Genomic DNA, 139,157 nt, shown 5'->3' on the forward strand with positions numbered 1-139,157 from the left:
ATTATAAGAGAAAACCATGAAAAGCTATACACCAACAAATTGGATGATCTAGAATAAATGGATAAATATGCAGAATCTTAGAATTTTCCAAAACTGAATCAAGAAGAAATAGAAAACTTGAATAGACCAATCGCCAGTAAGGAGATCGAAATAGTAATCAAAAACCTCCCAAAAAACAAAAGTTCAGGACCAGACGTCTTTCCTGGTGAATTCTACCAAACATTCAAAGAAGACTTAATACCTATCCTTCTCAAACTCTTCCCAAAAAATTGAAGAGGAAGAGAAACTTCATAGCTCATTCTACGAAGCCAACATTACCCTGATACCAAAACCATACAAGGACAACACAAAAAAAGAAAATTACTGGCCAATATCAACTGATGAATATTGATGCAAAAATCCTTCAAATACTAGCAAATCGAATACAGTACATTAAAAAGATCATACACCATGATCAAGTGGGATTTATTCCAGGTGTGCAAGGATGGTTCGACATCCACAAATCAATCAACATGATACACCACATTAACAAAATGAAGAATAAAAATCACATGATAATCTCAATAGATGCAGAGGAAGCATTTGACAAGATACAGCATCCATTTCTGATAAAACCTCTGAATAAAATGGATATACAATGAAAGTACCTCAACATGATAAAGGCCATATATGATAAACTCACAGCTAGTATCATTCTCAATGGAGAAAAACTAAAGGCTATCCCTCTAAGAACAGGAACCAGACAAGGATGCCCACTTTCACACTCTTATTTAATATAGTATTAGAAGTCTTAGCCAGAGCAATCAGACAAGAAAAAGAAATAAAAGGGATCCAAATTGGAAAGGAAGAAATGAAACTGTCACTATTTGTAGATGACATGATTTTATATATAGAAAACCCTATAGAATCCACCAAAAAACTTTTAGAAATAATAAATGCTTATGATAAAGTTGCAGGATACAAAATCAACATATGAAAATCAATTGGGTTTCTATACACTAAGATTGAAGTAGCAGAAAGAGAAATTAATACAATCCCATTTACAATTGCAACAAAAAGAATAAAATGCTTAGCAAGAAACTTAACCAAAGAGGTGAAAGATCTATACACTGAAAACTATAAAACATTTTTGAAAGAAATTGAAGAAGATACAAAGAAATGGAAAGATAGTCTGTGCTCTTGGATTGGAAGAATCACCATAGTTAAAATGTCCATACTTCCTAAAGCAATCTACAGATTCAATACAATCCCTATCAAAGTTCCAACATTTTTCACAGAAATAGAACAAAGAATCCTGATGAATATAGATGCAAAAATTCTCTATAAAATAGTAGCAAGCTAAATTCAGCAGCACATTAAAAAGATCATTCTCCATGTTCAAGTGGAATTTATCCCTAAGACGCAACGATGGTTGACATATGCAAATCAATGAACGTGATCTATCACATTAATAGAATGAAAGAACAGAATTATATGATTATCTTAATAGATGCAGAAAGATCATTTAACAAAATTCAATATCCATTCATGATAAAAATTCTTAACAAAATAGGCATAGAAAGAGCATATCTTAACATAATAAAGGCCATATATGACAAGCCCACAGCCAACATCATACTTAATGGTGAAAGTTTGAAAGCTTTTCCTCTAATATCAGGAACAAGACAAAGGTGCCCGCTTTCACCACTCTATTCAACATAGTATTAGAAGTCCTAGTGAGAGCATTCAGGCAAGAAAAAGATTTAAAAGCTACCAGAATTGGGAAGGAAGAAGTAAAATTGTCTCTAACTGCAGATGACATGATTTTTTACATATAGAAAATCTTAAAGACTCAACCGAAAAACTGTTAGATCTAATCAATTAGTTCAGCAAAGTTGCAGGATACAAAATTAACATAAAAAAATCAGCAGCATTTCTGTATACTAACAATGAATGTTCTGAAAAATAAATAATGAAATTGATCCCATTTACAATAGCATCAAAAACAATAAAATACTTAGAAATAAATTTAACCAAGGAAGTGAAAGATCTTTACTCTGAAAATTGCAAGGCACTGATAAAAGAAATCAAAGAAGACACAAATAGTCCCCCATTTTCATGGATTGGAAGAATTGTTAAAATGTCCATACTCCCCAAAGCCATCTGTAGACTCAATGTAATCACTATCAAGATTCCAATGGCATTTTTTACAGAAGTATAAAAACTACTCCTAAAATGTATAGAGAACCACGAAAAAACCCCCAAAAGCCAAAGAAATCCTGAGACAGAAGAACAAAGCAGGAGACATCACACTCCCTGATTTCAAGCTGTACTATGATGTTATATTAGTCAAAACAGTATGATACTGGCATCGAAACAGACATATAGATCCATGGAACAGAATTGAGAGCCCAGAAATAAACCCACGCATATATGGTCAACTAAGATTTGACAAGAGAGGCAAGAATATTCAATGGAGAAAAGGAAATCTCTTCAATAAATGGTGCTGGGATAACTGGATATTCACATGTAAAAGAATGAAATTGGACCCCTATCTTACAGCACTCAGAAAGATTAACTCAAAATGAATTAAAGACTTAAATGTAAGACCTGAAACCGTGAAACTCCTGTAATAAAACATAGGAACAAAGCTCCTTGATATAGGTCTTGGTAATAACTTTTTGGATCTAACACCTAAAGCAAAAGCAACAAAATAAACTAGTGGGACTGCATCAAACTAACAAGATTCTGCAGAGGAAAATAAACCATCAACAAAGAGAAAAGACAACCTATGGAATGGGAAAAAATATTTGCAAACCATATGTCTGATAAGGGGTTAATATCCAAAACATATGAAGAACTCATACAACTCAATGGCAAAAAAAAACCCAATCCAATTTAAAAATGGGGAAAGCACCTGAATAGACATTTTTCTAAAGAAGATATAAGGCCAAGGGGTACATTAAAAGATGCTTAACATCACTAGTCATTAGGGAAATGCAAATTAAAACCACACTGAGATATCACCTCACACCTGTTAGGATGACCATCATCAAAAAGACAAGAGATAACAAATGCTGGTGTGGATGTGGATAAAAGGAAACCCTTGTACACTTTTGGTGGGATTATAAATTGGTAAAGTCCCTATGGAAAACAGTATAGAGGATCCTCAAAAAATGAAAATTAGAGCTGCCACATGATCCAGCAATTCCACTTCTGGGAATATATCTAAAGGTGACAAAAATACTAACTCGAAAAGATATCTGCATCCCCATGTTAATGGCAGAATTATTTACAATAACCAAGACATGGAAACAACTTAAATGTCCATTGATGGATGAATGGATAAAGGAGTTGTGATATGTATATACAATGGAATATTATTCAATCATAAAAAGGAAGGAAATCCTGCCATTTGTGACAACATGGATGGACCTTGAGGGCATTATGTTATTGAAATAAGTCAGATAGATACAGACAAGTACTGTATGATCTCACTTATATGTGGAATCCAAAAAAAAAAAACCCAAACTCATAGAAAAAGTGATCAGACATGGTTACTAGAGGTGTGGGGTGGCAGGAGGGGAATTGGAGGAACGTGATCAAAAGGTATAAACTTCCAGTTATAAGATAAATTAGCACTAGGGATGTAATGTACAATACGATGACTATAATTAAGACTGTTGTGTGATATATAGGAAAGTTGTTAATCCTAATCCTGAGTTCTCATCACAAGCAGAAAATTTTTTCTTCTTTTCTTTATATTGTATCTATATGAGATGATGGATGTTAGCTGAACCTATTGTGATTATCATTTCATAATATATGTAAATCAAACCATCATGCTGTATTCCTTAAACTTATAGAGTGATGTATGTCAATTATTTGTCAATAAAACTGGAAAAAAATGAATAACATTCCATTGTTTAGATATACCACAGTTTGTTTATCCACTTAAATAAGGACATCTTGGTTGCTTCCGAGTTTTACCAATTATTAATAAAACTGGTATAAACATCCCTGTGTGGGTGCTTATGTGGACATTAGTTTCAATTCATTTTGGTAAGTACCAAGAAGTGCAATTGCTGGATCGTATGGTAAGAGTATGTTTAATTTTGTAAAAAAACCCCATTAAACTGCCTTCCAATGTGGCTGTACAGTTTTGCATTCCCAGCAGCAATGAAGGAGAGTTCCTGTTTCTCCACATTCTTGCCAGCATTTGATATTGTTAGTGTTTTGGATTTTGGCCATTTTAATAGGTGTATAGTGGTATCTCATTGATCTTTTAATTTGCAGTTTCCTAATGACAAATGATGTTGAACATCTTTCTATATGCTTACTTGCCATCTAGATATCTTCTTTGGTGAGGTGTCTGTTCAAGTTTTTTGGCCACTTTTAAATTGGATTCTTCGTTTTCTCATTGTTGCATTTTAAAAGTTCTATGTATATTTTGGATAAAAGTCCTTTATCAGATGTGAATTTTGCAAATATTTTCTCCCTGTTTGTAGCTTGTATTCTCATTCCTTGACATTATCTTTCACAGACTAGAAGTTTTTCATCTTAATGAAGTTCAGCTTATCAATTCTTTCTGTGATGAATCATGTCTTTGGTGTTGTAACTAAAAAGTCATCGCCATACCCAAGGTCATCTAGGTTTTCTCACATGTTATCTTCTAGGAGTTTTATAGTTTTGTGTTTTACATTTAGGCCTCTGATCCATTTTGAGTTAATTTTCATGAAGGATGTAAGGTCTGTGTTGATTCTTTTGGCATGTGAATGTCTAATTATTCCAGCACATTTGTTGAAAAGACTATCTTTGCTTCATTGTATTGCCTTTGATCCTTTATCAAAAACTCAGTGATGATATTTATGTGGGTCTATATCTGGGCTCTCTATTCTGGCCCATTGATCTATTTTCTCTATTCTTTCACTATTAACACACTTTCTTGATTACTGTATCTTTAGTAAGTCTTAACATCAGGTAGTGTTAGTCCTCCAACTTTGTTCTCCTCCTTCAATATAGAGTTGGCTATTCTGGGTCTTTTGCTTCTCTATATAAACTTTAGAATCAGTTTGTCAAAATCCACAAAATAACTTGCTGGGATTTTGATTGGGATTGTGGTCAATTTATAGGTCGAGTTGGGAAAAACTGACATCTTGACAATATTGAGTCTTCCTATCCATGAACATAGAATCTCTCCATTTATTTAGTTCTTTTTTGATATATTTCATTAGAGTTTTGCAGTCTTCCTCATATAGGTTTTTTACTTACGTTATTAGATTTGTATGTAAGTATTTCATGTTTTGGGACACTAATATAAATGGTAATGTGTTTTTAACTTTAAATTCTACTTGTTCATTGCTAGTATATAGGAAAACAATTGACTTTTGTATGCCAACCTTGTATCCTGCCATCTTGCTATAAATATTATTAGTTCCAGGAGTTTTTTTCATCAGTTTTTTCAGATTTTTTACATTGACAATCATGTCATCCCTGAACAAAGACAGTTTTATTTTTTCCTTCCCAGTCTGTATACCTTTTCTTTTCTTTTCTTTTCTTGTCTTGTCTTGTCTTGTCTTTCCTTGTCTTATTCCATTAGCTAGGACTTCCAGTACAACACTGGCAAGGAGTGGTGAGAGGCAATATCCTTGTATCATTCCTAATCTTAGCAGGAAGATTCTAGTTTCTCACCATTAAATACAATGTTAGCTTTAGGTTTTCTGTAGCTGTTCTTTGTTCAGGAAGTTCCCCTTTATTCCTAGTTTGCTGAGAGTTTTTTTTTTTTATCATGAATGGGTATTGGATTTTGTCAAATGCTTTATCTGCATCTATTGAGATGATCATGTGATTTTTGTCTTTTATTCTATGGATATGATGTATTACATAGATCGACTTTCATGTGTTGTGTGACCCTTGTATGCCTGAGATAAATCCCACTTGGTCATGATGTATAATCTCCTTAATGTGCTGCTGTATTTTATTTACTAGTATTTTGTTGATGATTTTTGCCTATTTTTGTAAGGGATATTAATCTATAGTTTTCTTTTCTAGTGATGTCTTTATCTGCCTTGTTGTAATGCTGGCTTCATAGAATAAGTTAAGAAATGTTCCCTCCTCTTCTAGTTTTTGGCAGAATTTGAGAAGGATTGGTGCTAATTCTTCTATAAACTCTTGGCTACCATGATCAATACCTTTGCCTCAAAACGCTTTTAGCAAACACCTCCCAGTAAGCTGCCTCACTCCTTGGAACACTTGAAGTCAGGTGAAACAAGCAAGCCCTTGTGATCTTACCTCAGGGAACCACCAGACAGGTCAAAATACACATTCATAGTTCTTTGAGAATAAGGTCTATATTGTTTCCTCTGGCACTAGCAACCTGCACCAGGAGAGTGGGCTGCCATCTTCACAGTTGCTGCCAATTTGTTGAGTGAGGGATAGCAAACAGGCAATTTAAAATGCCACAGTCCTCTCTTACTGCAGTCCAGCATCTTCTTTCTTCATTAAGCTTTCCCATGGTTGGTATACTAGATTTTTTACTAGATTCCAGAGGTCCTGGAAAGTTGATTTAGACAGTTTGCTACCTTATTAGTTGCTTTTGTAAAGGGACAGAGCTCTGGAATTACCTACTCCACCATTTTTGGTGACCTCAGTTTCTTATTTTTTGTAAGAATGACAATGCTACTTCCAAGCTCTTAATATGCCTAAGCTAAAACCAGATGTCCATTCATTACTTTTTTATGCACAAATTATTTCATCACTGGCCTGTGGAATCCCCTTCAAAATGGCTTGTTGTCCCTTTGACAGAATCCCAGTAAATCTTTGATAGCTTCCTTTCTACTACAAGATATCTCAAGCTCATCTTGTACATTTACTGACTCAGACTTGGATAGCCATTTCTCCAAAGGACTCTGGTTCTTTTAGGTGGGAAATGGTATTTAAAGACCAAGGTCTGGGTACTAAGGGTATTTGTTGCTGTTGAGTTGTCATTGCTTCTAGGCTTTTCAGTAGATAGAGCTAGGAAAAACATTTTTAAAAATGAAAAATATCATGAGTACATAATGATATTTCCAATTTAAATGTAATAGTACAGGGTTTAACCTAATTTATTTATTTTGCACTTATATCTTTTTTCTCTTACCCTGAAAATCTTGGTTTCTGTCTACCTTAACCTTATACTTATTTGCTTTATGCTAAATAATAATTTCAAAATAACAATGCCAGTATTACTATTAACAATAAGACTACTGTAAGCAGTTTAAGATTTCTTTGTGGTTCATTTTGTCCTTAGACCATATATCACTAGGGATTTACAGCCAAAATACTGTGTTTTAAAATCACTTATTCTCTTCTTTGTGTGATTATGCCACCGGCTTGATATACAGTGAGGTTCATCTGTTTGTTTGTTTTCAGTTTTTAAGGATTGCTTTTTATTTTCCTTTTGATTTAATTTTACTTTTAATTATGCTTCCCAAGTCAAAACTAGGGGTCTGGCCCAGTGGTGCAGTGGTTAAGTTTGCATGTTCCGCTTCTGTGGCCTGGGGTTCGCTGATTTGGATCCCAGGTGCAGACCTACACACCACTTATCAAGCCATGCTGTGGCAGGTGTCCCACATATAAAGTAGAGGAAGATGGACACAGATGTCAGCTCAGGGCCAATCTTCCTCAGCAAAAAGAGGAGGGTTGGCTGCAGATGTTAGCTCAGGGCTAATCTTCCTCAAAAAAAAAAAAAGTCAAAACTAGATAACAAGGTACATTCCGAGAAGTTTAGCTTCCATCCCTATCGCTGCATTATGCTCTCTCCTTCCCCCAGTTTTTTTAGACTTTTGTTCATACTACTGATGTTTCTTGTTGAAAAATATAAGCAAATATGTATGTGTGTATGTAGGCGTATATATTTCTCCCCTTTTTGTACACAAAGGGCAGCATACTATAAAAACTTATCTACCTTGCTTTATTATCACCTAGTATATCCTGGCAATCATTCTATATCAGCATATGAAGATTATCTTCATCCCTTTTTATAACTGTATATTACTCCATTACATGGATGTACTGGGTTTCTTTCAGTCTTTTGATATTACAAATAATGTCACAATGAATACATTGCACATATGTCTTTTTGCATTTTTTCCAGTATGTCTTTGAAATAGATTCTGGGAAGTGAGATTGCTTTATGTAAACATATGTAATTTTACTAGATAGTGGCAAATTCCCCTCCTTAGGGGCTCTACTATTTTGCATTCCTGTCAGCAATGTGTGAGACTTCAGGCCTCTTTACATCTCTCCACAGAATCAGTGTGGATCAACTTGGTAACTCTGGCCTTCATGGCACAGGGGAGACTTTACCTCCCTCACCACTCATCCCACAGATGTGAACCATAGCTTGCATTTTATTATTTTCTCTATTTACATACCCTGTGCTAAGAACAAATGGGTTGCCTGATAGTAATGAGAAATGAAGTAATATGGCAAGCCTTGGCTTGTTATGAGCCACTTCTCAAGCTACCTGAGGCTGAGGAAGGTTCTAAAACGTGTTAAACAACCCTGACAGCCTGATTGCAAGTGAGTCTACATTGTTTGCTCCCTATACCAACCATGCAATCTTGACTATGCCCCTGTGACTGGAGGGCATAGCCCAGTACACACAATGCAGAATGGGACATTAGATATGCATATTTATACTTCCCCGAAGTACTTGTTTTCTATTCATTATTATCAACTTTGAAATAAACCCATTGGAGCCACCCAAAAGACAAACACATCATTGTTATCACTGTTGATACTTCTTTCATCTCTGGCACTTGCTTTCACTTCCATTCACTGCCTCTCCAAGTGTCTCCTTGGAGCTCTTACCATCTTGTGGCAGGTCAGCACAAGATTCAGGCTTGAGAACTGAAGTGTTGACTTTTCATAAGTATGAAGAAAGTGTTTTCTAAAATATCGTAGGCTTAGGCTCTGCCTCCTGCCTCCCCCCACCCGCCACCTTTGGCAACAGTGCGAAGTAGGAAATGTTCATTGCCAGTGTTCCCAGATTTTATTTTCTAGACCTCCCTCTCATTCTCATGCTCCTACCCTCCTTCATGGTGCCCTCTTTCTGAACTCAAGTACTCAGAGCCCTGTTGGTCTCTGCACCCATCAACAGCTTCTTGTGACCATATGTCACCACATTCCTTTCCAAGAGAGTTTGTCCTCTGGCCCTGAAAAGAAAGGCTATCTTTGGCTGAAAGGATTTCAGGCACCAGGGAGGGTGGCAATGGCAGGATGAAGGAAGGGTACAGACTTGAGAGTGAGACCTTTTCCTGAAATCATGCCATGCAGTCATCAACTATTCAGCCTCTGCAGGGACTCTGAGTTAGCAAGCTGAGAGAGGAACTGAAAGTATTTTCTGATATAACAGCAAAATTTCACAGTATCATATCAGTTATTTCTATCTATGGTATATGCTGGGTACTTGCAGCTCATTAAAGATTTTCCCCTGAGCTGATTTGATGTTTCAGAGGTGATCTACAAGGTGTGATCCAAAGGGTTCTGGGAAGACTCCAGAGCCCAAAAGATGTTTTTCACTAGACTTTTGCTCTTCTGGAAATTTTTACTTATATGTGAAAAGATGTATTTTAAAATTATAGAAGCAATGCATGGTTCTACTTAAAGATGGCAGATTGAAAACATGAATTTGTTTTTGTTCCTTCACCAAGTCCCATTTATTTTATTGTTTTTATTATTGAGTTCATAATAGTTTACATCAATGTGAGATTTCAGTTGTACATTATTTCTTGTCTGTCACCACATAAGTGCTCCCCTTCACTCCCTGTGCTCACTCCCCCACCCCCCTTCCCCTGGTAACCACTGAACTATTTTCTTTGTCTATGTGTTAGTTTATATTCCACATATGAGTGAAATCATATGGTGTTTGTCTTTCTCAGTCTGGCTTATTTCACTTAGTGTAATACCCTCCAGGTCCATCCATGTTGTTGCAAATGGGATGATTTTGTCTTTTTATGGTTGAGTAGTATTCCATTGTATCTATATACCACATCTTCTTTATCTAATCATCAGTTGATGAGCACTGGATTGTTTCCATGTCTCGTCTATTGTGAATAGTGCTGCAATGAACATAGGGGTACATATGTCACTTTGGATTGTTGATTTCAAGTTGTTTGGATAGATACCCAGTAGTGGGATAACTGGGTCATATGGTATTTCTATTTTTAGTTTTTGAGGAATCGCCATACTGTTTTCCATAGTGGCTGCACCAGTTTGCATTCCTACCAGCAGTGGATGAGGGCTCCCTTCTCTCCAAACCCTCTCCAACATTTATTATTTTTGGTCTTAGTGATTATAGCCATTTTAACAGGTGTTAGGTGGTATCTTAGTGTAGTTTTGATTTGCATGTCCCTGATGATTAGTGATGTTGAACGTCTTTTCATGTGTTTCTTGGCCATTTGTGTATCTTCTTTGGAAAAATGTCTGTTCATATCCTCTGCCCATTTTTTGATTGGGCTGTTTGTTTTTTTGTTGTTCAGTTGCATGTGTTCATTATATATTATGGAGATTAACCCCTTGTCAGATATATGATTTGCAAATATTTTCTCCCAATTGGTGGGTTGTCTCTTTGTTTTCATCCTAGTTTCTTTTGCGTTGCAGAAGTTGTTTAGTCTGATAAAGTCCCACTTGTTTATATTTCTTTTGTTTCCCTTGTTTGAGGAGACATGGTATTCGAAAAGATCCTTTTAAGTTCAATGTCAAAGAGTGTACTACCTATATTATTTTCCAGGAGTTTTGTGGTTTCGGGACTTATCTTCAAGTCTTTGATCCATTTTGAGTTTATTTTTGAGTATGGCATGACATAATGGTCTACTTTCATTCCTTTGCAACTGGTTGTCCAGATTTCCAAACACAATTTATTGAAGAGACTTATCTTTTCTCCATTGTATGTTCTTGGCACCTTTGTCGAAGATTAGCTGTCCATCAGTGTGCAGTTTTATTTCTGGGCTTTCAGTTCTTTTCCATTGATCTGTGTGCCTGTTTTTGTACCAGTACCATGCTGTTTTGATCACTATGGCTTTGTAGTACATTTTGAAGTCAGGGATTGTGATTCCTCCAGCTTTGTTCTCTTTTCTCAATATTGCTTTAGAAACTTGGGGTCTTTGGTTGCCTCATATGAATTTTAGGATTCTTTGTTCTATTTCTGTGAAGAATGTCATTGGGATTCTGATTGAGATTGCATTGAATCTATAGATTGCTTTGAGTACTATGGACATTTTAACTATGTTTATTCTTCCAATCCATGTGCATGGAATCTCTTTCCATCTCTTTATGTCATCATCTATTTCTTTCAATAATGTCTTATAGTTGTCACTGTATAAGTCCTTCACTTCCTTGGTTAAATTTTTTCCTAGATATTTTATTCTTTTTATTGTGATTGTAATGGAACTGTATTCTTGAGTTTTCTTTCTGTAAGTTTGTTATTAGAGTATAGAAATGCAACTGATTTTTGTAAGTTGATTTTGTACCCTGAAACTTTACTGTAGTTGTTAATTATTTCTAATAGTTTTCTGATGGATTCTTTAGAGTATTATATATATAAGATCATGTCGTCTGCAAACAGCGAGAGTTTCACTTCTTCACTCCCTATTTGGATTCCATTTATTCCTTTCTCTTGCCTAATTGCTCTGGCCAAAACCTCCAGTACTATGCTGAGTAAGAGTGATGATAGAGGGCATCCTTGTCTTGTTCCTGTTCTCAGAGGGATAGCATTTGCTTTCTCCCCATTGAGTATGATGTTGGCTGTTGGTTTGTCATATATGGCCTTTATTATCTTGAGGTAATTTCCTTCTATCCCCATTTTGTTAAGAGTTTTTACCATAAATGGCTGTTGGATCTTGTCAAATGCTCTCTCTGCATCTATTGAGATGATCATGTGGTTTTTAGTCCTCATTTTGTTAATGTGGTGTATCACATTGATTGATTTGTGGATCTTGAACCATCTCTGTGTCCCTGGAATAAATCCCACTTGATCATGAGGTATGATCTTTCGATCTATTGCTGTATTCAGGTTGCCAATATTTTGTTGAGGATTTTTGCACCTATGTTCATCAGTGATATTGGCCTGTAGTTTTCCTTTTTGTGTTGTCCTTGTTAGGCTTTATCAGAGTGATGTTGACGTCGTACAATGTGTTAGAAAGCATTCCATCTTCCTTGAGTTTTTGTAATAGCTTGAGAAGGATAGGTATCAAATCCTCTCTGAATGTCTGGTAGAATTCTCCCAGGAAGCTGCCTCTTTCTGGGCTTTTATTCTTTGGGATGCTTTTGATTACTGTTTCAATCTCTTTACTTGTGATCAGTCTGTTCTGATTCTCTATTTCTTCTTGATTCAGCTTTGGGAGTTTGTAAGACTCTAAAAATTTATCCATTTCCTCTAGATTGTCCCTTTTGTTGGCATATAGCTTCTCGTAGTATTCTTTTATAATCTGTTGTATTTCTGTGGTATCTGTTGTTATTTCTCCTCTTTCATTTCTAATTTTATTTATCTGAGCTTTCTCTCTTTTTTTCTTTGTAAGTCTGGCTAGGGGTTTGTCAATTTACTTTATCTTCTCAAGGAACCAGCTCTTTGTTTCACTGATCCTTTCTACTGCCTTTTTTGTTTCAATTGCATTTATTTCTGCTCTGATTTTGATTATTTCTCTCCTTCTGCTGACTCTGGGCTTTGTTTGTTCTTCTTTTTATAATTGATTTGGGTGTAGTTTGAGATTGCTTAGTTGGGATTTTTCTTGTTTGTTAAGGTGAGCCTATATTGCGATGAATTTCCCTCATAGTACCACTTTTGCTGCATCCCATGTGAGTTGGTATGGTATGTTTTCATTTTCATTTGTCTCCAGATGTTTTTTTGTTTTCTCCTTTAATTTCTTCAATGATCCATTGGTTGTTCAATAGCATGTTGTTTAGTCTCCACATCTTTGTCCCTTTCTCAGCTTTTTTCTTGTAATTAATTTCTAGCTTCATGGCATTGTGATTGGAAAAGATGCTTGTTATTATTTCAATCTTCTTAAAATTATTGAGGCTTGCCTTGTTTCCCAACATATGGTCTATCCTTGAGAATGTTCCATGCACAGTTGAGAAGAATGTGTATTCTGCTGTTTTTGGATGTAGTGTTCTATATATGACTATTGAGTCCAACTGGTTTAGCTTTTCATTTAATTCCACTGTTTCCTTGTTGATTTTCTGTCTGGATGATCTATCCATTGATGTGAGTGGAGTTTTGAGGTCACCAACTATTCCTGTGTTATTATTAATATCTTCTTTTGGGTTTGTTAATAGTTGCTTTATATACTTTGGTGCTTCTGTGTTGGGTGCATAGATATTTATGTGTTATTTCTTCTTGATGGAGTGTCCCTTTGATCATTAAATACTGCCCCCTTTGTCTCACTTTACCTGTCTTATCTTGAAATCTACTTCCTCTAAGTATTGTGACACCTGCTTTCTTTTGTTTGCCATTAGCTTGGAGTATTGTCTTCCATCCCTTCACTCTGAGCCTGTGCTTGTCATTGGAGCTGAGATGTGTTTCCTCGAGGCAGCACATTGTTGGGTCTTATTCTTTAATCCATTTCACCACTCTGTATCTTTTTACTGGAGAGTTCAGTCCATTTACGTTTAGGGTGATTATCAATATATGAGGACTTAATGCTGCCATTTTATCACTCATTTTCCAGTTCTGCTGCATTTCCTTTGTTTCTCGTCCTGTGTATTTTGGTCTACCCATTGGATTATGTAGTTTTTTATGATGTGTTTCTTTGTTTTCTCCTTTTTTATTATTTGTGTCTCTGTTCTGCTTTTTTGTTTAGTGGTTACCCTGAGGTTTGTATTCAAAATCTTGTGGATATGATAGTCCATTTTCTGATGGCCTCTTATTTCCTTAGACTAAACCAATTCAGTCCCTTTCCTCTTCCCTTCCTAAGTTGTTTTTCTTACATCTTATTCCATCTTGTGTTGTGAGTTTGTGGTTAAAATGACAAGATTATCTTTGTTTTTGGTGTTTTCCTTCCCTTATCTTTAATGCTATACTTCAGTATTTACTAGCCTGTTCTGATTCTGTCTACCTATTTATCTCCTTACTCTGTGCTTTGTAACCCCTTCCCCCCCCTTTTTTTTTTCAGGTATAAGAGCCTTCTTGAGGATTTCTTGTATGAGGTGTCTTGTGGCTATGAACTCCCTTAGCTTTTGTTTGTCTGGAAAAGTTTTTATTTCTCCATCATATCTGAAGGATATTTTTGCTGGACAGAGTATTCTTGACTGAAAGTTTTTTTCCTTCAAACATTTGAATATGTCATTCCAGTCTCTCCTAGCCTGTAAGGTTTCTGCAGAAAAATCTGCTGAAAGCCTGATAGGGGTTCCTTTGTAGTTTATTTTCTTCTGCCTTGCTGTCCTTAGCATTTTGTCTTTGTCATTCACTTTTGCCAGTTTCACTACTATATGCCTTGCAGTAGGTCTTTTTACATTGACATATTTAAGAAGTCTGATAGCCTCTTCTACATGGATTTCCATCTCCCTCCCTAGGTTTGGGAAGTTCTCTGCTATTATTTCTTTGAATACACTTTCTGCTCCATTCTCCTTCTCTTCTCCTTCTTGAATACCTATAATTCTTATGTTGCATTTCCTAATTGAGTTGAATATTTCTCGGAGACTTTCTTCCTTTCTTTTTAGTCTTAGTTCTTTCTCCTCCTCTATCTGGAGCATTTCAACATGTCTGTCTTCGATTATGCTGACCTGCTTCTCTATGATGTCCACTCATGTGTTCAGGGAACCCATATTTTGTTTTATTTCTTCCACTGTGTCTTTCATCTCTAATATTTCTGATTGATTCTTCTTTATAGTTTCAATCTCTTTTGTGAAGTAACCCCTGAATTCATTGAGTTCTTTCTCTGCATTCTCTTTTACCTGGTTGAGTTTTTTGATGATAGCTATTTTGAATTCTTTGTCATTTTGATTTCTGGGTACTTGTCATTTTCTCTTTGGTCTGGAGATTTAATATAATGTTTGATATTGCTAGAGGGCGTAGCTCTGTTTTTTCACATCTTGGTATTATTTGATTGCAGTTACCGCCTATTGCCACTGGGTGGGGGTCAAGAGCCACATAGTCTGAGCCCTCTGCCTTCCACTGAGATCCCAGGTGCTGGAGCCAGCACTGGGCGGGTGGGGGGAAGGGCACTTTCTCCTGCATGCTCTCAGGGTTTTCTTGCTCTCCTCTCACTATCTGCTCTCCTGGGGTGTTGGCTTGATGAGGGCACCCCCCATGAAAGCTTTTGCCTTGGTAGAGGGCTTCCCTCTAGACTGCAAGGGCCCTCAGGGATCCTTCATGTCCCCACAAACGAATGTCCCCTCCCCTGTTCCTTCCCTCTTGGAGGCCTCCCTCAGTCCTGGATCATAGTCTTTAGAGGAGGGAGTGAAGTTTTCTCTTACCCCATTCCACCTCCTCTGAGCGGGGCTCCAGCTTCCCTACCCTCCTTCATGTGGCTGCGTGAGTCTCTTAGATGTTTGTTGTGTTGTGTTTGGATGTCCTTTGTTAGAGTATGAATGTTTTTTTGTTGTATGGTGGAGGGGAGAGACTACTGGGAAAGCTCACTCTGTCATGATGCTGATGTCACTCCAGGGTTGCTATTTTTTAAAGGAACACTCAGAGAACATAAAGGAGCTCTTTGGAAATAAAAATATGACAGCAGAAAAAAAATCAATAGAAATGTTGAAAGTAAAGTTGAGGGAATCTTCCAGAATGGAGAGCAAAAAGACAAAGATTAAAGTAGGAGAAAGAATATTAGAAAATTAGAAGCGCTGTCCAGTAGGTTCAATATCTGAATAATAGGAGTTCTAGTTAGAGAGAAGAAGAGAAAATGAAGGGAATGAAATTATTAATATATTAATTCAAGAAATTTTCCAAAAACTGAAGGGCATGAGTTTTCAGGTTGAAAGATCCCATGACCAATGAAAACAGACCCACACCAAGATACATTTTTATAAAATTTCTCAATGTTGTGTTAAAAAGAGGATCCTACAAGTTTCCAGAGACAAAAACAGGTCACATATAATGGACCAGGAATTGGAGTGGCTTTGTATTTCTCAGTATCAACATTGGAAACTAGGAGATGATGGAGAAATGCCTTCAAAATTCTGAAGGATAGTTACTTTCAACCTAGAGTTCCTTATCCAGCCAAATTGTCAATCAAGTGTGAGGATAGAATAAAGACATTTTCGGACAAGTAAAGTCTCAAAAGTTCACCTCTTGTGCACCTCTTGGTTAAAACAAGAGTTTTAAACCAAGAAAAAGGAAAAACTGGGTTAGTGGGGAAAGGATCCAGCATAAGAAAAAGGCAAAAGGAAATCTCTAGGATGATGGTGAAGGGAAGTCCCAGGATGACAGCTGCACACTAGGAAGGAATAGAGGGGAACCAGCTCATTCAGGTCAGAAGCTTCAGGAGAGATATTGCCAAGATACTTGGATACAACTGAACATATGGAGAGGTGAGGTAGGTAACTGATGAAGAGTTTAAAGTTGAATTCCTGCTGAGTACATAGAAAGCCATTTAAAGAAAATAATAATTATTAGCTCCAGGAAAAACAAGAAGTTGTACCAATAAAGAAAAGTATTTGTGACTCTTCATGGATCAGCGGCAAATAATGTTTATTTGGCCACCATACTGTAAAGCCTGAATAGTGGTCTAAAATTATGATACATCTATATGGGAAGAGTGTGGGGATAGGAAGGGTCCTTGGGTGAGGTGGGGAGCAGAGTGCCTGTAGGTATGTCAATAGACAATGTGAAAAACTTAAAAGTCAAGAAGTAGCAATAAAATAATGTTATTTAGAAAACCAACATAAGTGCCAAAAGAATCAGCTAAAAGAGTTAAAAGCTCTTGCCTCTGGGGAGTGGGAAATTATGGGGAAGGGGAAAGAGAGTATCGTTTTTAGTAACAAAACTTGTAGAACTATTTAACTCTGTAAACTATGACAATGTATAACTTTGATAAAAATTAAAATATTTAAGCAATGCATGCCCATTATAAAAACTTTAAAAATTCAAAAAAGCAAAAATTAAAGAATATCGCAAAGAAACTCAATACTTATCAATAGCCACATTTAATATTTTGCTATATTTCCTTTCAGGCTTCCTACATGCCAAATTTTACATAGCAGTAATTATACTGATATCTTGGGGTTTTTTCCTCCGTTAGCATCAAAGCATATGCCTTCTCCTGTTGCACTCTTTTAAATAGCTGTGTAGTGTTCCACTGTGTAGATATACTATAATCAATTTGACTATTCTCTACTACTGAGCATTTAGACTATTTCCCTTTTTTGGCCACTATAGCTAATGCTCCAATGAACATCTTTTTTCATATTTTTTTTCTGTACTTCAAATTATTTCCCTAGTATATATTCTGAAGAGTGGTACTGTTATGGACTAAACTGTGTGCCCCCAAAATTCATACCTTGAAGCCCTAACCCCCAGTGCAACTGTATTGGAGATAGGGCATATAAGTAGGTAATAAAGATAGAGTAAAGTCATAAGGATGAGGCCTTAATCTGATCTGGTTGGTGTCGTTGTAAGAGGAGGAAGAGAACCAGAGATCTCGTTCTCCCTGTCTTCCTGTCTCTCTGTCTCCCTGTCTCTTTTCCTTTCTCCTCTCTCCTTCTCTCCTCATCTCCCTTTTTCCTTCTCACCGTGCACACACACAGAAAAGATGATGTGAGGACACAGTGAGAAGGCAGTCAGGTAGAGAGCTGTCACCAAAAACCAACCTTTTTTTTTAAATTTTTTTTTGAGGAAGACTAGCCCTGAGCTAACTACTGCCAGTCCTCCTCTTTTTGCTGAGGAAGCCTGGCTCTGAGCTAACATCCGTGCCCATCTTCCTCTACTTTTTATATGTGGGATGCCTACCACAGCATGGTGTGCCAAGCATTGTAACTTCACCGGAACGTGCAAACTTCACTGCTGCGCCAATGGGCCAGCCCCAAAACCCAATCTTGATGATGCCTCGATCTTGGACTTCTAGCCTACAGAACTGTGAGAAAATAAATTTCTGTTGCTTAAGCCATCCAGTCCGTGGTATTTTGTTACAGCAGCCAGGCAGACTATACAGGTACTTACTTTGTGTTTTAAAGCATTCATATGAAAATATAAATGTCCCTGGGGACGACTCACACAAGGGCTATTGTCAGTCATTCATGCCCCAGTGTGACTTAATTTAATATGCTGCTTTTTCTTTACAGTGAAGTGAAATACTGGCACCTGGAGGTGGAACTCCTTGCAGTTTATGAGGGATTGGCAGAGCTTCTGGAAATCACAGAGACTCAGCAATACTTAGTCAATAAATGACAAAACAACACTTAATTCTGGGAATTATTTAGATACTGTAGCAATGTTTTCTTTTTGCTCAATGAGTTGTATAAATTGTTTATCAATATGACTAAACATTGCTGGTTTCTCCTCCTGTTCAAAATATATCCTGAATCCACTCTTTCTTCTCACCTCCACTGCCTGGACCCTAAACCAAGCCACTCTGGTTGCATCCCTCTCTCCCATGAGCTGTTCTTTGCACCACTACAAGAGTGTACTTATACAAAGTGGAAACCAGATCCCATCTCTTAGCTCTCAGAACTTTCTATCACCTTTAAAATAAAACCCAAACTCCTTGCCATGTTATATTGTATATGTGCAATGTTATATATTATCTATCATTTACTTTGAACCATTTCAATATCAGCTGTGTAATATACCTGATTTAATCTGTTCTAAGATGCATATTTTTTCACTTTTTGTCACCTCTGAAATTGAGGTGAATTTTACCATTGATGATATGTCATAGTTTAATTGAGAGCCGTTTTCCTTTGTTGGCACATGAAGAATGAGTCTTATAACCTATGACATCTTGGACTCATGGAATCAATGACTTAATGAAATGGTGTATCTGTCTACAAAACCATCTTTTGAAATACTGGTCTAGGGTGAGGGCAGTGGAGGTAGGAAGAAGGGGTGGATTTAGTATATCTTTTGCAGTGGAGGAGGAAGGGGCAATGATTATTCATATTGATAAACAATTTATACAACTTGTAAATTAGTTTTAATCCGCACTCTGAGGGTGGTTAACATTTGAATTATTCTAATCAGGAATATACACCCAGGAGTGATTAGTTAGCTTTTGAAAGATCCTACTCAGGTGTCCACACGCCAACCTCATGACGTTCACATTTTCCTATTTGAACCTGAGCTAAAGCAGGAGTTCTTAAACTTTCTTTGTGCCATGGGCCCCTTTGGCCAACTGGTGAACCCTTTTCGGAGTCATGTTTTTAATGCATAAAATAAAACACATAGGATTACAATTAAAACCAATTGCACTGAAATGCAATTATCAAAACATTAAAGATACAATTATTAAAGATACAATTTTGACATATTAATATGTGTGCTTGTTTATTAACTCAGCAAATAACATGATGTAGCAGCAGGTCTAATAACTACCATAATTTTGAGCATAAATGATTTTTTGAGATATTGGCAACAGCTGTAATGTGATGTGAAAATATCTTTGGTATGTGTCGGTGACAAAGTCGCAGGTATTGCTAATAAGACTGTGGTCTGTTGACTAATTTTATTTAGAAATTGATAAAAATAAAGGTGTAATTTTTTTCCCATCAAAGTCCACAGACACCCCTTGAATTCTATCCGCAGGACCCAAGGTTAGGAAACCTTGCACCACAGACTCCATTAATTAGCACAAGACATGTAAGAAATAATATTTCATTGGTGAAATGAATTGTGTTCAAAACATGTGGAGTGGCTAAAAATATTGTCCAGGTGCTTCTGCCCTTGCATAAATAGAATATAAAAATCTGGCAAGCCAGCCCAACCACTCAGCACTCTTTGGAATGGCATTGTAGGCCTCAGACTCTGCATGGTCCTCTATCCCACTCTGCCGTAGCCAGCTTGCCAGATGGTCCCCAGTGATTCCTTCCTTGTGTAGTCCCTTCCCACATTGAATAGGGATGACCTATTTAACCAGTAGGATATTATGGAAATGACAAAGTGTGACTCCCAAGGCTAGGTCAGAAAAGACCTTGCAGCTTCTGTCTTGCTCTATTTTGGATCGTTGCTCTGAGCTTGCATGCTATGAGAACATGCCAACAACCCTATGGAGAGGTCCACGTGGTGAGGAACTGAGATTTCCTACCAACAACTAACAGTGCTTTGCTGGGCATATGAGTGAACCACCTTGGAAGCAGGTTCCCGGTTCATTCAAGCCTTCAGATAACTGCAGCCCTAGCCAACATCTTGACTGCGACCTCATGAGTGACTCTCCTGAGCCAGAACCACCCAACTAAGCTGCTCCCAGATTCCTGATACACAGAAACTATGTGAGATGATAAATGTTTGTTGTTTTAAGGCACTAAATTTTGGGCGTAATTTGTAGCACAGCAATAGATAACTAATATATACCGCTGAGAAGATTTTCTTGCTCCACCCAGAAGATAGGCTGGTCCTGTTACCATATTATTAGACCATCTGTTTTAGGTAAATCTTTCATGCAAGGAACTTGCTGGAGTTCCTAAAGGTCAGAGAGCATGTCTTTGACCCAGTTTACAAGAAAAGGCTATCCGACTGTTTTGGTCCCTAATTGCTAATAAGTGTATGTGTCACAGAATTCAGTCTGACAGGGTCTATAGCCCTCACCTATCTCTAATCTTCAGAGGCTACCTAAATCTACCAAAAACAATAAATATAGGTCTATTTGCAACATATTTGCAAAGGCCTGCAAGGCCCTAGATAACCTGACTTTCATCTACCTCTCTAAACTCAACTCTCACCACCGACTCTCAAGTCTCTTCAGCAACACTGGCTGTATTGGTTTGCTAAGCCTGTACGAGTGGCTTAAACAACTGAAATTTGTTGTCTCACACTTTGGAGGCTAGACGTCTGAGATCAAGATGTTGGCAGGGTTTGTTCCTTCTGGGCGCTGCGAAGAAGAATCTGTTCCGTGCCTGTTCCCTAGCTTCTGGTAGTTTGGGGGCAATCTTGGGTATTCCTTGACTTATAGAAACATTGCCCCAATCGCTGCCTTCATCTTCACATGGTGTTCTCCATGTGTGCGTGTCTGTGTTCAAATTTCCCCTTTTTATGAGGACACCAGTCATATTGGATTAGAAGCCCACTCTACTGCAGTATGACTTCATCATAACTAATTACATCAAATAAGCTCCCAGTCTGAGATACTGAGGGTTACTTTAGACTTCAACATATGGATTTTTGAGACACAAGTCAACCCATAACACTAGCCTTCTTGCTGTTCCTCTAGCACACCAAGCTCATTTCTTTCTTTTATTTTTTTTTGTGAGGAAGACTGGCCCTGAGCTAACATCCATTGCCAGTCTTCCTCTTTTTTTTCCAGGAAGATTGTCCCAGAGCTAGCATCTGTGTCCATCTTCCTCTATTTTGTATGTGGGACACTGCCACAGCATGGCTTAATGGGCAGTGTGTATGTCTGCCCCCAGGATCTGAATCTGTGAACCCCAGACCACCAAAGCGGAGTGCACGAATTTTACCACTATGCCAAAATCTCATTTCCACTTCAGGTCCTTTATACACACTAGTCCTTCTGTCTGGAACCCCAAAGAAGCATGACTGTTCCCTTCTCAGCATGCAAGTGTTATCTCATATGTCACCTCCTCAAAGAGGCCTTCTCTGATCACTCTATCTAAAATAGCCCCTCCACAACACACACATCATTCTCTACTCCCTTACCTGTTTTAGTTTTCTTCACAGCACTTATCACTACCTTAAACAGTTTCATTTTACTTGTTTTCATCTGTCCCTCCCACCAGAATATGAATTCCATGAGGACAGGGAGCTTGTTCATTTTATTTACTGCTGTATCATCCCCTCCTAACAGTGCCTGCTAGAGAATAAATATTTAATAAATGTTTGTTGAATGACCATTGAATGAAAGAATGCTCACTTTGGTGATTCTCTGATTTAGTCTCTGGAAAGCCCAGTAGAATCAAGTTTACTCTGAGAACATGGAACTTATTCCAAACTCCTCAAGATATTCATTTCCTCCCCTTGAAATGAACTACTCCTTTCTAAGAGCTCAATTATAAAACAATAAAATAATATTACTCCTCTCCCCCAAAGTTACCTGTTTTCCCTCTGCTTGTACTACCAGGAAACCACCTGAGGGCATCAAAAAATCAGAGCGAAAAGAGGTCAGTTCCAAGGCAGAGGTACATTTGCAGTCTTTCCTCAAAGGTTGTCAACCACCTGCTCTGTCTCCAGTCTGGCTGGTTCTTTGCAGGTCTAATAGGCACACATTCATGAACCTGACTGGATTACCTGTTAGGAAAAAGAAGGGAATCCCTTTCATTGGATTAACTCACTCGGAAAAGGCTGAGGAAATAAACTGACTTCCAACTCAGATTTCTGAATTTAAAAGCCTTAAGTCAGAGCAGTGGCTATATTTTATTCCTCAAAGGTTTTTAAAAAGGAATTGTCCACTTTGAGTTCTGAGCTTCCTGAAAGTAGAGGGGTGAACCTAGTGCCCCCCACCTGCCTCCCAGCTCTCAGCTGTATGACCTATGATGACAGGTGCTAAGATCAAGTGATAGCTGAAGTGAAAAAGTCTCTTGGGGTTTTTGATTATTATCTCTTGGGGGGTTTTGATAATTTTTTGTTTTCATCTTTCCTTAACAATCAAAAGAGGACTCTAACCAGAATCTTTCATGTTTATTCACCTAAACTCAGGATTTTCCTGTAATAATAATAAAAAAGGGATTGTTTGTGGTTTGTGATCTGAGAAGATTCGAGCAAGGGGGGAGGGAGGTTTAGTTTCTAGACTATTTCTCAAAAGATAATTTTTATTAAATAAAAGGAGGAAGGAATTTAATTAAACCATTTTTGAGATCAACTCCCAACTTTTTTCCATTTAATCTTTTTTTCAAACCTGCTTAAGTCAGTAGTTTTTGAGCCCTTGTGGGTTGCAGACCCCTTACAGCAATGCTTCTTAAGTTAAATGTGCACATGAATCACCTGGTTATCCTGTTAAAATGAAAGTTCTGATTCAGTAGGTCTGGAGAGGGCATTATAGGGTGGATCAAGTGGGTCTTCAAGCTTTCCCTTTTAGGCATTTTGGCTTCAGCCTGCCTCCAAACGCCCAATGCACCCCTGTTTTCCAGAGCCCTCTGCTGCAGTTCCCCATTCTAACTACTCCTTGCCAGATGCTCCAGTTACAGGTCTTTCTGTTTTTACCTTGCCTTCAAATTTACCTGTCTTAGGTCCCTTTCTCTCTGGATTCTGCCACCTGTGAAAATGTAATGAGTAACAGGTGACAGTGGGTTGATTATGTAATTAAGAAGAACAACCCCACCCACCCCTCCACCATCACAAGGTAACAATGAAATTTAATCATAGCCTCTGGGGACAAAGCTTTTTCCCAAAAGGATAATTCCAATGGTAAGAATTTCCTGCCCTATAGCAGAATAATGAAAAGCTATTTTTTTTTTAAAGATTTTATTTTTTCCTTTTTCTCCCCAAAGCGCCCTGGTACATAGTTGTATATTCTTCGTTGTGGGTCCTTCTAGTTGTGGCATGTGGGATGCTGCCTCAGCGTGGTTTGATGAGCAGTGCCATGTCCGCACCCAGGATTCCAACCAACGAAACACTGGGCCGCCTGCAGCTGAGCGGGCGAGCTTAACCACTCAGCCACGGGGCCAGCCCCGAAAATCTATTTTTTAGTGGGGTGGGGAGGAGGAATGTCATTTTGAATTTCTCAAAAAATTATACAACATAGGAGATTGCCTACCTGACCTACTTATACTTTCTGTTCTACCTCTCATCTGCTCTGGTCTCATTAAAAGCAACATTGTCTTATTTTAGAAGTGGGGCCGTGAAACCGTCAAATGACCAGCTATTTTATGTCTATGTACAAAGGAGGTGCAATTCCAAAGCAAGAGAAGAAACAGAGGGGCCAGCCCCGTGGCCGAGTGGTAAAGTTTGCACACTCTGCTGCGGTGGTCCAGGGTTTCACTGGTTTGGATCCTGGGCACAGACATGGCACCACTCATCAGGCCATGCTGAGGTGGCGTCCCACATGCCACAGCTAGAAGGACCCACAACTAAAATATACAAGTATATACTGGGGGGATTTGGGGAGAAAAAGCAGAAAGAAAAAAAGAAAGAAGATTGGCAACAGTTGTTAGCTCAGGTGCTAATCTTTAAAAAAAACAGAAGAGACAGAGATCTGAGTGTAGGTTTTTCTGCAGATGATAGTGCATTACCTGGTATTTACTGAAGCTTAAAGGATTCTGATACTATTTGACCAATATTTCACCCAATAATTTTTCTATAACTTCTTTATTTTTTTTGGTAGAATGGAAACTATTCATCTAAAAATATTTATTTAGGCCTTCAATCCACAACATTTAATATTTTTTTTCTTTTTTGAGGAAGATTAGCCCTGAGCTAACATCTGCCGCCAATCCTCCTCTTTTTGCTGAGGAAGACTGGCCCTGAGCTAACATCCATGCCCATCTTCCTCTACTTTATATGTGGGACGCCTACCACAGCATGGCTTGCCAAGTGGTGCCATGTCTGCATCCAGGATCCGAACCAGCGAACCCTGGGCCGCTGAAGTGGAATGTGTGCACTTAACTGCTGAGCCACCGGGCCGGCCCCCAGCATATAATATTTTATTTTATTTTTTAAAGATTTTATTTTTTTCCTTTTTCTCCCCAAAGCCCCCCAGTACATAGTTGTATATTCTTTGTTGTGGGTCCTTCTAGTTGTGGCATGTGGGACGCTGCCTCAGCGTGGTTTGATGAGCAGTGCCATGCCCGCGCCCAGGATTCGAACCAACGAAACACTGGGCTGCCTGCAGCTGAGCGGGCGAGCTTAACCACTCAGCCACGGGGCCAGCCCCAGCATATAATATTTTAAATGGCTTATTTTCATGCCCATTTATAGGAACAAAAATGGGCTCCTCAAGAGATAAATTTGCTATACTAGAGATGTAAATGATTGCTCAACCTATGCCATACCTCTACCTAAAGTCTTTTCATATACTCCCCCTGGCTTAGTGGCCATGTTCTGCACTATGATCACATAACCCAAGAATAGGCAAACCCATCCAATAGAATGGCCAGCAACCACATCTGGCCTGTAGCATAAGAAAGGCTGGGTCAAATTCTATTCTCAGGAATATTGGTGAGGTAACAGAAAAGATATAGAGATGACAGCAAAAGTAATCCATAGAAAGAACAGAAAATATACACTTGAACATAGGCCCTCCTTTCTGGCAGAACTTTGAGTTAGCTTCTGTTCTTTGAGTCACAGAGGTGCGAAAATAAACAACAATGAAGGAGAAAACATCATAGCCTGGAAGGATAAATGAATGGTAAACTATGAAGTTGGTGGCTTCTGCCTAAACAGAACATTAAAGACACTTATTCCATCCCTCTGGCTGCACTGTGAGCTCCTTGAAGGAAGGAACTGTGTCTTATTCATCTTTGACTTCCTCACACCTTGTATAGAACAGGTATCCAATAAATATCAAATACAAAATTCAATTTTCTATGATGAATGCAAGACATCAAGATCAGATAGCATAGTTTGGTTGATCCCAGCCTTTTTATCACCTAGGACTTCTTTCCTTATGTTTCCCTCCATAGACCTTATATTTTGAAAAATATTGTCTAACTTGCATTAAATAATTATGATTTTTTACAAGGTGGCTATGAACATCATTAATTTTCAAATTGTAAAGTCCAAAAGAATGTCCAGATTAGTGATTAGAATTAAAAAGAATTGATCTTGGTTCTTGGATACAAAATAAATATATCAATTGACTCCTATATAGATGACAAACAGATAAAAATGAAATTTAAAATATAATTCAAAATGCCAGGCAATAGTAAATATGAACTATCAGGAATAAATATATAGAAAAATATGCAAAACTTCTATGATTAAAGAATAATAATAATTCAAATTTTAAAATACCAAAATCCTGTGTCCTGGCCCTGGGGTTTAAGTTTTCTCAGTTCACATTTCCTCCCAGAACAGATGTAGAAGCTCATCCCCGCTACCCCAATAGATGTCCAGGGCTTATAGGCTTCGAGAACTGAAGGGTCTGGAATTTTACCTTACAAGCTAATAAGTGAGACTCCCTGTGTCATGGATGCTGGCAAAGACACGAGACTCCTGGGTCAGAGACAAAAGACTTTGTTACCCATGGCACAGCAAACAGCATTAAGTTCGTGTTGACTTGTGGAGGTTCCCCATGCCTCTCAAGTCTCACAAGTGAGAGGTAAGCAGGGTAGGGGAGGGCCAGGCAGATACTATGCATGGAATGGATTTGCTTTGTGGCCAAGGAACACTCAGGTTGGGAGATTCACTGATTTATAGCAAGCAGAAGCAAGCCCACTCTTCGTCCATGGTGAGATATTACCTCATCTGTCGAGGCTGCTTGCTGCAAATGCAACTCTGAGGAATGACCTGAGCAGATCAAGACCTTGCATTCTTGGCACACCCAGCAAGATGTGTAGGAGCATGAGAGACTCATGGGGGAGTAGCGACCCCAACAAGGGGTGTTTGTGGGTATTGTAGAGAGATATCTGCATGAGATAAAGAGTTGGTGAAAGAGCAAAATCTTTTTTTATTGAGATATAATTAACATATAACATTATATTAGTATACAACATAGTGATTCAATGTTTGTATACATTGCAAAATGATCACCACAAAAAGTTTACTTAACATTTTCACCATACATAGTTACAAAATTTTTTTTTTCTTGTGGTGAGGACTTTTAAGATATACTCCCTTAATACCTTTCAAATATGCAATACAGCACTATTAACTATAATCACCATGCTGTACGTTACATCCCCTAGCAAAATCCTATTGCAAGTGAAAGGGTGTAGCCACTGCATAAAACTGTTTGGCAATTTCTTAATAAGTTAAACGTAGACTTACCATACAACCCAGCAATTTCACTCCTAGATATATACCCCAAAGAATTGAAAACAGGTGTTCAAACAAAAGTTTGTGTGTGAATGTTGATAGCAGCACTATTCATAATAGCTAAAAGCTAAAAGCTTTTATTCATAATAGCTAAAAGGTGGAAGTAACCCAAATGTCCATCAATGGATGAGTGGATAAACACAATATGATATATCCATACAATGGAATATTGCACAACATTGTGAATGTACTAAATGCCACTGAGTTGGGCACTTTAAAATGGCTTAATGGTGAATTTTATGTTATGTGATATTTTACCATAATAAAAAAAAATCTTATTGAAGCCCAGGCATTGCTCTTTCCCATCGGATGGTCAGCTGGTAAAGCACTGGGCAGAATAGAGTCACGTTCTTGCCCATGTGCAGACTGAAGAACCAATGGGCACAGGCCCTGGGTGCAGTATTGCCCTTTAGCATAGCTCTTCTCTTGGTGCACTTGATTAGCTATAGGTGTGGGGACAGAATTCTAGGACTGAGCCCCAAAGGACCTGGACCACCTTCCCTAACCCATCAAGCAATTCTCTTCCTTGTCTCCCCCACTCCAAAACCTCCCTGGATTTCAGGATACCTCCTCTCTATCCAAAGCCCAGGTCTGTTTTCTTTACCAAGAGACCTTGATGACCCATGGTGAAGAGCCTCAAATCAGAGTCCAAATCCTTAGCAATCAAAAACCTTTGTCTTGACAGCAAGAAAAGCTCAGTCTTCAAAATTTAGATAATCTCGTCTTGTGCTCTCTGAAAAGAAGGGAAAATATTTGCATCCTGTTCTGAGGAAGTTCCCTTACCCCTAGAAAGAGCTGAATGTTTCTAACACAACAAAGGAAAAGCCTTTTTAAAAAGCAGTTGCATTTCCTTATTTAAAAGACTAATCATTTACATCCTGCTTTACATGCAACCAAAATAGTTCTAACTCATTTGTCATGGCCCCTTCCTCCAGCTTCAAAGCCAGGGACACAAGGTTGTGTTCTTCTCACATCACATCACTCTGAACTCTTCTTCTGTCTCCCTCTTCAACTTTTAAGGGTCCTTGTGATTACATTAGGCCTGTCTGCGTAATCCAGAATAATCTCCCTATTTTGAAGCCAGCTGATTAACAACCTTAATTCCATCTGCAACCTTAATTCCCCTTTGCTATGTGAGGTGACATAGTCACAGGCTCCAGGGATGAGGATGTGGACATCTTTGGGGGCCATGATACTGCCTACCACACCATCACTTGACAAATGTTTATTGAGCACGTACTGTGCATAAAGAGCTTTGTGCTCTGCCTTAGAAAGCCATCTGGGTGAGACAGGAGTTGCTCAGAAAAGGGTAAATAACAATAAAAGGTTTTACAAATTGTGGGAGGAGTAAGAGGATAAGAGGAACTCCTGCTATGAAAATTAGGACAGGGTGTGGTGTGATTGTTGAGGTATTCAGAGAAGGCTTTCTGGAAGAGGCAGAACTTCCTCAATCAGTCTTAAAGGGCAATGCTTGACTATTGTTTCAATAATAGTGAAACATTGAACTGAGTTCAATGAGTTGAACAGGTCTTACGTACTGTTAAATTAATTAAATAAGGAGGCCATTAGACTGAGGTGACTAATGCTTTAGTGACCTATGTAAGCAGAGTGAAACCTATACCTGTAAATGCCTCAAGATTAAGAAATAGAAACCCAAGGATAACCAATCACAAACAGCCAACTTGGCTTTAAGCTATAGCCCGTCAAATAATTTCCTTTTTCTGCTTCTGTCCCTTCTCTATATGTCACTCCCCTAGCTCCTCTCAGTGAAGTGTTCCTAACCACTTCCAGTTTGGCGCTGCTGGATTTGAATCGAGTTTTGCTCAAGTCAACTTTTAATGTTTTTAATGTGCCTCAGTTTATCTTGCAGCAAGACACACTTTTGAGTGCCGCTTTCCAATGTAAAGTTGTAAAATGAAAACACTCACTGCTATTCAAGTGATGTCCCCATAACACTCTTCAGCTTGAGCAGCGCTATTAGAACCTCTTTCGATGCTCACTGCAGCCCTGTGAGGGAAGTAGAGAGGGCAGGGAGCCACAGGATCCTTGCCACCATTAAGTCCCCAGGCCCCTTTCCAGGCCTAGTGTCTGCTCCCCGTGTTCCTTCTTCCTTGAACAATAGGGACACAGCCTGTTTTCTCTCCTTTGGTAGCTGTCTTCCTGAGCCTCGCTGCGGAATGAGACACAGCCTCTCCACATCCCCCACTTCCTTGCCACCGAAGCCAAGCATACAGGCTCATTCAGTTTCAAGGTTTGTCTGCTACCTGCTCTGGAGAAACAGGAGATAAAGCTAACAGAAATAAGGGAATGGCAAAGGTTCCATAATCTTGCAAGGCTTATATAATCATGGCCTCTAATCTATAATTTCTGCTCCTTTTTTCAATGGTAAAAGAAAGTACCATTGGCTTCAGGCCGTCTGCTTATATTTTCTTAGGGATCGTCATCATCAGAGCAGCAATCAACCGTAGAGTGCATTGTTCTAATTGCTTTACATATTTTAACTCATTAATTCTTACAACCACCCATTTTACGGATAAGTAAAATGAGGCGGACTTCAAACCCGGGTAGACGGGCTCTGGAATCTGTGATTCTAACCACTGTACCATACTGCCTCACTGACTCTTCCCTACCCTTACCCTGCCTGCTGCCTGTCAATATAGGCTACTATTTGGACATTTTCTCCATGAGGACCCAGTACACTAAGTTACAGATGAAAAAACTGAGGCCCAGAAAAGTTAGACTTTTCCAAAGCAGCATTGGTAGTGAGCAGGGAGCTGGGAGTTAAATCCAGTAACGTTGCACCATGTTGTCTTTAAGAGAGGCTACTTTGTGAGGTCTGGTTCTGATCCAACATAGTGAAAAGAATTGATTTTAAACAATTCCACATACATCAACCCCTCTTGTCATTATGGGATGCTTCATTTTTAGACACTGTGATCAAGGCCAGATTAATACCTTTGGAGGCTCTAAGCTTTAAAAAGAGAAGGATGTCCACTCAACACCATTCTCTATGGATTCAACTTAAAAACAATGATAGGGGCTGGCCCCGTGGTGTAGTGGTTAAGTTTGCGTGCTCCACTTGGGTGGCTCGGTGTTCGTTGGTTCAGATCCTGGACGAGGACATGGCACTGCTCATCAAGCCATGCTGAGGTGGCACCCCACATAGAAGAACTAGAAGGACTTACAACTAGGGTATACAACTAGGTACTGGGGGGCTTTGGGGAGAAGAAGAAAAAAGAGGAAGATTGGCAACAGATGTTAACTCAGGGCCAATCTTCCTCACCAAAAAAACCCCAAAATAACAATTACGACAGCAAAATAAATACAGCAAAGTACCAATTTTTCCCATCATGACCACTTAAATTTTTCTTTTTGAAACACCAACAATCAAATTCTTAAAAGCATTTTTCTGAGTGTTCTAAGCACATGTTTAAACTGTTAGTAATTCAGCACTGACTGTTTCATATTGATTCCTGGAAAAGATGTACAAGGATTGTAATTGTAAAGGTAAGTTAGGGACAAACGATGTGACCAGTGATCAGGAAGAAGACAGAGCCAGCAAGTCAGGGAGGGGCTCTGTGTTTACAATTTACAAAAATGCACCTACCCTGGGTGAGATCAACCGTCTACAGGAAATCTTTCCAAATGAATGCAGCCTACAGGATAACTGTGGCTAAATTACTAATGACGTTGATGTTTAAGTACTCCAGGAAGCAGTCGACCTCAAGATTAAAGAAGGTCAATCTATAAACCTGGGAAATGCAAATATTAAGACAGTCTGGAGAAACAAAGAGGGAGGGGAAGTATTAGGATGTCTAGAGCCAAAAGAAGGAAAGGAATTTCTTGGAGAAGTTACAAAAAGGGAAGTTGATGGTAAGAATTTTTTAGTGTGTCCAGCATTGCCCAAGGAGGAGGGGCCTCAGATTTGCAGCATGAATCTTGTAGTTGGATTAGCTGTTATAATCTAATTTTGAAAGAGTCCAACTGATCCTGCTGTTGAAGCTTAATGATAATATTCCATTAAGATCATCTGATTATCTTTGCTCAGATTCTATGCTCATCAACTTATCAACTGACTTCCTGGGACTCTGGTATTGAGTATGGGGGCCCCTACCCACAGACACAAGGCTCCATTCATCACGGCGTATATAATCCACTAGGTAATACATAAATTGTTATCTAGAATATAAATCATTCTCTTAACGAATCACAGGATCTCAAGGTTGGAGGATACTTCAAAGACATTTAACCATCCATCTGGTGCTGAAATTCCCCTATAAAACAGCTGGCAAGGGGTTGTTCATTTTCCCTTGAACATCTCAAGTAACAAGAAATTCATTACCTCTTCACTTCTTTGAACACCTCTGTTAGAAAATTCTGTTTTATATTGAACAAAAATGGGTTACTTTAGAGCCTCCAGTCCTAGGTTGACCCCTTGGGTCCAAATACAAAACAAACTAAACCTTCTCCAAAAAAAAACCCCCGAAAACATAGGTAAGCTCCTGTCCCTGGCAAACCTCTTTTCCAAGCCAAATTCCCTAAGTTCTTTAACAGTTCCTAATACGGGATGGTTTTGAACCATTACGTCATCCTCGTAACCCTCCCACGGGCAGGCTTTAGTTTCTCTTTTAAAGAGTGGTGGTCTTGGGCATGATCAAGTGTTTTTGTAAAGTTTGCAAAAGTAAGACTGCAAATGGTTAAGATGACTGTCTTTTTCTGTTCCTCCTTCCCCTCTGTCACACTTCCCCTCAAGTTAAGCAATGCTGGAGTGGCCATGAGCATTTCTGGAATAAAGCTCCTTAGCTTTATTGTATTGTCTTGTATTGAAGGTGCATTGATGGTATATTTATTGAGGGTTTAGGAGAATGTGTATCATGTGGTTCACTGACGCTTCCGTGTATAGTTAGTCGATTGCTAGTGCTAGCTGTCTTAGTGCAGGAATGGCTTCCAAGAACACTCCTAGCGCTCACTGTGCTAATTTCACTCAGCATTGTGACACTAAGTTGCAGGTGTGTTAGGCAGCTAATGAAAGTATTATGTTATTTGTATGAGTTTTTGATATTGAATAGATTTTTCAGCTATTTAAAATATAAAATATGCTATGCGTTTCCCCTTATAATGGGGAAATTTTTATGGTATGTAAATTATACCTCAATAAACCTGTTAAAAATGTGCTATGATTTCTCTCCTTATTCTAAATAAATGTTAACTTTGAGCCTAAAATACAGTAAAATAAGAACATATAGCCAGGTATCTACAAAAAGCTACACCAAACATCATACTTAAGGATGAGATGTTGAAAAAAATCCACTTTGAGACTGGCAATTAGAAAGGGAGTCGCTATTACTACCTCTGTTCAACATTGTATTAGAAGTTCTAGTGAGTGCAATAAGTCAAGAAGAAGAAATAAAAGATATAAGAATCAGGAAGAAAGAAATAAAATTGTCATTATACCAAAAAATATGACTGTGTTTGTAGAAAATCTAAAAGACTAAATACAGAAATATTATTAGAAATAATGAGTGAGTTTAGCTACATTGCTGGATACAAAAATCAATACGTTGTGGGGACCTGGAATTGGCCACCCCAAGATATGTCTCTTTGGCATCAGGATTATTTGAGGCTCATTGCTTTTGATAAACTGGGACAGGCAAGGAGGCTCTGAGCAATGGAACTTGCCCTTTGTTAGGACACATTTACGTTTGTAAGGTAAATCTCTATCTGTAAAGGTGCCTCCCTCTCTGTACCAGGAAGAAGAAAGGAGATGACCTCTCTAGAAACTCTTAATCAATACCAAAGGCAAGGACTTAAATCTGCATTTTATTGTGCTTCTCTGGTAACCTCCTGTAACTGACTTCCCTCCCCCTCCCAACGTTGGCATTTCTTTAAGGGTTAAGCATCTTTCCTTAGGCTAGGAACTGATTGCTGTGCTCACCTGTGACAGCCCAGCTCCAGACAATCGACTTGCCTCCTGCTACACCCACCGAGATAGCAGACCACTACCTGCTGTGTCCATCAAGCACTGTGCCGATAGGGCAATCTTGAGACTATTGTGGGAGGGACATTTCAATCACATGTGAAACACCCTGTTTGGGGGTATATAACCACTATGTGCACCCCACTTCTTCGGTGCCCTTTCTTCCTTCGGGAAGAAAGTCCCCGGGCCATGGTTCCTCATAAAGCTTGGTTTAATTTTCTCTTGCTATTCTGTCTCATGTGAATTTAATTCGTTCTCCGGCCAGACGAACCCACATTTGGGAATAGGAAATGTCTTCCTCCCCTACAACGTAAAAACTTTGCACTTTTTTTTATAATAGCCACAATTAAAAATTAAAATAAAAAGGTATAATTTACAATCCTGTAGAAAATATAAAGTACTTAGGAATAAATGTAAAAAAAGAGGTGCAAGAGAAAGTTGAATCTAAAATTTATGTGCGAGTGAAAAACGCCATGAATAGCCAAAGCACTCCTGAAGAACAAGGCGGGGCAACTGGCCCTATCCCATGTCAGGACTTAACAGAAAACCCTGGAAATGAAGGCAGTGGCATGGAAGAACTGACCAGAGAGTTCAAGAACAAACCCACTTGCACATAGACATTTGATATACGATAAAACAGACATTTTAGATCAGCGAAGAACCTGTACTTTTCAAATATAGTGCTGCCATAGTTAGTTTTCCATGTGGAAAAATAGCAAATTGGACCCCCTACCTCACACCAAACATAAAGAAATAAACTCCAGATGGATTCAAAACATAAATGTGAAAGGGAAAATATAAAACTTTTAGAGGAAAACATAAGAGAATATCTTAATGATCTCTGGGTAGTGAAGGATTTCTAAAAAAAGACGTATAAATCATAAAGGAAAAGACTGGTAAATCCGAGTATATTAAAATGACGAACTTCTATTCATCAGAAAACATAATTAAGAGAGTGAAAAGACAAGCTATGAACATAACCAATCAAAGATTAATAATGAGAGCTCTAAGGCTCTATAGCCAAAGAAAAATAAACCAATAGAAATACAGGCCAAAAACTAGAACAGGCACTTCTTAAAAGACAAAACTCAAATGGCCAATAGTGGAATTAAAAGATCCTCAACTTCATTAGTACTCAGGGAAAGGAAAATTAAAGTCACAATAAAATAGTATTTCACACTCACTGGAATCGTAAAAATAAAAAAGTCTAGAAAATACCAAGTGTTGTAAGCATCTGGAGGAAATTCAACTCTCATTCACAGCTCATTGCAGTATACATTTATGTGAGCACTTTGGAAAAGGGTTTGGCATCATGTAAAGTTGAACATGTGCAAATCCCAGGACCCAGGACTTCCACTCCAGGGTATATACCCTAGAGAAACTGTAGCATATGTACCTCATCCCGTTAACATTATTTCATCATCATATCCAACAATAGTAGAACAAATAAATAAACTATGGCATGTTCATGTAATGGGATGTTGTATAGTAGTGTAAACGAAGCAAAACTACATGTACCAACGTGTATGAATCTCAAAAACACAATGTTGAGTGAAAGAAGCAAATCACAGAAGCATACATACATAGAAACAGCTAGGTTCCATTTATTAAAAAGTTCAAAAACAGGAGAAACTAAACAATATATTATTTAGGGATGCATTTAGTTGATAAAGCTATAAAGAAAAACAAGGCAATGGATCCCCCCCGCCCCCCGCCATTTCAGGATGGTGGTTGCACCGGCTGGGGGGAGGGAGAGGGGAAGAAGAGGGACGTGATCAGGGCTTAAGATACTGGAGAGAAAAGTTCTGTTTTTTCTAACCTAGGTAGTGAGTACACAGATATTCATTCCTTAAAGTTATTCTTTAAATTACATATATATGTTTTATATACCTTCTGTGTGTGATGTATTTTACCATTTTAAAGAAGGAAAAAAATAGTGCCCAGAACTGGTTACACAACTCTAGCTAATCTATTATACTAAGAGATAATCACCTCCCTTGTTTTGAGTATTCTGACTCTGTTTTTTTTTTTTTCTTTTGTAAGGAAGATTAGCCCTGAGCTAACATCTGTGCCAACCTTCCTCTATTTTACGTGGGATGCCACCACAGCGTGGCTTGACGAGCAATGCTAGGTCTGTGCCTGGGATCTGGGCCTGTCAAACCTAGGCGGCCAAAGCGGAGCACATGAACTTAACCACTCTGCCACCAGGCTGGCCCCTGACTCTGTTTTTGAACTGAGGTGTACATTTATATCTGTTAAAGTTTCTCTTATTCTACTTGGCCATTCTTTTCACTTGTCCTCCCAGCTGGTCAAGCTCTCCCCAGAGCCAGCTCATCCTCCAGGATACTGATCATCTTCCAGATACTGAAGTCCAAATCGCAGCTGGCAGATACAGCAGCTCTTCTGAGAGCCTACCTTAAAGCAACTTCCTTAACGTGCTTACTCTCTGCCCTACTTCTCCCGAGGTCATCTTTTTACAGCACTAGCCTACTGTTGTTGCGAGAAACCATAGCAAATGTCACATCAAGGAAGGCAATTCCTCATATTAGGTCATGTTGATAAGATGATGAGAGAATGTTCTCAACCAAGAAGACTTCTATTTCATGAAGGAACATAAACCCCACCAGGGAAAACCCCTGTGGCTCTCATAGGTAGGGCTGGTCTACCTAAGCTGATAATATAGTCCAGAGAAGGAAGGCAACATGCACTTATTCATTCCTGGAGGCTGTGTGAGTAGATGTGCCTCTTTCACATCTTAAAGACTCACAGACACTAAGCTGGAGAAAAGTCCCAACCCTGAAGAACTTCTCCAGAATCCAGGTTGCTGAATCTTCCCTGCTGCCTAGAGAGATTCCAAGTCACCTCTTGACAATGGGAAACTGGATAATTAACCACGGGATCTCAGGTTTGATTCTGGTAGGCAGTGTTTCATTTGCTGTTAATTACTCTTAGCAAAGTAAGGAGAGATCATGTTTGTTAATATTTGTAAAGCTTTTTGAAAGGGAAAGATTCCATGCCAATATTAGGCTTATCAAGGCCAGTTAGTTAAAAAGTCAAACTCTAGAATTATGTATGTATGTTTTATATGTTCTTCTTTGTTTGATATATTTCACCATTTCAGAAAAGGAAAAAATCCAACTCTAGAAATTAATTGGTAAAGAGACAATCTGCAATTGTTCATGTTATCAAGCCACAAGTAATTGGAATTTCAAGCAGTTTTCATTTTCTGTCTTCTCTTCCATCACTTCTAACTACTGCCATACAGCAGTCATTTCTCTTCATCCTTCCTATAGTGCTCACATCAAGATTGCATAAAATCACTGAATGTTTGAGATAAAAGTGACCTTAAAGATCATCTGATCCAGGGCTGTCCACTAGAAATACAATGTGAGCCACATATGAAATTTTTGAATTTTCTAATAGTTACATTGAGAAAGGTAAAAAGAAATAGGTGAATTTAATTTCTAGTAGTATATTTTGTTTAACCCAATATATCAAAAATGTTAATATTGAAAATATTAATGAGCTAATTTGTAGTCTTTTATTTTTCCTAGTCTTTGAAATCTGAAGTGTAATTTATACTTAAAGCACATCTCAGTCAGGACTAGCCCCATTTCAAGTGCTCAGTAGCCGCAGGTGGTAGCAGCTACGGCATTGCATGGTGCAGATGGAAACCAGCTCCTTGATTTTACAAGGGAAAATAAGACCCGGATGTCACACAGTGAATTGATTGCAGAACCCAGCTCCCCAGTGCTCAGGCCAGAACTCCTTTACACATCACGTGTGCACAATCCGTTCCTCCTAACACACACCTTTCCCCACTTCATTCTTCCATTTCTGACCCACCCCTGAGCCTGGGACTCCCTGTGTCCCTCCCTCATCGCTTTCCTAGATCTTCATGTCATTATTCCTTCTGGGCTTCTCTCTTTCCTCCTTTGTTTTCTTTGGGTCCCATAGGACTACCCAGGTGCTCCAGGGAGAAAGGTGTCCAGAGCAATCATGTTCCCCTGGAGGGTTGTCTGTTTTGCATTTAGTCAAAGGCCACATGCTTATTTTGGCAGGTTATCCTATGACTTATGTTTTCAACATGCAATGCCCTATATTTAATTCCTTTGTGCTGGTGAAGGAGACAGGGAACCTGGGAATTAGTTTCAGTTCTGCTATTAATTGAGTGACTTTAATCAAATTATTTATCCTTTCTAGACTTTAAGTCATCTGTGTGTGTATGTGTGCGGAGGGGATTAATGAAGTGACTAGATACAAATATGGGGATATTTCTAGCTTTAAAATCCTATGCGCTTTTTATCCCTCTCTTATTTTTTGCTTGAAGAGTTCATTGCCCATGGTGGTGGTTCCACATTTAACTATCTAGCTTTGAACTTCCATCCTTCACCAATCCTGCTGGCAGGCTCCAACTTCTTGCTATCTCTGACATATACTCCTATGCACTAAGTTTTTAAATGAAAAATAAATTACTCAAAAAATAATTTTACTCCTCTTTTCTGCCAGGTCGTCAACTCCACTTTCTTTTCCTTTCACAGTGGAGGAAATGATAGTCAAGGTGGGAAATGGAATTCCCTAATCCCAGATGTCACTATATGTCATCATGCACCTTGCCAACAATTGAGGATGAGCTGACACAGAGTTCTTTGTGTCTGTGTCCCTCTCGGATCCTGAAATATTTCTGCTCCCTCTAAATAAACTTCTCTCCTCTGTCTTCTGAATCTTGAGGATCTGTGGCTTTCATCTCTCTTTTTCCATTAGGATCAAAGAATCTCTGGAAGACACTCAACTCCGGAAAGGGTGTCTGAGCAAAGGATTCAGGAAGAAAATGATTGGTAAATCCAGTGTGCTAATGATGCAACTCTATAGCCAGCATTTTTTAAGCCCTTCCTATGCACCAAGCATTGTATTATTCACTTCACATGCGTTATTTCATGTAAACCTCACAGCATTGCTGTGAGGTAGATATTGTTATTATCCTCATTTTACAGGTGAAGAAATTGAGGGTCAGAGAAGTTAAATCACATGTCTGTCTAAGATTACAGGGCTAGAAACTGGTGGAGCTAGACTTGGAGCCCAAGGAGTTTGACTCCACTATCACACTTGAAATCCCTATGCCATGCTGCTAGAGGTGTGAAGGGTCCAGATCTGGGGAATCTGAATGGGCCATTCTAGGCTTAGGGTCCTCTACCCGTGGGGCTGAGATGGTTCTGATCCATCCTGGGGCCAAGGATATATATTGGAGGCATCCCAGGGCCCTAGAGTCCTGCTCAGTTACAGACTAGCAACTCCAAGCTTGGCTAGAGTCCATTTGGTTGGTCTCTAAGGCAATGGGCAGTAGGTTCCAAATTTCCCCCCTTGCCGGTACAGAGATAGAGCCTAGGATAGACAAAAGCAGTCTTAAGAGCTCAAATTAGTCCAAAGCAATGATAGGTTAATTTGCCAAAACTCTCACAATCTAAAAACAGGAAAATGTGTGTCAGGGTGTAATTAAAGAGGCAGGCCCATCTGGAATGGTTTAGTTCTTTTCAGATGGGTATCGTTATAGATGTTAAATTTATTCTTCGTTTCTTTAGAAATCCGTTTATTCACTTACTGCCATCTTTTAGGTGCAATGGTTTGAATGCTCTAGTCCAGAAGTTGGCAAATGTTTTCTGTAAAGGGCTAGGTAGTACATATTTTAGGCTTTGCAGGCCGTATGGTCTCTGTCACAACTACTCAACACTTCCATTGACTCATGAAAGCAGCCATAAACAATACAGAGATAAGTAGGCATGGCTAAGTTCCAGTACCACTTTATTTATGGACACTGAGGTTCGAATTTCATTCAATTTTCACACGTCATGAAATTTTATTCTTCTTTTGATTATTTCCAACCATTTAAAAATGTGAAAACAAAAAAATGTGAAAACCATTCTTAGCTTGTAGGCTGTACTAAACAGGTGGTGAGCTGGATTTGGCCATGGGCCTTGATTTGCTGATCCTGCTTGTTGGCGGCTAATGCGCGTCTTGAAGTGCTAACTCACTCTGAAAGTAAGTTAGATACCAACAAGCTTGTACTCATTTAAAACGAGAACAGATAAACGTAAAATAGCCAAAATGGTGACACTCTTTCCTATCCCTCGTCTACTTCTTCTCATACTCAAATTTCTCTTTACTCTTTGCTTGTTTTTTCTTCCTCTAGGCTGTTTGGTTGGGGCTGAATGTCTTCCTGTTTGTGAATGCCTTCCTGTTGTATGAGAAGGCCGACAAGTACTTCTACACAAGAAAAATCCTGGGGGTGAGTACACCGTTGTGGAGTGTGGAACTCTGTTTTTACCTTCTCTCTGACCCTGGCCCCTTTGAGACCCAGTGCCCTGATTTCCTCTTGGCCTAGGGTTGCCAGAAAAGATACAGGATACCCAGTGAAACTTGAATTCCAGAAAGGCGACAAATTCTTCTTTGGGTATAAGTGTATTCCAAATATTGCATGGGACATGGGTATACTAAAAAATTGTTCCTTTTTAAAATCTGAAGTTCAAATTTAGCTGCGCATCCTGTATTTTTGTTCACTAAATCTGACAGCACTATCTGGGGTGTATTCCCCGGACCTAAGAATGAAAACACACAATAAAGAACACTATTAAGCGGTGATTTTCAAACTGGTTTCCACGGAGACTCAGGCGCCCCTGCAGGGTGTGAGGGGAAGGCTAAGTGGGCAGTGCCTCTGCTCCTGCCCCTACTTCAACCAAAGCAGCCTTTACCCATCTTAGGGACTCGTGCTTGTGATTGGAAGAAAGAGTTTGGTTAAAAACAAATGAGCAACTTGAAAATCACCACTGTGGACTGATCTTACAGACAACACCTCTCTATCAAATGAGAGGGATACTTAGCGGGGGGTCTACGCAGTGGGTGGTGCTGCAGAACTCAGGGCCTGCACAAAGGTGGGGTCAGGTCAGAGTAGCAAGACGGAGAAGGCTGGGGAAGTGGCAGATCAAGCACAGAGGGGCAAGGGTTGGCGGTGGGTAGGTGACCAGGAAGAAGCATGGAGATGAGAAAATAGTTCTTTACATGCTCATTAATCTGGCCACTACCTGATTTGAAAAACAAATTTGACTGCTAACTGTAGTCAGTTATTCAGTAACAGGTGTGGGACTTGGTTAAATCATTTTCATCTTGACGGTGCCCTTTTTGGTTAGCTTTCCACACCTGTAGTCAGTTATTCAGTAACAGGTGCAGTATTTGGTTAAATCGCTTTCACCTTGACGGTGCCTTTTTTTGTTAGCTTTCCACAAAGACCCACCCAAAGTACATGTTTAAAGACAGCTTGACCTTTTTAAAAGTCCTTCTTTTCTTTCCATAGTCAAAGGATCCATGTTGAGATCACGACTAATTTGAATGTTCTGTCCATGGCTTATTTCACCCTGCTGTTTTCCATTTTAAATGCTGGTCCTTGATCCTTCTTTGGAAACTATACCTCCAAAGGAAGTGTTAATTTGTTTTAAAAATAGCTTTTTATTAAGAGAATGATGCAATAAATGTGACTAGTTATTAAGAGCTGAACAGCTTTATGACCAAAAAGCAGCAGAAAAATGAATCATGCCGATATCCTGTGGACATTTTATTTTTAAAAATCCTCTCTATTAAAAAAATTAATTGTAAATAATGCTGCTTTCAGTGAGATCAAACGATCTAGAAGTGCATAAGTAAAACGTGAAAACGCCCTCCCATCCTACTCCCCAGAGATAACCACACATTGTTAATAGTTTGGTGTGTGTATCTACATAGACACACTGACATACTCACAAATGCACCAGACATACAGGTTTGTTGTTGTTTTTGAGATAGGTACTATTCTTATTCACTTATTTATTTTCTGTATACAGTAAAATTTGCTCTTTTTTGGTGCACTGTTCATGAGTTTTGATAACACATACAGTAGGACACAGAGTTTTTTCGTTTTAACCAAAAGAGATCACATTGTAGATACTGGCTGGAAATTGCTTCTTACACTTAATGTATCTCAGATATCTTTCCATGTGAGTATGTCACTGCGATGTGCTGAAACCAGCTCATACCAACCTGCAATAGCCAGTTGTGTGCATCTCTTTGCAACTCTGCCTTCAGTGGTGTTCAGTGACATCAAGTTGGTATCTTGAAATCTGTCCTGGTGGGAGTATTTATGTCATGTAAATTGGCAAGTGCTGGAAATCGAGACCTCCGCCTTCCCCTGAAGCTGGTTGTTAAACATTTACCACCCCTACACCACTGCATGTGGCCCTCATCCTTTGAAGAGCGTAATAGTCCATGGCGTTGAGGTGCCATAATTTATTGAATCATTCTGTAGAGTATTTCTTGAATTCATGCTTCCTCTAGGAAAATACAAAGAATTATTTGATTTATTATGAAGCAGAGCAAATAAGTAGCAGAGGAAGGAGTTTACATCCATAGTCAATGAGGCATTAATGACAGCAGCAGTTGACTTAGACATCAGTTAGTGTCGCTGTTGAAAAATCAACATGAGTTGAGATATTTCAATGTGCTGCAATGGGGGAAAAAGATTTGCTCTAAAAAGAATTCATCCCATACAGATAGCCCCCACAGAATATGGAGCTGTGACATTGTAGTCCTACATTTTCAACTCACTTGCCAATTTTAGCTTGAAGAAACCTCTGTGACTCAAATAAGCAAGCTGTGGGAGCCAGTGTGGAAATGCAAGATCTTTGAGATGAGCAGAGAAAATTTACTTCAAAATGGAACAGGCTGTCTCTACCAAAACCAGTCGGAGCGTGACTCTGCAGAGGGAGAGAACGCAGGTCATGTGGAAGAACCAGAAATGGAAAGCAGCAGGGCAGCTCTTGCTCACTGCACCGCCTGACATCGTCAGCCATTATGGACGCTAGGCAGATCTTGACCTGGCTTATTAAACCAATGCCATGTTGTCCTGGGGTTAGGTCGTGTGGAAAAATAGTTTTTGTGCCGAAAAGATTGTTAGAAAAAGGCCGAGAAATTGTTAATTCCAAGACATGTTCTTCCTTTTAGCAAGTCACTGACAGGCACACATGAAAGGCTGGCCAGTCAACCAAGTGCAAAAAAAAAATTGTGTGGCTGCCGCCACTACCTCCGCTACTGCTCCTGCGAGATTGTCACACTCTATAGTCTGCAGGCCCAAGTACGTAGAGCCAACTCAGAGAGCAGTTGTACAGTTGAAGAAAGAAGTCGAACTTACGTGGAGTTGAGCATGTTCCATCCAGCCTATACATACTCAAGCTTGTTTCTGGGCCAAATACTTCTTTGAAGCACTGATTTCTTGTCTCCTTTTCTAGCAGTTTCTACTGCTGAATCAGACTGATCTGGATGTATGCTGCCTCGTTACCCAAGGAAATCAGTTTGAAATTCTGTTCTTGGAAGTTCTCCCTTTTCAGAACTCTACCTAAGTTTAAAATTTTTCCTCTGAGGGATTCACTAATTTTACCTAAACTTTATTCAGTTGTTAAAGACATCTTAACTATAAGCAGTTACATGTTTTATTGTTTTTATTACATGATTATTACATGCTTATAATTGCAACATTAAAAATACAGAAAAGAGAAAAAATAGTCACCGTCTGTAATTATACCTCTAAATTTATATGCTTTATTTAAAATGCAAATAAAAATACATATGATCCTCAAGATTGTTTTACAAATGACAAATAATAAAATCATAATTGAGCATATTAAGCAAAAATAATTCTTACAAAGTAGTACATCCATAGAATGTATTTGTTAACATGGAATCATTAAATCCTGTTCACTTTCATATTGATAAATGTATAGTCAAACATTTCCAATCCGTCACAGGAATTTCTTAATTCAATATTAAGTTCAGTGAATTTTCTGTGGTTTGCAAACAGAGAGCCTGGACTGACTGTGCTAGCTACTGAGAGGGAGGGGAGGAAGTGCAGCCTGCCCATTTCCGGGTCTTGGACAAGTGGACTGGGCCTGTGCTTAGCTGCTAGATGGTGAGATGCAGCAGCTGATGATCTCTTCTCTTCTCTGCTCTAGTCGGCACTGGCCTGGGCCCGAGCCTCTGCTCGCTGCCTGAATTTTAACAGCATGCTGATCCTGATTCCTGTGTGTCGAAATCTGCTGTCCTTCCTGAGGGGCACGTGCTCAGTGAGTTCCAACCACTCGTGGGTCAACTATCACAATCAAAACAAGGGGCCCTGCCTCCTCAGGAGGACAGCCCAGCACCAAGCCCTGAGGAATGGAAGCCAGAGGTCTCCTTTGGCAGCCAAGGGGATGGGCAAGTGTGAGTGGCATTGGCACGCTCTGTGTAAGACATGTTGGTTGTGGGTTAGTGAATTTCATAAAGCTCCCTGGAGACACCTAACCTTGATCACTTTACATTGTAGTTTTGCAGGAGCACCCTGAGAAAGCAACTGGATCACAACCTCACCTTCCACAAGCTGGTGGCATATATGATCTGCCTACACACAGGTAACTGAGGCAAACCACAAAACTGCAGGCTCCTGGGCCTTCAGAGTCTAGTTTCATTCATCCATGCATATAGACATTCAAAAAATATTTATTGAATAATTGGCACTATTTGCCAGGCACTGTTCTAGGCCTATTTTCATGGAACTTACATTATATTCCTTTGGGAACAGAGTGAATATATAAAAGATCTTAGAGTTCTCTGCAATCAAGGTTCATTGGGCACCTTCTGTGGACTCAGCATTCTGCTAGACACTATATATAGGATTCTCCTTTTCTGGGGAAGGCTGCTTGCCATGATGTTCCCGAGACACCTTTCACATTCTTTTGCATCTTTCCCATTTAGCTATTCACATCATTGCACACCTGTTTAACTTTGAACGATACAGCAATAGCCGAAAGGCCACAGATGGATCTCTTGCTTCCGTTCTTTCCAGCTTGTATAATGATAAGAAAGAGGAGAATTATTGGCTAAATCCCTTCCACTCCCCAGACATGGTGAGTTTACTCAATGGCCAAGCGTCTGGGATCTGAGCATGAGCAAGAAGGGCATGGTATCCTTGGTGGACGTGGTATCAGGCTGAAATTTCTCCTTTCACAGACAGTGGAGTATGTGACATTCACCACCATTGCTGGTCTAACTGGAGTGATCATCACAATAGCTCTGGTTCTCATGGTGACTTCAGCTATGGAGTTTATCCGGAGGAGTTATTTTGAGGTCTTCTGGTATACACACCATTTATTTGTCATCTACTTCATCGGCTTAGGGCTTCACGGCATTGGGTAAGGTCCTCAAACCCCATCCTCGTGCCCCAGCTCCTGACCTTGCGTAAATTTTTTGCCTCAAACCGTCCTTCTTTGTCTGTCTCAGTGGAATTGTTCGGGGCCAAACACAAGAGAGCATGCATGAGAGTGATCCTCATAAGTGTGAAGAGTCTTTCCAGACGTGGAAGGATCATCACCCCAGCTGCAAGAATCCCCGATTTGAAGGGCACGCCCCTGAGGTAAGAACCCTATGGACAGGGATAGACTCTTGTTAGGAGCTGTTATTGTTGTTGCTGTTATTATTACCGTTATTAGCTCAGCCCTGGGCTAGGTCCTATGGAGAATACAGCCACAAGGTTCCTTCCTTGGAGCTCCAAGGAGCTCAAATGTCACTGGCAACAGCCTAGGGAATTATCATTAGCAGGAGATCCTGAAAAGGAAGGACTAATGGTTATTGTATGTTGTGAGACCCTTTCCAAAGCTGAGAGTGCCAGCCCACATTATTGATGGTGTTTACCATGTGCCAGGTTTGCTGCATAATATGGATTCTCTCATTTATACATAGCAATAAACTATGACAAAAAAGGTACTTTTTTGTCTTCATTTTGAGAGAAAAGGACTAGGATTCAGAGAGATGAAAAAAACTGTCAAGCTCTCACTGTATGTCACTAGTGGAACTGGAATTCAAGCCCAGGCCTTTCAAATTCCAAAGATTGTGCTCTTGACCCCTGTACTGTCCCAAAGCTTTGCTGTGAAATCCTAGTCAATTTTGTGGGGGAAGAAACGCATTCTTTTTTCCAGCTTTATTTAGGGGTAATTGACAAATAAAATTGTATATATTTAAAGTATACAATGTGATAATGATATATGTATACTTCGTAAAATGATTATCACAATGAGGTTGATTAACACCTCCTTCACCTCACAGAGTTACCATTTTTTTTGTGTGGTGAAAATGTTTAAGATCTACTCTCTTAGCAACTTTCAAGTGTACTACACTGTATTATTAACTATAGTCACCATACTGTGCATTAGATCCCTAGAGCTTACTCATCTTATGACTGAAGGCTTGTACCTTTTGACCGGCATCTCCCCATTTCCCCCACTCCAGCTCCTGGTTAACCACTTTCCTACTCTCTGTTTCTGTGAGTTCAACTTTGTTTTTGAAACACTCTTGAAGTCAGCCGTCTTTGGTGTTATAAGAACATGCTTGGAAATTATTTTTAGTAGTGGATGATCAAGGAACTGGGTTCCAGGCAAACTTGAGGTGTGCCTCAGGGTAATTATAGTGGATATTATGGTTATGGGTTCCTCATAAAATATGTTAGATTGAGGAATAAATTGAAGGGAAAGGTTGACTTGTGGTGCATCAATGTGCTCTGAGGATGGTTAAACTCTTTCAATCACATGCAGAATCAAGAGCAACAGCTCATACCTCATCTAGAAAGAGAAAAATATCTTTAAAAAATCCCCTAAAGTTGGCATTTCAAACTTAGTGGGAAAAAAGATAGATTATTCACTAATTCTTTTAGAATAATAAAATAGCCATCTAAGAAAAAAAAGCTGTTTCTTTATTCCACACTTTACACTAAAATATGGATCAAGGATGCGTGGATCAAGGAGGAGAACAGATTGGTGGCTACCAGAGGGGAAGAGGGTGGGGGGAGGGTGAAAGGGGTAAAGGGGCACATAGGTACGGTGACAGGTGGAAACTAGACTTTTGGTGGTGAACATGATGCAGTCTATCCAGAAACTGAACTGTAATGATATACGCCTGAAAATCGCACAATGTTCTAAACCAATGTGACCTCAATAAAATTAAAAAAAAGAAAGAAAGAAATCATAAAAGCACCCTAAGACCACATGGGAAATTTTTTTTCTAATACTGGAATATTATTGAAAATAACCTCTAAATAAGAAAAGGAAAGATAATAAATTTGAATAAATATAAATATCCAACTTTATTATCTATCTATAAATTTTTATGGCAAAAAATCCATCATAAATAAAGACAGGTGACAAATTACTAAGTAGGAAAAGCATTTACAACTCACAGACCATGAACTAATTTCCGAATATGTAAATAACTCCTATAAATCAATAAGAAAAAGCCTAACAACCTGATAAAAATATGTAGAGGATATGAACAGAAATGAAGATATATGTTAATCTTAAATATATGCAATTACACTTAATGTTATTCATAATAGAAGAAATGCAAAATAAAACTACATTAAGATACTTTTGTTTTAACCTAACAGATTAGCAAAGATAAAAATATTTACTCGTGTGCTAGGTTGGCAATGCTCTCATGCATTACTGGTGAGAGCGTCAACGTATGCAACTGCTTGTAAGGGTAATTTGGCAGTATTTATCAAACTTTAAAATTCTACTTCCAGTAATTTATTCTAAAAAATATATTTTCATATGTGTTAACTTTTGTATTAGGTTATTCACTGCTTGATAGAACAAAAGGTTGGAAAGAAGTGCCCATCAGTAGGGACTAGTTAAATTATAGGACTTTCCTACAATGGAATATTCTGCAGTCATTTAAAAGAAAGAGGAATCTCTTATATGTACTCATATGGACCGGTCTCTAAGAGGTTAAATGAAAAAAAGGCAGGGCAGTGTGTATAGTCTGCTACCATTTTCACTTAATGCAATATTATCACTTAAATGCATGTTCTCCAGAAGGATTCACAGAACAGTAACATTGACTGCCCCTGGCAGCAGGGGGACAGGGATGGAAGGGAGATTTACTTTTCATTGTATACCCTTTTGTTCTTTTGAATTGTGCGCCGTGTACATGTATTAGCTACTTAAAAAATAATTTTAAAGGACATGCCTGGCATATGTTAACAGCACATTTCATTCCTAAAGTCAGAGGAACTTATAAGCTATATCCAAAGACTTGCTATATTATTTGACCAGTAGACGAGAGGCCCTTAAGGGCAGGAAGCTATAAAGCTTGATCAGCCCCTTACTAGCTAAGGCGGTTAATCCCCTGTTTTACCTTGCACTTCAACTTTTGTCTTGTTCCCATCTATTACCTGAGATTAGGTATATTTGGCCTATTTGAAGGGCTACTTACAACTCAGAGGTTGCTTTGATTGGTCACACAATAAATACCCCAGTTTTGCAATCTGTTTGAGTGTATTGATTTGTTTCTTCCATAAACATTAAAAAAATACTCTCTCCATATTCTCCCCACTTAAGAATTATAGAAATAATACATGTTTATTGTAGAAAGTTTGGGAAACACAGAGAAATGTTTAAAAGAAAGTGAAAATTTCACAGAATTCTACCACCCAGAGGTAATAATTTTTTCCCCTTGATCTATGTCATGGATGCTTTCCTCTGTTATCAAATATTCTTCTGAAACATTTGTTCTCAAAACCTGTATGGTATACCATTTTTGTCATTGTTTTCTACATGGTCATTTTTTAAATTTTATTGATGTCATATTGGCTTATAACGTTGTGTAAATTTCAGGTGTACATCATTATATTTCAGTTTCTGTATAGACTGCATCGTGTTCACCACCAATAGTCTAGTTTTTCTCCATCATCATCATACATATGTGCCCCTTTACCCCTTTCACCCTACCCCTACCCCCTTCCCCTCTGGTAACCTCTGGTCTGTTCTTACCCATGTGTTTGTTTATCTTCCACATATGAGTGGAATCGTGTGGTGTTTTTCTTTCTCTGTCTGATTTATTTTGCTTAGCATAATATCCTCTAGGTCCATCCATGTTGTTGCAAATGGCCCGATTTTGTCTTTTCCATGGCTGAGGAGTATTCCATTGTATAAATATACCACATCTTCTTTATCCAGTCATCAATTGACAGGCACTTGGGTTGCTTCCACGTCTTAGCTATTGTGAATAATGCCACAATGAACATAGGGGTGCATAAATCTCTTTGAATTGTTGATTTCATGTCCTTTGGATAGCTACCCAGTAGTGGGATAGCTGGGTAATATGGTATTTCTATTTTTGATTTTTTGAGAAATCTCTTTACTATTTTCCGTAATGGCTTCACCAGTTTGCATTCCCATAAGCAGTATATGAGAATTCCCTTTTCTCCACATCCTGTCCAACACTTATTTCTTGTCTTGTTAATTATAGCCATTCTGACAGGGGTGAGGTGATATCTCATTGTAGTTTTTTGTTTTTTTGGTGAGGAAGATTGGCCCTGAGATAACACCTTTTGCCAATCTTCCTCTTTTTGCTTGAGGAAGATTGGCCCTGAGCTAACATCTGTGCCCTTCTTCCTCTGTTTTGTCTGTGGGTCACTGCCACAGCATGGCTTTGATGAGTGGTGTAGGTCTGCACCCAGGATATGAACCCACAAACCCAAGCTGCTGAAGTGGAGCACACGAACTTAACCACTATACCACTGGGCTGGCCCCTCTCATTGTAGTTTTCATTTGCATTTCCCAAATAATTAGTGTTGCTGAACATCTTTTCATGTGCCTGTTGGCCATCTGTATATCTTCTTTGGAAAAATGTCTGTTCACCTCCTCTGCCCATTTTTTGATTGAGTTGTTCATTTTTTTGTTGTTGAGTTTTATGAATTCTTTATATATTTTGGAAATTAATCCCTTGTCAGATATGCGATTTGCAAATATTTTCTCCCAGTTGGTGGGTTGTCTTTTCGTTTTGTTGATGATTTGGTCTCTTCAATAAATGGTGTTAGGAAAACTGGACAGCCACGTGCAAAAGATTGAAAGCAGACCATCATCTTATACCATACACAAAAATTAATTCAAAATGGGTTAAAGACTTGAATTAAGATCTGAAACCATAAAACCCTTAGAAGAAAATATAGCCAGTACACTCTTTGACATTGGTCTTAGCAGTATCTTTTTGAATACCATGTCTACTCAGGCAAGGGAAACAAAAGAAAAAAATAAACAAATGGGACTATATCAGATTAAAAAGCCCCTTCATGGCAAAGGAAACCACCCACATGGTCATTTTTATTGACCTTGAGGGCATTGTGGTAGGTGAAATGTCAGACAGACAAACAAAAACACCATATAATCTCACTTATATGTGGAATCTACTAATAATAAAAAAAAAAAAAACGAGTTCATAGATACAGAACAGATTGGTGGTTTCCAGAGGCAAGGGGTGGGGAGAGTGGGCGAAATGGGTGAAAGAGGTCAAAAGGTGCAAACTTCCAGTTGTAAAATAAATGATTCATGAGGATGTAATACGCAGCATGGTGACTACAGTTAATATTGTATTGTATATTTGAAAGTTGCTAAGAGAGTAGATCTTAAAAGTTCTCATCACAAGAAAAAAATTTTTTGTGACTATGTATGGTGACAGATGTTAACTAGACTTATTGTGGTGATCATTTCACAATACATACAAATATTGAATCATTATCTTGTACACTTTAATTAATATAATGTTATATGTCAATTATATCTCAAAACCAAACAATAAATAAAAATTAAAATTAAAAAAAGACAGTTGATGTGGGCAACAAAAAAATCTGTATGGTATACTGTTTTTTTTTTCATTTTTTTCTTAGTAAATAATGTGGCCATTACTATACTCTTATACTTTGTACATACCTTAATTATTACTTTATGCTCCATTTCCTAGAAGTAAAATTCCTGTGTCAAAGAGAAGGAATGCTTTCAAGGCTGTTGGGATATATTGCCAAATTGCTCTCTGGGAAGATGCTACTAATTTGCACTTCTACCAGTTACACATGTGAATATGTCCAATTCTTTGCATCCCAGTCAATGGGCGGCATTATTGTTTAAAGCTATTTTCCAACTTGAGAGGCTAAAATGCTCTTTTGTTTTGCTTTCTTCATTGTATGTTCTTGGATCCTTTGTGAAAGATTGCTATTTTGTTTTAATATTCATTTCTCTGATTACTTCTGAGGCAGGTTTTTTTCCCACGTTGTTATTAGCCATTTCTTAAATATATATTTTTTCATGTCTTCTGAGTTCAGCTGGGAGTTTTTTCCAAATAAGAAGTAACATCAAATTGTAAAATGCCCACTCTCAAGTTTACTAGCCCCATTTCTGCACCTTTCCTCCCCAGAGGTATCCAAGGAGGTTATTTGCCAGAAACAGCATAAGAAACCTCATTGCACATATTCTGATGTATCATGCCCGAGCAATTGTACAAGACAACACATGACTTCGCATTGCTAGCATATACATTTTTAGTAGCTCCTGTGCATATGGAAGCAACCTGCTACCTTTGAGAACTCAGGGATAGGAAGTCTGCTTTTTAAAAAAATGTGTACAAGATAAAAAGTATATTACTATGTTAGGTGTTTTGAGTGCTTGAGAAAAGAGGTGATGGATAAGTACCAAGTTTTATATATTGTTGTTACCAATAGTGTCAGCCGCGTGCTTTCCCTTTTTTGATTGTTTTGTTTTTAATCATCTGCTTCTATTTCACATTTACCTTCTCTGTTGGTTTTTCAGATTGGACAAGTTGTTCTGGAAAACAGTCTTGGATTCCTAAAATTATTTTATATATAATTTAAGAATGTATATCAGATATGTATATAATTACCATGTATTTTATTTCTGTGCTTTTCTTTTGCTTCCTGGTGAGAACTGTAAAATTTCAGCAAATGATCTGCTTTATGAGTAACAGATTAGCAAATAAAACCATTGTAGTTTATTCCTTTCCATTTCCATCCTCAAAATTTGGTGAAATTAGTGGCTTAATAATGATAAGCGCCAGAGAACTAAATAAACTTTTTATTGAATGAAGGATTGAACTGCTACACAAGTAAATCCTAAACGAGAGATTAATGTGTAACTCCATTCTTTACTCTCTGTGCAGTCTTGGAAGTGGATCCTTGCACCACTCATTCTTTATTTATTTGAAAGGATCATTCTCCGAGGTTATCGCTCCCTGCAGAAGGTTGAGATTATCAAGGTAAAGAATACGTACTTTCCCCTTGCTGGGATAAGACTTCCATTCTTCCTGATTATAGAAATCAGTGGCCATGTTGTCACCCTGAAGGGAATAAAAAAGGACTTGGAGGCCACATACTTCAGTTCCGCCAGCGCCGGCCAGAACTATGGGAAAGAGGGATTTGGCAGAAATCATTGAGCATGGGTCTATGTAAGAGGCTGCAAACAGGTGGCCTGCGCCAGGTCTAGCTCACAGGCATATTTGTTTGGCCCACACTCTGATTGTTTAGAAAGTCGAATTGATTGCTAACATTTAAAAATCTGGATGGCGGCTTTCACATTAAAAAATGGCATTTCTGGCTTCTCTTGAAGAATCAGGCAACCTGATAATGCGGGGTCACGGTTCCGTAGTGCAACCGTTGTCTGGACTAAGTAACTGCTGCCCCCTTTAGAAAGGATTCGTGCTTGCAGTTCACCACTGTCACCAGCCCTCCAGCTTTACTCATTTACTTTATCTGCCTGCCCCTGTCGCCGTTTGGATTTGCCTCCATTGGTCTCTGTGCTTCATTCATAGGTTGTCATGCACCCATCCAAAGTTTTGGAATTGCAGTTGACCAAGCGTGGCTTCAGCATGGAAGTGGGACAGTATATTTTTGTTAAGTGCCCCTCAATCTCTTACCTGGAGTGGCATCCCTTTACCCTGACTTCTGCTCCAGAGGAAGACTTCTTCTCCATTCATATCCGAGCAGCAGGGGACTGGACAGAAAATCTCATAAGGGCTTTTGAACAACAGCATTCGCCATTTCCCAGGTAGGTCCTTGAGAGCAGCAGAGTCCCAGACCGGGAGGCAGACAGGCAGAAAAGAGAAAACAATTCCTCGTTGAACCTTAAGTCTGGTACAATAGAATATGATTAAAATAAGTTGGCAGAAGTCAACTGTGGGAACAGCTATGTATCTGGAAGGATGTTTGAGGTTGGGGTGCAGGTGAGACTTCACTTGCCCATTGTCTTCTGTCTTCTGCCAGGATTCAGGTGGATGGTCCCTTTGGCACCGTCAGTGAGGATGTTTTCCAGTATGAAGTGGCTATGTTGGTTGGAGCAGGAATTGGGGTCACTCCTTTTGCTTCCATTTTGAAGTCCATCTGGTACAAATTCCGGCAGGATGATCGCAAGCTCAAAACACAAACGGTACTCTCCCGCATACCACTTTTCATCTGCTCTGGGCCTACCAGGTCCATTGCTTTCAGGGCCTAAGCTCTTTACAATGGATAAGAGAATAACCACCACCACCCCCCACCCCCTGGAGTTATGAGAGTGAGTGATCACTTCTCTCTGCCAAGGTGTCTGCTTCTACAGATTTATCACAAGAACAGGGTCTTCATTTTCAATTTGGAGTTTAAAATCACCTTGAACCAAAGATCATGTTGGAGGTTTCTTTCCATAAGGGAAGTTGTCAGGACTCTGGACACTCATGCTGCTTAAGGTCTGCGGCTCTGTAGAGGTGATTTTTCAGGTCACCCTTAGACTTCATCAACAAATGTAGAGCATATAAACATAATCACGTCACCACAGTGCACATCGTAAGGGGCACTTAATAATGTTACGTTCTCTCTTGCTGATTCCAGATCTATTTCTACTGGATCTGCAGGGAGACAGGTGCCTTTGCCTGGTTCAATGACCTATTGGCTTCCCTGGAACAGGAGATGGAGGACTTAGGCAAAGTGGGTTTTCTAAACTACCGTCTCTTCCTTACCGGATGGAACAGCAACATCGTGAGTCCAAACAACACGCTAATTCCCATGTTAGATGCAAGATGAATTTTGGATCAAAGATAGAGCATGCTGATTGGAAATAATTTCTTATGATTTTCTACCTGCCCTCACCCTCACACCCAAGTTTAAAAGTGGCTGAAGGGAGAGACAGCTATAGAACTGCTTTTTCTAATTTCTTATTTCTCTGACTCCAGGCTGGTCACGCAGCATTAAACTTTGACAAGGCCACTGACATCCTGACAGGTCTGAAGCAGAAAACCTTCTTTGGGAGACCTATGTGGGACAATGAGTTTTCTGCAATAGCCACTGCCCATCCCAAGTAAGTGTATGCTCCTCTAGTTAGTTGAGTTTGCAGAGTTAGGGTTTAGGAAATGTCTTACAGCACCTTGAACACTCTTGGGAAAAGATCTCTGGGGCAGAAAAGTTCTCTGGGGCAGAAACTTTTTGCACCAGCTTAGATTCTTGCTTAAAACTGAGGAAATTTCATCTAGGGTTTTAGCCAAATAAGGGTCATGATATTGTAATTGATGAGAAGATATTTGATGCCCCAGCAAGCCCTCATTCAAACAGTGAGGCAAGGAGACTCAGTTTCAATCTGTATTACCAAACACAGTAGAGAACTGGAACAATTCAAATGCGTTGGTTTTGGCCTTAATGACCTCTACTTAAAGTAACAAGGGTTTGGAGTGTATCACCTAATTAACTGATGACCTGACCTAGGTCTTTCTGGAGGGGTTTTGAAGCATGCTGGAGCATAGAGGAAAACCTGGTGCCAGGAAATCAGCCATCCCGTTGGGAAGGAGGTTAAGCTGATGGTGTTAGAGAAATTCCTGGAACAAGTTACCAGGTGAAGATCAATTCATTTCCACAAACATTATTTGTTACCTTCCATAAGCTCAGCACTCACTATTCTAGAAGCTTTGGAGGATGAAAGAGAAATAGCATATGGTTCTCGCCATCAAGGAGCACACATTTTAATAAGAGATGCATACCATCAATTCAAAGCAGAACGATGCACTCCATGAAACAGGTACATGGACATCGAGGGAAGGAAAGTCTATGCCCTCGTGGGGTGATCAGGAAAGGCTTCACGAGGGCAGTGGTGAGAACACGTGGTGACTCAGATTCAGATGATTCTAGATTCTAATGGTAGTTCTGACACTTTCTAGTTCTGGGACCTTGAGCCAGAAACCCCCCTGATCTTCAGATTTCTCATCTGTAAAATATGGTTTATGTTGGTAGGTGCCTGCTCTACTCACTTGCAGGATTGTCATGAATATTAAGCGAGACAATATATAAAAATGCTCTGTGAACTGTAAAGCAGCATATAAGCAAAAGAGACAATGTTAATTATTGTGTCAAGTTGACCATAGTAGAAGTTGTGAGAATGGATGAAGTTGCCAGGAGAGAGAGAGTGGCAGAGGACAGAGTATTAAGGAATGCTTACATTACGTGGGAAGGGAGAAAGGTGAACCAGGGACAAGCAGGAGAACGTGGAGACGCAGCGTCACAGAAGCCAAAGAAGGCAATATTAGAGAAGTGTGGTTAACAGCGTTGAAGGAGTGGCAGGTCCAGGAAATGTTTATTTAGCGTAAGGGCAATCTAAGCATTTTTATAGACTGAACAGGAGCCAGTAGATAGGAATAAAGTAAATATACAAAAGGGGACAGAGGGCTAGGATAGCCATAATAAAAAACAGGCAATAAGAGCTGGCAAGGAATTGGAGAAATTGTAGGAGGGTTCCTCCTACATTGTTTGTTGGAATGTAAAACATTGCAACACTTTGGGATAAGCGGCAATTCCCGCAAAATAGTAAATGTAGAGTTACCACATCACACAGCAATTTCACTCCTTATTCCCAAGAGAAATGAAAACATATGTCCACACAAAAACTTGTACGTGAATGTACTAGCGTAGCCAGAAAGTGGAAACAACCCATGTCCATTAACAGATGAATGGATAAACAAAATGTGGTCTATCCACGCAATGGAACATTCCTCAGCTGTAAAAAGGAATGAAGTGCTGATACTTGCTACGGCATGGATGGACCTTGAAAACAGTATGTTAATTGCAGGAAACCAGACACAAAAGGCCACATATCATATGATTCCACTTAGACGAAATGTTCAGAATAGGCAAATCTGGAGACAGAAGGTCAATTTGATTGTCTAGGGCTGCGGGTGCAGTTGGGAGGAGATAGGAAGTGACTGCTAACGTGTATGGGGTTTCTTTTGGGGATGGTGAACATGTTCTCAGATTCGATAGCGGTGATGGTTGAACAACGTTGTGACTATACTAAAAAGCACTAACTGCACACTTTAAAAGGGTGTATGTTATGATCTGTGAATTCTATCTCAATTAAGTAAAAAAGAGGGAAGCGGAAGGTATGAAAGAAGGAAGGAAAGGGTGAGACACAGAGCATAGTTAGAAAGATTATCCTTGGCAAGAGAGACCACCGCCTCTTCAGTGTGAGAAATTTTGAAGTAGGGATAAGTGCATAATGGATGGCTTTAATGGCACCTAACACGTACTCATTTGCTTTGTGCCAAGGATTTTTCTAATTGCTTCATCTGTTTTTTGTTTAAACCTCAGAACAACCCTATGAGGTGGGTACTGTTTTTATCTCCATTTTACAGGTGGGAAAACTGAAACAGAGAGGTTAAGAAACTTGCCTGAGGTGGCATCCCACATGCCACAACTAGAAGGACTCACAATTAAAAATACACAACTGTGTACCGGGAGGCTTTGGGGAGAAAAAGGAAAAATAAAATCTTTAAAAAAAAAAAAAAACAAAGAAACTTGCCTGAAGTCACACAGCTGGGACAAGTGTCAGAGCTGGGATCTGAACCCAGATAGCCTGGCTCGAGTCTAGCACTGAACTACCACACTGTACTACACCTCCTGAGTGTCTGTTCTCAATAGCATAGGAAAGGCTGAGTGCTGAGTGATAAGGGCTGGGGGCACATTTGGGGCTTGCAAGCAGAAAAGGTAAGAAAACTACCCTGAGGAATGTGAGAGGGCGTCAACAGGGGATTTTTGTGCAAGCTTGCTGGGAGTAGCAGAGGCCTAGCAGAGGCCCTTTCTCCCTTCCCGCCAAGCACATCAGCAGCCTCGCTGAATTCTTGCCCTCACTATTGTTCTATTCTTGCAGGTCTGCGGTGGGAGTTTTCCTATGTGGTCCTAAGAAAATGGCAAAGAGCCTGAGCAAACGCTGTCGCCAACACTCCAGTCTGGATCCTAGGAAGGTTCAATTCTACTTCAACAAAGAAAACTTCTGAATTATAGGAATAAGGACGGTAATCTGCATAGTCTCTCCTTTGTATCTTCAACAACTTACTTGGTCTGATCAGGTTTGGGCAGCTGCCACTGAGGGATAATAATGTGCCTCTCAAGCCTTGAGTCCCTGGCATTCTTTTTCAATTGGATTCAACTTTGTCGTCACGGAGCTTTCACGAACCTGAGAACACCAGGAGTCACGATAATCCAAAGCCCATGGATCCTTTCTTGGGAAAATAACTGTAAATCCTTTTGGAATGCCATGACCGCAGCAAGGCCTGCTAGTAGAGGAGGTTGACAGACAATTTAAGCCGAGGTGATTTTGTTGATTCTAAATGTTACCATCTCCTGGACCTGGGGTCATAATCTCCCCTCCCACCCACAAAGAAGATTTCTAAGTAGGATGATTTTTTTAAAATAAAAATTTATTGAAGAATTAACGACACAACATAATAAGCATAAATAATAAAATAACGAACATAAGATTACCAAGAACCCCATCCCTATGTAACACTATGTACACTCTATTATGTTCAACATGGTCTTATCCAGTGTGAACAGCAATTTATGCTTTACTCACGTTTCCTTGTCAAAAAATGAAGGATTTTCTTCTTTGCTTAACAAATGAGTCTTTTGTTACTTTATCTGGACTCTGCATTTGGGAAAGAAAATCTTGCAAATATGTTAATCATAATTGAAATTGTATTAGAAATGAAACCTATATTGTCATTAGCTTGCATTGTTCTGTTGAAAATAATTGTGAAAACGTGAAATCTACCTTAGGATGACTTATTTAGTCAACAGGGGCTCTTTATCACCATTTTTATTAAGGGGGTTTATTAATGCCTAGGTTTAAAAAAAGATAATTTAGAATTTTGATAACATTTCTTGGGCTCCTCCCTATTCACTAAAGAATCATTCACCTAATGACATAAACAAAATGCCTTTTCTTTCTCCTATCAAAATGCTTTTATTTCTCCCATCCAGCTGGCTCTGGGATGTTAGTAGTCACAGTGAATCAGGAGGAGGAAAGAGGACCAGGGCCCTTAAGAGAAGGAGAAAACTCACACTTCATTGTGCCCAAAGACAATTCGACTCATCAATTTATAACAATGTTTCTACTGAATTAGCATTATAGCACCTATTTCTCTACTACGAAGTGACCAAGAATGAATAAATGGTTGTTTCTAATTATCCAGAAACATATATGACTTGAAGGATTAGTAAGATCGATTTTTTTCAGTCACTAGTTTAACAAGGTAAAGGCAGGTCACGAACTCACGGCAGCTAATTGTGTTTCACTTACTAATTGGACATCGGTGAAAAATACTAATGAGTTTCCATAGGAATAGATTGGGATACCCTGCTGTTGCCAATTTCCCAGATTTTAGCTACCTAAATTAAATTTAATAAGGTTTTAGGAAAATGCACAATGGAACCTTGACAGTATGGTTCCTATTAGACAACTGCTGACCAAATGATAATTTGATCTTCGACGACTTTGATTTGGAATCTTAGTGTTCCTTGAAACTTATGATAAGTTCCTAATGAGAAAGGTTTCACTCATGGTCTCAATGTCTAAATGTATTGACACTTCAAGATATGGCTGACTGCTGCTAAAATCAACATATCGTGGGCTAGAATATTCATGGAAGCAAGCAAAAAAGGTAATGATAATAATAAATCCTATACATGATCAACATCCATGCCTGAACTGGGGATGAGCAGGATACCCAGAAAGCTCCTCAGCTGTTTTGAGCATGTTTTTCTTCCTAGGACGCAATATGAAGTATCTTATTCAGCCAATTTTGTAAATGTTTATGTATCAGAATAGAAAATCCCTCAATTTCAATGTCTCTCATAAAAATGATTATCTTTGCATTCTTTCGCTTGACATGTAAGCAATATGCTATTACATTCTCTAAGCCTATGGAAGGCTTTTAATTCACTTGACCATAATCCTAACCCAGAGGATAGGATTCTGAGAATATAAATAGGCTCAAGAGTAGTTCCAGTGGAACTTTACTAATTATTAAGGCACCTCTTAACCTCTTGAGGCTGGCCTGATGGAGGGAAAACATGTTCCTCCTTAACGCCACCATGAGAGAGAATACTAGGCTGGAAGAGCCATAGGTTAGAGCTCGTGGCACTAATTATGTTCATACCTATCTGCAAGGAAGCAAACAGGGGCAGGCCTAATGGGCAATCTGACTGTGCTCTGCATTTGGTCCTCTTCAAATAAATGAGAAGAATGTAAAAGTCTTAGGGTTTTCTCCTTTAACTTCCCAGAATAAATTTGGTTACAGGGTAGAGCTACAGGTTAGTGAAATCTAGAAGATAGGATGAAATGTATTTTGCTCATTTGATTTCTGTTCCGTTTTTATTTCATCTTGAACATGTGAAAAATTAGTGGCTTTTTTACCTTTTAAAGTTGACTATCCAGACTGAAGAATTTTAGAACAGATAGGTAAAGGTCAACAGTCTTGTTTTGTTGACACACTCGAACCAGTGCCACTACATCTTTGTCTTTAATTCCGAACTATGCACATGAATAGACCTGCTACTGACGTAAAAATGCATTTTGATATTTGGATTTTTCTAAACTAAATTACACTGTTCTGCTAGGCTCTCTGCTTTGTTGGGCTTCTAACCATTTTATAGCTCTAAGCAGGTGCTATTTTCTCCCAGTAGACTCAGAAGTTCTAGCAAGTTCTCAAAGGGCAAATCTTATTATGCCTGCTGGAAGCAAACTAAGCAAAAACTAAGTCCCAGAAAACACTGCTTCTGAGAAATTCTCAAATATCAAAGAGGAATAAACGGTTAACTTAAAAGGAAAAACAGCTACGGCAATATATTAAAGTACAATACTGTGGTAAGGGTAGAAAACACATCTAAGGTTTCACCCTTGGTGCTCAGCTTTTTAAAAGCAAAAAGGTCATGTATATCAATTTGCAGTATACTAAAATTGTGTTCAAAGTTTATTTCAAGTCACAGAAAATATACAAACTAAGATGACAGAATGGACTGATTTTGTTCTGAGAGGTGATGGGAGTCCTCCACCTGGCACCAGTTTGAGTCATTCAAGGGTCAGGATGCAGAAGTCATCTTTTTGCAATATTTCAACCACATGATGGAATTAATTTCCAGATTTGTTGCCAGGTATTTTTGTCAACCTGTAAGGAAAAGTTGGGAGAGAGCCATTAGAAGTGGAGACAAAATTCCTCGACATCAGGAAAAAAATTCAAAGGCTGGAGGAAGGAGGCTATGCATAAGAGCAAGTCACCAGGGATGGACTCCTAAGGTGTCTGCCTCCTGTCTCCCCAGAATAATCATCCCTTACAGCAGGGTTTCTCAACCTCAGCACTACCAACATTTGTGTGCCAGAAAATTCTTTGTTATGGAGGATGTCCTGTGCATTACAGGATGTTTGGCAGCATCTCTAGTTTCTACCCACTGAATGCCAGTAGCACACTGTACTCCCTAAACTTATGACAACGAAAAATGTCTCCAGACATTTCCAAATGTCCAGTAGGGGGCAAAATGGCCTCTGGTTGAAAACTACTTATCTTATGGTAACGGTATAAGCCCGTCAGTGATAGCACAGATGAATCATAACTGGCAAGGTATAGGATGGACGCAATACCAACCTTTTGCTTACAGTATGCACAAATACCAGCAAATACACATTAAAACCTTACCTACATAAAATTGCCTAGAACTACATGCACACAACACACACACATATTAATGTAGGTTTAAAACAAATGGTGAAAACTGAGCAAGGTCTGTAGTCTAGCTAACAGTACTATACCAATGTCAATCTCTTGGTTTTTGTACTACAAACCAAAAAGGTATTGTACAGCAGCTTCTCAAGATGTTATCATTGAGGGAAGCTGGAGGAACAGTACAGGATGCTTTTTGTGCTATTTGTCTAACTTCCTGTGAGTTTATAATTACTTCAAAATAAAAGGTAAAAAAACCAAAAAACCTTGCCCTGTGGCTTATGTGTAAGGCTTTGAAATATGTCATAAGAGAATACATAATCAAAGAACTTTCAGAAGGATTTCTACCTTCACTATCCAAATGAAATAATTTCCTCACATTGTAGGGAATGCCTTTCCTAGCATAAATAAGTTAGAAAAAGTAAAAGAGAGGAATAGTTTTTATCTATTCCTCTGAAAATAACAGTAGCCTACGCTTTTACTGAAGAAAATAGAATGCCTGGGGTGCCTGGACTAAAAAGTTCAAGTACTGATCACACTGAAGGTTACCCAGCCACCCTTCTATGACGGCTTCCCATCACGGTCAGTCACTTAAAGTCTAAATACAGGTATGATGCCTATTTCCAGTTTGGATGTTTTAATGATATTACAAATATGGATTAAAATACTATATTTAGTAAAGATTACTAATTAGTGTAAATGAGTTCACTATTATATGATGATATATGGATGGGAATTATAATACAGATGGGGGAAAGAGTAGAAAGTCAAAATGTGATAGTCTAGCTGACACTGGGACAACATAAATTTTAAACTGTTTTTAGAAAACAGAATTGTTTATGAAATACCAGATATTGCGGAAAAATTTTAAAAAGAAACACAAATACACATAATCAAGTTAGGTCACACGATTACGATCCTTTTTACCTGAATGATAAAGAAGAAAAATGAGGGCAGCAGCATACAGCAACCTCCAGAATTTACAGGGACTGACGGTGACAGCAGACATTCACTACCTTGACCTGTGTACCATAATAGTTTAACCTCAAAATATTCGATATAAAATAAATACTGGAAACTAAAATACTTAGAACAATTTATTGAAATGCTTTGTATTTTCTCCATCTTGATGGGACAGTTTGGAATAAAGTAACACAACTGATTCCAGAAGGATACACACCAAACTGTATTTAGAGGTTATGCCTGGGGAATGAGATTAAGAAAGCAGAGCTTTTTACCCTGAACTTTCTACATTTCTGTATTTGATTAGTTTTGTTAAATTGATCATGTTACTTTTGCTATGAGGAAAGAAAGGTTAAAAAAGATGACAATTGGGGCCAGCCTGGTGGCACGGCCATTAAGTTTGCATGGTCTGCTTTGGTGGCCCAGGGTTCACTGGTTTGGATCCTGAGTGTGGACCTATGCACCGCTTGTCAAGCCATGCTGTGGCAGGCGTCCCACATATAAAATAGAGGAAGATTGGCAAGGATGTTAGCTCAGAGCCAATCTTCCTCAGCAAAAAAAGGAGGATTGGCGGCAGATGTTAGCTCAGCGCTAATCATCTTCTTCTTCAAAAAATGTATAAAAAAGATGATAATCAATTCAACACCTGAACGAACGCCCTGTGGCCTTCCTCTATCCTGACGGGGGCAGACCTACGGAAGGGTGAAGAGCCTAGCCAAGAGGAGTGCAGGCCTTAGAGTCTTGAGATCAGGAGTCCTGGCAGTTCAGGTTGAGAGTATATACCCCGAATGCACGAGGAGCTCGTCCAACTTAGGCGGGGCAAGTCTGCTCACCTTTCAAGGCGCTCCAGTGGATTTCTGTATCTGTTCCTTTAAGATCAGGATACTCTGCCTTTGCTCAGGAGGCAGCATGGCGATCTGGTCTGCAGTCAGTTGAAGAACCTGCATGATCAAAGCAGCCTGCGCAGAGAAAAAGAAGGTAGTGAGTTTTAATGATGGCAGCCAAAAATACACCAACAGCTTTTGTTCAAAAAGGATGGATATTTCACACACAGAAAACAGCAGGCCCAAAAAAAAAAAAAGTCAAACCAAGCTAAAACCCAAAACCAGCTGGTGAGAAAAGGCACAATGAAAAGCACAAGTTGAAAAATATCTAAGATTAGAAGACTCAAGACAGACACTTTCATGAACCCAAGGTTCTTGCAGACTAAGATGCTATCTGTGAGCCCCAGGAAGTCTTCAGTATTTAATCCTGTTTTGAAAGTCTCTCCTTTTCACAAGTTTTAGCCTTTCTATCAGACATGAGCTCCCCACAATGGTCAAATATAGAAACAGAAAGATATACTCGCGGGGAACCTGCTATGTTTTTGGGGATAAGGTAGAAAGGGGAGGAAGAAAGGCATTTGGATTTTCAGATCAATCTGGCCTGCACAAACTGCTATTGGCAGATGAGTCTGAAATGTAAGATAAGCTGCCATTTACATACATCCATTTAAGAATTTTAGGACCAGGCCCACAGATTTTCAGGTAACAAGATCATAAAGAGTCAGGAGCTGGTCCAGTGGCATAGTGGTTAAGTTCATTCGCTCTGCTTGGGGTTCACAGGTTCAGATCCCAGGTGTGGACCTAACACTGCTTGTCAAGCCATGCTGTGGTGGCATCCCACATAAAATAGAGGAAGACTGGCACAGATGTTAGCTCAGGGCCAATCTTCCTCATCAAAAAAGATCATAAAGAGTTCTAAGAGCAAACATCACTTCCAAACAGACTCTTAAGATCCAGGACCTCCACATGGTAACTGTGAAGAGAGGAATCCAAAAGATTTGTGCATATGGAGACAGACAGCATTGCTTACTTTCTCATGGTCCTGTGGAGTGACTTGGTTCTGGCCAGGACTAAAGCCACCAGGCTGGCCTCCACCCTGAATGCTTGCTCCTTGCATGGCTGCTCCCTGCATGACTGGGACCTATGTGCACAAAGAGAGATAAGGAGAGATTTTCAGAACTTCTCATATAGGTAACCAGAATCCAGTAACAGCAATGTGAAAAAATATGATCTGATTATGGATATGAGTAAAAAAAGCAAATTAATGATTCTGAAGATTATTTCCTACTGTTAGCAAGGGCAGAAGGCAGGGTTTAGCCAGAGATCATCTAGCAAGTTAGACACACTTGCTTACAACAGCTCCAGCATCATCCACAAATACCACACAGCACAACTGGATATCATCAAATCAAGCAAAATCCAGCCACATAAGCACAGAGAAAACAGAGCATCCTGGAAGCTAGTGTTCAGTGGAAACAGAAACGAAAGCTGACAGATCCTAGAGATAATGTATGCTGGTCCACTGGGGAAGCTACATTCACAGGGACATCGCCTTCATCCCAAGGGCCCTATCCCACAAGTAAGGCAGAAACGATGCTAACGGCAGAGGTAGAAAGGAGCTGGGAAGGCCTCTGGGGAAAAGACTGCTATTAGCCCAACATTTGCTTTTTATAACTTTCCATAGAGAATAGGCAGCAGATGCTTTCTGCTAAATACAGACCAAGAAACAGGACTGACCCGAGTTAAAAGAATAAAGTACAGTTATATCACACTTATTGGTATTTAAGATCTTTGGTGAGTTCAATCTTTTGAAAGACTACCCGAACACAAGGAAAAGGCCTCCAAGCACCTAGAATAACTGTTACAAGGTCCCTCTGCTGGAGTTATGATCACACTCAGGCATTCATCCAGAGCTTAGGTACTCTTATTAAAGACAAATTGTTAACAAACTTGTTACCTGCTTCCCCAGCAGATTAGAATCAGCAAAACAAAAAAAATGTGGATAAACTGTTAAAAGCAGATATCATGACAGCAATGTGAAGAGTCAGGTGACCGCCTGATGGTGGAGGAGACCAGAAACCAAAACAGGAGCTAACTATGCTTTCTATGATAGCATATACAATAATGGGTACACGCAACGATGACTTTGAGTAAACAATAACGATTAACATCATTTTTTGTATCCTGTTTAAGATGGGAAGGAAGCATAACACATTTTATAAAATATTCTTCATTCAAATAGTTTAAAAACTTGGTAGGATAGTTCTTTATCTGGAACATTTACTTACATGCATTAACTAATTCCCAGAGACACTAGAGAGGTAAAGCATTAGTACATCCTTGTATAGACTGATAGAATATTACTGCTCTCTGTCTTTATCAATACTGAATCCAGACACCAGTCTGAACCATAATGATCTGTCAGGGATCTGAAACATCTAGGAGAATAACCTTTTTGAAGCTTCAGTAGATACTAATTTGAGGTACTATAATGGGATCTAACCATTCAATAATGGCCATTTACAGTTTCCAAGGAGTGTCTGTTCTAGGCAGACAGGTAATAATATAGGTGATCTCACATATCCAACTTTGCCTATGACAGTCCCTGTTTATGCTTTTGTTAGTAATTACTAACAGCACTCTGACTCTCAAATGTGTCCCTGTTTGGATGATAAGTTATATAATCACCCTAGTGATGCTAAGCCTTTTACCAAAAAATTTCCAGGAGGGTAGAATCGAGCTAATTTTAAAACCTCATTTAACATGATGAATTAAGGATATACTGTTCTATAAAAAAACAAGGTGCAAAACAATGAAAGGGGGGAAATACTGAAAAAATAAGAATATATATTCTTATTTGTTAGAAAGATACATTAAAAAATCTAATGAAAGCGATTATCTATAGGAGATGGGGGTCATAGGGAGATGGTTCAGGGGTGGAAGTGAGGTTCTTATTGTATGTCTTTTATATGTGAGTGAATGTATTTTATACTTTTATTTATAAGTGAACATATTAATTTAAACAATTTTAAAAAGGTTTGAAGATAAAATTTTTATTTTCTCCACCTCAGATCTAATTAACTTTATAGAATCTACTAATGAAAACTATATAAACCTAATATTACAGAGTAATGAGTTCAAGCGCTAGCAGAGATAAAGGAACAGGACATTATCCAGAAATTGTCTTCGAACCATTATTTTCAACTTCTTTCTCCATAGATTCATTGACAGAATTATATAAGCACATCGTATAGTTATTTGTTGTCTGTCTCCCCAATTAGAATCCAAGCCCCCTGGGGGCAGGGACTTCGTTTTGCTCACCCTGCTAGATCCCCAGTACCTACAGTCTGTCTGGTGCATCGTAGGTGCTCAATGAATACTTGCTGAATGACTGAATGAATGCATAAAAAACATTTTTATTATGAGGTTACTGACCACAGAGGGCACAATAAACACAAGGCCCGTGAACAAGTTTTTTTTAAGCATAACTTGAAAAACAATAGAAAACGGTTTTCTTCTACACATACCAGAAAACAACATATTCCTAATTCATATTAAAGAGGGGGAGGTAGACACACATATACACATACATAACGTGCAGAGACCAGGACAGAGTAGTAGAGTGGGAAAAATAGTGGATTCTATTCCTTGCACTGCCACTTTTTAGTTGTATAAATTTGGGCAAGTCACCTGAATTCCTGGGCCTCAGTTTCCAAACCTATAAAATGAGAGAATTGGATGACTGCCATATTCCATTCCAGCTGACATTCTCTCACTCTCTCTCATACACACACACACACACACACACATACACACACAGATGGGGAGCAAGACACATAAACATATGGAAGAGGTAAGAGAAACAGAAGTACAGAGAAGAGGAAGGAAGACACAGAAAAAAGGAAGGTAGAGGGGCTAGAGGGAGATGAAGGTGCTGGCATATAAAACCTCAGGGGAGATACACACATGCCACCTCCCCACAAACAACTGGGGGTGAAGAGGGAGGAAATGACGACGCACAGACAATCATAGACCACCATATAAACACAGCTGGAGAGAGCCAAATAAAGAGAAAGAAGAGATAAGAGTTCAGTTCCGCAGGTTTTAAGGTGAGCATCTGTAAGCTGCCTGTCATACTCCACTGTTGACTTAGGCTGTGTGATGGAAGTAAATTAAAATAGGTTTCCGCAAAGCTAAGATTATCTAAATGTCCACTAATAGCTCTTTATATGCTCTAACGTAGGGGTTCTTAGGGCTGTGCATTAGAATCATTTGGGGGAGGTTTTTTAAACGATCCATGCCTAGGTTCTACTGATATACTCTCTAGCTCCTAAATTTCCAGGAGCTCTGCTCTGAATGGAAGAGCTCCTGAAATTGTGGGACAAGGTTGCTCTTTTGGACTACAATCCTTGTGGCCAGAAAATCACCACTCTAAGGGGCAGAGAAATGAAAAGGAAGATTCTAATTTTCCCTAACAAGCTGAGAAATAGCCCAAATCAGAAAGCAGTAATAATCAGGCTGAGTAATCAATTCCTGCATAGATCAAGATTACTAATCAGATCAAGAAGTGTTACACATACCTGTCTGGATCCCTGGGGTCCAACTGCCCCCATGTTAATTGGACTGGGACCCTGAATTCCACTAGGTATAGGGCCTCTAGGGCCAGGCACTGGGCCCCTTGTATCCATGCTTCTGGCCTCCATCCCTCTGACTTCCATTGCACGGGCCTCCATTGCACGGGCCTCCATTGCACGGGCCTCCATTGCGCGGGCTTCCATTGCACGGGCCTCCAAACCTCTGGCATCTAATCCTCTTGCCTCCATGGCTCGTGCCTCCATCCCTCGTGCATCCATGCCTCGGGGATCTCTTCCACCTATAAAGAAAGTTGCAAGAAAACCATTGTGTAGCTACTCGCCTTTACTGCAAGAAGAACCAACAAAGAAAGAAAGAAATCTATTCCTCTAGTCACATCTCCCTAAAGCTACATGAGACTGCTTTCTCCTCCCCAATCTCTCAGAATTTCAGATATACCTTAAAAATGCTTGCCAACCCTATTTCCCCAGTATTCTTTATCCCAGATTAGAGCCTAAGACAGTTGGGTTTATCATCAGCCCACAACTACGAGTCAGCCTTGTGACATGGTCTCCCCTTACCTCTGCCATCCAAGGGTGGACCCCTCTGATCTAGCATGGGTCCTCTTGGCTCTGCCATTAGAGGTCTGGGCTCGGCTAATGGCCCTCCCCTCATCTCATGTGGGGGTGGGCCACGGCTGTCATGGCCAGGGACATGGTGCATGGGTGGACCCTGATGAGGTGGTCCCAGGTAACCTCTAGAGATGAAGAAAAATGTTATATTTTAAAACAGAACAAAACAACAAGAAAAAAGTCTCAACCAGAAGATCAGAAAGTAAAAGGCAGACAAAGAACTAATGCAAACATCAGTCTATGAATGCTAAAAGAATAACACCAAACAGGTTGAAGAAAAGCTATGGAGATGTAAATCCATGTATTCTAGAATTTCATATTTGGTTGGGGCATTCATAATTAAGGAGGAATTAACAGATATCCATTATATATAATGAGTATGCAGCATAGTGCTTAAGAACATGAGCCACTGTATGGGCTCAAATCTAGGCTCTATCACTCATTAGCTGTGATCTTGGGTACATTTACTTAACTTCTCTATGCCTCAGTTTCTTCATCTGTAAAATGGGACTGATATTAGTATCACTATCACAGGGTTGTTGTGTGGATTTAATGAGATGATCTAGGTAAAGCACTCAGAGCAGAGTCAGAGGCATAATCCCCATTAATACCAATTATTATTATTATTTTATTATTGCTATTATTAATATTACTACTACCAGTAAGCAATATAAGTTTTTCCTGTTCAGGTATGTGTGATAGAATTTCCAATTTCTGAAGACGGAGTAGCCATGGTTAGTTCAAAATGACATACTCAACTACACAGTTCTGCCCAAAGAGAAGTGCTTAGTGTTGGACAGCGGCCATGAATATTCATTTACCTTCTGAAGTAGGTAAACTGGTATGAAAAGACTGTTCTCAAAGCAAGGGGAAATTCTGAGTCCTCCAGTCTTCCCCTTCTAGGTTAATGCTTACCTAGGTTCCACTTCTCCAGTCACAGAAAGTAAAGTGCCTCCACGTGGGTCATTCGGAGCGTCTCCTAACAGACCCCGAGGAGTTGGGACGTTGGCAGGCAAGGGCCCACGCTGCATCGCTGCTCTGGGGTCTTGCATCGGCACTGACAGGGAAGCAAACAGGGAGTTACTGCTGTGAAGGACACATAAGGAAACCAGAAACGACTCGATATACCACTGACAACATAATTCAGACACCTTAGAGTGGGTGAAACCTCACCACAGCAGACTCCTCTTGCAGCTCAAGAACAGAAGCAGGGTGTAGGCAGAATCTGTGCCATGTCAGAGGTATGGATGGAATTATATAAAGAGCAAACTGGGGAGCAACCTGCCAAGGACTAGCACTGCAACCTGAAGAAACTTATGCTCCTGGTTTTCTTTATAATCAATCTTAGTTCAAGGACCAGAGTCACAAAAGAGAGGTAGGGTCTTGGCATATGTGAACACTGCCATGGCTGTGCAAGAACCCGCTGTCTCCTTACAGACTGCTATTCCATCCAAGCCTCCTGACACCAGTAGGGAGGGAGTACAGCCTCGGACAGATGCCCATATCATCCATGTTCTCTGCCCTGTGTGAAGAGGTCAATCTTAGGCTTGTGGCCCCAACAGGAAAAATTAAATAACAAAAACCCAAAACACTACCCTTTTGGGTTCTGAACGTGAGGATGACTGCCAAGCAGCCGTTGTCCTCTCAACGTCCCACCCTGAACACCACAAGCAAAAGGAAACCCGTAGATACAATGGGTACCTTGAACTCGCTCAATTGATGCAGGCCCGGCGGGTCCCACGGGCGAGTGCTGTAGGGTTCCTAGGTGAGCAGTAAGTTCAAAAGGAGAAAGAGCAGACACTTAAAATAGCTTGCACACACAAGCGGAAGCACACATACAGACACTGGAGATTTACACATATAAGTTAAAAAGCCAAGAGTACATTAGTTTGCCCCAGGCAACAAAATCTTCCTAAACTATATTACAGCTTCTTTGGGATCTGAAACTGTTCCACTTTGATGAGATTTCCTAAGGTGAAACCTGTGGGTCACTGGTTTTGTTTGGGCAGGAATAACCAGCCACTTTCAATTTTCATCTCTGCTACTACGATTCCCCCTAAATCTCCTTATAATACCATTAAAAAAAAGGAAACAATATAAAAAGGATGGTTCTGAATCTCTAGTTACGCACAGAACATAAACACATTTTCATAAACAAAAAATGAAAGAAATTGTACTGAACCTGGAAGGCAAGATTTATTCTGGAGAGGCCCGTAAGAGAAATAGGGTGGTAGCACCTTTGCCATATTTTAAAGCACAAAAATTTCTGCTATCAAAAAGCATCAAATGGGGAAATGTAGTGAACGAACTTTAGACAATGAAAGAGTATCACTCCTCAAGAAATACTCCACTGCAAGTCTTTGATAATAAACAAACATCATGACAACAGCAAACAAAAACTAATGGGATGACAAGGGCACCAACGTTCAACACAGGCGGCAGAAGGCAAGAGGAAGTATCTTCTTAAGCATCTCACTGTCTCCTTTCACCATTACAAACGTACAAAAGCGGCACGGAGTCCAGGAAAAGAAAGACAAACAGGGTACAAATGGAAAGATTCTCACTTCTTCTGCTGGTTACTGAAGGAAAACTGAAAAAACCCTCATCTCACTTTGTCTCTTCATGAAGACATCTTTGATATACTTTCAAAACTTGAGTCATTTCCCTTTGTTAACTTTTGACTAGAAACGTGAAGATAACTAGCAGGAAGGCAGATGACTTGCGGAAGTATGTATTAAACAGCCAAAGCTTGATTGATTGATGGCTTGTGGAGAGTTTTGTAAAAGAATGACTGAAACCCCAATTTCTTCTCACTATGCAAAAATACTTTGGGGTACATACATGATCTACTGATAGTGGCTGAGGGGGTGGGGCACAATAGCACAAAAGCATAGGGGGCTCAGATGAGGTATTTGGCCAAGAGCTTGTCCCACTGTCAATCATCTGACAAGATTATTAGTTCCATTACTTCAGCAATCAACCCCAGTGTACAAACCATAGACCAGGAGCATAGTACTATACCTCAGGCCTATATCTTAATATTTTGCTTTAAAAAAAATGGGTTTCACTTAAAGGCCGTATTCTAAGGAGTAACTTAAGCTTCTCTATGCTCGTGCAAAGCAGTTCTCTCTCATCACAAGGACGCAATGAATGAGAACAGAAGACACTTGAGTATTTTTAGAAGTTAATAGAGGCAGTATGGATTGACAGAAAGAGGACAGATTTTGGAGTCAGAGACTTCAGAATCTTAGCTCTGCCACTTTCTAGCAGGAAGAGAAGATGAGAGCACCACGTCCAGTCCACGTTACTCACATATTAGTATTTACTTACCTTGCCCCCCTCGAGTAACTTAAAACTCTTGAGCTTCCATCTCTTTACCTGAAAACAGTTCAGTGCTGCCACCTAACTCACAAGGTTGTTTACGAAAATTAAAGTGCCTGGCCTACAGTAAGCATTCAGTTTTACTGTTAGTTTCTTCCGTTTTCTCACTCTCTCTCTCCTCCTAACATTGTTTTCAACTGAACCACTGCCATTTTCTTTTTCTTCCAACTTCAGGAACATAGAAAAATAAATCCCCTCCGAGTTTCCTCTGCGGTTTAAATTTAGTCATCTACATACCCAGACACATATTATATGCTTATTATTAAAATTTCTTAATCAACAGATACCCGTAGAGGGAGAGAACTTGTCAGCAGAATCATCAGACAATCAGGAAAAGGTGATATAAATTAAATAGAAACAAAGGATCCAATTGCTTTGTCATCAATTCTTGTAGAGCTAGGCTCTGAATCACTAGATGGAAAGTCTAGATTAGTGTTGTCCAATAGAATTTTCTGCAGTGATGGAAATGTTCTATATCTGCAGTATCCTGTATGGTATCCACTACCCCCATGTGGCTACTGAGCACTTGGAATGTGGCTACTGTGAATGAGGACCTGAATTTTAGATTTTACCTGATTTCAATTTATTTTAATTTTAATTAATTTAATATTCAAAGAGCCACATGAGGTAGTGGCTGCCATATTAGACAGTGCAGACATAGAACATTTCCAAGTCTAGTTCACATTAATCAGACATTACTAGTTATTTACCTTGTCCCCGCTCCATGGACACTGGTCCACTTCCTGGCATTCCAACTTGGGCCTGCATTCCTCCTATAAGATAAAGGGCAGGAAAGAAAAACACAAATTAGGACAGGGGAAAAAAATTAGAGCAGTGGCTGAGTTAACAAATTTCTTCTTTCTGCCCCACAAGCAGAAACCTACAAAGATCATAACTACCACTAAACAATGCAGTTACATAGAAGATGGAGTTTGTTAGTATACTTTAGGCTTCAGTGGCAGAAAGTGAGTCAAATAAGAATACTTAATCTCATTGGTTACCAAAACCTTGGCAGGAAATTCTTCTGGAATACGGGATAACAATGGCACTTACTCACGTAACCCCTCTCATAGGAGGCAGTACTGTTCCCAGGGCATTTTGTAAATGTGTGGGTATACTGTTCTGCTTGTGACAAGGATTTGTGGGAGCACGGCTGGCATTTAATGAGAAGCTAACAGGGATACTGGATGTCCTCCCATGTATGAGACAGTCCCACAAAATCAAGCATTACTCTGTCTTGCAAAACTTTTAAATGTCTCACTGAACAGCTAAACATTCACACAAATGAAAACCTGTTTATAGTCATCTGAACTTAGAACCTAAGTCTGTTTTATTTGTAAACAAAAAGGTTCTGTGCCTTGTTTATATATACACACACACATATAAATATATATGTGTGTATATATACATATACACACACATATAAATATATATGTGTGTATATATACATATACACACACACACATATAAATATATATGTGTGTATATATACACACACACACTAAATTTTCCAGAAATGCAATTACTGAGTAAACTATGGGTAATGTATTTTGTTTTGTTAAGAACTTTACCAAGAGTTTTCACCATTTCAGAAAATCACATCACCAACGTCAACAGTCCTTATGGTATTTGAGTTGCTAAAACAATATACTCGTATCTGTCTACATCTGTAGCTTTTACATTCATGGTATAGGTGCAAGCATCTGCCTGCCACCTTTTGTTTTCTAGTGTAGTTGTGCCTGAACACTTGCATATTAAAAAATATTTTTATCATAATTTCCTTTTACTTCTCCTTTATATTATAGTTAGGCATTATACTAATTTTTTTGATTATACTAATTTTTTTGGGAAATCATGTTAAATAGGTTATATCATCTGTGCATTTCATTTCAGGATAGTAAAGAGTCACTGCAAAATATCCGTTCTGAAAAGAGGCCATTGCGTCTAACAGGGTTGAAAACCACTGGTCTGCTCTAACTAGTCAGGGTACAATGACTGCTATATAAAGACTATAATCATGTACCACAAGTCCTTGTGTGGTCCTTCCCATACAGAAATAATTCTCTTTCCTCAAAGGAACAATATATGCTATGAGTGGGGAGAAAAGACAAGCGAACTGTTTGTAGTTCATTAACACCTAAAATATCATGTACATGTCACATTCCCTTACTCCATTTAACATCCCAGGCACCAAAGAGTCATGGATTAAGAAGCTGAACCTGCGCTACCCCTACCCCTGCTACTACACAACTGTGATTTTGAACAAGTGCTTTGATAAAATTAACATAGTCCCAGGCTTCCTCATCTGTAAAGTGAACTAGTTGGTCTAGGCCAGTGGTCCTCAGAATGTGGTCTCCAGACCAGCAGCGTCAGCACCAGCAGGGACTTGTCAGAACTGCAAATTCAAAGGGCCCTACCTCAGACCTGCTGAATTAGAAAGTCTGGGGGTGGGGCCCAGCAATCAGTGTTTTAATAAGCCCTTCAGGTGATTCTTTTTTGTTTGTGAGGAAGACTGTCGCTGAGCTAACATCTGTGCCAATCTTCCTCTATTTTATGTGGAATGCCACCACAGTGTGGCTCGACGAGTGGTGCTCAGTCCACGCCAGGGATCTGAACCTGTGAACCCCAGGCCACCGAAGCAGAGCGCAAGAACTTAACCACTATGCCACCAGGCCGGTACCCCAATTTTTCTGGTGATTCTAATGTACACTCAAGTTTGAAGGCCACATGTCTAAATGATTTCAAAGCTCTCTTCTAGCCATAACATTCTATGACTAATTCAGACCACAAACCAAAACAATATAAAGATTTAGGATCTGAGGAAAGCAGTGGCTGGAGGATTCATGGGCATAATTTCTCATTTTATACACTGTCATATAACAGGGCTTTTATTTGTATGGGCTAGCTTCCTAGAAGTGGAACTGGTGGGTCAAAGTGCATATAAATTTTTAATGTGAGTCTACTTTCTTAAAAGGCTGCAAAACCACATTTCCACCAGTGACTTATGATATCACTTTCCCCAGCTCAGATGATAGTGTCATCTCTCTTTGCAACTTTTGCTAGTCTGACGGCTTTAAGTAAAGTGAAATCTCGTTATTTAATTTGCAATCCCCTGACAACAAACAAATTTGCTTTTGTTTGGTGCCATTTGGATTTGCTCTTCTATGAAGTGCCTACTCATTTTCTTTGCCTACTTTTTTACTAAGTTGTCCCCACTTTTCATCAACTGTCAAAGAGCTTTGTACAGGGTATCTCAAAAATCTTAGTAAAGGGGATGGCCCCGTGGCTAAGTGGCTGGGTTCGTGCACTCTGCTTTGGCGGCCCAGGGTTTCCCCGGTTTGGATCCTAGGCGCGAACATGGCACGGCTCGTCAGGCCATGCTGAGGCGGCATCCCACACAGCACAACCAGAGGCACTCACAACCAGAATATACAACTATGTACCAGGGGGCTTTGGGGAGAAGAAGGAAAAACAAAAGAAGATTGGCAACAGATGTTAGCTTAGGTGCCAATCTTTAAAAAAAAATAGTAAAGTTTTTTAACTTCAGAAGTATAAATGCTACAAAGTCACAAAAAATATCACTTGAAAATTCCATTATTTGTTTCTTTTACACTTAATTTCAACTTTTATATTTATTAATTCCCTCTCCTTGGTATCTTGTTTTTTAAAAAAATTATTTTTCTAATTCTTTAAAACTAGTACTCAAGAGTTACTTTTTTAATAATATAGGCATTTAAGAATATTCATTTTCCTTTAAGAACTGCTTTCACTATTTCCTATACTTTTTTGTATGAGTGTACTACTTTTTGTTGTCTTTTAACTAACTTATAAATTTCTTTTTGTTTCCTCTTTAAATCAAGGACTACCTAGAGTACGTTCCTTAATTTTCCAAGTAAAGGTTTTTTCAGTCACCTTTTAATTATTTATTTTTAATTTTATTGACTTATAATCAGAGAATGCAGCCTAAAGAATGTTTACATTTTTAAATTTGTTTTTATTTTATGGCTAAGTACATGGTCAATTTTTTTTTTTTTACTGTTCCACGGTCATTAGGGGGGGGAAAAAGTGAATTCTCTAGTCAAAAGATATCAGGCTCCCTCTATATATTAACCAGGCTTAATGATTCCAGTATTTTATTCCTCAACATCCTTACTTGGAGTAGTCTTCCCTTATCCTTACTCATAGTCAACTGGGTTCAGGCAGTGGATAAGCAGATGATCCTCCTTCTAACTATCATGGGAAGGTCAACAGTAGCCTAACTCTCCATCACAATGCCTACCTCATTTATCTCACTTCATCTCATCACATAGATACTGTATCTTCTCACATCATCACAAGGATGAGTACAGTATAATAAGATATTTTGAGAGAGACCACATTCACATGACTTTTACTACAGTATATTGTTGTAATTGTTCTGTTTACTTAGTTATTGTTGTCAATCTCTTACTGTGCCTAATTTATACATTAAATTTTATCATAAGTATGTATGTTTAGGAGAAAACATTATATATAGGGTTCAGTCCTATCTGTGGTTTCAGGCATCCACTGGGGGTCTTGGAATGGATCCCCCGCAGATAAGGAGGGCTACTGTATCTTTTGTCCACTAGCACAATGCTACTCAAAGTGTGGTCCATAGATGATGCTGATTCACACACTGTATGTTAATAGTTCATGAGAATGTAAGTACAGAAATGGAGAGCAGACACTTAAAATCTTTTATAGCAATTTAACATTGCTGTGATATCCAAGTGCATGATCACTGCACTTGTCTCACCGAAGAGGTATAGAGCAGTTTGAGTGTTTTTCAACTCAAGTAATGAGCCACCTACGTCATGTATGCATATTTGCCATGTGTAGTAGGACCACACTACGACTTATAATATTTTAAGGTAAGTTAGGCACCTATAACTCAAAAATGTTTAAAATATGGCCGGCCTGGTGGCATAGTGGTTAAGTTCATGTGCTCTGCTTCGGCAGCCCAGGGTTTGCAGGTTTGGATCCCGGGTGCAGCCCTAGACACCACTCATCAAGCCATGCTATGGTGGTGTCCCACATACAAAATAGAGGAAGACTGGCACACATGTTAGCTCAGGGCCAATCTTCCTCATCAAAAAGAAAAAAAAATGTATAAAATACAGAATCCATTTCTTTCACTGAAAGACAATTTAACTATAACTCTATAGGATAAATGAAAATCATGAGTTTGCTGAAATTTCTTTAAAAATCTCTTCTATTCCCTGTTAACTCAGCTTTGTAGACTGATTTCTCTACAAAACAGAACAATTCAAATTATCCTCCATGAGTAGTACTGTAGTCAATCTAACCCAGATTAGAAAAATTAAAAAGAAGCAAGTTTGTTGCATAAAAAACTTTATATGTTGATATACATTGCGTGTTCATACAGGTGTTTCATGAGGAATTGCTACTTCATTCATAACTTTTTAAGTTACGATTCTTGAATGACAAAAAGCCACAAGTGTAATAGCAATACTCTATTAATTGCGCATATATATATATATATATATATAAACACTTTCAGTGAAAATATACAGGTTTTAAAATTCTTTTCTCCTTTTGTTGTTTGGTCTGATTTTATTTAATGAGAAGCAATTTTATGTCTGTTAAATAATAACAAATGTAACTATGTATTTTGTGTGTTTTTTAAATGTGCTTTTTAACCTAATCTAACAGTCTCTGGCTTTTAATGGGAGAATTCAGTCCATTCACATTTAACAGAATGACCACACAAGATTTTATTCCTTCTACCTTACTTTACATTTATTTATACTTACTTCACAATGTCATTTCCTTTTCTCTGTATTTGCTTGCTTGGTCTAGTTTCCATTCATTCTGTTTCTCCCCCTCATTCATTTGGAAGTTTTACTGTAGTTTTCCACTTTGGTGTCCTTTTCCCTGCTCTTATAATCAGATAGAGTAGTTCTCCCTTATCCATGGGGGATACATTCCAAGACCCCCAGTAGATGCCTGAAACCACAGATAGTACTGAATCCTATATATACTATGTTTTTTCCTATACATGCATATCTATAATAAAGTTTAATCTATAAATTACGCATAATAAGAGATTAACAATAACTAACGATAAAAGAGAACAACTGTAACAATATACTGTAATAGATCTTAGCAACCTCAGCATATGATTTTTTCCTTTCCTTATTAAGTCGAGAACTTTCACCTTTTCACTTAAAAGCAGCACAGTACAGCTTCTCTTTAGCATATCCGAATTGCCAGCATCACTACTCTTGTGCTTTGGGGCCATTATTAAGTAAAAAAAGGGTTACTTGAACACAAGCACTACGATATTGCAACAATCGATCTGATACCTGGGAGGGCTACTGACTAACGGGCGGGTTGCATATATAGTGTGGATACACTGGACAAAGGGATAATTCTGGTCCTGGGTGGGATAGAGTGGGACAGCACAAGATTTCATCACACTACTCAGAATGGCTCACAATTTAAATCTTAAGAATTGCTTATTTCCGGAATTTTCCATTTAGTATTTTCAGACATGGTTGACCGTGGGTAATTTGAAACCATGGAAAGTGAAACTGTGGATAGGGGTGACTATCGTATAGGATTTGTATATAAGAAATCAACTATTTCCTCCACCTAGGATATATACTTCTTAGCTGTATATTAATTTTATATCAAGATCTCATTATCACATAAGAATTTGGCTACACTATGCCATTTGCTATAAAAAAAACTTTAGCAAAATACCAAAATGGTGAAGACTAAATAAAACGTACCTCCAGGAGCTAAGGCACCAGGGCCAGGTCCTGTCACAGATGCTGGCATTTGCCCTGGTGTTGGAACTCCAGCTTGCATAGAAGCCTGCATAAGAGGAGGTGCACCATTGACGTGCATTCCACCCTGACCAAGAGAAAAACCAGAGTAAAACCAGAGTATGGACATGCCTCTGTGGAGACTCAACATACAAACTCTATGACCTTAAAGAACTCTGTAAACTGACACCCCCAAATAGTCCACCAAATAGCCTTTGTGTATTGTTATCTCATGCAGCTTTAGATTTATAACACGCTATGGACAGAAGTTGCGGAAGGAGAAAAAGAGGAGACTGGGACTTTTTTTTAAAAGGAAATGCTGGTGGTCTGCATTTTTAAGATGAAAAAATTTTTTACTTGACCAATCTTTTCTCATCCCTGTCCTCAGACATAATTTTGGTTTTGGGAAAACGTGGTTTGTTTTTTAATGCTACATTAGAGCTCCTGGAGGGAAAGGGAATGTTACATTTTCATCTGTGTTTTCCCCAGAAAACTGAGCAGTCCCTTGGAATAGAAAGAGATCAATACAGAATAAAAGCTCAGTTATAAAAAAAAACCACATTAACTCTCAGAGAACATACAAAATTCTAAAACAGAAAAGAGGAAACTGTATAGTAAGGTGGTTAAGAGAAAACAGGCTGAAGTCAGACAGAACCAGGTTCGAATCCTGGATTTGCCACTTAGAATTGTGTTCTTTTTGGACCAGTTAATTGCTTGGGGCCTTAGTTTATTTCCTTTCTATTTCTGAAAAAGTATTTATTGAATCAGAGTAGGGGTTGGCAAACTATGGCCCCTGGGCCAAAGCTGGCTCACTGCCTGGTTTCATAAGTAAAGTTCTATTTTAACACAACCACACACATTTATTTATGTATTATCTCTGCCCGATTCCACATCCCAACGGCAGAGTTGAATAGTTAAAACAGATCCCACAGTCTGCAAAGCCAAAAATATTTACTTTCTGGCCATTTATTGAAGATGTTTGTGGACCTCTGCTCTAATCCTTTGTATGACCCATCCAAGTTGTTTACCTCTGCCCATCTGACAGGCGAAAAACGGTAGCCTATTATACTTCCTGTTTACATTTAGCTTATTTTGAGGTTGGACACTTTTTCACACATTTAATATATACTTGCATTTCCACTGTTGTGAACTATGTCCACTGCATACTTTTCTACTAGGTTATTTGTAATTTTCTTACTAATTTACAGATCTTGCTTATTATGAAAAATTCCAGATTATATAGAGAATAAAATAACCATACAGCTTAGGAAATAAATCAAATATATAACTGGAATCTCCCGTATGGTCTTCCCCAATTGCATCCGTTCTTCTTAGACAAGCATTTGAGAATTCTTATAGATGTTTTGAAATTTTATGTAAATCATTACATACTGAACATATTCTTTGCAACTCACTCAACATGTTTTGGGGATATATGCAGACATATAGCCCATACTTTGGGAATGCTTCCACACTCACTTATTTTCACTTCTGCATGGTATTGTGTTTTTGAGTTATCTGTGTTGATACCATGTATCCTAGTTTGCCTTAACTGCTATACGGAATTATGTTTTTGAAAGCCATTCATGGTGACGTATGTAGTTTATTTAACTGTTGTAGAGTATTTCATTAGATAAATATACCACATTTTCTCCATTCTTCCATTGATGTACATTTAGGATGTTTCCAACTTTTCACTATTATAATGTGACAATAAACATTCTTGAACACAACTTAAGGGCTCTTAAGTAATCAGCCTGTTGTCCATCACATGTGTGGCAAATACTTTTCCCCAATTTGTCATTTGCCTTTGGTGTTTATTTCTTTTTCTCCACACAGAAATTGTTCCGTTTTCAAATGTATCAATTTTTTATAGCTTCAGGGTTTTGTGTCATTCTTAGAAAGTGAGCTTTACTTTTTGATTGGTAAGAATAAGAGTGCCAACTTTATACAACTGCTCTAAGAATTAAATGAGATAAGGTATATGGAATAAGGAAGTGCCAACCACAGTGTCACGCATGCAATATACACAAAATCAGCTTTAAAAAAAGGGCATACAGGAAAGATCTTTTAGTTTAACAGACTTGGCACTGAATCTATATTCATTCAGATGCCATGTACTCTGCAACCTGGAAATTGCTTTTATGCCTGGAAATTGAAATTATCATCTCTGGCTCCTGACCATTCCTCTTTCAATATATCCTCCTAAAATGAAAACAACATTCTAAGACAGATAGAACAAATGTTAAGGGATAAAGCCCTACCAAAGACTGGGCTTGAGGGGCCTGAGGATTCTGCTGGTTCATTGACACATTGGATCCTGAGCCAGGCCCAGTGCTGTGGACTGGCTGAGGGTTGCCAGCAATCAGCGTTGGGATATTTGTCTGGCGATGCAGAATTTTCTAGAAAGTGAAAAGACAAATCCATGAGCTGTCTGTTTAACAAAGCAAGCAGGTAGTTTCTACCCCAATCAAGGTCTACCCTAGCATTTCCATAAAAGAACCAGAAACACTCACCAGGGCAATCTCTGGATCCACAATTCTCATCACTACCTGTGCTTGTAGCAAAGCATAAGCCAGTTGAGGGTTCTGAAGTAACATGTTCCGTGCTTCCTGGGGACTGTTCTGAACACAGAGCTGAGAAGATAAACAGATTCATCATCAGATTCAATATTATTACTTACAAATTAATAGTGATTTCGAGCCATTCTCATCTGAGAAGTGTAATATTCAAGAGGTTTTTTAAGCTATCATGTTTTTGCATAGCACACAAAATCTTGGTCATGGCAGGCAAGAGAAGGAAAAGGCATTTCAAATACCATCATTTAGGGAAAAAGCCACAATTAATATTTACATCTGATGTCTATGGGCCACAAAACCCCAGCCAGATTGTGTAGGTGTGTTGGTGTACAAAAATGGAAAGCCCTTTGCAGGAAATGTGAAATACACTGTGCACATATGGAATATTGAAGGTGCAAGAAAAGGTGATCAATAGGCACACCTTCTATTTGAGCTCAGAGAATCATTTTCATTAACTTTATTAACTCCTTAAAAATCTAATGTGATTTGATTTATTCGTAACCTAATGCCTCCTCCCACCTTCATTTGTTTCATCAGCTCAAACATCTGCTCTGGTGGAAGACTGGCAACTGCTTTGCTAATGGACTCAGGGGCATCCTCAGGACTGATGGTCTCTCCATAGGGTGATTCAATGACAGGGGCACCAGTGCCAAGGCCTGATCAGGAAGAAAGTACAAAAAGGTTAAGGAGACAAAAGAAAGAGCTAAATCATTTCAAGTATCTATTTTCCAGGGCTCCTGTAAGGACCTGCTGATAACTTTAAATTCTCTAGAGCTGAGAATTAAGCGATTTGCAAATCTCCTATTTCTGTGGAGGAAAGTGACAGAGTGTATTTTCCACTCTCAGAGGAAAGCTGGACCAGGATCACGTACGCGGACAATGTTAACCTAAATTAGGAATAAGGCATATCGATTTCCTTTGACAAGTCATTAAGCAAACAGTTTAAATAGAAAAGGATGCTGATTTCTAAATGGAATTCTTGGATCTACTACCTCATGAAAAAAGCCATAAGAATGCCTTAGTAGCCCCAATATTTACAGATCTGGCAACACAGTTATAGGAATGGCAAACACTGATGACATTGATAACACTACTAACGGCTTGGTGAGCCTGAATTCATCTTTAACTGGAAATCAACTTCTTGGCAACTGAAGGATGTCTCAGTCAACTCTCTAAAGTCAATTTTACCTTGTTTCTCAAAGATATACAAGGTCCTAATGCAGGCACTTCAGGTGGGTCAAGTAAAGTGTGTGGCTAATCGTTTCAGCAAACGCTAAAACATATCATAAACGGAAAATCTTCATTGTTACATCTTTACTCATGTTACATACGCCTGTTTCCACTCACTCTTTAGTTCTTCTTTGTTCTTTTCACTGGCAGCATTGTCCACTCGAAGTGCTCTCCCGCTGAATTCACGCCCATTCAGGTTTCGCATGGCACTAAGAGCCGTCTCTTGGTCTTGGTATTCACAGAAGCCATAACCCTTTGGCTTTCCTGTCTCCCTATCATATACCAATCTGGAGAGCAAAACCAAGCATCAGGCACAAATGTTACATACACACAGGGTTCCTGCTAACATTGCCATGTTCTGATTTGCTTGACTGTAAGACAAATAACCTTATCACTCTGCCTGAAATATTTTTTAAACGAAAAAAAATCTGTCTTTCAGTAAAATTAAATGTGAATTATATCTCCATAAAGCTGTTACAGACAAACAAAAAAGAATGCATGTGTAAAGTCACCAGTAAAAACCTTGCCACTATTACTAAAGGCCCAATTTGTGGGAATTTTTAAGAAACTTTCACCAAGTAGTAAAAGGGAATCTCACCTGAAACTAACAACAGGTCCAACCTCAGAAAAGATGTCCTTTAACTGCTCTTCAGTAGCCTCATATGGAATGTTCCCCACTAAGGAAGAAAACATAACATATTTAGTTCTGAGTTTATAACCTAGATTTTAGTGAGAAAGTACACCGTGTCTACTTATATCATTAACAAGGTAACAACTGGCTCAAAATACTGTTTTTCCAGTTCCAGTTCAGTGGTACTCCCTTAGACAAGATTCCAATCTTGCCTGCTAACTTTAATTACAAGAGAAATAAACCACTAAGACTAAATACAAAAGGTGTAGGCACTCCTAAATATCAGTTCTCAGACTGACCTGACAAGTGTTAGATTTTCCTTAACTTTGGCGAAAATAAATAGTTAGGCTTGGTATTTACCTGAAGGTCTGCAAGTCTTACCAATAACAACTAAAGATATCAACATTATAACTTCTAAAACCGGCTCATATGTACATATTTCCACACATACACACACTCAAAGGAGAATGACCATGAATGTAGTGGAGGATGTTTAAAAATTATTTTGAACCGTTTTGTCATGTCCCTTCCAAAAGGTGCTTTTAAATCACCACATGTACTTTAAAAAATTTTTTTTCGGCTGAAAAGGTTACTCAGGATAGATTCGATCCTCTTTAAAATTTCCTTGACGAAGTCTTAGTCGCTCACTCATTCATTTATTGACAATCCACCTTAAAATGCCAGCTGGCCGCTACCGCTATCGACGAACTAAAATGTTAGGGGTAAAAAGCAGAGAATGGAAGTCCTTATGAGAGGGCGGGAAGCGGGCACAAGGATCTATACCCTCAGCACACAATCTGTATTCTGGGATAGGGAGTGAGAAGTAGTACGGGACAGGTGCCATGTGCCCTCGCTTCGAGATAATAATTAAAGCTCACGAAAGGGGAAACGCATGGAAGCTGAACGCTAGTTTAACTTCCTCGGCCACATGGTGGAAAGGCTGCGGAACCTCGGGATTACAGGAGCATCACTTTGCCCACGAGTCCACCAGGCTGGCCGCCCCACAGGACAGGCAGGTAAGGCTGCACGCCCGACCCTTCATCGGCTCCCGCGGCGATTCACGAGGTGCAGAGGGCATGCCTCGTCATTCCCCGTCTCCTTCTGTCCCTCCCCGACGCTTGGCTCCACCGAGTTCCTCTCACCGAACACCGAACGCAGAGAACGATCCACCGCAGGGTCCCTCGCAGTCAAACCCGCCATCGCTCTCTTCCGGCGGCTTCCGGTGCGCCAGAACACACTTCCGTACGGCGCGCGAGTGCAGCGTCCAATACGCTTCCGTACGGCGCGGGAGCCGGAAGCGCTGGGCCGGGCGGCCGCCGGCCCCGCCCCCGGCGTCCTTCCGTCCGCGGCCGGCGCGCGTGCTGTTCGGCAGAGCCCTCACCCTGTGCCGGCTCGGCTGCGCCTCCGTTTCCAGCCGCATCGGGCGGACTGGAGTCTGTCGAATTCCTCATTCATTTTTGCTTAGGCCAACGCAGGTCATCGTGGACCTCAATAAAGATGGCGGTAGCGCTTTACCCTGGTAACGGAAAGTCATTTGCTAACAACCGGTCCTTTCCTTTCCGTGCCGCCCTGTCGGGGGGAAAAACTCCGGCGGGCCCCGGCGGCGGCGCCTTCGCGTTTTGTAGAAGCTGCGAGCGGGCGGCGTGAGCTGCGCAGAGAGTCGCGGCTGCGGACGGGATGAGGGGCGCTCGACGTCAAGGCGCCCGCGTGCCCGAGGAGATGGGGAGGTAAAGGGAGCACAGCCCCCTGGCTGCCCTCGCGTAGCCCTGGGACCCGTGGGCTTGGTGGTGGTGGTGGTGGTAGCGGTGAGGGGGTGGCGCAGGACGGTGGCAGGCAGGGTATCCAGAAACCATCGCTGACCGGTGGTGCGCAACAAGCGGCTCAAGCGTAATTTGAACTCAGGTTGCTTTGGCTCCAGAGACTGAATGCTTAACTGCTGGATCTTCTGCCTTCCCGTATAACTAAGAGAATATGGAGAGCTCAACATGTTTTATTACCAGTTCGGGAAAAGAACTTAGAGCGTGTGACCTGGTGATGGTGGGTCAATGGCTTATAGTAATGAACCAGCCAAGAGTAGGCTGAGGCGCGTAGCCAGGGACTTGTTCTGCTGCCGTCAGCCATCCGTGGAGAATGGATTTGTTGGTTCTGTCACTTCATCGACCAACTTTATTGTACTGGTTATAAAAGAGGAGATGTGTGCAAGGGATGTTTCCTAAGCTTTTGCTTTTTAACATTTGTGTTCCATGTGTAGGCCGTGTGCTAGTGACCCCTGCCTAAGTTCCTGTTGTCCACGAGAGTCTTCCTTTGACTGCGACAATTCCAGAGTGACACATTTCTTTTGCCTCTGGGTTATGAAGAAATGAAGGCAGAAGGTGGGACGTTTGATGCTGTTGTAGGTATGTGTGATGACTGAGCCTCAGTTAACAATGATATAGGTGCAGGATGAAGAGGTAGGGGGAAAACTGGGAAAGATGCATTTCTACACAAATGGGACTAAATATATAGAGTACGTGTTATTTGGGGGCTTTGAGCAGAAGAGAAAGGGTACATTAGGCGAATCAGAGAATTTGGGAAACCACATTTAGGATTTGTGGGGCAGTGGCAGAAAGTTTTGTGGAAAAGTCCTGAGTTCTTATCCAGTCTTGTTGATGACATTAAGAATCTTGGATAAGGTACAAGTGGAAGCAAGCAGGGACATTCAAGATTGTGAGGGCTCAGAGACTCGGGCTCTTTCTCCTGGCCATAGAAGGTCAAATATCCAAGGCTGCATAAGGACTACTTCATGTTTGACCCACATTTAAAGCTCCTCAAAGAGTCATGGAATGAACTGGTCCTCCAGGGACTATCTGGAAAGGCAGCAGCTACTGGATAGACATTATTGCATGAAAAAGATTCCAGATGGCACAGTAGCATTACCCACATTAGGAGAAATCTTCAAAGAGCGACGCCTAAAAGAGCTAAGGAAACTTGGGGCTCTCAGAGAGCACCTGAATGCTGACACAGATCCTGGTCAGTATCTGGGTGTAGGTACTAATTTGCTTACTTTCCAGAAAGAAACACCATTCCTACGTTTTGCGCTACTGCATTATCACACTGGTTCTGCAGCAATATCTATACTTTTGGGGAAGTTTTGAGGGTTCAACTCTGAGGCTACAGAGAGTTGTCCAGTCCATCAAAGCTGGTCATTCTGATCTTTTGATTTTCATTTTTTGCTTCTTATCTATTTTTGTTGTCAATTCATGCTCGATGAATTCATTTCCTTTCCCAGAATCCTGTTCCTTCAGAGAAGGTTCAGGATTGTTCACCTGCTCAAAGAGATATGCCTTATGAGATACGTTGCTTGGTAGCAGGCTGGGGAGTTAGGTGGTCAACTGAAATGGAGAAAGATTTCCCTTGTCCTTGGCAATGGCACTGTGACCTCCTGTTGCTGAATGGGGACTGCTTCCAAACCAAGCACTGGGGAAAACTGAGTAAGAGGAGGAAGTCTCTGAGTTTTTTCCGTAGAATCCACCAGGCTTGTCTAAAACTTATGTCTATTTAGAGGCTTGTTCTGTTTCAGAACCAGAACTCTGGGGCACTGTTGCTGTGGCACATGAAATCCAGGATTTAGCAAAATGAAGGTGGATATCGCTGGACAGCACTTAAACTCCAACAGTATACTGCGAGGTGAGCATAGCTGGGTAGAGCATGTGGATAATGGTATCAGGTTGAAGTAAACAGGGTGATAATGATTAAATAGAGCTTGGGGCGGGCCTGGTGGTGCAGCGGTTAAGTGTGCACATTCCGCTTTGGTGGCCCGGGGTTCGCCGGTTTGGCTCCTGGGTACGGACATGGCACCGCTTGGCAAAAGCCATGCTGTGGTGGGCATCCCACGTATAAAGTAGAGGAAGATGGGCATGGATGTTAGCTCAGGGCGAGTCTTCCTCAGCAAAAAGAGGAGGATTGGCAGCAGATGTTAGCTCAGGGCTAATCTTCCTCAAAAAAAAAAAGAGCTATTATTAGTGAAGGGCCGTATAGATTACAAAGCTTTTCTACATAGATCTCACTTGATTCTTACAACACATCAAAGGATTGCATATTTTCCTGTTTCTTTGTTTGGTTTGTGATTTTTTTAATTGAAAATTGACATTTGAAAGAAACAACCTTGCAGATAGGCTCTGTGCTGAGGAATTAGCAGGGCTTGCTCTGAGCCTTGGGATCAGCCTCACGTGAAGGCTTAAAGTCTTCTTAGACCTTTTCTAGGCACACATCTTGCCTGGGCCTGTGTGTGTGCTTTTTTCACTTCCCCTAAATACAAATCTATTTTTAAGTATCTTAATTTCCTGAAGAGTTTCACTCTTCCTTCTTCTGGGGGCCTTTGATGTTCTATTGTTTCTCTACCTCTATCTCTTGCCCCAGGTATTGTGAGGCTGTAGTCCCCTTGCAGCTTTTCACAAGCAGTGTCCACCCTTTCCTTTGGCTTTTCCTGGCCTGAGATCCAAGCTATGCCACTTTTCTCTGTCTGAACTCCAAGTTAGGTGAATCAGAGACCAGTGCCTCAGGCAGCCCCCAGGCAGATTAGAACGTTGCAACAAAGATCTGCTTTCCTCTCTCCAGTTAGAGGAGGGAATTGGCAGCCAGGCCACTGCTTCCTCTAGGCTGTGCTGCGGTGCCCTACAGAGGAAGGTGGAGTCGGGTACAGGTAATTAAAAATGCCGCAGGATTTCCTAACATTTTCTGTGTGACTTTTTCTTGATTAAGCATTCACTTGCTTGCTGTACACTGTTTTCCAAACCTCCTATAAAGTTATTTTGGTCAATCTCTACTTGTTTTTTAACATGTTAATGTGGGTAGGGGAAGGAGGGCCTGGAACTTCCTAGTCTGCCAACTTGCAAAAGTCACTGAAAAAAAAAATAGTATTCTATCTATTTTAAAAACAGGGATACCGGGCCAGCACTGATGGCCTAGTGGTTAAGTTTGGTGTGCTCCACTTTGGCAGCCTGGGTTTGGTTCCTGAGCACAGACTTAGACCACTCATCTGTCAGTGGTTGTGGTGTGGCAGCAGCTCACATACAAAAAGAGGAAGATTGGCAACAGATGTTAGCTCAGGGAAACTCTTCCTCAGCAAACATAAAATAAAAAAAAATAAAATAGGGACACCAAAGCTCAGATAGTGATTTGTACAAGGTTACACAGTTAGTAAAGACAAAAGCTGGGATTTGACTCTTGTTCTTCTTTTTCCAGGTTTTGTGATTTTTTTAAAAATAACCTTTGTATTTTAGAATAATTTTAGATTTACTAAAAAGTTGCAAAGATAGTACAGAGAGTTCCCATATCCACCCACTACCCCGTGCCCTGCACACAGTTATCCCTTTTATCGACTTATTAGATTAGTATGGTACATTTGTTACAGTTAATGAACCAATGCTGATACATAATTATTTTTGTTATTGAAGTATAATTGACATACAGTACCCTATTAGTTTCAGGTGTACATCATAGTGGTTCGATATTTGTCTACATTAGAAAATGATCACCATGGTAGATCTACTTACCATCTGTCACCATACAAAGTTGTTATGATATTACTGACGGTATCCCCTATGCTGTGCATTGCATCCCCATGCCTTATTTATTTTATAACTGGAAGTTTGTACCTCTTAATCCCCTTCACCTATTTTGCCTGTCTCCCCAACCCCTCTGCACTCTGTGAATCACCAGTTTGTTTCCTGTCTTTGAGTCTGTTTCCATTTTGTTTTGTTCATTTGTTTGTTTTGTTTTTTAGATATCACATGTAAGTGAAATCTTATGGAATTTGTCTTTCTCTGATTTATTTCACTTAGCATAATACTCTCTAGGTCCATTCATGTTGTTGCAAATGGCAAATTTCATTCTTTTTAATGGATGAGTAACATTCCATTGTGCATATACACCACATCTTTATTCATCTATTGATCGACACTTAGATTGCTTCCATATTTTGGCTACTGTAAATAATGTAGCAGTGAACATAGGGGTGTGTATATCTTTTCACATTAATGTTTTCGTTTTCTTCAGATAGATACCCAGAAGTGGAATTGCTGGATCATATGGTAGTTCTATTTTTAATTTTTTGACGATCCTCCATACTGTTTTCCGTACCAATTTACATTCCTACTAACAGTATATGAGGGTTCCCTTTTCTCCACATCCTCACTAGCACTTGTTGTTTGTTGTCTTTTTGATAATAGCTATTCTGACAGATGTGAGGTGATATCTCATTGTGGTTTTGATTTGCATTTCCCTGACGATTTTTCGTGATGTTGAACATCTTTTCATGTGTGTATTGGCCATCTGTATGGCTTCTTTGGAAAAATATCTATTCAGGTCCTCTGTCTATTTTTTAATCAGATTGTTATTTTGGTATTGAGTTGTATGAGTTCTTCATATATTTTGGATATTAACCCCTTATTGGCTATATCATTTGCAAATAGCTTCTCTCGTTCAGTACGTTTCCTTTTCATTTTGTTATTTCCTTAGCTGTGTAAAACCTTTTTAGTTTGATGTAGTCCCATTTGTTTATGTTTGTTTTTATTGCACTTGCCTGAGGAGACTAGTCCAAAAAAATATTACTAAGACCATTGTGAGAGAGCTGACTGTATATGTTTTCTTCTAGGAGTTTTATGGTTTCAGATCTTACATTCAGGTCTTTAATCCGTTTCGAATCTATATTTGTGTATGATGTAAGATAGTGGTCCAATGTCATCTTTGCACATAGCTGTCCAGTTTGCTCAGCACCACTTATTGAAGAGACTGTTTTTTCCCCATTGTATATTCTTGCCTCTTTTGTCATAGATTGACTATTTTTGTGTGGGTTTATTTCTGGACTCTCTATTCCATTGATCTATGTGTCTGTTTTTGTGCTAGTAACATACTGTTTTGATTACTGTAATTTTGTAGTGTAGTTTGAAATTAGGGAGCATGATACCTCCAGCTTTATTCTTTCTCAAGATTGCTTTGGCTATTTGGAGTCTTTTGTGATTCCATACTAATTTTAGGATTCTTTGTTCTAGTTGTGTGAAAAATGCCATAGGTATTTTGATGGAGATTCATCGAATCTGTAGATTGTTTGGGTAGCATGGACATTTTAACAATAGTAATTCTTCCAATCCATGAGCACAGTAGATCTTTCCATTTATTTGTGTTTTCTTCAGTTTCTTTCATCAGTGTCATATACTTTTCAGACTACAGGTCTTTCACCTCCTTGGTTAAATTTATTCCTAGGTATTTTATTCTTTTTGTTGCAATTGTAAATGGGATTCTTTTCTTAATTTCTCTGATAGCTCATTATTAATGTATAGAAATGCAACAGATTTCTGTATATTAATTTTGTATCCTGCAACTTTACTGAATTCATTTATTAGTTCTAACAGTATTTTAGTGGAGTCTTTAGGGTTTTATGTATATAGTATCATGCTATCTACAAATAGTGACAGTTTTTCTTTTTCTTTTCCAATTTGGATGTCTTTTATTTCTTTTTGTTGTCTGATTGCTGTGGCTAGGACTTCCAATTCTATGTTGAATAAAAGTGGTGCAAGTAGGCATCCTTGTTTTGTTCCTGATCTTAGAGGAAAAGCTTTCAGCTTTTCACCATTGAGTATGATGTTTGCTGTGAGTTTGTCATATATGGCCTTTATTATGTTGAGGTGTGTTCCTCCTATACCCATTTTATTGAGAATTTTTTATCATAAATGGATGTTGAATTTTGTCAAATGCTTTTTCTTCATCTATTGAGATGATCATATGATTCTTATCCTTTGTTTTGTTAATGTGGTGTATCACATTGATTTGTGGATATTGAGCCATTCTTGCATCCCTGGAATAAATCCCATTTCATCATGGTGTGTGATCCTTTTAATGTATTGTTGAGTTTGGTTTGCTAATATTTTGTTGAATATTTCTGCTCATCAGGGATATCAGCCTATAATTTTCTTTTTTCTTTCTTTCTTTTTTTTTGGTGAGGAAGATTGGCCCTGAGGTAACATCAGTTGCCAATCTTCCTCTTTTTGCTTGAGGAAGATTGTCACTGAGCTAACATTTGTGCCAGTGTTGTTCTATTTTGTATGTGGGATGCTGCCACAGCATGGCTTGATGAGTGGTCTGCAGGTCCATGCCTAGGATCCAAACCTGTAAACCCTGGGCTGCCGAAGTGGAGCACACAAACCTAACCACTATACCACCAATCTGCCCCCCCCCCCTTTTTTTCTTTTTATGCTATCTTTGTCTGGTTTTGATATCAGGGTAATGCTGGTCTCAGAAAATGAGTTCAGAAGCATTCCTTCCTCTTCAATTTTTTGAAATAGTTTGAGAAGGATAGGTATTAACTCTTCTTTAAAGCTTTGATAGAATTCACCAGGGAAGCTCTCTGGGTCTGGACTTTTGTTTCCTGGGATTTTTAAAATTACTGATTCAGTTTCATTACTAGTAATCAATTGGTCTATTCAGACTTTCTATTTCTTTATGATTCAGTCTTGGGAGGTTGTGTGTTTTGAGAGATTTATCTATTACTTCTAGGTTTTCCAATTTGGTGGTGTATAATTGTTCATAGTAGTCTCTTATGATCCTTTGTATTTCTGTAGTGTCACTTATAACTTCTCTTTCATTTCCGATTTTATTTATTTGGCCTTTTTTTTCCTTAATGAATCTGGCTAAATATTTATTGATTTTGTTTTTCTTTTCAAACAACTAGCTTTTAGTTTCATTGATCTTTTCTGGTTTTTTTGTGTGTGTGTGTCTATTTTATTTCCACTCTGATCTTGATTATTATTTCCTTCCTTCTACTAATTTTGGGCTTTTTTGGTTGTTCATTTTCTAGTTCCTTTAGGTGTATTCCACCAGGGTGGCCCTGGCATAAAGAGCTCCAGGAGCCCCCAGCCTGTGCCTGTTCCAGCCATCCTGCCAGGGGAGTCCTGGCACAGCAAGCCCCAGGTATAAAGTTACATTGAGGTTTTTCTTGTTTCTTAAGGTAGATCTGTATTTCTGTGAACCTTTGTCTTAGAACTACTTTTGCTGCATCCCATAGATTTTTGAAAGTTGTTATTACCATTTTCATTTGTCTCAAGGTAATTTTGTTTTTCTCTTTGATTTCTTTGTTGAGCCATTGGGTGTTTAGTAGCATGTTTGTTAGTCTCCATGTGTTTCTGTTTTTTCCACTTTTCTTCTTGTAATTGATTTCTAGTTTCATACTGTTTTGGTTGGAAAAGATGCTTGATATGATTTCGGTCTTAAATTTACTGAGACTTGTGACCTAACATGTGATCTGTTCTGGAGAATGCTCCATGTGCACTTGACAAGTATGTGTATTCTGCAATTTTTGGATGGAATGTTCTGTAGGTATCTTCTAAGTCTATCTGGTCTAATGTGTCATTTCAGGCCAATCTTGTTGATTTTTCTGTCTGGATGATCTATCCGTTAATGTAAGTGGAGAGTTAGTTTCCTACTATTACTTTATTACTGTTGATTTCTCCCTTTATGCCTATTCATATTTGCTTTATGTATTTAGGTGCTCCTGTATTGGGTGCATAGATATTTACAACTTGTTGGATTGATATCCTATCGTTGGATTGATCCATTTATCATTATATAATGCTCTTCATTGTCTCTTGTTATAGTCTTTGTTTTAAAGTCTATTTTGTCTAATGTAAGTATTGCTACCCTGGCTTTCTTTTCATTGCCATGTCCATGGAATATCTTTTTCTATCCCTTCACTTTCAGTCTGTCTTTAGATATGAAGTGAGTCTCTTGTGGGCAGCATGTATAGGTCTTGTTTTTTAGCCATTCAGCCACTCTGTATTATGGTTGGAGCATTTAGTCCATTTACATTTAAAGTAATTATTCATAGATATATACTTACTGCTATTTTGTTAATTGTTTTCTAGATGTTTTGTATTTCTTCTCTGTTCCTTACTTCTTTCTTGGTTTCTTCCCTTGTGATTTGATGGGTTTTTTTAGTGTTATGTTTGGGTTCCTTTCTCTTTGTTCTTTTCTGTGTATATTGTAGGTTTTGGTTTGTGGCTACAATGAGGTTCATATAAATCGACCTATATAAACAGCAGTGTATTTTAAGCTGCTCTTTGCTTAAATTTGAACGATCCTAAAAGTACTACATTTTTACTGCCCCCACCATGTTTTATGTTTTTGATGTCATATTTTACATCTTTTTATTTTATGTATCCCCTAACTACTTAGTGTAGTTATAGTTGGTTTTACTACTTTTGTCCTTTAACTTTGAAACTAACTCTTTAAATGGCTGACGTATTGCCTTTACTATGTATTTGCCTTTACCAGTGAGATTTTTCTTTCATATATTTTTTTATTCCTAGTTATGGCATTTTCTTTTCAGCTTAAAGAAGACCCTTTAATATTTCTTGTAAGGCCAGTTTAGTGGCGATGAACTCCTTTAGTTTTTGCTTGTCTGGAGAACTCTTTATCTCTCCTTCAATTCTGAATGGTAACCCTTGCTGGGTAGAGTATTCTTGCTTGTAAGCATTTTCCTTCCAGCACTTTAAATATATCCTGCCATTCCCTTCTGGCAGCAAAGTTTCTGCTAAAAATCAGCTGATAGTCTAATGGGAGTTCTTTTGTATGTGACTAATTTTTTTCCTGCTGCCTTTAAGATTCTCTCTTTAGCTTTAACTTTTGCCATTTTAGTTATAACATGTCTTGGTGTGTATCTCTTTGGGTTCATCTTGTTTGAGACTTTCTGTGCTTCCTGGACCTGGATGTCTGTTTCCTACCCCACGTTAGAGAAGTTTTCAACCATCATTTCTTCAAATAAGTTTCCTGTTCCTTCCTCTCTCTTCTCCTTCTAGGACCTCTATAATGTGAATGTTAATATACTTGATGTTGTCCCAAAGCTCCCTTAAACTAGCCTCATTTTTTAATTTTTTTTTCTTTTTGCTGTTCTGGTTGAGTGATTTCCACTATTCTGTCTTCCAGATCACTGATCCATTCTTTATTATCTAATCTGCTGTTGATTTTCTCTAGTGTATTTTTCATATCAGTTATTGTATTCTTCAGCTCTGATTGTTTTTTTCTTACATTTTCTAACTTTGTGTTAAAGTTCTCACTGTGTTCCTCCAGTCTTCTTCAAGTTTGGTGAGCATCTTTATTACCACTACTTTGATTTAGATAAATTACTCATGTCTGTTTCATTAGGTTTTATTTTCTGGGGTTTCATCCTGTTCTGTTGTTTGGAACATATTCCTTTGTGTCTTAATTCTGTTTGAATTTCTGTGTTTGTTGCTAGGAATTAGGCAAAACAGCTACCTCTCACTGTCTTTAAGGAGTGGCTTTGTGTAGGCGTGTCACCTGTGTATGTCAGGTGGCTTTGGCAGGTTGGCTGGAGTTGAAGTGAGCACGGGCCTGGGGGGGGGGGTCCAGGGGTGTGCTGCATCTGGGCTGCCTTGGCGGGACAGGTGGAGCTAGGGTGGGAGAAAGCCAGAGGTCCCAGGGCTGCCCTGCAGTATGGCTGGAGCTTGTGCAGGCACAGGCTGGGGTCCTGGGGCATGCCACAATGGGCTGCCCTGGTGGGATAGCTCAAGCTAGGGTGGGCACTGGCCAGGGAGGTCTCAGTGTGTGCCATGCTCTGGCCACCCTGGCAGGACAACTGGAGTTGGAGCAGGTGCTGACTGGGGTGGGTGGTTCTCAGGGTGTGCTGCACCGGGGCTGCCTTGGAAGGACAGCTGGAGCTGGAGTGGGCACAGGCCAGGGATCCTGGGGCATGCTGTGCCAGGACTCCCCTGGCAGGATGGCTGGAGCAGGCACAGGCTGGGGGCTCCTGGGGCTCTTTATGCCAGGGCCACCTTGGTGGAATAGCTGGAGCAGGCGTGGGCCGGGGGCCTGGGACTTGCTGGGGTGGCCCTGACAGGCTGGTTAGAATGCCTGGACCACACTCCCACCCACACTATCATGGTGGAGGGCGACTGTAGAAAATGGTGCTCACTGAGCTTCTGATTCCAGAGAGAGTTCCAGCAGTTCCCTGTCCATTTGGCAAATGCTGTAGGGTTAGCAAATGGATTTCCTTTGCGTGTAGTCTAGGTGCCCTTTAAACCACTGTTTTTTCACTGTGCCCGAGTGCAGGTGAAGCTGCCCACAGGTCCCTCAGTGATATACCTCCCTAATCCAGATTGCTGTGTTGGAGGTGGAGTTCCTGTTGATACCATGTCTCTGTCTCTCCTACTGGTCTCTATGTGGTCCCTCGATTGTTTGTTATGCAGAAGCTGTTCACTCAGCTGTCAGTTCTTTTTCAGGAGGAATTGCTCTATGTGTAGGTGCAGATTCAGTGTGTCCAAGTGAGGAGATGAGTTCAGGGTCTTCCAATGCTGTCATCCTGGACCTGCCCCTGATACATTACTGTTAACTAAAGTCCCTATTTTATTTAGATTTCCTTAGTTTTTATCTAATGTCTTTCTCTGTTCTAGGATCCAATCCAGGATACCACATTACACTGTTGTCATGTCTCCTTAGGCCCCTGTTGACTCTGATAATTTCTTAGAATTTCTTTGTTTTGGTGATCTTGACAGTACTGAGGAGTACCACTTAGATATTTTGTACATAGTGCTTCAGTTGGGATTTGTCTGATGCTTTCCTCATGGTTTGACTGTGCTTGTGGGTATTTGGGAGGAAGACCACACAGTTAAAAAGTCATTCTCATGATATCATATGAGGGCCTTGATCTACTGGCCATGGTAGTGATTGCCAGGTTTCCCCTCTTAAAGTTGCTTTCCCCACTTTCCATACTCTTTGAAAGGAAATCACTAAGTCCAGCTCACACTCAACAAGTGCTGGGGAAGATTAAACTCCACTTCTTGGAGGGTGGGAATCTATATAAATCATTTAGCACTCTTCTGTAAGGAAGAATTATTTGTTTCTCAGATTGTTCCAGCTTTGTCCCTTGGAGGCTCTTGCATGTTGGTCCCCACATTCCTTCGGCATAGCTCCATCATTTTGGTTTTTGAGCACTTCTGTACTTTCTGACACTACAGGATGCTCATTTTGTATATTCCCTGCTATAGCCATTGGAGAATCAGCCATTTCTCCAGGAGGCCTTGGTTCCTTTTAGTAAATCAAAATGTCTTGCAGAATATGAAAGATCTAGTAAATTGTGGTAGAGCAAATGGAAACCCACGTGGAGGGGTATGTGTGTGTAGGGGGTAGTTAACAGGGGCAAAAGCAAAAGAAAACTGGAAGGGTCATAATCTGATTCTCTCCTAAATGGTAGTTTCCTATACATTTGGAGGCAATTTAAGAGCACCAACTAAGAGTCCTTAGGTTCCACTGCTAATTCTGTCACGTTCCAGCTGCGTTTCTGTGAACCTCAATTTCCTCATCTATAATATGGGTATACTAACCTCATGATGTTGTTGGGATGAGGATTAAATGGTGTAGAATACATGCTTTGCACAGTGCCTGGCACATAGTAAGCATTCATATGTCAGTTATTATTACTGGTTTCAATTCTTTACTTATCTGAACTCACTACTATAATGTCATGAAAACTGTGAGCCCTCACTTTTTTCTTTGATGTCTATGTTATTCAGCTTCCCTCTTTTTAGAATTCCTTCCCTAGGAATAATTTTGATGTGACCCAGTGCAAGTTCTTCTTTAAGATCATCACTAACACTATGAGTGGCATCCCTGCCCTGTATTGGAGAAGCGCTGGCGGGTGTCAGACAGTTCTAGGGACTGTAAGCTAGAAGTAGCTGCATCTTCTCCAGACCCCTATTCAGGTTCAGTCCTCTCTTGAGTCTTTATCAGTCTTTTTGTTCTAGGCCATAAGAAAATTGTGTTGTTCAAATATGATATATTCATATTAAAGTACACTGAACACCAAATCTCTTTTTGTTAATAGAATAAAAATTCTTTATTATCCTCCGTGTGTGTGAGTGAGCTTCCATGGTTGATGTCCTTAACTTAGCTCAACCTGGTTCTAATCTTTTCTCCTAGTGATCTGTTTTAATTTTTTTTAAAGAAAAAACAGCTTTATTGAGATATAATTCAAATTTGAAGTATACAATTCAGTGGTTTTTAGTATATTCAGAGTTGTGGAACCATCACCACAGTCAGTTTTAGAATATTTTTGTCACCTCAGAAAGAAGCCCTGTAATCTTTAGCTAAAATCACCCCACCTCCCCATTCCCTGAAGCCATGGGCAACCACTAACGTATATTTTGTCTTTCTCTGCCTATTCTGAACATTTTATAGAAATGAAATAGTAATATGTGGTCTTTTATGACTGACTTCTTTTACTTAGAACAATGTTTTCAAGGCTCATTTATGTTGTAGCATATATTAGTACTTTATTCTATATATGTGTGCAAGTGTGTGTGTATAACAGCTATATTGAGATATCATTCGTATAATGTACAATTCACACATTTAAAGTGAACAATTCAATGGTATTTAGTATAATCTCAGAGGTATGCAATTATCAGTCATTTTAGATCATTTTAGAACATCTGTTTTTAGTTCTTTGTTTTATTTTATTTTATTTTATTTTTTTGAGGAAGATTAGCCCTGAGCTAACATCTGCTGCCAGTCCTCCTCCTTTTGCTGAGGAAGACTGGCCCTGAGCTCACATCCGTGCCCATCTTCCTCTACTTTATATGTGGGATGCCTACCACAGCATGGCGTGCCAAGCGGTGCCATGTCCGCACCTGGAATCTGAACCAGCAAACCCTGGGCTGCCAAAGCGGAACGTGCGCACTTAACCACTGCGCCACTGGACTGGCCCCCTGTTTTTAGTTCTTTTGAGCATATACCTTGCAGTGGAATTGCTGGGTTATGTGGTAATTTATGTGTTTAATTTTTTGAGGAAGTGCCAAACTTTCCACGGTGGCTGCACCATTTTCCAACCCCACCAACAAGTGTACAGAGGTTCCAGTTTCTCCACTCCTTACCCACACTTGTTAGTTTCTACTTTTTGGTTATGGCCAGCCTAGTGGATGTGAAGTGGTATCTCCTTGTGGTTTTGTTTTGTATTTCTCTAATAATACTGTTAAACGTCTTTCCATGTGCTTGTTGGCTATTTGTATAGCTTCTTTGGAAAATGTCTATTCAAGTCTTTTGTGCATTTTTTAAATGGGCTGTTTATCATTTTCTTATTGAATTGTAAGACCTCTTGTATATTCTGTATACTAAAGCCTTATCAGGTATATGATTTACAAATATTTTCTTCCATTCTATGGGTTGTGTTTTTTAGACTAGTTTTCGAGCAGTTGTAAACTCACAGTAAATTTAAGAGAAAGTACAGAGATTTTCCCTATACCCCCTGCCCCGACACCTGCATAGCCTCCTCCATTTCCAACATCCCCCACCAGGGTGGTACTTTTGTTACAATTGATAAACCTATATTGACACAACATAATCACCCAAAGTTCATAGTTTGCCTTAGTGTTCACTCTTGATGTTGTACATTCTGTGGGTTTGGACAAATGCGTAATGACATGTGTCCATCATTGTAGTATGCTACAGAGTATTTCCACTGCCCTAAAAATCCTTTGTGGTCTGTCTTTCCCTGCCCTGCAACCCCCGGCTACAACTGATTGTTTTAGTGTCTCCATAGTTTTGCCGTTTCTAGAATGTCGTATACTTGAAGTCATAAATTATGTAGCCTTTTCAAATTTGCTTCTTTCCCTTAGTAATAAGCATTTAAGCTTCCTCCATATCTTTCCATGGCTTGATAGCTCTTATATTTTTAGTGCTGAATAATATTCCATTGTCTAGGTTATTATAGTTTCTATTCACCTACCAAAGAATATCTTGGTTGCCTCCAAAGTTTTGGCAATTATAAATGAAGTACTCTAAGTATCTGTGTACAGGTTTTTGTGTCGACAAAAGTTTTCATCTTCTATAGGTAAATACCAAGGAGCACGATTGCTAAATTATATGGTGAGAATATGTTTAGTTTTGTAAGAAACCACCAAACTGTCTTTCAAAGTGGCTGTACCATTTTGCATTCCCAGTAGCAATAAATGAGAGAATTCCTGCTTCTCCACATCTTCACCATCTTTTGTTGTCAATGTTCCAGATTTGGGCCAATCAAATACGTGTGTTATGGTATCTCCTTGTTTTAATTTGCAATTCCCTGATGATATATGACGTGGAGCTTCTTTTCATATGCTTATTTGTCATCAGTGTGTCTTCTTTGGTGAGGTGTCTGTTAAGGTCTTTGGCCTATTTTTAGTTGGGATGTTTGTTTTCCTTTCTTTCTTTCTATTTTTTTGAGGAAGATTGGCCCTGAGCTAACATCTGTTGCCAATCCTCCTCTTTGCGCTTGAGGATAATTCTCCCTGGGCTAACATCTGTGCCAGTCTGTATGTGGAATGCTGCCACAGCATGGCTGGATGAGTGGTGCGTAGGTCCACACCCAGGATCTGAACCCGCGAACCCTGGGTCACCAAAGTGGAGCACGTGAGCTTAGGTAGTACGCCACTAGGTTGGCCCTGGGGTGTTTGTTTTCTTGATGGTAATTTTTAGTAGTTCTTACTGCATTTTGGATAACGGTCTCTTATTAGATATGTCTTTTGCATATTTTATTTTATTGAGATATAATTGACATACACGATTATATTAGTTTCAGATGTGCATCATGATTCAATATTTGCTTATATTGCAATATGATCACCACAATAAGTGTAGTTAACATTCATTACCATATATTAGTTACAGATTTTTTTCTTGTGATGAGAAATTTTAAGATCCAGTCTCTTACCAACTTTCAAATATACAATACGGTATTATTAATTATAGTTACCATGCTGTATGTTACATCCCATGACTTATTTATTTTATAACTGGAAGTTTGTACCTTTTGACCACCTTCACCTGTTTCACTGCCCCCCCTGCCGCCTCTGGCAACCCCCAATCTGTTCTCTGTATAAGTTCATCTTTTTTAAAGTTATTTTGTTTGTTTTAGACCCTTCATATAAGTGAGGTCATTCAGTACTTGTCTTTTTCTGTCTATCTTAATTTCACTTAGCATAATGCCCTCAAGGTCCATCCATGTTGTTGCAAACAGCAAAATTTCATTCTGTTTTTCTTTTAAATTTTGTACTCCTTTATTTATTTTTTATATTGAGATATAATTGACATATAACACTGTATTAGTTTCAGGCATACAGTGTAATGATTTGATATTTGTATGTACTGGGAGATGATCACCACAATAAGTCTAGTTAACATCTATCACCCCACCTAGTTATAAATTTATTTTCTTGTGATAAGAAATTTTAAGATCTGCTATCTTAGCAAAGTTCAAATATACAATATAGTATTATTAATTATAGTCACCATGCTGTACATTACATCGTCAGGACTTATTTATTTTATAACCAGAAGTTTGTACGTTTTGACAACCTTCACCCATTTCACCCATCCTCCATCCCCTGCCTCTAGCAACCATCAGTTTGTTCTCTGTACCTATGAGTTTGTTTTTTTTCAGATTCTACATATAAGTGAGATCATATGGTATTTGTCTTTCTCTGTCTGACTTACTTCTCTTAGCATAATGCTCTCAAGATCTATTCATGTTGTAACAAATGGCAAGATTTTCTTCTTTTTTATGGCTGAATAGTATGCCATTGTACATATATACCCCATTTTCTTTGTCACTTCAATCATTGATGAACACTTAGGCTGCTTCCATGTCTTGACTATTGTAAGTAATGCTGCAGTGAACGTGGGGGTGCAGATATCTTTTCAAGTTAGTGTTCTTATTTCCTTCAGATACATACCCAGAAGTAGAATTGCTAGATCATATGGTAGTTCTATTTTTAATTTTTTGAGGAACCCAATACTGTTTTCCATAGTGGCTGTACCAATTTACAGTTGTAGCAGCGGTGCACAAGAGTTCCTTTATCTTTTTGATAATAGCCATTCTAACAGGTGTGAGGTGATATCTTATTGTGGTTTTGATTTGACTTTCCCTGATGATTAGTGATGTTGAGCACCTTTTCATGTACTTGTTGGCCATCTGTATGTCTTCTTTGGAAAAATGTCTATTCAGGTTCTCTGCCCATTTTTAATCAGTGTTTTTTTTTTTGCTGTTTGGTTATATGAGTTCTTTATATATTTTGGGTATTAACCCTTTATCAGATGTATGATTTGCAAATATTTTCTCTCATTTGATAGATTGCCTTTTCATTTTGTTGATGATTTCCTTTGCTGTGCAGAAACTTTTTAGTTTGACGTAGTCTCATTTGTTATTTTTGCTTTTGTTGCCTTTGCTGTTGATGTAAAATCCAAAAAGTCATTGCCAAGACTGATGTCAGGGAGCCTACCATCCATGTTTTCTTCTAGAAGATTTTTGTAATCTCAGGATTATCTTCAAGTCTTTAATCCATTTTGAGTAAACGTTTGTATATGGTATAAGATGGCGATTCAGTTTCATTCTTTTGCATGTAACGGCCCAGTCTTCCCAATAGCACTTATTGAAGAGACTCCCCTTTCCCCATTGTATATTCTTAGCTCCTTTGCTGTAAATTAATTGATTATATATGCATGGGTTTATTTCCAGGCTATTGATTCTGTTCCATTGATCTGTGTATTTGTTGTTATGCCAATACCATACTGTTTTGGTTACTATAGCTTTGTAATATAGTTTGAAATCAGGAATCATGATGCCTTTAGCTTTGTTGTTCTTTCTCAAGATTGCTTTGGCTACTTGGGATCTTTTATGGTTCCATACAAATTTTAGGATTATTTGTTGAGTTCTGTGAAAAAGGCCACTGAAATTTTGAAAAAGGCATTGAATCTCTAGATTACTATGGGTAGTATGGATATTTTAACAATATTAACTCTTCTAATCCATGAGCACAGAATATCTTTCCATTTACTTGTGGTCTTATTCACTTTCTTTCATCAATGTCTTATAGTTTTCACTGTACAGGTCTTTCACCTCCTTGGTTAAATTTGTTCCTAAGAATTTTATTCTTTTTCATGCAATTGTAAGTGAAATTGTTTTCTTAGTTTCTCTTTCTGATAGTTTGTTATTAGCATATAGAAATGCAACTGAGTTTTGCGTTTTGATTTTCTTATCCTGAAACTTTGCAGAATTTATTAGTTCTAACGGTTTTTTGGTGGAGTCTTTAGGGTTTTTTATATATAATATGTCATCTACAAATAGTGATAGTTTAACTTCTTCCTTTCTGATTTAGATTCCTTTTACTTCTTTTTCTTGCCTATTTGCTCTGGCTAGGGCTTACAATACTGTGTTGAATAAGAGCAATGAGACTGGGCATCCTTATCTTGTTCCTGATCTAGAGGAAAAGCTTGCAGCTTTTCACTGTTGAGTGTGATGTTAGCTGTGGGCTTCTCATATATGGCCTTTATTATTTTGAGATACATTCCTTCTATACCCACTTTGTTGAGAACGTTATCATAAATGGATGTTGAATTTTGTCGGATGCTTTTTCTAAATATATTGAGATGATCGTATGATTCTTAACCTTCATTTTGTTAATGTGGTGTATCACGTTGATTGATTTGCAGATGTTGAACCATCCATGCATCCCTGAAATAAATCCTAATTGATTATGGTGTATGATCCTTTTAATGTATTGTTGAATTCAGTTTGTTTCATTTTGTTGATGATTTTTGCAGCTATGCTTATCAAATATATTGGCCTGTAATTTTCTTTTCTCGTGGTGTCCTTGTCTGGTTTTGGTATCAGGGTAGTGCTGGCCTTGTAAAATGAGTTTGGAAGTGCCCCCTACACTTCTGTTTTTTGGAAGAGTTTGAGAAGGATCAGTATTAATTCTGGTTTAAATGTTTGGTAGAATCCAGCTGTTAAGCCATCTGGTGTTGGACTTCTGTTCGTTGAGTGGTTTTTGATTACTGATTCAGTCTCCTTACTAGTAATCAGTCTATTCAGATTTTCTATTTCTTCATGATTCAGTCTTGGAAGTTTGTATGTTTCTAGGAATTTATCCATTTCTCCTAGGTTGTCCAATTTGTGTATAATTGTTCATCAGAGTCACTTACAATTTTTTTTGTATTTCCATTGTTATCACTTGTAATGTCCCCTCTTTCATTTCTAATTTGATTGATTTAAGTCTTCTCTTTTGTCTTGGTAAGTCTAGCTAAAGTTTTGTTTATCTTTTCAAAAAACCAAGTATTAGTGTCACTGATCTTTTCTACTGTCTCTTAGTGTCTATTTATTTATTTCTGCTCTGCTCTTTGTTTTAGCCTTCCTTCTAATAACTTTGGGCCTTGATTGTTCTTGTTTTTCTAGTTCCTTGAGATGTAAAGTTAGGTTATTTATTTGAGATCTTTCTTATTTCTTAATTTATCGCCATGAACTTTTTTCTTAGAACTGCTTTTGCTACCTCCCGTAAGTTTCAGTATATTGTGTTTCCATTTTCATTTCTCTCAAGGTTTTTTAAATTTCTGTTTTGATTTATTCTTTGACCATTGATTGTTTAGTAGCATGTTGTTTAATCTACACATATTTGTGAATTTTCCAGTTTTCCCCTTAATTAATTCTAGTTTCTTGCCATTGTGGTCAGAAAAGATGCTTAATGTGGTTTCAGTCTTCTTAAATTTATTAAGACTTGTTTTGTGGTCTGACATATGATCTATGCTGGATAACGTTCCATGTGCTCTTGAGAAGAATGTGTATTGTGTTGCTCTTGGATGAAATGCTCTGTATATGTCTGTTAAGTACATCTAGTCTAACATATCATTTAAGACCAATGTTTCCTTATTGATTTTCTCTGGATGATCTATCTATTCATGAAAGTGGGGTATTAAAGTCCCCTACTATTGTATTGCTGTCCATTTTTCCCTTTATATGTGTTAACATTTGCTTTATGCATAGATGCTTTCATGTTGGGTGCATAAATATTTACAAATGTTATATCCTCCTGTTGGATTGACCCTTTTATCATTATGTAGTGCCCTTCTTTGTCTCTTGTTACAGTTTTTGTCTTAAAGTCTATTTTGTTTGATTTAAGTATAATACCCCAGCTTTCTTTTGGTTTCCATTTGCATGGATTATCTTTTTCCATCCTTTCACTTTTAGTCTATATGTGTCCTTACATCTAAAGTGTGTCTCTTCATAGTGTGGCTGAATGGATAAAAAAACAGGACCCATAAATATGCTGTATGCAAGAGACACCCTTCAGACCTAAAGACACTCACAAACTGAAAGTGAAGGAGCAGAAAAAGATACTCCATGTAAAGGGCAATGAAAAGAAATCTGGGGCAGCAATACTTACATCAGACAAAATAGACTTTAAAACAAAAACTGTAACAAGAGACAAGGGCACTACATAGTGATAAAAGGGTCAATCCAACAAGAGGATATGACACTTGTAAATGACCATGAACCTAATGTAGGATCACCTAAATACATAAAGTAATTATTAACAGACATAAAAGGAGAAATAGCGGCACAGTAATAGTAGAGGACTTTAACACTCCCCTTACATCAATGGATAGATCATCCAAACAGAAGTTCAATAAGGAAATATTGGCCTTAAATGATACTTTAGAGCAGATGGACTTAGTAGATATATACAGAATGTTCCATCCAAAAACCACAGAATACACGTTCTTTTCACATGCATATGGAATATTCTCCAGCATAGATCACATATTAGGCTACAAGACAAATCTAAATAAATTTAAGAAGACTGAAATAATACCAAGTATCTTTTCTGGCCACAATGCTATGAAACTAAAAAAAACTACAAGAAGAAAACTGGAAGAGCCACAGATATGTGGAGATTAAACAAGATGCTACTGAACAATGACTGGGTCAATGAAGAAATCAAGGGAGAAATCAAAAATTACCTGGAGTAAAATGAAAATACGACATGGCAAAATTTATGGGATACAGCAAAAGCAGTACTAAGAGGGAAGTTTATAGCAATACAGGCCTACCTGAACAAACAAGACAAATCTCAAATAAATAATCTGACAGTACTCCTAAATAAACTAGAAAAAGAAGAACAAACAAAGCCCAAAATCAGTAGAAGGAAAGAAGTAAAAATCAGAACAGAAATAAATGATATAGAGACTAAAAAAATAATAGAAAAAAATCAATGAAACTGAGAACTGGTTCTTTGAAAAGATAAACAAAATTGATAAACCTTTAACTAGACTCATGGTTAGAAAAAGAGAGAAGGCTCAAATAAAATCAGAAATGAAAGAGAAGAGATTACAGTGGACACCTCAAAAATACAAAGGATTATAAGAGAATGCTACAAAAAGCTATACACCAACAAATTGGATAATGTAGAATAAATCGATAAATTTTTAGAATCATACACCCTTCCAAAACTGAATCAAGAAGAAATAGAGAATTTGAATAGACCAATCACCAGTAAAGAGATTGAAACAGCAATCAAAAACCTCTCAAAAAATAAGAGTCCAGGACCAGAGGGCTTCTCTGATGACTTCTACCAAATATTCAAAGAAGACTTAATACCTATCCTTGTCAAACTCCTCCAAAAAATTGAAGAGGAAGGGAAGCTTCCTAACTCATTCTGCGAGGCCTACATTACCCTGATACCAAAACCAGAGAAGGATGAGACAAAAAAGAATATTACAGGCCAATATCACTGATGAACATTGATGCAAAAATCCTTAACAAAATGCTAGCAAATTGAATACAACAATACATGAAAAAGATCATACACCCTGATCATGTCTGATTTATTCCAGGGATACACAGATGGTTCAACATCCACAAATCAATGAATGTGATACATGGCATTAACAAGATGAATAATAAAAATCACATCATCATCTCAATAGATGCAGAGAAAGCATTTGACAAGCTACAGCATCTGTTTATAATAAAAAAAAAACTTTGAATAAAATGGGTACAGAAGGAAAGTATTTCAACATAATAAAGGCCATATATGGCAAACCCACAGCTAATGTCAGAGTCAGTGGTGAAAAACTGAAAGCTATCCCTCTAAGAACAGCAACCAGACAAGGCATCAGTCCACTTTTGCTGCTCTTATTTAGCATAGTATTGGAAGTCCTAGCCAGAGCAATAAGGCAAGAAAAAGAAATAAAAGGGATCCAAATTGGAAAGGAAGAAGTGAAACTGTTACTATTTGCAGATGACATGATTTTATGTATAGAAAACCCTAAAGAATCTACCAAACTATTAGAAATAATAAATGAAGACAGTAAACTTGTAAGATAGAAAATCAACATACAAATATCAGTTGCATCTCTATTCACTAACAAGGAAGTAGCAGAAAGAGAAATTAAGAATGCAATCCCACTTAGAAGTGCAACAAAAAGAATAAAATACCTAGGAATAAATTTAACCAAAGATGTGAAAATCCTGTACACTGAAAACTATGAAACATTGTTTAAAGAAATTGTAGAAGACACAAAGAAATGGAAAGATATTCCATGTTCTTGGATTGGAAGAATTAACATATCTAAAATGTCCATACTTCTTAAAGCAATCTTCAAATTCAATGCAATCCCTATCAAAGTTCAAATGACATCTTTTACAGAAACAGAACAAAGAATCCTGAAATTTATATAGAATAACAAAAGACATGAATGTCCAAAGGAATCCTGAGAAAAAAGAACAAAGCTGGAGGTATCACACTCCCTGATTTCAAAATATACTACAAAGCTGTAGTAATCAAAACAGCATGGTGCTGGCACAAAAACAGACACACGGATCAATGGAACAGAATCAAGAGCCCAGAAATAAACCCACACATCTCTGGACAGCTAATTTTCAACAAGGGAGCCAAAAACATACAGTGGAGAAAAAAAAGTTTCTTCAATAAATGGTGTTGGGAAAACTGGACAGCTACATGCAAAAGAATGAAAGTATACCATTTTTCTACACTGTATACAAAAATTAGGATTGTCTCCTTGTCCTTAAGTTTTGACACTTTAATTATAATGTGTGTTGCTGTGGGTCTCTTTCAGTTCATCCTATTTGGAACTCTGTGGGCTTCCTGAATCTGAATGTTTCTTTCCTTCTCTCGTTTAGGGAAGTTTTCAGCCATTATTTCTTCATACAGGTTTTCTGCCCCTATCTGTCTTCTTCTGAGACCCCTATAATGCAAATGTTGATCCACTTGATGGTGTCCCAGAAGTCCCTTAAGTTAAGCTATCTTTGTTCTTTTATATTCCTTTCTTTTTTCCTGCTCTGACTGGATGTGTTCCACTGCCCTGTCATCGAGTTCACTGATTTTTTTTCACTTCGTCTAGTCTGGTGTTGGAACTCCTCTATTTTATTTTTCATTTCAGTTGTTGTATTCTTCAGCTCTGTGTCTTCTATTTGGTGCCTTCGTATATTTTCTATCTCTGTTGAAATTCTCACTTCATCCATTGGAATGTTCATCCATTCTTCTCCTTAGTTTGGTGAGTATCTTTATGACTGTTATTTTGAGCTGTTTATAAGGTAAATCATTTATGTCCATTTCATTAAAGTCTTTTTCTGAGGTTTAATTTTATTCTTTCGTTTGGAACATGTTCCTCTGTTTCTTCATTTTCCTTGACTCTTTGTGTTGGTTTCTATGTATTAGATAAAACAGCCACTGCTCTTAGTCTTGTAGGAGTGGTCTCATGTAGGGGATGGACCTTATCACTCAACCCTGCCCTAGGTCTTTCTTGTCTCTCAAACCTTTGTGGTTGTTCAAGCATACTCCTTTATTCTTAGTGGCTTAACCAGTAGTTGACAATGTGCTGAAACCTGTCAGTGTCCCAAAGGGGAAAATCTCAATCAGCACCTAGATTCAGGCTGATTGGAAGCCAGACCCTCAGGCAGCTGCTTTTAATGTATGCAAATATACCCCTTTCAGGGGAAGACTGGGAGATTGGTGTTTCTGTCTGCTCCATCTGCACTGAGCATTTGTGGTGATAGCCAGTTAAGAACTCTGTCCTTGTTTGCTACTGTCCTGTTGAACCTGTGAACACAAGCCCCATTGGCCACTAGAGCTAGGCTATCAAGGGATGTGTCCTCTGCATGGCAACTACAAAAGCTGAGGTGCCAAATGTGTACACAAGCTCTTTTCTCAGAGATACCAGTGACCTGGTGTGGGGAAGAAGGAACGTACACAGATGGCCCCCAGTGGTCTCTCAGGTCTCTAGAGTGGATTTAAACAGTCCTTAGATGTGTGTTTAATTAGAAGCCTGCCTCTTAGGCCACAGCTGTGAAGGTAAGCTAATAGGCTTCTTTCATAGAAAGACCTGGAATGTGTTTCAGTCTGCCATCTCTGTCCTGTGCCCTGGAGGGTGAGATCACCAGTTAAGAACTGTTTTTCTGATTGTTACAGTCCTATGGGACCCACAAATGTTAAGTCCCTCTGGCAACCAGAGCAAGGTGATCAAGGAGTGCTCCCCAGGCAATAGCTACAAAAACTGGGCCTCCAGACATGTGCACAAACTCCCCCTTTTCGGGAGATGCTGGTGACCTGGAGCTAGGCAGAGGGACAGGATTACATTCAGCTTAAATGTGTTTTAAATTAGAAGCCTGTCCCTTAGGCTGCAGCTATGAAGATAAGCTAATAGACCTCTTTCACAGAAATTCTGGTCACCTCAGTCTGTTGCCTCTCTGCTGTGCCCTTGGGTACAGCCAGTAAGACCTCCTCCTCTGTCCATTGCAGTCCTGTGGAACCCACTAGTGCAGTTCCTCCTGGCCACCAGAGCCAGGTGATCAAGAGGTATCCCCTGGGCCACAGTCAGAAAAATCAGGTCTCCAGCTGTTCCACCACATGCCCAGTTGGGTGAGCAGTGTAGGATAGGTTGCAGAGAGACCAAAGAAAAGACCTGGAGTTGATGAACGAGACATAGAGGTTTATTGGGAGTTAACTTACAGGGGCGTCCCATGGCGGCTGGCTGGACAGCAGTGTGTACCCACAACTGCGAGTGGGGAGTGCGTTTTGTATGTAGGCAGGGGACACAAAGGCTATATGCCTGCCAAGAGGCTGTCCCTGGTCCAGCCAGTGTTCCCAGGAACTGTAGCTCACATGGAGGAGCTCTGTGTCTCTTCAAGACGTGATGTTCTTGAAGTGAGATAAAGTAGAATCCGGGCTGGCCAGGCCCTGGATTGTTACACATCCCAGCAGCTGGGTGTCCTGCCTAGAAGAGAGCCAGAAGGACACATGGTTGCAGTGGGCCTGAGGGCTTTTTCTGAGCAAGCAAGGCCCAGACGCTACACCAGCTGAGTACACAACCTCCCCCCTAGGAGATACCAGTGACCCAGAGGGAGGCAGAGGGAAAGTGCAAAGATGGCACCCACCAGCCTCCATCTCCAGAGAGTATCTCAGTAGGCCCCTAGGTGTGTGCCGAACCAGTAGCCTGTCCCTTAAGCAGAAGCTCCAAGATAAGCTAATAGGTCTCTTTCGCAGAAAGACAGGGGGTGTGTTTCAGTCTGTTGTCTCTGCGCTGTGCCCTGGGGGTGGTAGTCAGCCAAGAACTGTCTCTCTATTTGTTACAGTCTCGTGGGACTCATGAATGCATGTCCTGCTTACTACTAGCGCAGGGACTGAATCGTTTCCCCCTGGGTGGCAGCCACAAAAACTGGGGCACCAGTTGCACAAACCAGGGCACTAGATATGTGTACAGGCTCCCCTCTGGGAGGTACTGGTGACCTGGAGCATGACAGAGGGAGAGCGCAGAGATAATGTCCGCCTTCTAAGGTCTCTGGAGAGGATTACAGTCAGACCTTAGATGTGTGTTTAATCTGAAGCCTGCCCCTTGGGCCACAGCAATGAAGATAAGCTAATAGGCCTCTTTCATGGAATATCGGGCACCTCAGTCTATTGCTTCTCTGCTGTGCCCTGGGAGTGGTAGCTGGTTAAGAACTCTTTTCCCATTTTTACAGGCCTGTGGGACCCGTGAACATAAGCCCCATTGGCCACCAGAGCCAAGTGATCAAGAAGTGTCCCCTGGGTAGCAACCACAGGGGCACCAGGTGAGTACAAAAGCTCCTTTCGAGGAGATACTCTTGAACTGGAGCAAGACACAAGGAGAGCACAAAGATGGTGACTGCTGGCCTCTGTCTTTTCAGAATATTTCAGTAGACCCCTAGACATGTGTTAAATTAGATGCCTGTCCCTCAGGCTGAAACTTTAAAACAAGCAAATAAGCCCCTTTGACAGAAAGACTGGGTGCTTTTCACTTGGCTGTGCTAGTCCCTAGGGCGAGTGAGTTCAAGTGCATGAGCCCTTTAAGAGCTGTTTCTCAGTTCACTGTAGCCTTATGGGTCTTGTGAGTGCAAGCCCCATTTGATACAGGGCCTGATATCAGTTCCCCTACGTTAACCGTTAACCGAAGCATATATGTGGTTAAAATCAAAAGCCCGTATCCCCTTTCCCTGCTTCTTTAGTTACATTCATATGTAAATAGGGGTTTCTTTAACCTTTGTATCCCTAATCTTCACATATGCAGAAAATGTGTGAGATTAGAGCACTGACCTCCCCCTTGCACAAGGCACAGAGAAGTTAGAACCCAGGGGGCCTCACACTGAAATCTTGGCTAATTACTGGTCCTTGAAGTTTATTTCAGGAAAACTGACATCCAAAGAATATCAAGAAACTCAAGTTTCCTGGACCCCAACTCCTTGGCTTCCTGGTGCCGGAGTGAACCATCCATCACGAAAGCAGACAACCAAGGACACTCACCTGCAGATTCCCTTATCTCGCCAACCCCCTCCCTGCATGAGTCACATTCCTCATAACCTTTAAAACTCCTTGCCTCCTGGTCTTTTGGGGAGATGAATCTGAGTGCTTACTCGTTTCCCAGCTGCTTTTCAGTTTCAGGTATTACATTAAAGTCTTTAATCTGTTTTGAATTGACTTTTGTGTATTGTGTAAGATGAGGGTCCAGTTTCATTCTTTTGTAGGTGTTTATCCAGTTTCCTCAATACCTTTTATTGAAAAGACTATCCTTTTCCATTTGTGTATTCTTGGCTTATTTGTTGAAAATTAATGGATCAGATATGCATAGCTTTATTTCTGGGCTCTCTATTCTGTTTTGTTAATCTGTGTCTGCTCTTATGTCAGTACCATATTGTTTTGATTACTATAACTTTGTAATATAGTTTGAAATTAGGAAGCGTGATGCTTTCACTTTTGTTCTTCCTTCATAAGATTGCTTTGGCTATTTGGAGTCTTTAGTGGTTCCATACGAATTTTAGGATTGTTTTCCTTATTTTTTTGAAAAATGCCATTGGAATTTGGATTGGGATTGCATTGAAACTGTAGATTGCTTTAAGTAGTATGGACGTTTTAACTGTACTAATTTTATCAATCCATGAACATGGACTATCATTCCATTTGTTTGTGTCTTCAATTTCTTTCATTAGTGTTTTCTAGTTTTGTGGTGTACAGATGTTTCATCTCGTTGGTTAAATTTCTTCCTAAGTATTTTATTGCTTTTCATGCAATTGTAAATGGAATTGTTGTCTTAATTTCTCTTTCCAGTAGTTCATTGTTAGAGTATAAAAACTCAACTGATTTTGGCATATTGGTTTTGTATCTTGCAATTAAGTTAGTTTTTGTATATGTTATAATGGAGGAGTCCAAATTCATTCTTTTCCATGTTGATATCCAGATATCACAAAGCCATTTGTTGAAAAGACTATTCTTTTCCTACTGAATGGTCTTGGCACCCTTGTCAAAAATTATTTGGCCATAAACACATAGGTTTATTTTTGAACTCTCAATTCTATTCCTATGATTTATTTGGCTATCCTTATTATAGTACCACACTGCTTTGATTATTGTATCTTTGTAGAACGTTTTTAAATTTGAAAGTTTGAGTACTCCAAGTTTGTTTTTCTTTTTCAAGATGTTTTTGGCTATTCAGAATCCCTTCCTGTTTCATATGAATTTTTGGATCAGCTTTCTCAGTTCTGCAAAAATGTTAGTTGGAATTTTGAAAAGAATTGCATTAAATCTGCAGATCAATTTGTGGAGTATTGCCATCTTAATATTAAATGTTTCAATCTATGAACACAGAATGTCTTAAGATTTATTTAATTTCAACAGTGTTTTTAGTTTTTTGTATAAAGAATTTTGCCTTCTTTGTTAAATTTATTCTTAAGTATTTTATTATTTTTGACTATTTTAAATGGAATTGTTTTCTTAATTTTCTTTTCAGATTGTTCATTGTTAGTATGTAGAAATGTGACTGAATTTTTGGGTGTTGATCTTGAAACCTAAAGCTTTACTGAACTTGTTTATTAGATGTTACAGTTTTTTTTGTAGGTTCTTCAGGGTTTTCTATATCTGAGATTATGTCATCTGCAAATAGAGATAGTTTTATTTCCAATGTGGATGCCCTTCTTTCTTCCTGTTTCTTGCTTAATTCCTCTGGCTAGAACTTCCAATACAATGTTGAATAGAGGGAGCAAAACTGAACATCCTCATTTCTTCCTGATCTTAAAGGCAAGGCTTTCGGTCTTTCACATTAAGTATGATATTAGCTGTGGGTTTTTCATACATGCCCTTTTTTATGTTGGGGAAGTTCCCTTCCATTCCTAGTTTGTTGAGTGTTTTTATCATAAAATGGTGCTGGATTTTGTTAAATGCTTCTACGTCTATTGAGATGATATGAGTTTGTCCCTTCATTTGGTTAATATGAGTATTACAGTGATCTTTTTTCTTTTGGTTTTATTGAGATATAATTGACATAAAGCACTGTATAAGTTTAAGGTCTATAGCATAATGACTTGACTTACATATATTGTGAAATGGACCACGCTTTAGTTAACATCCATCATCTCATATAGATACAAAACAATAGGTTTTTTTCTTGTGATGAGAACTGTTAAGATTTGCTCTCTTAGCAACTTTCATTACATCCAAGTACTTATTTATCTTATAACTGGAAGTTTGTACCTTTTGACTACCTTCATCCAATTCCCCCTTCCCCCACATTCTGCCTCTGGTAACCACAATTCTGATTTGTTTTTCTATAAGTTTAGGTTTTTTTTTAGATTCCACATGTAAGTGAGATCATACTGTAATTGTCTTTCTCTGTCTGACTTATTTCTGACTTATTTCACTTGGAGGTTGTATTCAGCAGTGGGTAGCATTACAGATTAGCTTCCCTGCTTGGGTGGAGGGAACTGCAGAGCATGCCCCAAAGGCTAGCAGGACTCTTGTTTGGGGAGCTAATCAGGCAGACCTGTGCAGCAACTCTCTGGCCAAACAGAGTCGCCAGCTTGGCTCTGCAAATAGGCAGAGCCACTGGCCAGGCTCTCTGCCCAAGTGCTGCTGGGGCCAAGCAGTTTTCCACATGGTCATGCCAAGCTTCCTGGTTAGATGGGGCCAGCAGCTGTACTCCACAATGGGCAGGGCAGAATTAGCTCCCCTGCCTGGGTGGAGTGGGAGAACAAGATCCAAGTCCAGCAAGGCTCTTTGTGGTCTTCACTCAAGCTGACCCTCTCCCCAAGCTCACTGACCTAATGGGGCCACTGGCTTTTCTCTGTGGATGATTACCTGCTTGCCAGGCTCTCCACTTGAGTGTTGCAGTGCCAGGCAACTTCCAAGGTGTTTCAGCCAGGCTTTCTGGTCTGGCAAGGCCAAGAGCTACACTCAGCAGTGGTGAGATTATGACTTAGCTCCCCTGCCTGGCTGGAGGGGCAGACCAGGCTCCAGGGCCAGCAGGGGCCTTTGTTTGAGGTCCCAAATCAGGCAGACCTGCACCCTGTCAAGTTCCCTGGTCAGACTGTGCCTCTGTCTTGGCTCTGTAGATGAGCAAAGCTGCTAGTTGGGAGTACTACTTGGGCATTGTGAGTAGGAACTTGGTCAGCCAAGATCTGAGCGCTGGTTGCCACAAGCCCCTCCCACTTCTCTGTCACAACCTGATTCCCTGTGGTCAAGCTTTGAAGACTCCCCCACCATGCCCATGAGGTAAGATCAGAGTAGGACTCCCAAGAAATGACCCACAATGCTGGGGGAGCTGGTTGTCCACCCTGGGCTCTGTTTTCCCACTTAAGGAACTATAGGCTCAGGGGAGCCCCTTTGTTTCAGAGTTGTGCTGGCCTAGGGGAGGGGCAATGCAGTCATCATGTAGCCACTCTTACCCTTCTAATGTGGTCCGTCTCGGTCTCAGTGGTGCCAGGGAGCTGCTTCAGCCTCACCTCTGTGTTCTAGGATTTTCACAGTGGCCTTTTGTCCATGAATAGTTGTTAGTTGTTCTTATGAAGAGGAGCATAGTCAGGAATAACATATGTCACTATATTGGTCACATTGACGTTTGTAAGTTGATCACCCTTCCGTTTCTGGGGTAAATCCCATTTGGTCATGGCATATAACATTTTTAATATGCTGCTGGAATAAGTTTGTAGTATTCTGCTGAGGATATTTGCATGTATATTCTTAAGGGATTTTGATATATCATCATCTTTTCTTGTAATATCTTTGGCTTTGGTATCAGGATAACACTGGCCCCGTAGAATGAGTTAGGAAGTGTTCTCTTCTCTTCTAGCTTTTGAAAGAGTTTGAGAAGGATTGGTATTCTTCTTTAAATCTTTGGTAGAATTCACCAGTGAATCCATATGGTCCTGGGCTTTTCTTTGTTGGGAGGTTTTTGATTACTAATTTAATTTCTTTACTTGTTGTAAACTTGTTATTTACTTGTTACTTGCCATAGACTGAATGTTCCATCCTGTCCTGTCCCCTGTGCCCCCTACCCGCCAAAGTTCATATGTTGAAACCTAATCCCCCATGTGATGGTATTTGGAGGTGGGGCCTTTTGGAGGTGATTAAGTCACAAGGGCAGAGCCCCCATGAATGGAGTTAGTGACTTTACAAGATAGAGCCAGGGAGCTCCCTTGTCCCTCCTGCCATGTGAAGACACAGTTACAGCTGGAAACTCACCAGACACCAAATCTGCCAACACCTTGATCTTGGACTTCCTAGGCTCCAGAACTGTACAATATAAATGTTTGTTGTTTAAGCTACCCAGTCTATGGTATTTTTGTTATAGTAGCTCAAAGAGACTAAGACAGGTCTATTCAGATTTTCTTTTACTTCTTGAGTCAGTTTTGGTAGTTTGTGTATGTCTAGGTATTTGTTCATTTCATCTAGGTTATCTAATTTGCTGGCGTACAATTTTTTATAGTATTCCTATATAATTCTTTATACATTTGTGTCGACGAAAATAATCCATAACCAATCTATAAATGAAAATTTGGGAGAGTTTATTCTGAGCTAAAATCTGAGGACCGTGGCCCGGGGCCTTTCTTCCCAAAGGAAGAAAGGGCACCAAAGAAGTGAGGTATACAGAGTGGTTATATACCCCCAAAGAGGATGCTTTACATATGATTTAAATGTCCCTCCCACAATAGTCACAAGATTGCCCTGTCAGCACAGTGCTTGATGGACACAGCAGGTAGTGGGTCTGCTATCTCGGCAGGTGCAGCAGGAAGCAAGTCTGTTTTCTCGAGCTGGGTGGTCACAGGTGAGCACAGCAATCAGTTCCTAGCCTAAGGAAAGATGCTGAATCCTTAAGGAAATGCCAACGTTGGGAGGGGGAGGGAAGTTGCACCTTTATCCCAAGGGCCTTTTTTCTTGCCATAGGGAATGTCTAAAGCAGATATACAATGTATGCTCAACGGCCACGGTCAAGCCCTTTTGGAAAAGCAAGGTCAGGCCGAATTAGGTTTACACCAACTGGCTTCCTCATATACTCCAATATATCCTATTGCTTGCCATTTTTATTTGTCATTTGTAAGGTCAGATGTAATGTCCTCTTTCATTCTTGACTTTAGTAATTTGAGTCTTCTCTCTTTTTTGCTCATTCAGTCTAGGGAAAGGGTTGTCAATGTTGTTGATCTTTTCAAACAACAAACTTTTGGTTTTGTAGATTCTTGCTATTGGTTTTCTGTTCTCTATTTTGTTTATCTCCACCTAACTTTTTTTTTTCTCCTTCATTCTTGCTTTGGATTTAATTCACTTTTATTTTTGTAGATTCTTATAGAGGAAAGTTGCTTATTGATTTGAGATTTTTCTTCTTTTTTAATGTAGGTGTTTATAGCTATAAATTTCCCTGTTATCACTGCTTTCACTGTATCCTTATAAGTTTTGGTATGTGGTGTTTTTGTTTTCATTCATCTCAAAATATTTTGTAATTTCCTTTGTGATTTCTATTTTGACTCATTGGTTTCTTAGGAGTACATTTAATTTCCACATATTTGGAATTTTCCAGATTTACTTCTGTTACTCATTTCTAGTTTCATTCAACATCAGAGGATGAGGATATGCTTTGTCTGATTTCAGTTTTAAAAAATTTATTGAGACTTGTTTTGTGACTAATATATAGTCCTGTAAAATGTTCCATGTGAACTCGAGGAGAAAATGTATTTTGTTGTTTGGGAGAGTGTGCTTACCGGGATTACCAGCTACTGCTAGAACCTGGTAGGAACACTTAAAGAGTAATTCTAAACCCCGTTTGCCTTCATATTCCCATTAGTGCTCCTTGAATCCTCTTCCAGAAAGCTCAGTGTTAACATGGGGCCACAACCCTAATTTTGACCCCAAAGTTTTCTGCTCTGACAGGTAAAGTGGACCCATGGATACTTTTCTGCATCCTTATATGGATAAAAGTAAGCTCTGGGATAACAAGTGTTGGCAAGGATGTGGAGAAAAGGGAACTGTTGTGTACTGTTGGTAGGAATGTAAATTGGTGCAGTCACTATGGAAAACAATTGGAGGGTCCTCCAAAAATTAAAGATGGAACTACCAAATGATCCAGCAATCCCACTTCTGGGTGTGTATCTGAAAGAATTGAAATCAGGATCTTGAAGAGATATCTGCACATTGCAACATTATTCACAATAGCCAAGACATGGAAACATCCTAAGTGTCTGTTAACAGATGAATGAATAAAGAAGGTGTGGCATATATATATATACAATGGGATGTTATTCAGCCATGAAAAAGAAGGAAATCTTACCATTTTCAATAACTTGGATGAACCTTGGGGGCATTATGCTTCAGTGAAATAAGTCAGACAGAGAAAGACAAATACTCTATGCTATTACTTATTTGGGAATCTAAAAAAGCCAAACTCAAAGAAACAGAGAATAGAGTGGTGGTTACAGGGGGTAGGGGGTGGGGGAAATGAGGAGATACTGGTCAAAGGGTACAAACTTCCGTTATAAGATTAACAAGTTCCGGGGATCTAATGTACAGCATAGTGATTATAGCTAAAATTACTGTATTATATACTTGAAAGTTGCTAAGAGAGCAGATCTTAAATGCTCTCCACAAAAAAGAAAGGTAATTATGTGACAGGATGGAGGTGGTATATAATGCTATGGTGGTAATCATTTTGCAGTATATAAATGTATCAAATCAACATGTTGTACACCTTAAACTTACACAGTCGTATGTCAATTATGTCTCAATAAAGCTGGAAAAGAAAACTAAGTTCTAGGATATCAATGAATGTTAACTGGATTGTAAAACAGAGAATGCAAATGAAATTGCTTCACTTAAGAAAAATGATTGTGAAGATTTCCTGAAATTCATGAATTTGCTCCCCATCCTGAGTCCATGCAATGTATTTGTTTTAGGTACTTTTGCAATAATTTGTGTTCTCTGCACTCAAGTCAGTCATATGTTTTGAGAGATATTTTATACAGGAGCATTACCTCTTGTGATACCCTCAGGCTTACCACTCAAGGCAAGACATTCTCTTATATGACATACAATTTTAAAAGGATCAATTTGACCTCTGGGAAGCTGACAGAAATAGACAATAACCTTTCAGCAGCACTCTTTTGGGGTGCATCAATGACAAGACAGTAACAATAATAATAATGTAACATTTATATAATACAATTTAGAAAAGACTTTGCAAGTGCTGTCTTACATTTTGACTTTTGAGAACCTTTATTTAGTTTGATTTCTATAATAAAAAGAGTGATTGACTAATTGCTGGAGACCGTGGATTAGCTTGAGAGATAAAAATCAGGATGGGGAGTGGGGGGGCAGCAGCCTTATAGGGACCATACACGTTCATGAGTTTTACCTCCAGGAGCCCCACCAGATTCTCAGGGTGAAGATCAGAGAAAAATCCCCTCCTGTTTCTAGCAGGGAGGAGGTGAAAGTAACCATTTGGAAGTACATCTAGATGCTCTGTTCTCCTTAAAAATGCCTGCCCTCAAGGAAAACTATTTTTCCAGAGCATAACCAGCTTTTGTTGGCTCTTATCAGAGCCTAAACGACTTGGGAGAAGGGAAGTACCCAATTCCAGCACCCTCTGCCTTCTTGTTTCACATAAGGGAGAATGATAATCAGAAACACTTGTGAAGGTCACAGCCCAGGGACACAAGCTCAATAAAAGACTGATACCCACTCATAGGATTATAGAATGCCTCCCCTGCCCCCACACCTTACCATCACATCAACAGGGCTCCTGTGCAATAACAGGGTGCTACAGCTGAAAGAACTGCAAGCCTCAGACCCTATTCAAGAAGCAGTCTTTAGGGAAATCCAAAGACAAGAGGGAGGATACAGAAACAAGGATGCTAGAAGAAATTTTAGCCTCTGACACTACTACTACAACAAACAGTAAACAGCTTAATTCCTAGCCAAAAAAACAAAATCCCATGTTAAAGGCCTATTTACCTCAGTTCATTTTATCAGCTTCCAACAAAAAATTATAAGACAAGCTAAAAGGAAAAAAAAATCTGATGAGACAAGGCAAGTGACAGAATCAAACTCTGATATGGCAGAGATTTTGGAATTATGAGACCAGGTCTTTATGATAACTGGATAATATGCTAAGGGCTCTGTCTTAATCTGCTCAGGGTGCTAGAACAAAATATCAAAGACTGGTTGGTTAAGTGGCAGAAATTTATTTCTCTCAGTTTTGGAGGCTGAGATGTCCATGATCAAGGTACTGGCTGATTTGGTTTCTGGTGAGAGTGTTCTTCCAGAAGCTTGTGGATGGCTGCCTTCTTGCTGTGAACTCACATGGCAGGGAGGGGAGGAGGAAGGAGAGAGGGAGCAAGCTCTGTAGTCTCTTATAAGGTACCAGCCCTATTGGATTAGTGCCCCACCCTTGAGACGTCATTTGACCTGTATCACCTAACAGGCCCTGTCTCCAAATACAGCCACACTGGGGGTTAGGGCTTCAATATATGAATTTTGGAGGGACACAGATTTAGTCCATAAAATTCTGCCCCAGCCCTGTAAAATTCATGTCCTTGCATGCAAATACATTCATTCCATCCCAACAACCTCAAGCCTTTTAATTCATTCCAGCATAAACTCTAAAGACCAAAGCCTCATCTAAATATCATCTAGATCAGATACAAGTGAGAGTCTAGGTATGATTTATCCTGAGGAAAAATTCCTCTTCTGTGAACCTGTGAAACCAGATAGGTAGGTGCTTCCAAAATACAATGGTGGGACAGGCATAGGATAGGTATTCCCATTCAAAAAGGTAGAAATAAGAAAGGAATAGGTGATGGGTCCAAAACATAGCAAGGCAAATTCTAATCTTAAGGCTTGCGAGCAATCCTCTTTGGTTTGATCCCCTGTCTTCTGGGCCAGTGGGTTGGCAGTCTCTCTTCAGGATCCATTGGGGTGACAGTTGCACCTCTGCAGCTCTGCCAGGCAAGGCTCTACCAGGGGTGGATCACTCTCCCAGGGTTCTGCTGGATGGGAGTCCCACCCCCAAGGCTCTGTAGGGTGGCTCTGCCCCCGAGCCTTTGGTGAAAGGCTGTCTGGCCTGTTGAAACTGAGGCAATGGCTCCACTCTTTGAAATGGAGGAAGCAACCCTGGTGATTTTTAAATTGCTTTTGGACTCATTCTTTCCTTTTCTTGAAGAATAATGCATGTTCACAGCAGAATAGCTCAATTGTCTATTCTTGCAGGATCTAAGAAGTCCAACAGCCTTCCTTTATTTCTCCTGCTTTTTTTCTTGTCCCCTTTATTCCCAGTTGTCAGTATTTTTGCCATTCTTCTCAAGATCCTTGGAACATTCACCAAGATATACCACATTCTGGGCCATAAAACACAAATTTAGAAGAACAGAAATCATACAGTGTCTTCTCTAAGACTGTAATGGAATTAAACTGTAAGGCAATAACAGAAGGATAACTGGAAAATTCCAAAATAAGTGGAGATTAAACAACACAGTTTAAGTAACACATGGGTGAAAGAAGAATCTCAAGAGAAATTTTAAAATACTTTGAACTAAATGAAAATGAAAACACAACATCAAAATTTGTGTGATGTAGTGAAAGCAGTGCTTATAGGGGAATTTATAGCATTGAATGCTATAAATATATATTAGAAAATATATATTAGAAAAGAAGATCTAAAATCAATAATTTATGTTTTCACCTTAGGAAACTAGAATAAGAAGACCAAATTAAGTCCAAGGTAAGTAGAAGAAAAGAAACAATAAAAGCTAGAGTGAAAATCAATGAAATTAAAAATAGAAAATCAATAGAATAAATGAAACCAAAAGCTGGTTCTTTGAAAAGGTCAATAAATTTGATAAGCTTCTAGCCAGTGTAACAAAGAAAAGAGGACACAAATTACTAATATCAGAAATGGAAGAGAAGGATCATTACAGATCCTATGGACATTAAAAGGATAATAAGAGAATACTCTGAGCCACTCTATTCCCACAAATTTGATAACCTAGATGAAATGGGCCAATTCCTTGAAAGACACAATCTGTGAAAACTCACACAAGAAGAAATCAACAACATGAATAGGCCTCTATATATTAAAGAAATTGAATCAGTAGTTAATAATCTTCCAAAACAGAAAGCACTAGGCCCAGATGGTTTCACTGGTGAATTCTACCAAACATTTAAGGAAGAAATTATACCAATTCTCTACAATCTCTCTTAGAGGATAGAAGATGGAATACTTCCTAACTCATTCTATGAGACCATCATTGCCCTAATACCAAAAAACAAAGACATTACAGAAAAAAAAAAAAAAAACCAATATCTCTCATGAACATAGATGCAAAAATCCTCAACAGAGTATTAGCAAATTGAATGCAACGATGTAAAGAATTATATAGCATGACCAAGTAGGATTTACCCCAGGTATGCAAGGCTGGTTAACATTCCAAAATCAATGAATGTAATCCATCACATCAACAGGCTAAAAAATAAAAATCATGTAGAAAAAGCATTTGACAAAATCCAACACCCATTCATGATAAAAACACTCAATAAACTGGAAATAGAGGTGAACTTCCTTATCTTGATGTAGAATGTCTAAAAAAACCTACAGTTAACATTATGCTTAATGGTGAAAGACTTGAAGCTTTCAATAAGATCATGTACAGGGCAAGAATGTCCCCTCTCACCACTCCCTTTCAACATCATTCTGGAAGTTCTATCTAATACAATAAGACAAGAGAAAAATAAAAGTTATTGGGTAGGAAGAAATAAAACTGTCTTTGCTCACAGATGACGTTATTGTCTATGTAGAAAATTCTATAGAATCAACAAAAAATCTGGGGAGTGTTATTGGCAAGATGGCAGAGTAGGAGATCCCATCTTCCATCATCCCATAAAAACAATTAGACAACTATCCACAAGTTAAAAAAAGGTCTGGGAGAGCTCAGGAACCCATTGAAAAAGCTATAGCAACATAGTGGAGCAAAAAAATCCCAGAATAATGGCACAAAAAGGGTAGGAAGAACACTTTCATTTTTCCTGCATCATCCCATCTCCCATTCAGGCACTGCTCAGGTCCAAGAGTTCCTCTCACAGGGATAAGGAGATCAGGGTGAGTGACAAACTTTCCTAGACTTTCAGGGCACTGCCCAAAGGACCTGCTTAGGTTTCACTTCACCCAGATCAGTGGGGAGACTGGCATGGCATAGATGTCTGGAGATGGCTGGGAAAAAAGAAAAAAAGGCAGAGGCTATCGTTATCAACCACCCAGCAGGAGAAACTGTGGTATCCAGTGGCCTGCACTGCAGAGGACCCCAGCAGTGTTTGCAACTAAGGACCTCAAAATCCCTTGTGGACACCACAGATCCTCTCTGGTTTTACCACTGAGGACACTGCAGTGTTCACCATTTGGGACCCTAATGGCCCACTCCACAGAAGACCCCAGAAGCTTTTACTGCTGAGGAAACCGACAGCCAGCACAACCATCACAGACTCCCCACAAGTCTGCTGGTGAGTGCCCTGCAGATTTTCACCTTCATAGATTCCAGCTGCCTGAGTCCCCCCGAGTCCCTGCTGGAGCCACCCCAGCCAGCACTGCCATAGACATCCTAGCATCATAATCCTCACATTTATGCCTGTAGCCAGACCAATCTCAACAGCTGCATACACATATGTAACTGCCTCCTATCACCATGCCTGTGATTGGCTTCTGCAGCCACATGTATGCATGCCAAACAGCTCTGGTCCCTGCAGCTATAAGCACCTGGAGCCAGGTCTAACACTTTCACTGAAGTTCACCACTGTGCACATGCCTGTAGCTGGCCTCTGAAGCTGTGCACATGCAAGCCACCAAATCTGGTCCCAATGGTTGCATGTGTGCCCACAGTCAGACCCACACTGGTCTCTGGCCCCAGCTTTCACCACATGAAATCATAACTGGCCACTGCAAGCATGTATGCATGCACCTACAGCTGGCCCTGCAGCTGAGCATATTCATGCTGACAGCCATGGTCACCATCTCCACCTGCCCTGGTCCCTTGCTGATGGACCTTAAGGCACCACTGAGCACCCCAACAAATCTCAAAGCCACTGTGGATTCCGCAAGCTCTCACTGCCGACATCCAAGCAGTTGCTGATGTTATGGACTGCACCTGCTTGAGCCTACAAACAATGAGCTCCACAGGCCCTGAGCCCTCACCTGCTGCCCTGCCAGGGCAGGGAAGCTAATTCATAGCTCCATCCATGACTGGATATAGTACCCTGTCCTGATGATCTAGTAAACCTAATCAGAGAATTCAGGCAACCGTAGAACCCATGCTACAACCTCATTTTGGTAGGCAATGAAGCCAACAGTCCTATCCAACTGTTCTCAGCCAGTAGCACACCCTCACATCCCCATCCTCAGAGCTTGAACAGTTGCCTTGCCCCAAAATAGACCATAGTAACAGGACACAGCTGCCCAAAGATATTATCAGCAGATACACCCAGAAACCCAAACTGAGCTGAGTGGTAAAGAACTGTCTCTGACAAAACAAACAAGTAAAGTCTGGAAGAGGTTCCCCATTACTGAAATGCACAGATACCAATGTAAAGAATTGAGAATCATGAAAAAGCCAGTAAATATGACACCACCAAAGGAAACTCATAAAGCTCCCATAACTGACTCTAAAGAAATGGAAATTTATGAACTTTCAAATAATTCAGAATAATCTTTTTCTGGGGGGCGGGGGGGCGGGGAAGACTAGCCCTGAGCTAACATCTGCCAATCCTTCTCTTTTTGCTGAGGAAGACTGGCCCTGAGCTGACATCCGTGCCCATCTTCCTCTATTTTATATGTGGGATGCCTACCACAGCATGGCTTACCAAGCAGTGCCATGTCTGCACCAAGGATTCAAACCGGCGAACCCCAGGCCACTGAAATGGGAATGTGCACACTTAACTGCTGTGCCACTGGGCCAGCCCCCAGAATAATATTCTTAAGGAAGTTTGGTGAACTATAAGAAAACAGTGCATGTACAAAATGGGAAGTTTGATAAGGAAATAGTAACCATTAGAAAAACCAAGCAGAAATCTCAGATTTGAAAAATACAATAACTGAACTGAAGAATTCAATAGAGAATTTCAAAAGCAGACTCTATCATGCATAAGAATTAACGACTTGGAGAAAAGGACATTGGAAATTACCAAGTCAGAGGAGCAAAAAGAAAAAAGAATGAAAAAGAGTGAAGAAAGCCCATGGGAATTAGGGACTCAATGAAAAGACATAATATTTGCATTATGGGAATTCCAGAAGGAGAATAGAAAAAGAAAGGGACAGAAAGTATATTTAAAGCAATAATTGCAGAAAACTTCCCAAGCCGGGGAAGAGAAATAGACATTCAGATCCATGAAGCTCAAAGGACCCCAAATAGGTTGAAGCCGAATAGGACTACCCCAAGACACATTAAAATTAAATTGTCAAAAGTCAAAGACAAAGGAAAAATTTTAGAAGCAGCAGGAGAAAAGAAAGAAGTTACATACAATGGAATCCCCATAAGGTTATCAGCAGATTTCTCAATAGAAACTTTTTAGGCCAAGAGAAAATGGGATGACATATTCAAAATATTGAAAGAAAATAACTCAACCAAGAATTCTATACCCAATGAAGCTGTCTTTCAGAAATGAAGGATGGATAAAGACTTTCCCAAACAAACGAAAGCTGAGGGAGTTCATTACCACCAGACCTGCATTATAAGAAATGCTAAAGGGATTTCTTTGAGTGGAAGTAAAAAATGCTAATTAACATCATAAAAACACAAAAAGGTGACATAAATCTGACTGGTAATGGTGAATATATAGTCATAGTTAGATTCTGCAACATGGTAATGGTGGTGCATAACTCATAACTCTAGTTTAAAAGTTAAAAAAAACAAACATAGCAAAAATAACCATAAACACAATAATCTGTTTATTTACACACTGTAAAAACGTGTAAATTATAACAGCAATAACCTAAAATATGAGGGCAAAAGGAAGTCAAAGTTTAAAATGTACAAATTATATTGAAGTTAAGCTGTTATCAGTTTAAAATAGGGTGTTATAAGTTTAAGATATTTTATGTAAGCCTCATGGTAACCACAAGGGAAAATCTTGTATTAATTACATAAAGAATACAATAAAGAAATCAAGCAATACTGATACCAAAAGACGTCAAAACACACAAAAACAGTCAGCAGGATAAGAAACAACAATGGATCTACAAAACAACCAGAAAATAATGAACAAAGTGGTGATAATAAGTCCTTATCTCTCAATAATTATTTTAAAAGTACATGGATTAAATTCTCCAATCAAAAGACATAGAATGGCTGAATGGATAACAAAACAAGATCCAATAATATTCTGTCTACAAGGACTCACTTTAGCCTTAAAGAAACACATAGACTGAGAGTGAAGGGATTGAAAAAGACATTTCAAAAAAAAGAAAACCAAAAATATTTAAAAAGCAGGGGTGGCAATACTTACATCAGGCAAAATAGATTTAAACTAAAAATGGTAAAAAGACAAAGAAGGTAATTATATAATGATAAAGGGGCCAATAAATCAAGAAGATATAACAATTGTAAATATTTATGCACCCAAATTTGGAGCACCTAAATGTATTAAGCAAAAACTAACAGCTAAAAGGAGAAATAAACAGTAATATAATAATACTTGGGGACTTTAATACCCTCAACATTGAGTAGATCATCCTGACAGAGAACCAATAAAGAAACAGTGGATTTGGACAACAATATGGACCAAATGGACGTAACATACACAGAACATTCTATCTGATAACAGCAGAAAACACATTCTTGTCAAGCACACATGGAACATTTTCTAGGATAGCCCATATGTTATGCCACAAAATAAGTGTTATCAAATTCAAGAAGATTGAAATTATACAAAGTATCTTCTCTGAACACAATGACATGAAACTAGAAATCAACAACAAGAGGAAAACTGGAAAATTCACAAAACCATAGAAATTAAACAACACCCTTCTGAAAAATTAATGGACCAAAATAGAAATTAAAGGGGGAATCAAAATTTCTTGACACAAATGAAAATAGAAACACAACATACCAAAACTTATGGGATGCAGCAAAAGCAGGTGTAAGAGGGCTGTACATAGAAATAAACATCTACTGAAGAAGCAAGAAAGATCCCAAATAAACAGCCTACTCTACACCTTAGGGAACTAGAAAAGTAAGAACAAATTGAGCCAAAAGTTAGCAGAAGAAAGGATATAGTAAAGATTAGAGTATAAATAAATGAAATAGAGAACAGAAAAACAATAGAAAAAATTAACCAAACTAAGAATTGGTTCTTTGAAAAGATTAACAAAATCAACAAACCTTTGCTAGACTAACCAAGGAAAAAACAGAAAGGACCCAAATCAACAAAATTATAAATGAAAAGGGATTCAGTTCAGAAATTCAATGATCATAACAGGCTACTATGAACAAATATACACCAACACACTGGACAACATAGAAGAAATGGAAAAAATTTTGGAAACATACAACTTACCAACCCTGGATCAAGAAGAACATCTGAATAGACCAATTATTAGCAAGAAGATTGAGTCAGTAAGCAAAAATCTCCCAATGAAGAAAAGCCCAGGACAAAATGGCTTCACTGGTGAATTTTACAAAACATTTAAAGAAGAATTAACACTAATCCTTCTCAAACTCTTCCTAAAAATTGAACAGGAGGAAACAGTCCCAAACTCATTTTACAAGGCCACCATTATTCTGATACCAAAGTAGGAAAAGGACACTACTAGAAAAGAATACTATAAGCCAATATCTCTGATGAATATAGATGCAAAAATTCTCAATAAAATAGTAGCAACCCAAATTCAGCAGCACATTAAAAAGATCACTTACCACGATCAGGTGGGATTTATCTCTGGGATGCAAGGATGGTTTAACATACATGAATCAATCTGTGTGATACATCACCTTAATAGAATGAAAGAAAAGAATTATATGATCATCTTAATAGACACAGAAAAAGCATTTGAAAAGATTCAATGTTCATTCATGATAAAAACTCTTAACAAAATAGGCATAGAAGAAAAATATCTCAACCTAATAAAGGCTATATATGACAAGACCATAGCTAACATCATTCACAATGGTGAAGTGTTGAAAGCTTTTCACCTAGATCAGGAAAAAGGCAAGGGTGTCCATCCTCACCACTCCTATTCGACATAATACTGGAACTCCTAGCTAGAGCAGTCAGGCAAGGAAAAGAAATAAAAGTTATCAAAATTAGAAAGGAAGAAGTAAAATTGTCTCTATTTGCAGACAACATAATTTTATATATAGAAAACCCTAAAGACTCAACCAAAAATCTGTTGGACCTAGTCAATGAATCCAGTAAAGTTGCAGGATACAAACTTAAGATACAACAATTTGTACCATTTCTATACACTAACAAACAATTTTCTGAAAAAGAAATAATTTGATCAAATTTGCAATAGCATAGAAAAAATAAAATACTTCAGAATAGCTTTAACTAAGGAGGTGAAAGGTCTCCACGCTGAAAAGTACAAGACATTGATGAAAGAAATTGAAGGAAACACAAATAAATGGGAAAATATCTCATATTCATGTTTCGAAGAATTAATATTGTAAAATGTCAGTACTACCAAAAGTCATCTATAGGGAGTGATGTCAGCATCATGGTGTTGTGAGCTCTCCCCTTGAACTCTACCCTCTAAAATACAACCAAAGGACATTCATACACCAACAGAAGATATTCACACAACACAAAGGACCTCTGAGAGACCCAAGTGCCATGTGTCTGCAGGTGGTGGTGCAGGATCCCTCAGAAGAGGTGGAAAGTGGTAAGGGGAACTTTTCTCTTCCCAAAGGCAGTGACCTGGAACTGTGCAAGGTTCTGAGAGGAAAGCAGGGTGGGGCAGCCCTCCATGAGTACAGCATCACTCTCTATGTTCCCTCACAGCCCGTGGGAAAGCCCCACACAAAGAAGTGATGGAGCTCTTGTGGGGGTGCCTTTGTCAAGCTAGCACCCCAGGATAGCAGTTGGTGAGGGCCCAGGGAGAATGCCTTGGATCATGTAGGAGACAGAAGGCGCCCCTCCCTCTTCCCAGCACTCAGCCCTGCATTTGGCTGGAGCACTTTATGGAGAGAGGAGCAGGGGCTGGGGGGAGGCATGCAGGTGAAAGTACCCCTTCCCCCACCCAGTACCCCAGCCCTGTGATCAGCCAGGGTGCCACACAGAGGAATGATGGCTGGGGAGGTGCACAGGTGAAAGTTCCCCTTCCCCTGCCAGGCACCCCAGCCCTGTTATTGGCCAGGGCACCACAGAGAGAGGAGCAGTGACTGGGGGAGATACAGGTGAAAGAAGGCACCCCTTCCCCCGCCTGGCACTCCAGCCCTGTGATAAGCATGGAGACAAAAGCAGCAGCTGGGGGAGGTGCAGGAGAAAGAAAGTGCTCATTCCCCTGCCCACTGCTTCAGCTTTTTGATCGGCCAGAGTGTTGCATAGAGAGAAAAGTAGTTAGCAGCTGGATCTGGGGAGCCGTGGATTGTGCCAGGCCCTTAATACACAGCACCTGACCCACACCCAGTGATGGCAGGTGGAAGCTTCAACCAGATAATATCACTGTGGAGGCAAAAACCCACACTTTCAAGCAATATGAAAAATTATATTAAATCTCCAGACCAGAAGGAAAATAACAAGTACCCAGAAATCAAACCTGAAGGCACAGAAATTCATAACCTAAATGACAAGGAATTCAAAATAGCTATCATAAAAAAAGCTCAACAAGTTACGAGAAAACACAAAGACAATTTAGCAAATTCAGGAGCTTCTTCACAAAAGAGATTGAAACTATAAAGAACCAATCAACTGTTGGAGATGAAAAACACAATGGATAAGATTTAAAAAAATCTGGGTTCCCTAAACAACAGAGCTGACATCATGGAGGACCGAATTAGCAATTTAGAAGACAGAGACATAGAAATGCTTCAGATAGAGAAGAGAGAACTAAGACTAAAATGAAATGAAGAAATTCTCAGAGAAATATCTGATTCAATTAGGAAATGCGACATAAGGATTATAGGTTTTTCCAAGGGAGAAGAGAAAGGAGAATGGAGCAGAAAGCTTGTTCAAAGAAATAATAGCTGAGAACTTCCCAAACATGGGGAAAGAGCTGGAAATAAAAGTGAATGAAGCCAATAGATTCCCTAACTATATCAATGTTAAAAGACTGGCTGAAAGGGATATAGTAGTAAAGCTGGCCAAACTCATTGACAAAGAGAAAATATTAAGGGCAGCAAGGCAGAATAAAATAACTTACAAAGGAAACCCTATCAGGCTTTCAGTGGATTTCTGAAGAGAAAACTTACAAGCTAGGAGAGAGTGGAATGATATATTCAAAATTCTGAAAGACGAAACTTTCAGCCAAGAATACTCTTTCCAGCAAAAATATCCTTCAGATATGACGGAGCAATAAAAACTTTCCCGGATAAACAAAAGCTAAGGGAGTTCATTGCCACAAGACCCCTCCCTACAAGAAATCCTCAAGAAGGCCCTCATAACTGAAAAAAAAAAAAATAGTAAAGGGGCTACAAAGCCCTGAGCAAGGAGATGAATAGGAAGGCAACAATGAGAAAATGGCAGCTCTCTATCAGATCAGGTTAGTAAACACTTAACTATAACATTAAAGATAAAGTGAAGGAAAACACCACAATGAAAATAATCTCAGAGGCTGGCCCCATGGCCAAGTGGTTAAGTTCGCGCGCTCTGCTGCAGGTGGCCCAGTGTTTCGTTGGTTCGAATCCTAGGCACGGACATGGCCACGCTGAGGCAGTATCCCACATGCCACAACTAGAAGGACCCACAACGAAGAATATACAGCTATGTGCCAGGGGCTTTGGGGAGAAAAAGGAAAAAAAAATCTTTAAAAAAAATAATAATCTCATCATTTTAACCACAAACTCACAACACATGATGGAATAAGATATGACAATAATTGCTTAGAAGGGGAAGAGGAATGGGATGGAATAAGCTTAGTCTAAGGAAATAAGAGGCTATCAGATAATGGACTATCTTATCTACAAGATTTTTTATACAAACCTAATGGTAATCTATAAGCAAAAAATTAGAACAGAGACACAAATGATAAACAAGGATAAAACTAAGAAAACTATCATAGACAACTACCTAACCAAATTGGTAATCCAAAATGCACAGGACGAGAAACAAAAGAAATGCCGAAGAACTGGAATATGAGCAATAAGATGGCAGCATTAAGCTCTCATATATCAAAAATCACTCTAAATGTAAATGGATTGAATTCTCCAATCAAAAAACACGGAGTGGCAGGATGGATTAAAGATCAAGACCCAACAATATGCTGCCTCCAGGAAACACATCTCAGCTCCAAAGACAAACACAGGCTCAGAGTGAGGGGTGGAAGATGATACTCCAGGCTAATGGCAAACTAAAGAAAGCAGGTGTTGCCACACTTATATCAGACAAAGTGGACTTTAAGATAAAACAGGTAAAGAGAGACATAGAGGGGCAGTATTTAATGATAAAAGAGACTCCCCAGCAAGAAGACATAACACTTATAAACATATATGCACCCAACACAGGAGCACTAAGGTACATAAAGCAACTATTAACAAACCTAAAAGGATATATTAATGACAACACAGTAATAGTAGGAGACCTCAACATGCCACTTACATCAATGGATAGATCATCCAGACAAAAAGTCAACAAGGAAATATTGGAAGTAAATGAAAAACTAGACCAGAAAGACTTTATATATATACATAGAACACTCCATCCCCAAACAGCAGAATACACATTCTTCTCAAATGCTCATGGAACATTCTCTTGGATAGACCATATCTTGGGAAACAAGGCAAGCTTCAATAAATTTAAGAAGATTGAATTCATTTCTAGCATCTTTTCTAACCATAATGATATGTGATATGATATCTAATGATAATGATGTGAAACTAGAAACCAACTACAAGAAAAAAGCTGGGAAAGGAACAAAAATGTAGAGACTAAACAACATGCTACCAAACAACCAATGGATAATTGAAGAAATCAAAGGAGAAATCAAAAAAATACCTGGAGACAAATGAGAACAAAAACACACCATGCCAATTCATAAGGGGTGCAGCAAACCTAGTCCAAAGAGGGAAATTATAGCAATACAGGCCCACTTGAAACAAGAAAAATCTCAAATAAGCAATCTTAACATCCACCAAACAGAATTAGAAAAAGAAGAACAAACGAAGCCCAAACTCAGCAGAAGGAGGGAAATGGTAAAAATTAGAGCAGAAATAAGTGAAATTGAAACAAGACTGTAGAAAGGATCAATGAAACAAAGAGCTGATTCTTTGAGAACATAAACAAAATTGACAAACCCTTAGCCAGACTCACTAAGCAAAAAAGAGAGAAGGCTCAATAAAATAAAATAAAATAAAAATAAATAAAATTAGAAATGAAAGAGGAGAAATTACAATGGATACCAGAGAAATACAAAAGATTGTAAGAGAATAATATGAAAAACTATAGGCCCACAAAATGGACAATCTGGAAGATATGGGTAAATTCTTAGACTTTTACAACCTCCAAAAACTGAATCAAGACGAAGTAATCTGAATAGACCAATCACAAGTAAAGAGATTGAAACAGTAATCAAAATCCTCCCCAAAAATAAAAGTCCAGGATCAGAAGGCTTCTCTGGAGAATTCTATCAAGCATTCAAAGAAGATTTATTACCTATCCTTCTCAAACTATTCCAAAAAATTGAGGAAGATGGAACAATTCTTAAGACATTCTGAGGCCAATATCACCCTGATCCCAAAGCCAGACAAGGACAACACAAAGAAGGAAAATTACAGGCAAATATAGATGATGAACATAGTTGCAAAAATCCTCAACAAAATATTGGCTAACCAAATACAGCAATACATTAAAAAGATCATACACCATGATCAAATGGGATTCATACCAGGGACACAAGGATAGTTCAACATCCACAAATCAATCAATGTGATACACCACATTAATAAGATGAAGAGCAAAAACTACACAGTCATCTCAATAGATGCAGAGAAAGCATTTGACAAGATCCAACATCCATTCATGATAAAAACTCTCAGTAAAATGGGTATAGAAAGAAAGTACCTCAACATAATAAAAGCCATATGTGACAAACCCACAGCCAACATCATACTCAATGGGAAATACTGAAAGCCATCCCTCTGAGAACAGGGACAAGACAAGGGTGCCCACTCTCACCACTCTTATTCAACATAGTCCTGGAGATTTGGGCCAGAGCAATTAGGCAAGAAAAAAAGAATAAAAGGAATCCAAATAGGCAACGAAGAAGTGAAACTCTTGCTGTTTGCAGACAACATAACTCTATATATAGAAAACCCTAAAGAATCCATCGGAAAACTATTAGAAATAATTGACAACTACAGCAAATTTTCAGAGTAAAAAGTCAACTTACAAAAATCAGTGGCGTTTCTGTACTCCAATAATGAACTAACAGCAAGAGAACTCAAGAATACAATCCCATTTACAATTGCAATGAAAAGAATAAAATATCTAGGAATAAATTTAACCAAGGAGGTGAAAGAGCTGTACAAGGAAAACTATAAGACATTACTGAAATAAATTGATAACAGCATAAGGAAATGGAAAGATATTAAATGCACATGGATTGGAAGAATGAACACAGTTAACATGTCCATACTACCTAAAGCAATCTACAGATTCAATGCAATCCCAATCAGAATCCCAGTGACATTCTTCACGGAAATAGGACAAAAAAATCTCAAAATTCATATAGGGCAACAGAAGACCCTGAATAGCCAAAACAATCCTGAGAAACAAGAACAAAGTTGGAGGCATCTCAATCCCTAACTTCAAAATATACTACAAAGCTATAGTAATCAAAACAGCATAGTACTGGTACAAAAACAGGCACACAGATCAATGAAACAGAATTGAAAGCCCAGAAATAAAACCACACATTTATGGACAGCTAATCTTTGACAAAGGTGCCAAGAACATACAATGGAGAAAGGAAAGCCTCTTCAATAAATGGTGCTGGGAAAACTGGACAGCCACATGCAAAAAAATGAAAGTAGACCATTATCTTTCTCTCAAAATAGACTCAACATCAAAAATAGACTCAACATGGACTGAAGTCTTGAAGGTAAGACCTGAAACCATAAAATTGCTACAAGAAAATATAGGCAGTACACTCTTTGACGTCAGTGTTAAAAGGATATTTTTGAATACCATGTCTACTCGGTCAAGGGAAACAAAAGAAATAATAAACACGTTGGACTTCATCAGACTAAACAGCTTCTGGAAGGCAAAGGAAACCAGGATTAAAATGAAAGGACAACCCACCAACTGGGAGAAAATATTTGCAAATCATACATCCAACAAGGGGTTAATCTCCATAATATATAAAGAACTCACACAACAGAACTACAGAAAAGCAAACAATTCAATCAAAAAGTGGGCAGAGGATATGAACAGACATTTTTCCAAAGAAGATATACAGATGGCCAATAGGCACATGAAAAGATGCTCAACATCACTAATCATCAGGGAAGTGCAAATCAAAACTACACTTAGATAACACCTTATGCCTGTTAGAATGGCTATAATCACCAAGACGAAAAATAACAAATGTTGTAGAGGTTGTGGAGAAAAGGGAACCCTCATACACTGCTGGTGGGAATACAAACTGGTGCAGCCATTATGGAAAACAGTATGGAGATTTCTCAAAAAATTAAAAATAGAAATACCATATGACCAGCTATCCCACTACTGGGTATTTATCCAAAGAACTTGAAATCAACAATACAAAGAGGCTTATGCACCCCTATCTTCATTGCAGCATTATTCACAATAGCCAAAATGTGGAAGCAACCTAGGTGTCCATTGACTGATGATCAGATAAAGAAAATGTGGTATATATATACAATGGAATACTACTCAGCCATAAAAAACCACAAAATTGTCCCATTCGCAACAATATGTACGGAACTTGAGGATATTATGTTAAGCAAAATAAGCCAGATAGAGAAAGACAAACACCATATGATTTCATTCATTTGTGGAAGATAAACAAACTTACGGACAAAGAGACAGTTTAGTGGTTATGATGGGGAAGGGGGTTGAGGAATGGGAACAAAGGGTGAAGGGGCACATTTATATGGTGACTGACAAATAATAATATACAACTGAAATTTCACAATAGTATAAACTATTATGACCTCAATTTTAAAAAACTGTCTATAGATTCAATGCAAACTCTATCAAGATCCCAATGGCATTTTTTACAGAAGTAGAAAAACCACTCCTAAAACTTACGTGGAACTACAAAAGACCCAAAATAGTCAAAGAAATCCTGAGAAAGAAGAACAAAGCAGGCGGTATCACACTTCCTGATTTCAAGCTCTGCTATAAAGCTATAGTCATCAAAACAGTATGGTACTAGCATAAAAACAGGCAAATAGACCAATGGAACAGAATAGAGATCCTGGAAATAAACTCAAGCATATACCCTCAACTAATATTTGACAGGAGCCAAAAATACTCAATGGAGAAAAGACAGTCTCTTCACTAAATGGTGCTGGGATAATTGGATATTCACATGTAAAAGAATGAAACTGAACTCCTATCTTACACCACTCAGAGAAATTAACTCAAAATTGATTAAAGACTTAAATGTAGGACCTGAAACCATGAAGCTCCTAGAAGAAAACATAGGAACAAAGCTCCTTGACATGGGTCTTGGTAATGATTTTTTGGCTATCACACCTAAAGCACAAGCAATAAAATAAAAAAGAAACATGTGGAACTACATCAAACTAAAAAGGTTCTTGAAAGCAAAAGAAACCATCAACAAAGTGAAAGACAAGCTATGGAATTGGAAGAAATATTTGCAAACCATGTATCTGATAAGGGGTTAGTATCCCAAACATCTAAAGAACTCATACTGCTCAAAAGCAAAAAACCCAATAACCCCGTTAAAAAATGGGCAAAGGATCTGAATAGACATTACTCCAAAGAATATATATATGTGAAAGGCCAACAGATACATGAAAAGATGCTTAACATCACTAGTCATTAGGGAAATGCAAATTAAAACCACAATGAGACATCACATCATGCCTGTTAGAATGACCATTATTAAAAAGACAAGAGATAACAAATGCTGATGTGGATGTGGAGAAAAAGAAACCCTTGTGCACTGATGGTGGGATTCTAAGTTGATACAGCCACTATGGGAAACAGTATGGAGGATCCTCAAAAATTAAAAATAGAACTACCATATTATCCAGCAATTCCACTCCTGGGACTATATCTAAAGGTGAGAAAAACACTAAGTCAAAAATATATCTGCACCCCTGTGTTCATAACAGCACAATTTACAGTAACCAAGACATGGAAAAACCTAAGTGTCCATTGATGGATAAATGGATAAAGAAGTTGTGGTATGTATATAAAATGGAATATTATTCAACCATAAAAAATGAGGAAGTCCTGCCTTTTGAAGCAACAGGATGGACCTTGAAGGCATTATGCTAAGTGAAATAAGTCAGACAGAGAAAGACAAATGCTGTATGATCTCACTTATATGTGGAGTCCAAAAAAGAAAGAAAGAAAGAAAACCCAAACTCATTGAAAAAGAGATCAGACTTGTGGTTACCAGAGGTGGGAGGTTGGGGAAGAGAGAATTGGAGGAAGGTAGTCAAAAGGTACAAACTTCCACTTATAAGATAAATAAATACTAGAGATGTAATGTACAAATTGATGACTATAGTTAACATTGCTATATGATATATAGGAAAGTTGTTAAGAGAGTAAATTTTAAGGGTTCTCATCACAGGGAGAAATTTTTTTTCCTTTATTTTCTTCTTTTTAAAATTTTTATTGTATCTATATGAGAAGATGGATGTTAACTGAACATATTGTGGTAAACATTTCACAATATATGTAAATCAAACCATCATGCTGTACACCTTAAACTTATACAATGATGTATATCAATTATTTCTCAATAAAATTGGGGAAAAATTAAAAGATACTAAGTTTTGTGAGAATGTGGAGAAAAGGGAACCCTTATACACTGTTCATGGAAATGTAAAATGCTGCAACCACTATGGGATACAGTATGGAGGTTCCTTATAAAATTAAAAATGGAAGTGCCATATGATTCAGCAGTCCCACTTCTGAGTATGTCCAAAGGAAATAAAGTCACTATCTCAAAGAGATGTCTCCACTCCCATATTCATTGCAGCATTATTCACAGTAGAAAAGATATGGAAATAACATAAATGTCCATCGAATTATGAATGGACAAAGAAATTGTGGCATATGTATATAGAATGGAATATTATTCAGTCAAAAAATAAGGAAATCCTGCCATTTGCTACAATATGGATGAATCTGGAGGACTGAGACAGTTTGTCAGTTTCTTACAAAAGTAAACATACTCTTACCATATTATCCAGCAATCATGCTCCTTGGTATTTACCCAAAGGAGTTGAAAACTTAAGTCCACCCAGAAACTTGCACATGGGTGTTTATATCAGCTTTACTCATAATTGCCCCAAATTGGAAGCAACCCAGATGTCCTTCTGTAGGAAAATGGATAAACTGTGGTACATCCAGGCAATGGAATATCACAGTGCTGAAAGGAAATGAGCTATCAAGCCATGAAAAGTCATGGAGAAAACTTAAATGCATATTAGTAAGTTAAAGAAGTCGATCTGAAAAGGTTACATTACTGTATGATTCCAACTGTATGACATTCCAGAAAAGGCAAACTATGAAAACAGTAAAAAGATCAGTGGTTACCAAGGATTGGGGGGAAAGTTATGAATAGGCAGAGTAGAGAGAATTTTTAGGGCATTGAAACAACTTCGTATGATACTATAATGGTAGAGACATCTCATAACATATTTGTCCAAACCCATGGAATGTAGAACACCAAGATTGAACCCTAATGTAAACTATGGACTCTGGGTGATTATGATTTGTGAATGTAGATTCATCAGTTGTAACAAATGTACCATTCTCATGGGGGATGTTAATAATTGGGAAGGCTATTCATGTGTGGGGGCAAGGGATATAGGAAATCTCTGTATCTTCCACTCACTGTTGCTTGGACCTAAAACTTTGAAAAATCAAGTGTATTAAAAAATATAAGACATATTTGAAAGCAATTAAAGAATATCTATGTCAATGAATGACAACTCATATTAATAGATTAGAATATTTAAGTTTTTTAAGATGGCTACTCTCCCCAAATTCATCTACAGATTCAATGCAATCTGTATAAAAATACTGTCTGTTTTATGGCATAAATTGGAAAGCTAATGTTAAAATTCATATGGACAAACAAGGGACTCAGAATATTCAACAATCTTGAAGAAGAACAAATCTTGGAGAATTCACACTTCCCGATTTCAAAGTTTACTATAAAGCTACAGTAATCATGATAGAGTGGTATTGTGATATTGGCATAAGGGTAGACATACAAATCAATGGAATTGAATTGAGAGTCCAGAAAAATAACCCCTTACATTTATGAGCTATTGAAAGTCATCAAGAGTGTCAAGACAATTCAATGGGAAAAGAACAATCTTTCCAACAAATGGTGCTAGGGCTACTGTATATCCACATACAAAAGAATTAATTATGACCCTTGCTTCAGATAATGCACAATTATTAACTCAGAATGGATCATAGGCTTTAATATAAGGGATAAAAAGTATAAAACTCAAAAGAAAATATAGAAGTTAATCTTCATAATCTTGGATTAGGCAATGGTTTCCTACATATAACACCAAAAGCTCAAGTGACAAAAGAATAGAATAAATAAACAGGACTTCTCAAAATTAGAAACTTTTTCATTCACAGGATACCATCAAGAAAGTGAAAAGACAACCCCAAAAATAGGAGAAAATATATTTAAATCATATTATTTGATAAGAGATTTGTATCCAGAATATAAAAACTCTTGCAACTCGATAATAAAAAGACAGATAACTCATTTAAAAATAGGCAAAGGTTGAATAGCCATTTCTCTGAAGATTTACAAACGACCAATAAGCACATAGAAAGATTCTCAACTGCTGCTGAGACCAGCTAGGCAGCCAGCCGAAGGGGCGGTCGGAATTAATAGACAGAACACAATCTATATTATTCAATGGGACAGGGGACCATCAGCCTCAAGGACTGAGGTGAGGTCCCTCAGATGGCCACATATTTATTTGCAGGTAAAGAATCACAAGCAATTACAATAGCAGAAACTCATGCCTGCAGGGACACACAGGCCAGAGTCCAAAGGTTCTATTCTTCATCCCCTGAAGCACACCAGCTCATCCCAGGACAATTAGCAAGGTATGCAGGCAGCCTTCTGTTCCTGCAAGGGCCCGGCGTTCCTAAGCCCTTTGCCTTCATGCCCGATAACATATCCCCCTCCGGCCTGAGAGTCCAAAGCACAAGCAATCTGGTATAATGATTATGGGGATCAGCAGATCACATATCCCCCCAGTCACCCATTTGGAATTTATTTTTCCTTAGGCTTAAAGCCTAGCAAGAATGCTGCTATGCTCTCCTGCAACACTCAACATAAACATTCATTAAAGAAATGCAAATCAAAACCACATTGAAATACTACTTCACACCCTCTAGGAGGGCTATAATAAAAAAGACAGTAAAGTGAAAACAACCCAGATGTCCATCAACTGATGAATGTGTAAACAAAATGTGGTATATCCATAGAATGGAATATTAGTTGGCAATAAAAAATGAAGTAACTATACAAGCTACATGAATGAACCTCGAAAATATCATGATAAGTAAAAGAAGCCAGTCATAAAAAATCACGCATTATACATTTCTGTTTATATGAAAAGTACAGAGACAGCAAACTTATAGAGACGGAAAGTAGATTAGTGGTTGCCTAGGACTGGTACAGGCATACCTCGGAGATATTGCAGGTTTGGTTCCAGATCACTGCAATAAAACAAACATTGCAATAAAGTGAGTCACATGAACTTTTTGGTTTTCCAGTGCATATAAAAGTTATATTTACACTATACTGTAGTCTATTAGGTGTACAATAGCATTATGTCTAAAGAAAAAGTACATACCTTAATTAAAAAATACTTTATTGCAAAAAAATGCTAACCATCGTCCAAGCCCTCAGCGAGTCGTAATCTTTTTGCTGGTGGAGGGTCTTGCCTCAATGTTGATGGCTGCTGACTGATGAAGGTGGTGGTTGCTGAAGATTGCAGCGGCTGTGGCAATTTCTTAAAATAAGACAACAATGAAGTTTGCCACATTGATTGACTCTTCCTTTCATGAACGATTTCTCTGTAACATGTGATACTGTTTGATAGCTTTTTACCCACAGTAGAACTTTTTTCAAAATTGAAGTCAATCCTCTCAAACCCTGCCATTGCTTTATAAACTAAGTTTATGTAATATTCTAAATTCCTAGTTGTTATTTCAACAATCTTCACAGCATCTTCACCAGGAGTAGATTTCATCTCAAGAAACCGCTTTCTTTGCTCATCCATAAGAAGCAACTCCTCATCTGTTAAAGTTTTATGAGATTGCAGCAATTCAGTCTCATCTTCAGGCTCCACTTCTAATTCTAGTTCTCTTGCTATTTCCCCCTCTTTGGCAGTTACTTCCTCCACTGAAGTCTTGAACCCCTCAAAGTCATCTATGAGGATTGGAATCAACTTTTTCCAAACTCCTGTTAATGTGGATATTTTGACCTCTTTCCATCACTCACAAAAGTTCTTAGTGGCATCTGGAATGGTGAATACTTTCTCAATATTACTTTCTCATCATTTGTGTGTGCACTGGAGTAACATTTTTAATTTCCTTCAAGAATTTTCCCTTTGCATTCACAACTTGGCTAACTGTTTGGTGCAAGAGGCCTAACTTTTGGCCTATCTTATATTTTGTCATGCCTTCCTCACTAAGCTTAACCATTTCTAGCTTTTGATTTAAAGCGAAAGATGTGTGACACTTCCTTTCACTTGAACACTTAGAGGCCATTGTAGGGTTATTAATTGGCCTAAATCCAATATTGGTGTGTCTCAGGGAATAGGGAGGCCTCAGAAGATGGAGAGAGATGAGGGAATGGCTGGTCAGTGGAGCAATCAGAGCACACACAACGTTTGTTGGTTAAATTCACTGTGTTTTATGGGCACGGTTGCTGATGCCCCAAACAATTACAATAGTAACATCAGAGAACACTGATCACAGATCACATAACAAATATAGTAATAATGTAAAAGTTAGAAATATTTTGAGAATTACCAAAATGTGACACAGAGACACGAAGTGAGCAAATGCTGTTGGAAAAATGGCGCTGGTAGACTTGCTTGATGCAGGGTTGCCACAAACCTTCAATTTGTAAAAAACACAATATCTGCAATAAAACAAAGCACAATAAAAAAGGTATGCCTGTACACGAGTAGGGACTTGGGAGTACTACTAATAATGGGTAAGGGTTTCTATTGGTGTGAAGAAAATGTTCTAAAATTAGACTGTGATGGTGATAGATTAGTTCTGTGAATGCACTAGAAACCACTGAATTGTATCCTTTAAATTTTTTAATACTTTTGCTATGTGAATTGTAGCTCAATAAATCTGTTAAAAATAGTGCATAGAGTCCCCTGTATGACTAAACCAATTTACCCCGATAGTAACACCTTATATAATGGTAGAACAATATCAAAACACTGAAATTGATGGTACAAAACTCTTAGCTAGATGACAGGCGTCATTCAGTTTTTTTTTTTTATTAATGTTATGATAGATTACAACCTTGTGAGATTTCAGTTGTACATTTTTGTTAGTCATGTTGTGGGTACACCACTTCCCCCTTTGTGCCCTCCCCCCACCCCCCCTTTTCCCA

At 39.0% G+C, this 139,157-nt stretch overlaps 2 protein-coding genes and 1 long non-coding RNA gene across 6 annotated transcripts; 2 read left to right on the top strand and 1 right to left on the bottom strand.

Moving 5' to 3' along the window:
- The first annotated feature begins 30,519 nt into the window (after positions 1-30,519).
- On the top strand, positions 30,520-58,995 carry NOX1 (NADPH oxidase 1). Its single transcript, XM_046672853.1, has 14 exons — positions 30,520-30,544; positions 35,776-35,930; positions 39,202-39,297; positions 43,043-43,153; positions 43,393-43,477; positions 43,821-43,972; positions 44,076-44,257; positions 44,346-44,478; positions 51,066-51,161; positions 51,714-51,949; positions 52,165-52,327; positions 52,765-52,911; positions 53,106-53,230; positions 56,063-58,995. The coding sequence occupies exons 1-14, from the start codon at positions 30,520-30,522 to the stop codon at positions 56,187-56,189; spliced, it is 1,833 nt and encodes a 610-aa protein (XP_046528809.1). The 3' UTR covers positions 56,190-58,995.
- A 140-nt stretch (positions 58,996-59,135) lies between these two features.
- On the bottom strand, positions 59,136-82,750 carry CSTF2 (cleavage stimulation factor subunit 2). Of its 3 annotated transcripts, XM_046673153.1 has the most exons (16): positions 82,676-82,750; positions 81,501-81,579; positions 81,020-81,189; positions 80,192-80,328; positions 79,610-79,729; positions 79,358-79,495; positions 77,058-77,181; positions 70,992-71,054; positions 68,602-68,661; positions 68,336-68,422; positions 67,816-67,957; positions 66,850-67,025; positions 66,277-66,569; positions 62,727-62,837; positions 61,706-61,831; positions 59,136-59,360 (listed from the first exon to the last, which is right to left on the bottom strand). In XM_046673153.1, exons 1-15 carry the CDS (start codon positions 82,731-82,733, stop codon positions 61,709-61,711), a joined length of 1,881 nt encoding a protein of 626 aa, XP_046529109.1. In that variant the 5' UTR covers positions 82,734-82,750; the 3' UTR covers positions 59,136-59,360; positions 61,706-61,708. The 3 variants fall into 3 exon arrangements, with proteins under 3 accessions (XP_046529109.1, XP_046529110.1, XP_046529111.1); XM_046673154.1 differs by lacking the exon at positions 68,336-68,422; XM_046673155.1 differs by lacking the exons at positions 68,336-68,422; positions 68,602-68,661.
- A 152-nt stretch (positions 82,751-82,902) lies between these two features.
- LOC124246030 (uncharacterized) lies at positions 82,903-109,626 on the top strand. Of its 2 annotated transcripts, none has more exons than XR_006890379.1 (5): positions 82,903-83,260; positions 83,785-83,929; positions 85,093-85,199; positions 108,367-108,456; positions 109,040-109,626. It is a non-coding gene; the product is annotated as an uncharacterized LOC124246030 (long non-coding RNA). The 2 variants fall into 2 exon arrangements; XR_006890380.1 differs by having other exon boundaries at positions 82,903-83,052.
- The last annotated feature ends 29,531 nt before the right edge of the window (positions 109,627-139,157 follow it).

Source organism: Equus quagga, chromosome 10 (assembly GCF_021613505.1).
Source record: "Equus quagga isolate Etosha38 chromosome 10, UCLA_HA_Equagga_1.0, whole genome shotgun sequence".
NCBI lineage: Eukaryota > Metazoa > Chordata > Mammalia > Perissodactyla > Equidae > Equus > Equus quagga.

Excerpts from the sequence above, each read along its gene's own strand:
- NOX1 (XM_046672853.1), top strand. The coding sequence starts at position 30,520 with ATGTACAAGGATTGTAATTGTAAAG. Across the intron at positions 30,545-35,775 it reads CAAGGATTGTAATTGTAAAG|ACTCACAGACACTAAGCTGG; the intron begins GTAAGTTAGGGA and ends CACATCTTAAAG. Across the intron at positions 52,912-53,105 it reads CCGGATGGAACAGCAACATC|GCTGGTCACGCAGCATTAAA; the intron begins GTGAGTCCAAAC and ends CTCTGACTCCAG.
- CSTF2 (XM_046673153.1), bottom strand. The coding sequence starts at position 82,733 with ATGGCGGGTTTGACTGCGAGGGACCCTGCGGTGGATCGTTCTCTGCGT. Across the intron at positions 79,496-79,609 it reads TGGATCCAGAGATTGCCCTG|AAAATTCTGCATCGCCAGAC; the intron begins GTGAGTGTTTCT and ends TTCACTTTCTAG. Across the intron at positions 77,182-79,357 it reads CCCCTCAAGCCCAGTCTTTG|GGTGGAATGCACGTCAATGG; the intron begins GTAGGGCTTTAT and ends TCTCTTGGTCAG.